General features: G+C 36.1%; 12 protein-coding genes and 1 pseudogene across 15 annotated transcripts; 6 read left to right on the top strand and 7 right to left on the bottom strand.

Annotated features, from left to right (window-relative positions):
• The first annotated feature begins 20,668 nt into the window (after positions 1–20,668).
• LOC142641102 (ferritin-3, chloroplastic) lies at positions 20,669–23,537 on the top strand. The gene is made up of 8 exons (XM_075815487.1): positions 20,669–21,128; positions 21,252–21,335; positions 21,436–21,496; positions 21,602–21,689; positions 22,564–22,625; positions 22,744–22,809; positions 23,079–23,142; positions 23,261–23,537. The coding sequence occupies exons 1-8, from the start codon at positions 20,791–20,793 to the stop codon at positions 23,299–23,301; spliced, it is 804 nt and encodes a 267-aa protein (XP_075671602.1). The 5' UTR covers positions 20,669–20,790; the 3' UTR covers positions 23,302–23,537.
• A 5,585-nt stretch (positions 23,538–29,122) lies between these two features.
• LOC142640964 (small ribosomal subunit protein eS4z) lies at positions 29,123–32,400 on the bottom strand. The gene is made up of 5 exons (XM_075815308.1): positions 32,235–32,400; positions 31,063–31,140; positions 30,761–30,941; positions 30,219–30,316; positions 29,123–29,715 (listed from the first exon to the last, which is right to left on the bottom strand). The coding sequence occupies exons 1-5, from the start codon at positions 32,235–32,237 to the stop codon at positions 29,281–29,283; spliced, it is 795 nt and encodes a 264-aa protein (XP_075671423.1). The 5' UTR covers positions 32,238–32,400; the 3' UTR covers positions 29,123–29,280.
• A 13,015-nt stretch (positions 32,401–45,415) lies between these two features.
• LOC142640668 (uncharacterized) lies at positions 45,416–52,065 on the top strand. 3 transcript variants are annotated; one of them, XM_075814859.1, is made up of 12 exons: positions 45,416–45,664; positions 46,466–46,553; positions 46,858–47,151; positions 47,480–47,638; positions 48,230–48,370; positions 48,507–48,563; positions 48,962–49,100; positions 49,624–49,728; positions 49,867–50,057; positions 51,375–51,413; positions 51,506–51,596; positions 51,746–52,065. In XM_075814859.1, the coding sequence occupies exons 1-12, from the start codon at positions 45,558–45,560 to the stop codon at positions 51,766–51,768; spliced, it is 1,434 nt and encodes a 477-aa protein (XP_075670974.1). In that variant the 5' UTR covers positions 45,416–45,557; the 3' UTR covers positions 51,769–52,065. The 3 variants fall into 3 exon arrangements, with proteins under 3 accessions (XP_075670974.1, XP_075670973.1, XP_075670972.1); XM_075814858.1 differs by having other exon boundaries at positions 51,506–51,638; XM_075814857.1 differs by having other exon boundaries at positions 51,506–52,065.
• A 1,007-nt stretch (positions 52,066–53,072) lies between these two features.
• On the bottom strand, positions 53,073–54,786 carry LOC142640013 (protein MID1-COMPLEMENTING ACTIVITY 1-like; annotated as a pseudogene).
• Positions 54,787–61,210: 6,424 nt separating this feature from the next.
• Positions 61,211–63,929, top strand: LOC142638961 (uncharacterized). The gene is made up of 2 exons (XM_075813036.1): positions 61,211–62,767; positions 63,148–63,929. The coding sequence occupies exons 1-2, from the start codon at positions 61,373–61,375 to the stop codon at positions 63,736–63,738; spliced, it is 1,986 nt and encodes a 661-aa protein (XP_075669151.1). The 5' UTR covers positions 61,211–61,372; the 3' UTR covers positions 63,739–63,929.
• A 2,305-nt stretch (positions 63,930–66,234) lies between these two features.
• LOC142641395 (protein MID1-COMPLEMENTING ACTIVITY 1-like) lies at positions 66,235–72,434 on the bottom strand. Its single transcript, XM_075815822.1, has 7 exons — positions 71,914–72,434; positions 67,875–68,227; positions 67,641–67,747; positions 67,335–67,406; positions 67,135–67,241; positions 66,961–67,054; positions 66,235–66,527 (listed from the first exon to the last, which is right to left on the bottom strand). Exons 1-7 carry the CDS (start codon positions 72,301–72,303, stop codon positions 66,475–66,477), a joined length of 1,176 nt encoding a protein of 391 aa, XP_075671937.1. The 5' UTR covers positions 72,304–72,434; the 3' UTR covers positions 66,235–66,474.
• Positions 72,435–73,560: 1,126 nt separating this feature from the next.
• LOC142638494 (putative methyltransferase PMT23) lies at positions 73,561–78,208 on the top strand. The gene is made up of 8 exons (XM_075812522.1): positions 73,561–74,241; positions 75,135–75,284; positions 75,784–76,054; positions 76,145–76,255; positions 76,457–76,631; positions 76,730–76,984; positions 77,263–77,457; positions 77,676–78,208. The coding sequence occupies exons 1-8, from the start codon at positions 73,777–73,779 to the stop codon at positions 77,878–77,880; spliced, it is 1,827 nt and encodes a 608-aa protein (XP_075668637.1). The 5' UTR covers positions 73,561–73,776; the 3' UTR covers positions 77,881–78,208.
• Positions 78,209–82,809: 4,601 nt separating this feature from the next.
• Positions 82,810–84,973, bottom strand: LOC142641178 (peptide-N4-(N-acetyl-beta-glucosaminyl)asparagine amidase A). The gene has a single exon (XM_075815580.1). The coding sequence runs from the start codon at positions 84,884–84,886 to the stop codon at positions 83,153–83,155; it is 1,734 nt and encodes a 577-aa protein (XP_075671695.1). The 5' UTR covers positions 84,887–84,973; the 3' UTR covers positions 82,810–83,152.
• Positions 84,974–85,916: 943 nt separating this feature from the next.
• On the bottom strand, positions 85,917–88,228 carry LOC142641179 (protein VAPYRIN-LIKE-like). The gene is made up of 2 exons (XM_075815581.1): positions 87,219–88,228; positions 85,917–86,482 (listed from the first exon to the last, which is right to left on the bottom strand). Exons 1-2 carry the CDS (start codon positions 88,200–88,202, stop codon positions 86,054–86,056), a joined length of 1,413 nt encoding a protein of 470 aa, XP_075671696.1. The 5' UTR covers positions 88,203–88,228; the 3' UTR covers positions 85,917–86,053.
• Positions 88,229–101,415: 13,187 nt separating this feature from the next.
• On the top strand, positions 101,416–108,367 carry LOC142637952 (sister chromatid cohesion 1 protein 1). The gene is made up of 19 exons (XM_075811939.1): positions 101,416–101,539; positions 102,038–102,106; positions 102,209–102,267; positions 102,365–102,409; positions 102,519–102,538; positions 102,654–102,730; positions 102,879–102,999; positions 104,400–104,554; positions 104,805–104,917; positions 105,975–106,048; positions 106,150–106,302; positions 106,590–106,755; positions 106,840–106,922; positions 107,012–107,198; positions 107,323–107,398; positions 107,551–107,684; positions 107,861–107,945; positions 108,037–108,149; positions 108,285–108,367. Exons 1-19 carry the CDS (start codon positions 101,487–101,489, stop codon positions 108,365–108,367), a joined length of 1,866 nt encoding a protein of 621 aa, XP_075668054.1. The 5' UTR covers positions 101,416–101,486.
• Positions 108,368–122,290: 13,923 nt separating this feature from the next.
• On the bottom strand, positions 122,291–123,112 carry LOC142640011 (uncharacterized). Its single transcript, XM_075814126.1, has one exon. It carries the CDS (start codon positions 123,110–123,112, stop codon positions 122,291–122,293), a length of 822 nt encoding a protein of 273 aa, XP_075670241.1.
• Positions 123,113–125,193: 2,081 nt separating this feature from the next.
• Positions 125,194–125,745, bottom strand: LOC142640010 (uncharacterized). The gene has a single exon (XM_075814125.1). The coding sequence runs from the start codon at positions 125,743–125,745 to the stop codon at positions 125,194–125,196; it is 552 nt and encodes a 183-aa protein (XP_075670240.1).
• Positions 125,746–127,121: 1,376 nt separating this feature from the next.
• LOC142641251 (uncharacterized) lies at positions 127,122–130,307 on the top strand. 2 transcript variants are annotated; one of them, XM_075815649.1, is made up of 5 exons: positions 127,122–127,928; positions 128,060–128,942; positions 129,019–129,198; positions 129,274–129,665; positions 129,742–130,307. In XM_075815649.1, exons 2-5 carry the CDS (start codon positions 128,096–128,098, stop codon positions 129,937–129,939), a joined length of 1,617 nt encoding a protein of 538 aa, XP_075671764.1. In that variant the 5' UTR covers positions 127,122–127,928; positions 128,060–128,095; the 3' UTR covers positions 129,940–130,307. The 2 variants fall into 2 exon arrangements, with proteins under 2 accessions (XP_075671764.1, XP_075671766.1); XM_075815651.1 differs by lacking the exon at positions 127,122–127,928 and having other exon boundaries at positions 128,019–128,942.
• The last annotated feature ends 12,324 nt before the right edge of the window (positions 130,308–142,631 follow it).

Genomic DNA, 142,631 nt, shown 5'->3' with positions numbered 1-142,631 from the left:
ATATATTAAAATGAAACATTTACAAAAATTGTAGTTTTTCAAAAGCTTAAGAAAAAATATTAGAAAAATTCAATAAAATGACAAATGCTTTTATTTTATATTATTATATAGATACCGCGTTGAAGGAAAAAGATTATATTGTCCCCTACAAAACCTTGGGTTTAGAGGGCAAAATAGGATCGGGGTCAATGGTCATTCTAACATTTTGTTTTAGATGGTGTATTTGGATACTGCTTATTGCTGAAAATTAAAAATATTGTAGTAAAATAATTTTTATATATGTGAATAATGCCGTAGAATCCAATTTTAAAATTGTTTTAAAGAAAAAATGTACTTGTGGGTTCGTGAACAGTGCATGAAACCCGCTAAAAAATGTGGGACGCAGCTGAAAAGTGGTATTCAGCACTATCCAAACATATATACCAAACATACACTAGATAAGAAAGATAGGAGGGAAATTTCAAGGGAAAATGAAAGTAAATTTCCTAATTGACTCAGTCCCTCGCACAAATTATAACAACCACTATTTTTTTTTTTTTTTGAAATATAACAAACACTCGAATGAAGTCAATGAACGTGAATATTAATCAGTGCAAGTTGCTTATATGCGATTTTTAAGTGAAGCACATCTACACAAAGTGTTTTTTTTTTTTTTTTTTTTGAGTTGGCAATCTTTTTGAAAAATTGTAAAGCAAAATTTGTCCTTCATTTATAATGAATAATTTGGTAGAAAAAATAGTGATATTAAGGATATTACAAATTTTAATATATATATATATATATATAAAATAAATTCACATAAACACTCAACTAAAAGAAATGTTAAAACTTTTACAAATTTTATTACAAAATATTTACTCACATTGGCAATCATTGTCAATAAACCGAAGTGTTAATTTTAAATACATACAAAAAAATAGTTAAAAATTTTACTATATTGTTAATGTGGCATTAATCATATTATTTGTTATGTCAATTTTTGAGCTTTTGTAATAGAATTGATAGCAATTTTATATATTTTTAAATTTTTTTATGTAACACTATCCTCATATTCATGGTTATGTTAGTTTAGTCAAAGGCCTTGTAGCTAAATTGACACATCTCCATGTACAAAGTGCTTAGGGATCTAGGGGAAAAATGGTTCAAGCTGCAAGGTTAACAGTATATTGTAATTATCTCTAAAAAAAATGGTTATATTAGTTTATAAGTCTTTTTTTTTTCGGGTAATAAATTTAATAGTAGTTTTTAGTATTTTCCTTTGGTAGAAATCAGAATTGTCCTTTCCCTTATCTGCTACAAACTTGGCAGGTAGAAGAGTCCCTAATTGGTCACTTAAATTCATTGACCCTGGTTGCCCATCCTAGCTATCTTCTACCTTATGGTTGGCAAGATAACTTAAACTAATACATATATATAGATCCTCCATATCAAAGAAATTTTAAGCTAACAAGGGTCAGCAACACTTGTAGATTTTCTTCAAATATTTTTCTTTTTCATTGTCATTAGGTGAAGGAGACTGATCCCGTGAGTTTCATTCTATTCTTATCAATTATCACAGGGTATATGAACTTAGATTTTTAATTTTATTGGATTATTGAAAATATCTTCTTTAGATCATAGAGCGAGACTGGTTGGGCTAATCTTCAAGAAAATAGTTCATGAACTTAATTTGTAAGAATAATTTTTAGGGATAAGAGATAAGAGACCCACAGAATTCTAAGGGATAGTGACAGCAAAATCGTTCTTATTATGCTATGAGAATTTTCTGCTGTCATTTTTTTGTCTCACTTGTAGCTCTCAACGAAGTACCCGTGAATCGTCGCAAAATGGGAATCTTAGAACTGATGGTAATTGATTTTAGACATCTTCACATCAATATTTAATTTTATGTAATCCTTATTTTTCCTTCGTTCAACCACAACATTATTTGTGATAAAATTGAAGACAAGTGTGAACTTATATACATCACAATTATCCCAATAAAGCTATTGGCACAATATTTTTACAACAAAATCTAGGTAGCAAGCTGTTAATAGTAGATAAAAAAACAATGTTAATAGTGAACTCAAATAAGAACCAACGACAACTTATCGCTTTAGCTTTGTTCTAAAGTTGTTGTACAAATGTTAAGCTTATTACACCACTCAAAATGTCGTATGTACAAAGCGTATTTTTTGGGTGGTCTATTTTTGTTTCTTTCGATCTTCGTTCTTTTTTTAATTATTTAAATTAATGGCCTAATGCATGTATAATGCTAATACTGCATTTCACATATACAACCCAAGATAATAGAATTCCTTAAACCATGACAGGACAGGGTTTACTTATTAACATAAGAATTTCTACTTATTATATAGTGGATTACACTTGATTTAATTGATGAAATCTTTTGTAATTGAGCAGGGGGTTTTGTTAATAGTCTTGATTCTAATAAAAACATTTACGATTCAAATCTTCTCAACCCTAACTATGGATGCATCAAAAACAGAATAAGGGATTTTGAATCAAATTCTAAACACTCACACACACACATGTTTTATATATATATATATATATATATATATATATATATATCTATATCTATGGATGCATCAAAAACAGAATAAGGGATTTTGAATCAAATTCTAAACACTCACACACACACATGTTTTATATATATATATATATATATATATATATATAGCTCAGAGAAAGTACAATTAGATATTAAATCAAAGTCCAATTTTGCATCATGTGTCTTATCTAATTCTTAAAATTGTGAGTCAAATGAATTTTTAGGTGCAAAAATCGAACAGTTTAAATCCAATTAGATTCTAAATTGGAGTTCAATTTTGCGCTACATGTCCTATCTAATTTTTAAATTTTTGTGACAAATGAATTATTGGATGCAAAAACAAAAAGAGTCTAAATCCAATTAGATTATAAATCATAACTTTAAAAAATTGTGTAAAGTGTAACTCTAACATTTGATATAATTTGAACTCATATGTGTATAATTGTAATTATTTTTAAATGTACTCATGCATATGTATATAATTATACAATAGTTTAAGAAATAATTTTCAATACAAAATTTATTATAGAAAACCAAAACACTGGACTCAATTCCACGCATCATATGATTTGTTGGTCATTTGATGAATCAACAATAAGAAATTGATAGATACTTTACATGCTAATCCAAAAGAAATTTAATAGTAGTGATGATCAGAAACAAAGCAAACACCCCCACCAAGAAATTAATGAGGTCCTGACATGAATTTTTTTTTTAGATATATAAGTAGGTCCTGACATGATATCAACTTGTAAAGATTGTTAAAAATGAAACCCATTTCGAGGGAGAAGAAGAACCCTAAGTCTCTTGCATTAATTGTCCATCACATGATTCCAAGCTTCTTTTCCTGTCTTCCAAAATAAAACAGCACTCTTTTCATTGCATGTTGGTCTCTTATATTATATAAAGGAATTAAACTACGCTATTTTTATGACAGAAATTTGTTTATGACTTTGGGCACTCCTTTCTTTCATGGATCCCCTCTGGTGACCTTTCTTTTTCCTTTTTTCACGTATGCATGGTTCAGTCCATGTAGTGATAATTTATGATCAAATTTTTTGTTCGGAAAAATATTATAAACTTTATATTACGTAACAAGAAAATAATAACCAAAAATTTTATTTATTATGTTATTGATATGAAACTAATCATATTTATTGTCATAGAAATTTTGTTTTATTAAAATTGGTAATATATATTTTTCTTTTGGTTCAACATGTTTGATTGTTATACCAGCTTGTTGACCTTACTGCTCAATATCAAGCTAACTAATATGCTAAACCATGTCAACCTAAAGCCAAGCCATTGTCATGGGACTGAGTGCCCCAAACAATGGTCTTAGTCATCATATTCTGTTTCGCAACCCTAAGCTCTAGGAAGTTGAGACCATGTAAATTGGGAAGGATAAGAACCTTGTTGTTTGGTTTCTGTGAATGTATCAAATTCAAGACAATAAATTATAGGGAAAAAACAGACATCTTCACCACATTAGAAGGAAAAACATGAGGCCTCCAACGCGGACATTAAATGAGCATCGTAGCGATAAAGATTTATTTTCGAGACGCATGGTTTTCTAGTAGATTCTTACGGTGAAGATCATCCGACTCTTGGCGTGATAACTTTTTTTTTTTTCCTATTTGCTTCGATTGATAAAGTAATGCTGCCCATAAAAAGGTGATAATAAAGTATTTATGTCGTATATAGGCGAAATTTTAATGGTGTTATAAGCAATCATGGTCCACACCTTGATGTTACACCTTTTTTATTATACACTCTAATTCCTTTTGTGCCTACCTGATGGCTTTGCCTAATTGCAATGTCTAATAACTTTCCTTTAGTTTTCCTCTTTTTGTTTTTTTGTTTTTTCTGTTGTTAAATGATTTCTTTATTTCATTTGCTAGCACTAGCAGCTCCATTTAGTGCAAATTCCATGGCAAACAAAAGGTTCGAATCTTTCAATTGTGTGATGGGCTTGGATTTCAAGGTAGAGAGATACACATTTCGAGGTCCAAGATGTAAATGGCCCAAGGTGGTGCGATTCCTTCTAAAGACAATTATATATACTTCTTAGAAATGCGTTCCATGTTCAGTAAGAAATGCTGGGCTTTGAGCCTTTGACAAACAAAAGCTATATGATCCTAAAGATGATTGGTGTTGGATACTTTTGCTTAACTAGTTGCATAGTTTTGGTTAAAGTTTCAGGGAGCTCTCTATTTGAGCACCAGAAGAAGATTACAGTAAGCAAGCCTCCATAATACGTATAAAATACAAATGTATTCACTTTTATGGGCTGATAAAACCGTGGAACCTGAAATCAGCCCAAGCCCATTTCTGGTTGTCATCACTAAAGGGATGCTCCAGAGATTTATTTATAGGTAAATAATCGGATTGGAGAAGTGGGATTTAAACCACAAAAGAGAAGCATAAAAGATGCCATTATTATTGAACTCTCACTTAAACTCCATCACAACCTCCAGATTTGGTTGAAAGTTTTAATGTTCAATTGTACATGAAAATTTTATATATATATATATAAAAATTAAATAGTTACAACAATAGAAAAGGAAAATTTTAAGTCCCAATTCTTATTGTAAAAAAGAATAGAGAATGTTATTCAGCTACAAAGATTCTTGAAATGGCACACACTTGGGCATCAACGAAACTTGAGATAGGGAAAAAAATTTAATTTCTTTTAAATATCATTTTAAATTTTTCAAGAAAGTATAAAAATGGCCCACTTAAGTTTTTTTATTTCACTTTTTTGTGCTAATTTTCAATATTTAAGTAGAAATTCTAATAGGTTATTTTATTAATGTAACATTTTTGTATCTACTTGTTGAAGGAAAATATGATTTCAAGAACAAAATAAAATATTGGTAAAAGACAACCATAAGAAATTTCTATCAAATTTTTTTAGTTTCGTAGCCAAAAGAAAGAAAAAAAGTAAAACAGCATTAAGGAATGGAACAGGACAAAACTATTGTGTAAACAAGTATTTAATTCTTTCAAGTTCTGATTACCAAAACATATTGAAAAAAAAACAAGAACAACTAAAATTAAGAATGAAACGTTGTTATTTGCTACAAAGGAAATTTGGAAGATAGTCAAAGATATTGTTCTATTCTTTGGCACTTTAACTATTTCAAACATTAATTTCCCAACAACATGGCAAAAGTTCTAAGGTAAATTATATTAAAAGAGTTCATTTAAAGTTATTGTGCAAGCCCAATATCTTGACAAATGGGCCAACCGAGCTGTTGGGCTCACAATTTATTTAGTAAGGTGGGTTTTTGGAATTCTTTTGGGTAAATCAACGCCTACTAAGAAATGTTTCCTTCCTTACCGAACACGTTTCCTGCTGGTTCTCCTCACTCGATTTCTCTCTTTACAAATCTTTACTCTCAATTGTTCAACCCCTTTTTCTCTTTCCTTTCTCTTATTTATATCCTTTCCATAGTGGGTGAATAATGATTACTTTCTGACGCCACTCGTGTGGGTGAGACCCGTTTTGATTATTCCTGACGGGGGGCCTCACCTTGGGAACAAGAGCTTGGATGTTGGAACTAGAATTAGATGCCAGATAGTGCTTGGTAGTGATGTTTCCTAATGCACTACTTGTGTACCAAGGTTCAACCGAGCAATGGCGGTACCAAAGTTCAACTGTACGGCTTACAATCCATTGAAGTCCTGAATGATGAGTTAGCATCCTTGGGCCATTCAACACTGGCCGCAATGGATATTGGGCCTAAGGCCAGATACTGTTCATGGGCTGCTTGGGCTTGGGCCCAAGGGAAGATGAGCCTATAGCCATCTATAGTACAGTTATCAATTGAGATTATACAAGTGATTAAAGAGACATATGAAGAAAAAATGCACTATTTCTCCAATATATATAATATATATGATGCCTCATGTTAACTCACGGGCTAAATTAAGCATGAACTCCATCCACCGTGGCTCATGAGTTAATTAGAGCATAAGAATAGTGCATTCATGCTAAGCCCATTTTATATGGGAAGTCCGGGGTTGGGCCTTGCGATTTTGATCCAGAAAGATTTTTTCGGCTGAATAGAATAGAAGTGAAAGTACAAAGGAAACAGAATACAAAGGCCAATTCACAGGGAACCCAGAGCAGCTCCCTCATCACTAATAAAGGCCCAAGAGGGGATGAGAGGAATAGGAATAGCCGAATAGGTCCCTAGATCTGGCAAGAAGGCAAAGAAGCAGGCTGTTTGTGGGCAATAAAATTCTCACTATGGAAAGCATGAGGAGAGTTATTGGTTATTTATTACTAACACAATTTATTGCAATACATATTCACTCTTTTAATGCTTTTTTATTTATTTATTTTTTCCCCTTTGCAAAAAAAAAAAAAAAAAGTAAAAACAACAACGACAAACAAATGAGGAAGGGGGGTGATTTCGAGTTCTCGTGTAATTGAGCCACAAAACTTTTGATTTTATATATTCTTATTAAATTTATTATTTTATAGATAAAATATGATTTGAGCAGGTTCTGTTTATAAAGATTATAATTTATTATCATTAGTGGTTTTTGTGTATGCATGCGTACTTGAATCTATAGTATTCACTTTAATATGATCTTTTTAAAATAAAAAGTATATTAAAAAAAGGTAAATAATAGAGAGAGGGAAGGTGGGTTTCTTTCTCATTAGGTTAAAATGTTTAGTTTTATTTTTATTATAGATGAGATTTGATCTTAAAACCTTCATTTAACCATTATTGCTATTTATATGAGATGAGAAACATTACTCACGAAGTATTGGATTATTTTTATTTAAACTTTTTGCTCTTTGTAGTAACTAGTGGATGTCCCGCGCGATGCGCATGTTCGTTATTAGTTATTCTATAATACTCATATATGTTATAATGTTTGAAAAATTAATTTCGATTATGTATTATACATCACTAAAATATAATGAATGAAAAAAATTGTAACACAATATATCCATAAGTAACCATAATTAATTAGACTTTAAAAATATCACTATATGCCTTTTTATGTTTGATCAGATGTACATGTATATTAAGTTCTTACATTTAACTATTTTCAATATAAATTTTTTTATTATTTCCTTTTCTTTTCTTTAGAAGTATTTTTTTTTAAAGAAAACACGTAAACTTTTGAAGGCTAAACATCTAAAATTTAAGGTTTATAATTTTTAATTCTTAAAACTAAATATACATGCGAAGAGATTAAAAATAAAACAATAATTGAATAGGAAAATATAAACTTATACTATTTCGTATCTTACGTTTAATTTTACTTACATCTGAGTACCTTAATCACTTACGAAGATTAAATACTTTCCAAAAATATAAATAAAAACAAAAAACACATACTTTTTAGAAATCTCATATGTAGTGAAAAGATTGTATCAAGCTTTGATAGTGTTGTTAATGAGTTTACTTACGTCTGAGTACCTTAATCACTTACAAAGATTAAACACTTTCTAAAAATATAAATAAAAACAAAAAGCACATACCTTTTAGAAACCCCTTATGTTATGAAAGCATTGTATCAAGTTTTGATAGTATTGTTAAGGAGTTTAGAGCATATACACCTGAAACTAAAGACAATTTCATACTCTTTTTTACACTAATTTCTAACTCTTTGTCTCTCTATCTCTCCAGTCCTATTTTTCTTTTGGCCTTTTGATATTTTGTGAAACTGGAATATATAAAAGAACATGAAAACTAACATTGAATGGAGAAAACCTTTCATTTCTTAAATTAATGATATTAAAAATGAAAGAGTTCAAAAAGTTGGAAAAGGGAGTAGAACCAAATCTTTAGTAATTTTCTACATTTATAGCTTAAACTAATCGTTAATAAGAAGATGGAAGGTGAAAGGCTAAACGAAAAAGTACTCATACAAACTGACACATGGCAGAACCTTATGCACTTCTGCATAAGGTCTCTGCTTTTATATATATATATTGATTGGAACTACCGCCATACAATTCATACTCCAAGTATGTGTCACTTTCTAATTGATTAAAACTTCCCCCCATAAAAGAGAAAAAATCATACACGCAAGTGCATATTTTCCACCAATGCTATTGCATAACTTATTTCACGACAAATTTAATAATACTAAGCTGGTCAACTATAAGTAGTAGATATAATTGACATTCATAGACCCATTATTTTTTTATGAAATTTATTATGAAAAAAAAAGGATTCGTAGCATTATTATTAGTTTATTATAATAACTAGATACACTTAAAGATATACATTAAGATGTATAGTATAATTCTTACATATATAATTTAAATATTATTATAGTCATTCTTTTTTTTTTTTAACTCTTTAAAAAATCTTGTAAGAATATTATTAGGGATAATTATAGTAAACTCACATGTCGTATGATCCGTTTTTACTTTGCGTACCCGTGATTCAATCATTTACACTTTACCCACTTATGGTAACTTCCGTTAGGACTCTGTTACCCATTTTTCCCTTTGTAGTTAGAAAAACAAATTTTTAAGAAAAAACAAACATAACAAAAAAAAAAAAAAATTAGGGTTTTTTGATTGCTGAAGAACTTCTATGAGAATAAATTGGAGGAATACAAATCAAATATAAATAAAAAAATTCAATAGCTTCCAGACTCATCTCCTTCATTTATTTATTATTTTTTTCTCCCTCTTCATCTCTATCTCTCTGACTTCTCCCTCTCTTCAAACCCAACCCACTCACAGCATCACTCACAATCCACCATCAACCAATAACGACGTCGTCGTAGTCGGTGGTTGCAACGAAAATTTCAATTTCAATTTCGTTCCTCTCTGTCGAGTTCGAATATTGCGTTATGGGCAAGATTGCTTGGCGAGAGGGTGACTGGGAGAGAGATGGGTCGACGAGAAGGAACAAAGATGGCTGACCGAATAGAGAGCTTGGGTGAGCGTGAGTGGCTAGTTGAGGAAGACGAATGAATCGGACCAATGTAGGACAATTTCCCTTTGTTGTTTGGTCCAACAAGATAAAAGGAAACTAATTCCCAACCTTTCAATCAAATCCCTTCTTCATACCAAAACTTAATTCACAATCCAACACAAGAAAACCCTTTGGAATATTCACCCAAATCCACCATTAACAAACCCCCAAAACCAAACCCAACATAAAACCCAATCTCATTCTCATATTGAAAGTAGCAGGAGGGAATTAAAGGGTTTCAAATGAGTTCCAGCAAAGGCGAGAGAAAGAACCATGGTCGTTAATGGTGGTGGTGAACAGAGCAGTGACAAACAAATATTGCAGCAATACAAGTTCTAGCTTTGGCCATGGGTTCCTTCGCGTTGAGTTTGGCTTCGACTGTGACTTCGATCCACCTCTCTCTCTCTGTTATCTTATTTTCTTTGTTGTGGGTGTAGTGGGTCTGTGTTTGTGTTGCTAAGTGTGGTGGGTCTGAGTTTTGAAGAGGGGTTTGCTTTGGTTTTGGTTTGAGATTTGAGAGAGAACTAAGGTGAAGCCGTGTATGATTTTTTGTGAATAACTGAAAGTGTCTGAAAGGATTTTTGTGAAATTAGAGTAGAACACTTTCAAGTGTAGGATTTTTGTAAATGTTTTTTAGGATTTGTGCGAATATGAAAATTTTATTTGGATTGATTGGCTCAAGACTGTTCATACCAAGAGAAAGTGTGTTCTTGAACCCAAGCTACAAAACCCCCTTCTTTGATCTTGTTTGTTTGAGTTTTTTTTTTATGTTATTTTTTGTTTTTAGAGGAGAGAGACATAAAAGTGAAGGTAAAATACATTTTTACCCTTGATTTTAACAGAGGTGGGTAACTGATGGGTAACAGATTGAAGTTCAAGTGGGCAAAGTGTAAAGTCTTAAACCACGGGTAGACAAAGTGAAAACGAGTCATACCACAGGTGGGTTTACTGTAATTATCTCATATTATTAAGTAGAAAATGAAAATTGTCCATTTCTTTAATTCTTTTTATATTGATTAATTCAAGATTCTTTGGTTTGTATAGGTAATAATTTACTTGGATAGATATTTATGATGTGGTCTCATATTTGACTCTTAAGAAATATAATTATCTTTAAAAATAAATAATTTAAGACATATGGCGTAAAATTAGATTTTAATTGTAAAATCTAATTAATTTTTTTTCTAAATTTTACTTATTGATATATAGTCTCCAATCACCTGTTAATGTAAAAGTTGTGTTTTAATTAATGAAAGGCAACTGTTAGTGCGCAGCGTGTGTGGCCTCATTTCAATCATATCATATTCTACTATATTAAATAATTGTTATTCTTTTCACCTATGTCACTGTGTTATCCTTATCATCCAACTCCAAGAGACAAAAATCTTACTATATCCCCATGACTAAATTATTAGATAATAATCCTACAGGTGCCTATAGAAGTTGCTTTTATTATTATTATTATTCTTGTCCCGTTAGAATTTTGATTTGTGACTTACAAAAAGGCATTGTGTTTATTTGTGACATTAATTAAAAACGTAGCTTATAAAGCTCGTTCTATTTTTCGATCTAATACCGTAAATAATAGGTTGTACACGTTGATAATATCGTGGAAATAGTAAATTCAAATAAATATTTATATATTTTTTATGTTTTAAATACATAAATTTTCATGTAAATATAAATGACACAAAATTAGAGTATAATGACAAATTTAAAATGACATGCGGCATGAAATAAAAATGTATTAAAAAAATACTTGGCACAAAATTAAGATTAGGTTAGAATCTTTTTTTTTTTTTTTTTTGAGAAGAAGTCGGAATCTAATTTTGATTCTTGATTATGAGTTGATTGAGTTCTAACTTTTATGATTTATATAGAAAGAAGAAAGATGTATTTATAATATTTTTGAAGTATTTAATATTTTTCCCTATTAGGATACTGTAATTGTTAATGAATTATATCAGTAAAGTTTTAATATTATTTTCATGAAAAATGTAAAAAATTGTCATAAAAATTAATTGTTTTATTATTATTTTTAAAATATTTTTAAAAATAGTCCATTTTGTTTTAGATAAAAGAATTTAAAAATAGTTTCTAACCTAATACTCTTAGGTTGCGTTTGAGAACTTAGATTTGGATTTGGATTTAGATTTGGATTTGAATTTGAAATTAATAGATTTGAAATTAAAGGATTTCAAATTCATTAATTTTAAGAATTATTTCAAATCTAAGTATTTTAAAGGTTTAAAATCCTTAGTGGATTTGAAAAATCTAAATCCTTGGTCTATTTTAAACTTCCTAAACAAATTATTTGAATTTTAATCACCCAAATCAAAATCAAAATCCAAACGCCCAAATCATGTTATCCAAACACGTCATTAAGGCATTTATTAATTGTATTTTTCATCCTTATAAATTTCACTATAAATTTAATTAATAAAACACATAATTATATGAGACGTATTTATGATATTCTGGGTTACCTCTTTATACTGCCTGTTAACATGACTACGACATGACATCTTATTGGGCAATATCAATTATCAGGGTGAGTTCAGTCGGCAAGTGAGGGTGAGAGTGAGCTAATCAGAGTTGGGAATATCTTCCTCATTGCTTTTTTGACTTTTTATCCCTGGGTATATTCTCTTTTAGTCGGTGAACTTCCTTATTTCCACTGCACCCTCCAGATTTGATTTTTTTTTTAATGTAAAATTGACTTTTTAATTTTTTTTTTTTATTTCATTCCAGTTCTTTAAATCTTAAATTTATTCAATTAAAAAAATATTTGTCTATTATTAATTGAATTTTTTTAACTTAAAAAATTTAAAGAAAAATGTATAAAATTAAAAAATTAACCACAACATACCACAAAAATTTATGGAAAAGTTTTAATTGAATAGACTTGAAAGTTAGAGGACTAAAATAAACAAAAGCAATATTAAAAGACTGAAATGAAATTTAAAGAAAGTTAAAGAGTCAGTTTTACATTTTACTTTACTCTTTTTTTTTTTTGTTCAAGCATATATTACTAACTTCTGCTTATTAAAATTTAAAGTAAATTTGAAAATTTAAAGATCACAGGAAATGACAATCGAGGTACAACATTGGCTCGATTATTAATGCAAAATTTCAACCTAGTTATGTACAAGGACAAAATCTTATAGATGCATAAATTTCTAACGTTATGCAGGGTTTTTTATTTTATTTTTTATTCTACTAGTATTTATACAAGCTCCTGAAACCACAGCCTAGTTCAAAATTTTATCCTAATATATTAAAGGGTAAATTGCAACTTATAGCCTTAAAGTTTGGGTGTAATTAGATTTTAAATACTGAAATTTCAAAATTTGGATTTTATCCACTAAAGTTTAAGGTGTTTGAATTTTACACACCGATATTTTAAAATTTAGATTTTACCCTCTAAAGTTTAGAGTTATTTGGATTTTACACCCTAAAATTTGAAACTTTAGGGTGTAAAATCAAAACACCCCAAAACTTTAGGGAGTAAAATTCAAACACTTCTAAATTATAGGGGATAAAATCCAAATTCTGAAACTTCAGGGGTAAAATCCAAATTCTGAAACTTCAGGGTGTAAAGTCCAATTATCCCAAAACTTTAGGGGTGTAATTTGCAACTTACCTAATATTAAAATAGGAAAATAGAGAAAAGAAACTGAAAGCTAAAAACTGATTGAGAGCTTGAGAGAAAAGATTGAAGTGTCCATTTGGCAAAGATTATGTTTGCCAACTTATTTTACTATTCAGCTTATTTTTACTACTATTTACAGGTCTCACTGCACTTTTTAATAGTATTCATAGGTCCCACTGTTCTATTTTAGCTTACTTTTTCATTTATCTATAACATTTTAAGCAAAAAAAATTTCAGATTCAGTAAATATAAATGAATCTCAAACATACGCTTACTGCTTGAGATAACAAGAAGTAGTGCAATTATGTTATATCTTAAGTCTTAACCACTTATACCTATTACACCACTAAACCCAAAAAGTCCATGGTTTTATGCTCAATTTTATTACATGGGCTTGTTTGGTTAAATAGTTTTTGCTTTTGATTTCAAAACACTAGAAATCAGTTTTTTTTTAATTGAATTTAAAACCAGTTTTCAATCCAAATTCAGGTATCATTTTGCATTTCTCATTTTTAAATAGGTTTCCTATAATTGAAAAATTAACTAATATGAGACTTTACAATTTTACTAGTCACACTATTCAAGGGGTGTCCAACAGAAACCGAGACCCGACCCACCCGCCCAACTCGTCCGATCCGGCCCAAGAACCGGCCGACCCATTACCGGTGACGGTCGGCGGCAAGTCTCCATCTCCAGAACCCGAAAACGGCAAGTCAGCTGGACCAAGATATGGAGCATTTTTCGGCGAAGTTTTTTAGATCCGGCGAGATCTCAGCTAGATCCATGGAATCTCCACCGGATCTGGCGAGATCTTGCCGAATTTGGTGAGATTTCGCCAAATCCAGTAATAATCTAGCAAAAATATCCAGCTATTTTAGCTTACTTTTACATTTATCTATAGTATTTTCAGCAAAAAAAATTTCAATTTCAGTAAATATATGCGAATCTTAAACGTACGCTTACTGCTTGAGATAACAAGAAGCAGTGCAATTATGTTATATCTTAAGTCTTAAACATTTATACCTATTACACCACTAAACCCAAAAAGTCCATGGTTTTGTGCTCAATTTTATTACATGGGCTTGTTTGGTTAAATAGTTTTTGCTTTTGATTTCAAAACACTAGAAATCAGTTTTTTTTTTTTTAATTGAATTTAAAACCAGTTTTCAATCCAAATTTAGGTATCATTTTGCATTTCCCATTTTTTAAATAGGTTTCCTATAATTGAAAAATTAACTAGTATGAGACTTTACGATTTTACTAGTCATACTATTCTAGGGGTGTCCAACAGAAACCGAGACCCGGCCCACCCGCCCAACTCATCCAATCCAGCCTAAGAATCGGTCGACCCATTGCTAGTGACGGTCAGCGGCAAGTCTGCATCTCCAGAACCCGAAAATTGCAGGTTGGTTGGACCCAGATATGGAGCATTTTTCAGCGAAGTTTTTTAGATTCGGCGAGATCTCAGCTAGATCCATGGAATCTCCACCGGATTTGGCGAGATCTTGCCGAATTTGGTGAGATTTCGCCAAACCCAGCAATAATCTGGCAAAAATATCACCAAAATTTTTTCGATTTCACCGTTAAATCGTCGGATTTTGGCCGATTTTCAAATCTCCAACTTCAATCAAACCAATCGCCAGCTTTTTAAGGTCAGATCTGCCCAGTCGGATTAACCACTCCGATCGACAGCGGGTTGAAATTTTGACCATCTAATCTGGTCAAGTCGGTTCCAAGTTGGGTACAAAATCGACCCATGGATAGGCCTACACTATTCTCACATGAATAGTTTAGTGTACTAAACTAATGGACTATAAAAATTATTTGAGATTTTAAACTTTGGATACGTTGTTAATAAAATAAAATAGATACATTCTAAAGAGAATTATGATATATATATATATATATATATAAAAGAAATATCAAATATGTGCAAGGCTGCAAGCATACTATCAATCAAATATTCCATATCCAGATGCAAAATTTTGAAGGAAAATCACAAGTCAAGGTCCATAAGCCACAATTTTCACTTTTTATTTCGATTTTTAAGAGAGAGTTTCAATCTATTTCTTTCGCTTCTGATGAAAACTCTTTATCATCAAATTAAGACACTAATCGATTTTTTGTGTAAACAGGAATTGAATCTCAAATCTCTTATTCAATCATCAAAGACTTTATCAGTTGAATTAACTAGTCTATGAACCACAATCTTCACCTGATTTGTCATACCATTACTCACTTGTATGCCAAATTGGCTCCATTGGAGTCTTTTCATATTAGAAGAAAAGGCAACATTTTTACCGTGGTGGCGTGGTGCTTCCTTTCACACATCAACAAAGGTTAATCTCAATGCCAACCGTTTTAGCTTTAAGTGTTCCGTGCTATTGAAGGACTCCTTTCTAGTACAACTAGCCTTTAAGCACGTGCTTATGCGCGTGTTTAAAGACTCTTTTATTTTTTTTGGTAAAAGTTAGTAATAATTTACATATATTATGATTTAGAATTTTTTTTTTCAAACAAATAAAAATGGTAAACTTTAGAGATAAGCAGTAACCGTAATTTTTTTTTTTTGAACTTGGGGGGAAAAATTCCTAAATTTTAGGAGATCTCTTTTCGAATTTAAAATGAAATTTGTTATTTGATATTTATGATTTTATTTCTAAATAAAGTTACATTTCATTAATGAGAGTATATTTTAACCATATAAAAATCTAGTTGAAATAAGAGAATCCTTTTATATATAGTATGAGTGATTGTGTCCAAGTTCTAAATTGGGAACACAAAATTATTTCCAGCTTTTAAGGATACAATTTCATTCAAACCAGAAAAATTATTAGGTACTCTCGGAGTATCATAAATGCGTACTTCCTCATCTCACATAAATGGTGGGTCCCACCATGAATTTAATTAGCGGGACTCACAATTCATGTGAGAAGAAGAAGTACGCATTTATAGTACTCTGGGAGTACACAATAATTTTTTTCCAAAGGCCATTTGACATTGTCACATTAAACATAGATGGTTGCCAACTTGCTATGATGTGAAGCTAAGTTTCGTACTATGTACCAAGGCAAAGGATAAAAAGCGTGAAGCTAACTACATGTAACATGCGTGGCTAGTTCCAGTTGCTTGGTAGCTCTCCTCTAATTTGTTTTGTTTTGTGATTTACCCTTTTTTTTTTAGTTTCCAAGCACTTTGTGTATGGGAGGTGCAAATTCAGCTACAAGGTCTTTGGCTCAACTGATAAAATCTCTGATAGTTGTATAAGAGATCTAGGGTTCAATTCCCACCTACACCAAAAACTGATTGATGTCTTGGTCTGATGATAAAGAGCTATCATCAGAAGCGGATGCCATAAGTTGAAACTCTCTCAAAAAAAAAATTAAGAGAGAGTTTCAACCTCTTTTTTTTTTAAAAAAATTATTGAAAATCCAATTAAATTTACGAACTGCATCATTAAAAGGTATTTAACTATGTGTTTCTTCTCTTACGTTCTGTTTGTTTCAGTATCAACGTTTTCTGAAAAATGATTCATTTTCCAAATAGTATTTTCTAGAAAACTATATCATTTTTCAGTGTTTGGTAACTGATGATGTGAAGAAAATCAGTAGGTTGGATGCTCTGGATTAGAAAGAACTACTGGCTGTTTTGATAGCCTGAAAAGAAAGAAAAAGCAATCAAAGGTGACCGGGGTCGCTGGCCAAGAACCCTCCGATGTCAAAACTAATTTTCTCTCTCAAATTTTGGAGTTCCAACTTTTTAGGAAATGTAAAAACGTACATTTGTTTGGTCTGAATGAGTGTTTATATAGTGTCCTAGAAACAGTTATTAAACTTGTAACCTCCCCTGGATTTGAGGAGGTGTAAGGGTTCAAGGATAACTTCCACAACTGTTTAGGAGTTACATTTTCTCACATAACGGACACTGGAAGTTATGCGTGTGATAAGAAATTCTAGTACATACTCAGGAATTTTTCTAAGTGTCAAGGGCTCGTCCAGGGGTCCTCCTGTCGAGCATACCTCGCTTTCAAGGAAGGTCGTTCTTCTATGGACGAACTTCTTCAAGATGAGGTTGATGGCTCCCTTGGACGAGACAGTGCGGTTTTGTCAAACTTGACCATGCGAAGCTCGTCCAAGCATCTTCTTGCATGGACGAGCTTTTTATGGACGAGGTTCTTACAACCTTTGCTTTCCTGGTCTTGTCCTGGACGACCTCCATGGATGATATTGGAGTTATATTTTATCATACCCCATCAATAACGGCCTTGAAAATGAGCTTGAGAATATTTCTGGTGTTTGGTATACAAATTTTTATTTTTATTTTTTATATTTCTTGTGTAATTTAAAACATGTGTATTATATAAACCAAGTAATGTAATCAATATAAATAATAATAAAAAACCAAGAATGAATTTGGTTTTCATACTAAAATTTTGACAATAGATACAATTAAAATTAGTTGTCAAATTTTCATGATCTCTACCACTCATCTTGTTCATATATATGGACAGGAACGTCCACACACACACACACACACACACATATATATCAACCATTTGTCTACATACATAAAATTGACAGGGGAATACATATTTAATAAGTACAAATAACAATAACTTTTAATTGTCTACTCTTTTTGTTGGTACACTAATTGTCTATTATGGTCAACCACAAGTCTTTAATATTACTCAAAATTATGTATTTATATAATGTATCTACATAATATATCATCACTACATAGTATCTGCATAATGTATCTGTCAACAAAAAAGATTGTCCTATGTAAAAGCAATTTAGAGCCATATAGAGACTATGTTTAAAATTTTCGTTTTTTACTTCATTCATTCATTCATTCTTTTTTTTTTTTTTTAGTACTTTTATGTTAAAAAAAAAACTTCTACCTGGAATCCATCAAACCAAAAATTTCTTAAAGAAAAAATAAAATTAAGTTTGAAATTCAAAGTAGAGAATTGAGATTTTGGTAGAGAGGAATGAAATAATTACCATTGCAAATATGTTCTTTTTTTCAAGTTGGTAGAGGGGAATGAAATAATTACTGAGCAATGAGGGAAAAAAAATATAATCAGAGAACTGTGTTATAAAGGGGAAAAAATATGGAGAGAGAGAGAGAGAGAGAGAGAGAGAGAGAGAGATCTATGGAAAAGGAGAGACAAGAGTTAGTGACAGTGAGGGTATGAGGAAAGAAAAAGAAAATGGAAGAGAAAAAGAGTGAGAGAGTGTACCGTGAGAGAGAGATTGTTTTCCAAATTTTTTTTTTGGAAAACAACCTATAAAAAACAAGCCTTATTTTTATTAGGATTTTCCATTGACTAAAGATAATTTTTCGTTGACTAGTTTTTTTTTATGCTACCAAACACTGGAAAATGTGAAAAACTATCTTTACAGAAAATTTTCCAATAAAACAAACAGAGCGTTAAAGTTTCTCCTAATTTGTTGTTTTTGAAGAAAAATTTCTCCTATTCTAATATGGAAAACTCCATTTGAAATTTATTATGTGGTCACAAAAAAATTTGTCATTAATATTTTATAGTAATTTGTTAGTATGTCACTTAACTTTCTAGGAAATAGAAACGTAATAATACCAAGGTAATTAATAAATGGAAAATTCTAACGAATGCTCTTAGGACATTGATTAATAATCTATTTAAAAAATGTTTTTATGAGGAAAAAAAAAGCAATTAATGTTTTGATAGCTTTTATTTTCCATAAAAGTGGTATCAAAATTTTCCTAAAATAGATTATTAACCAATGGCCTAAGGGTATTCGTTAGTATGACCCTTAATGAATTACCTTTCCCAAATCTCTCAAGTCTCAAGAGTTTAAGCATCCAACTCAAATATTCACACTCCATACCAATAAGCCTAGAAATATAATATTTTCTCAATTTATTTAATAACTTTTAACACACCCTATTCTGTTTTTTTTTTTTTTGGAAAGGTTAAGAACACCTTGTTTTGTTGGTGCATAGTAAAAATGATGCTACCTACGAGTAATTATAAATTTGGAAATATTAACAAATGCTCTATAAGGGTATTTATTAGTGAATCATTTTAGAAAAGTTTTTTGGGAAAAGAGAAAAAATAATTAATATTTTGACAACGTTTTCAATTTCCTATCAAAATGGTATGAAAACTTTTAAAATGGTTTATTATCAATTGCCCTAAGGGTACTCGTCAACATTTTCCTTATAAATTACTAGTGTATCATTAGTCACAAAAAAAATAACTTATTATGTTTTTGAATTTCATCAATCATACGAATGCTCTTAGTTACATTAATTTGTAAAAGTTGTGTAGTAAAATTTATAAGGAAATAGTTTACAAATATCTTTAGGGCATTGATTTAGCAATTATTTTTAAAAACTTTTTTATGGGGAAAGAAAAAAAACAACTAATTTTTATCACCTTTTTTTTATTTATATTTTCTCTTAAAGTGGTATTAAAAATTTCCTAAAATTATCTATGAACAAATTTCACAAATTTCTTAAGAGCACTCAGATGCAATTTGTAATATTTTTAACAATTTTCACATAATAAAATATTATGTCAATGACAAATCCATGTAAAAATAATGTTATTTCAGTTACATTATATCACGTTATTAGCAATTACTTAGTAAATTAGAATTGGATTCAAGTTTTACATACACCAAAAACCAATAAATCTTTTAAAAAAAACCAATAAAATTTTAGCTTGAAGATTTAAAAAAAAAATATACAAAACAAATACTATAGGTTTTGGGCTTCCAACCTCTCCTATGTTACAAACTAATTAAAAATTTGAATGAATAAGAGTTTCAGTCAGCTCAGCTGGTAAATTCTCTGATAGTTGTATAAGAGATCTGGGGTTCAATCTCCATCTACACCAAAACTGATTCGCATCTTGGTTTTATAATAAAAAGTTATTATCAAGAACGGGTATTATAGGTTGAAATACTTCTAAAAAAAATTTGAATGAATAATAATGGATAATTATCAAGAAACAAACCTCATATTTTTAAATGGTACGACATCTAGCAAGTATCTCCAGATTCTCCGCACCCTTTTATAATCTATTCGAAACCAAACAAAACCTAAAAAGTAGGAAAAAAAAAGATTCCCAACCTTTCTGTCCTATCTTTTGGTTGCTATCAAACTTTTTGAAAGTTACCAAAAGAAACAAACAGCTTGTAAGTTGTAACAGACAGTTCATGAATCCAAAATTTGAAACCCAAAAAAAAAAAAAAAAAAACTGTATTTGACAACAATTTCCCACCATTCTCTGATCTCTGCATCTGGACACCAGAATTCCCGATATTTCCTTCGGATTCTAGGCGACAACAATAATGGCATGACACAAAGTAATCAACCAGCCAGGTTGACCACGAGCTCAACACGCGCCCATATATAACTCTCAATCTCATCCGTCCACTTGTAACGCCATCCAATGGCCCACATCAATCTTTCCCTTCCCTTATAAACCTCACTCTTCCCCACTACATACCTATCTATCTTCACCTCTTCACCACAAACTCAACACTCACAAACACTTCCATTTCATTTCCTTTCCTCTGTTTCACTCTGTATCACTCTGTTTTTTTTTTTTTTCTGTGTCTCTCTTCGAAATCATGCTTCTCAAGACTGTTCCATCGTGTTCTCTCTTGAACCCACATGTGGAAACTCTGTCTCCTCTGTCACAATCATCTTCGTTTTCCTTTTCTCCTCTGAACTCTTCGGCTGCTCTGGCTTCTTCGAGCCTGCGTTTCTCTCCAGCCAAAAGAGACACCAACGCTGTGGTGTGTGCTACAAAGGGTGGTGCGAATAGCAAGCCTCTGATCGGTGTGGTGTTTGAGCCCTTTGAAGAGGTTAAGAAAGAGCTCGATCTTGTTCCCACTGTTCCACAACTCTCTCTCGCTCGCCAGAAATTTGTGGATGAATGTGAGGCCGCGATTAACGAACAGATCAAGTGGGTCTTTTTTATTTTTTTCGAAATTGTTTCTTACTGTTCAGTCTGAAAGATTGTGACTTTATGGTTATTTTCTGTGTTGGGTTTTGGATTTCAATTCGTTTCTTGTTGTCAAAATGACAGCGTGGAATACAATGTTTCGTATGTCTACCATGCCATGTATGCCTACTTTGATAGGGACAACGTTGCGCTGAAGGGTATTGCCAAGTAAGCTTGTAAAATTAAGTCAATTCAATTTTCATTTTTTATCACATTATCTGTTGCAAATTTGTGTATAATTTATGGCTCATGTGTTTTTTGTAAACAGGTTTTTCAAGGAATCCAGTGAAGAAGAAAGGGATCATGCTGAGAAATTCATGGAATATCAGGTTTTTGACTTATTGTTTTTAATACGTTGTGATTTTGTACTTATTTTTATTTATTTATTGGGTTAAATCTGACTTGTGGTTTTGTTTTGTTTGGGAAATCCTCAGAACAAACGGGGTGGAAGAGTGAGGCTGCAGTCTATAGTGATGCCTTTATCTGAATTTGATCATGCAGAGAAGGGAGATGCCTTATATGGTATAGTTTCATTGGCCTATCTTATATGTTTCATGTCAAACTGTGCTTTCAATTACACATTTTGATATATTGAGGTTAAAAAAAGAACTTTTGGCGTCCAATATGTGTACTGTAACGTTGGCCTTGAATAACTGGCCCTACATGTTTGATTTGTATGAGTTTGTCTATAATATCTGGTTTTTCATTGCTGCATCTCTTAAGAGTAAAGAACTTTTGGCGTCCAATATGTGTACTGTAACATTGGCCTTGAACAACTGGCCCTACTTGTTTGCTTTGTATGAGTTTGTCTATAATATCTGGTTTTTCATTGCTGCATCTCTTAAGAGTATATGCTTGTTAGAAAATTGAAATGGATGGAGTTTATATAAGTGACTACATTTACCATAAAGCTTCCATGAGTATGTAGCATAAATACATTTTGGTTGTGTTTGAATTTGATGATTTAAAAGCAAGGGATTTGAAGAAAAATAGCAAGTGTATATTGATTGATATAACTTTATTACAAGATGGTTTGAATTTTGAAAATTTTTGCACAAACAAAAGCGCTTGTGATGTATGAATTTCAAATTTTGAATCGACATGTTATCTTGATCATTTTAAATCTACCAATTATTTTATGAATTTCAAATTTTGAAATAATATCTTATCCTAGTCATTTCAAATCTATATATTAATAAAGCTCAAAAATTGTACTCATAAAGAATAATAAAAAATAAATAAAGATAAAATAATCTGTTTAATTTCATCAATGGAACATTCAGACTATATATTGAAATACAAGTCCTTCTCTTTAAATACCTCTATCCAAACAAACCATGGAATTTCTGAATCCAAACATTAGTCAGCACTAATGTTATCCTTTTTCTTGGTTCAGCTATGGAGCTTGCATTGTCTTTGGAGAAACTGACAAATGAGAAACTCTTCAACTTACACAGTGTAATGCATCTTTCCTTTGTTCTTGTTCTTTGCTTTGTTTGAGTAGTGCACTTCATTTGCTTTGTTTAACCCAAAGCAAGTGCAAAATTTTGATTAAAGCTCTTGACTTGATCAACAGGTGGCTGATCGGAACAAGGATGTGCATTTGGTAGATTTTGTTGAAAGCGAGTTTTTAACTGAGCAGGTAAATTTTTTTCTCTATTGAAATGTATTGCTTTAAAAATCACATGTCAAATAAGGAAGTAATGAAGAGTATCGTTTAGGATAGAATAAAATGATGAAACCTATGTGTGTCAACATTGATTAGTCTATTAAGGATCCATAGCTGATTCCAAAAAAGGTTTGGTTGTTTTCTATATTCGAAATTTATTCATACGAGTGTCAGCATGGAAGACACTATGGGAAATATATGGTACATAACTTTGATGTTGGCCTGATGGGGTTTCTTTCTAGGTGGAAGCCATCAAGAAGATCTCTGAATATGTTGCTCAGCTGAGAAGAGTGGGCAAAGGGCATGGTAGGAATCCTCAGTCTCTCACTTATTTCACTACATTTTCCTTTCACTATCTTATTATTCAGTTTAGTTCTGTCTTTTTTTGTCCTCTTAAGCTGTGGTTTGTTTTATCGGTTTTCAGGAACCTGGCACTTTGATCAGATGCTGCTTGACGAGGCTTGATGATAAATCATTTCATTACTTTATGTTTACTTTTTTCGTGAGGGTTTTATGCAGTCTTTCATGTTAGTAGTTCTTCATGTAAAGATGCTGTGAGGGCTCTGTGCAGTCTTTCATGTAGAAGTTTTTCATTTAGAGATGCTGTGGTTAAAATTTTGTGACAGGTTAAAAAAGGAAAAATGCATTTGGACTTATTTTAGTCTTCTTAATAAATAAAATGTTAAAGTTTATCAATGCCATCATATTATGCAAGTGTTCCTCTTTTTTCCAAGTTAGTTAGGGGGAGTTCATAATTCCATCTTAATGTGCTTATTTAGGGACTCATCTTTTCTTTTTCTTTTTTGGTGACAAATAAGTGCATTTAAATATATTTCCATTTGGATATATTCCATCTTAATGTGCTTATTTAGAGACTCATCTTTTCTTTTTCTTTTTTGGTGACAAATAAGTGCATTTAAATATATTTCCATTTGGATATAGCTTTTTGTCGAAAGTTGAAAGATGAAAGTTGAAAGTTTATTTGGTTAAATGAGAGATATATTTAAAAATTAAAAAATAAGGAAAAGAAAAGAAAAGAAGAAGAACAAGAAGAAAGCTTTACATAGACAAGATATTGCCAAATAGACACCCAAATGCAATAATAGACTTATGAACATTGCATTTGCTTGAATCGTTTTGAATGAAATTTGGATATGTCATTCAGACGTTGACTTGGTCCCTTTGTGATCTCACTAGATTACGATGAGAATAGGATGGCCAATCAATACTCTCCATTCAATACTCTTGGTTTATTCTGCAACCTGCACTTGTTATTGTGACCCATTGGAGAAAGTGATGTGTACGAGTTTGTAGGGCTGGAAACGTTTTAATTGTCATATTCGTTACTTGGCTCTAGCCTCTAGGTTCCCCTTCATGGGTGTCATTTTGGGTCACATTCCAAATATTTAGTATTGGTTATGGTCACAAATATTTAGATCTGTCCCCATTGTATCGCTCTCTCTGTGGGGTCAGGGATAACAAAGACATATCTCTTTTCAATGACCTAGTAAACTTTTGCAAATTGCTTGACTTGGTTTTAATGGCCCTAGATTCACCTGGACCAATAAAAGGGACGACGACCTTGTAATGAAAGTAACATCTGGACCAAACTCTCTCCAACCCTTAATGGAAGCTCCTTTTTGAAGAGACTGTCGTCCTGCACCTCCCTCGAACCTCCTCAGATCACCACCCTATCCTCGTGGACACTCACCCGACCCCCCACAATTACGGACAACGCCCCTTCTGCCTGGAAACTATGTGGTTCCATTACCCCTCCTTTCCAAACCTTGTCAGCTCTTCTTGGCAAGCCCACCCCTATGATATCTCCCTTGCTCTCCTAGATTTTACCCAGAGGGTTAAGACGTGGAGCCGTAATGTTTTTGGCAACATCTTCCAAAAAAAAAAAAAAAGAAAAAAAAAAGAGTGCTTGCCCGTCTAAATGGTATTCAAAAAGCTCTGTGTAATGGTTCTAACCACTCTCTTTCTATCTTGGAAGAAAAGCTCCTCAATGATTTCCACCAAACCCTCCGCTTAGAAGAGGAATTTTGGGCTTTAAAATCGAGAATCGACTGGACCTTACTTGGCGATAAAAATACCAACTTCTTCCACCTTTCCACCATTTGTCGCCGCCGCCGTAATAAAATCTGGTGTCTAAGGGATTTAGTGGGCAAATGGACTTATAACCCAATAGAGATCAAATCTGAGATCCTTGCCCACTTTACCACCCGACACTTCGAAAGCTTTATATATGCCCATCTCCATCCCCAACCCGGGAAACCTCACCCTATCACCTCTCACATCCTAGATTCAACCTAGGGAGATGTCACTGATGGTGAAGTCAAAGATGCCTTGTTCTCGTTCAAGCCCACCAAGGCGCCAGGTCCCGACGGTTTCCACCCGATCTATTTCCAAAGGCATTGGGACATTGTGGGGCCCTCCTTCACCAGTCGCATCCAGGAGGTTTTTATAACAAGGAAAATTCCCAAGGACTGGAATGCAACCCTTATCTGCCTCGTGCCTAAAGTCGACAAACCAAAAACTGTCCACTAGCTCCGATTGATCAGCCTTTGTAACACCCTTTACAAAACTATCACAAAAATCCTTGTTTTAAAGGTTAAAGCCTCACCTTGATGACCTCATCCACCCCCTGCCAGCGAGCTTCGTCCCCGGTAGGAAAGTGAGTCACAATATTATCCTCGCTCAGGAAGTCATTCATTCCATGGCAACCTCCAAGAGTAAAAGAGGTCTTATGGCTATCAAAATTAATCTGGAAAAGGCTTTTGATAGAATGGATTGGGGTTTCATTAAGCACATGCTCTACTTCTACAATTTTCCCTCCACTTGGATAGACTTGATAATGACCTGTATCACCACCTTAAACCTCTTGGTTTTGGTGAACGGCGAGAGACTCCACCCCTTCACCCCCTTTAGAGGAATAAGGCAGGGAGACCTGCTCTCGCCGTACATCTTCATTCTCTGCATGGAGTACTTGGTCCACCTTATCCAACAAAAGGTCGACCTCAAAAATTGGACTAGGATTAAAACTTCGCGAGGTGGCCCAACTTTCACACACCTTTTCTTCGCTGACGACCTCATCCTTTTTGCCAAAGCGAGCAAAAAAAACGGCACCACCATAAAAACCATCCTCAACACCTTTTGCTCCCTTTTCGGCCAAAAAATAAACTTCTTAAAGTTTAAGACATATTTCTCTCCGCACACATCGCCAAATATTATCAATGCCGTGGAGAGAGAGTTGAACATTAATTCTTGCAATGACTTCGGTAAATACCTGGGAGTCCCGATTCTCACAGATAAAAGAAATAATAGAGCCTTTGCCTTTCTCATCGACAAGCTCAACACAAAACTCTTAAACTAGAAGGCGAGCTCCCTCTCCCTAGCTGGCCGTATTACCCTCATTAATGCCATCTCCATTGCCATTCCTACCCACGTCATGCAATGCTCCATGCTTCCCCCTAAAGTCTGCAAGGAGATGGACAGAATCAACAGAAAAATCCTTTGGGGGCAACACCACCACAAAGAAAAAAAATTCACCTCCTGAACTGGCAATCTATGACAAGACTAAAAGCGCTCCTTGCGAAGCGCCTTTGGGATATCCGAATGAACCCTAATGGGCTTCATGCGTCAATGCTCTCTAAAAAGTACCCCTCAAATAACCAACTCTCCAAACGTACCTCTTCTATGTGATCAAGTCTCTGCATGGCGAAATCCATTTGCGACAGAGGCACGAGGTGGCTCATTCGCAACAAAACCTCCATTAATTTCTGGCACGACAACTGGACGGGCAGTGGACCTTTACATAACTACATTCAAGGTCCACTTAATGTATGCGAGAGTGCCTTCACAGTTAGTGAGGTCTGGGACCGCGACAGAAATTGGTCTCTCGACAAGCTCTCCTTCGTCTTTCCTAGAAGCATCTTTGACACCATTCACGCCACTCCCAAGTCCTTCCAATTTGACCTTGCTAACCTCCCGACCTGGAACCTATAGCGAATGGCCAATTCAACTCCAACACAGCTTACGCCCTATCCAAGAACTCCCCAATTGCCCTACTTGCCTAAACCTAGAAATGGATCTAGAAAATCCCCACCATCCCTAGAATCCAAACATTCATTTGGCTAGCTAGCCAAGGAAAAATTCCCACTAAAGTTCTACTCAACATGAGACAGATTGTTCAGGATGCTACCTGCCCACTTTGTTACTCTGAAGTCGAATCAACTCTCCACATCCTAAGAGACTGCCCTCTTGTTCAACCCATCTGGGCCCACCTCACCAATCACACCTTACCCAACGGCTTCGAATGCAACAACACATTCGGTTGGTTTAAAAAGATGGCCACCCATAAACACCCCACACCCCTCTCTAACATCCCCTGGTGTGTTGTCTTCCTTATGGCTGTGTGGTCCATTTGGTCGGCGAGAAATAAACTGGTCAGGGAAGGAATTTGCTTTGAAAGCAATAGCATCCTTAAGAGGATTGCCTCCACCTCCACTGACCTATTTTTCACCCTCCCTACCAATTGGCAGAACTCTCCTAGAACCTCTCATCTCCTTGGCTGGAAACCTCCACCGACAGGCTTCTTCAAACTGAACACAAATGGTTCGGCTCGAGGAAACCTGGGTGGTGCTAAAAACCTCTCATCTCCTTGGTTTTTTGATGTGGGGCCTCCGAGATAGCCTTATGCTTGCAAAAAACCAAAACATCGAAAAACTCATTGTCAAAGTAGATGCCTAGGCAATTGTGAATCTCTTTTCCTCTAAAAATATTGAGTGTAACTCTACCCACCCTTATAGTGCTATTATTATTGATTGCAGGTCCCTCCTTCGGCATTTTGAGGAAGCTTGAGTCAAGCATGTGCACCGCGAGGCGAACCATTGTGCGGATCTTTTGGCAAAAGAGGGTTTTAACGTCCCCATGGGCCTTTTTGTTCACCCCGATCTCCCCTCTTGTATTTTGTACCAGCTTTTAGCTAATTCTTGGGGAGTAGTTTATCCTAGACTTTGTAACTTGCCTCAGTTTTTTAATATAAATTTCTAGTTTACAAAAAAAAAGTTCATTAAAGCTAGCAACAAATAAGCTGCAAAACCCACACTGCACCCATTACTATTATTTTGGAACTTTGCAAAATGAACTATCCATTAATGAATTTATTTTTATAAGGTCTTCCAAATCAAATCGGGGTTACGTAGTTAGAGAAAGAATACATATATATGATTTATAAGATATATATGAATTCTTAGTTTATGAGAACAAATGTTTAGTAAAAAATCTGATAGAAATTACATTATTATGCAAATACAATGTCTAATCTAGCACTTGAAATTTTCAGCTAACTCAAACTATTTTCAGCCAATTCTATTTTACTCTTTTTAATCCAAAACAAGCCATTAGTGCATGAAGACTAGTGGCACTCAGAAATTTTCACTTTTCTCTAATGGGCATTCACATGATACATGACAGAACAAGTGTCCTTTATTACAATACATAGGTGAGAGGGGAGTGAAAAATTGGTGGATTATTTCGGTGAAGGTAGCAATTTCCTGTTTCAATACTGCCTGCTTCAATTAGTTTTGGTAGCTGAATATTGGATATACATATCAGTCACTTGTGACTCGTTTGTTTAGGATGCGATATGAATATTCGATACCGTTTGTGATATAACCTAATAGGCAGTAGAATTTTGACCGTTTCAAAGAAGGCAAAAGCTATTTATAATTTTTTATTTTGCTGAGTGGTCTGATATTATTTATTAGTCGTATTCTTTTTTTTAATCAGATATTAGTCTTATTCTTTTTGCCAAGTTCGTGGTTCTTATTCATGGGAAGATAAGGACCATGATAAATTGATTAAGATATTGTGGGTTTCACACCCTACTCACATATATAATTAAAAGTGATGTATAACCTGATTGAGTTTTAGGACACCTTTATTTCTTTTGGTTTTTTAGGTGTAACTTTCAAAAACTATTATGTGATTCATGAACCTATAAGAAAACAAACAGATAGAAAATTCTTATAAAACGTACTTTCAGGAGCTAAAATTATCATCCACAATCACTTTCTCGCTACTCTCAAGCATTTAAGAACTCATCAAAACTTTCAACTATGAACCTGCCCATAGCTACCGTGCATGTCAGCCATGTCAAAATTATGGTTTCAATATACTACAAAAAGCATTTGTTGCAAGAGAAATTTACCAAGATATTGCCAGAAACACCAAGAAATTCGTCCAGGTAAAGAAAAAAAAAAAAAGACAATCAACACTAGTAGGTCCAGCAAAATTTAACTCAAAATAACAAAAGTTTAAGATCGGCTGTTCAACTTTAAAGTATGGAAAACATGACAAAAATTGGAACAAAAATTCAGAATCAAACTACAAAATAACACTTAGTCATTTAAACTTCATGACAATTTTTACCACAATATCTTATGCTGTGGACGCTGTTTGGGCTCCAAGCCTCTTCCTGGCCTCTTCAATGATGGTTAGCTTAATACCCTTACCCTTGGGAAGGGATACCCATGGTTTTGTACCCTTGCCAATAGTGAACACATTGCCCAAACGAGTTGCGAATTCATGCCCAGTGGCATCCTGAATATGGACAGTTTCAAAAGTCCCCTTATGCTTCTCCCTGTTCTTGATGACTCCAACTCGTCCTCTGTTCCTTCCACCTGTCACCATGACTACATTCCCAACATCGAACTTGATGAACTCAGTGATCTTTTGACTCTCCAGGTCCAGCTTGATTGTGTCGTTGGCCTTGATTAAAGGGTCTGGGTAGCGGATGGTTCGTCCATCAAAGGTGTTCAGGTATGGGATACCTTTTTGCCCAAACTGCACAGAGCGAACTTTGCATAGCTTAAACTGCAAAAGCACCCTTGAAATGTCAGAATGGCAAGTTTAAAGGATTTATGACCAAAAAAATAGGAATCATTAATTCCACATTAATGTGTTATAACAATCTATTTGTTCTATGACTTTGGACTACAAACGATACATAGCCACAAGTCATTATAAAATTATTTACCATGTGTTTACAAACCTTACAAGTTACAAGCACAAAAACACTACAAAAGCAAAATAAAAGCAAGGGTTCAGAGGTTAAATTACAAAATAATTCCCTACAATTTGGCACCAAAACTGAGAACATGATTCGGTTTCTACTAATTTCACCTGGCATATACAATAATATATTATTTCTTAACATAAAAGCATACAATGCATGGCATTTCCATACACTGACAACTCCTTAAAATAAATCATTCTTAATTAGAATAGACTAAATTTACTCACTCTAATGACTTAAATCATATCATTCCTATAGAAAGATAGCAGAAAATATACTTGAGAGGATTAAACAGAATTACCTTTGCCTCTTCATCCCTGATTGAGTGGAGACGGAATCGACCCTTGGTGTCATAAAGGAGGCGGAAGTTTTCATTCGTTTTGGGGATTGATACAACGTCTGTCAGAAAAAAGTAAAAACCAAACCAATAAGAACAATGGAATATATATTAGGACTAATATTACTCAACTACTAAAATGGAAGGAAGTGAACCTTACTGCCTCAAACCATTGAATTTTGTAATTCTGGTAAAAGAGAATTGCTAATTGCCATGAACTATTTTTTCATATTGCAGTAGCAACATTTTATATGTGTGAGGTTATCCATTATATCCGTCCAAATCATATCATTCGGCTAAAAATTTCCTTTTACCATCTATTAATTGGTAACTTTGCCTAACTGTGCCTTGCAAAACTAGCAATGATATTTTTTTATCGATAAATTCAATATCCGACTTTTTGTGCGAACTTACATGAAAATAATACACATAATAAGAAAATAAGCACACAAACACAAATCAGAAAATTAGAACAATAATTCACGTAAGAAGAGTTGATGCCGTACCCATGAAACCTGCAGGATAGGTTTTATCTGTCCTGACCTTCCCATCAACCAGGACATGGCGTTGCATCAAAATGGAAATGACCTCACGGTATGTGAGAGCATACTTCAACCTGTTTCGCAAGATAAGGATCAATGGCAGGCACTCCCTCGATTTGTGAGGTCCAGAAGATGGCTTGGGAGCCTACACAGAAAATAATAATAACAACAATAATAATAAATACAAATTCATGATACATATAAACAGAAGAACGATGCAAAGTATCATTACAGAAGGAAAAAAAAGCACTCAAAATTTGACTTACAAATGCACCACCAAGTTTGTCGAGCATCCAATGCTTTGGGGCATTGAGCCTCTTCAAATGCTTCTTCAATCCTCTAGCCTGTTATAGCCATAAGCGTGAAGTTCAGCAAACCAAAAAATCCAACTTAAATACAATATAATTCCATTCTATAAAAAGATTATGAAGAAAAAAAAAAAAAAATGGCATGCAAATTCAGATGGGTAATCACCTAAATGCGTACAATTCCCTCTCTTCATGGTCATACTTTTTCTAAATGGCGAAAACAAAACCAGCCATTTTAAACATGCTTAGTTTGAAAATTTCTCAACCAAACAAAGAATTAACAAAATGTTTGTCAGTTATTTAAAAAATGAGTACGCAATGGAATCTAGGACTGCTGCATAAAAGTTAAACCAAACATGTAATTGGGTCTCTTCGAATCCTTAGGGACCTAAATTACCCAAATGATAAGTTCATCATCAAGAAAATTAAACCCACCATGGTCACAAATGCCTCAATCAAGGTTTCACTTTATAAATGAATCTAGCTAGTGAATCTGAAGGCCTCATGAGATCCATGAGGTCTCGGGTTCAAAACTCGTACCCAGCATCTTGGGGCCACCTCCAAGTGATTCCTCAAGACGCACTCAGGGGAATAGTCAAGTTCTCAAAGAGCTTTGGACACCCGCGTTATCAATTATATATCCAACAATACGACCTAATTTTGATCGTTTCCGTATAAGTTATTGAGACCCCTGCTATAATCTCTTCTCTCATTTTCCAACCAAAAATCATAACCAAACACTAATCAAGTTCCTAACAATTCCATTTTTTTTTTTATCAGATAAGTTTTTTGCATACCTATACTGAATCATGCATCATTCACATACATAATGTAATGGCTCCAACTTTCTTACTTTTATTTTAATTACTTTTTTCCTATTTCCCGCATTCAACATGATAGAAATATGCATTAGGCAGTTCAAAATATTGAAACGCGCAATTTAAATTCAATGGGGTAGCCTAACAAGCCCAAAGAGAAACAAAAAAACCGAATAAACATGTTTTTACTTTACAATCTAAATACGAACTTCAAAACCATATGTTTGAAACTAAATCTGTGTTTAAATAAAAATAAAAAACATTATGAATCTGAGAGAGAAGATGAAAAGAGTTAAGAAGTGGGGAACGAACCATTTTGGTATTGTGAGCTAGAGATCTCTGGGGAAGTGGCTCAGCCTCGCTCAAGCGCTCTTAGAAGTGAGATCCTCTTGTTCTGAGAGAGACACAGAGAGAGACTCCAAAACCCTAATATCGTATTGGAACTTGGGCTGGGCGGTAAAGATTTAAGAGATCTCTTATGGGCCGGTGCTTCAGGCAGGTACCCAAATTTGTTTTTTTTTTTGGATGTGAAGGGGCCCATTAGTTTGGGCCGGGAAAGTATAGGAGATCAATCAAGAAAAGACAAAAACTTAAATACAATTCAGTTTATTAGTTTTAACAAAATGAAATTTATTAGTTTTAAACTAAAAACTAAAAAATAAAATTTATTAGTTTTAATATCATTTTTATTTTACAATGTGAAACTTGTTGTTTTGTTGAGAAGGAATTTGAGTCTCACGTTTGGAAAACCAAATAAAAGTGGGGTGCTATACTTCTTGTACTTGTTAATATCTCTAATTCAATATTTTTTCTGTTTTTTAGGAATCTCTAATTCAGTAATTTAAAACATAGAGGTATGGACTAGCTTTTACTTGTGCCTATTAATATTTGGCTTAATGTTGGACTAACTTTTGTGTGGGTTTAATATTTTTTTGTTTTTTTTTTTTTTTTAAGACTTTATTACCAGTTGAGTTAACTAGAACCCATAATATTTGGCTTAATGTTAAACTAACTTTTGTGTGGGTCTAATATATAGTGCACATTTGGGTATTCCATAGTTTCCAAGAGTTTATTTGCATAGTATTTATCAAAGATATAGTTTTTTTTTTTCCTTCTTAAAAAAAAATATAGTTTTTGGTACATTCTATCAATTTTTGTTGTAGGTATTTTGTCCATTGGTCAATATTAAGGTCGAAGAAAAGATGCGATGATATTATTATTATTATTATTATTATTATTATTATTATTATTTTGAAGTTACAATAATGGATGAGGGAGATTTTGAACCCTTGTTCTGATTGTAAAGGAAAATAAGTAATGTTATTGGTTATAAAGCTTTTGCGATTTAAGAAATTATTTTTCTTATAAAAATGATCTTTAAAAAAAAAAAAAACTTTGTGTTGTTTATTTATTTATTTTTCTTTCCCTTATCCTCCTTTTTCATGACTCGTTTATCTCTCTCACTTCATGATGGCATTTTGACTCAATGATGTAATGCTCAATGGCATGGAGGGACATGGCGAGCTTAGAGTGAGTGATTTGCTTGAGTGAGGAAGACATATTGAAGGTGACGATGTCAATAGCTCAATCTTATCACCAATCTCAATTATAAAGTGCACACACCACTTGCTCAACTTATGTTATGTTACCTAATTTTGCGTAAACAAATGATTAGATTGACAATTTTCAGAATGGTAAAAACCTTACCGTTCAAATGTTTGTATATTATGATATTTATAACTAACACATTTAAGATTCAAATCCCCCACGGACACTCCTAACCCCAACTATCTTTTTTTTTTTTCTTTTTTTGAGAGAAACCCCAATTATCTATGTATAAAAAAATTGACAACCTTCAGGATATACTAGTAATTAACAAAATTCTTTATCAAAAAAAAAAATAGTAATTGATGATGCCGAAAATCGTCAGTAAGTTCCACGGTCCTCACGTGTTGAAACAACACCTGCACAACACCAAAAGAGAAGACCTTAGGAGAGTACCGGTGTGGTACCGACCAAATACTCTCAGAAGGTTAAGTCAAAAAATTATCACAACTCTAGAGTACCAAAACTGGAATGAATTATGTGTACCTTAGTTTTTGAGGGTTTTTTTATTTTTATAGTAATGGGGGAGCCAGCCTTGGTTCCTTGGCGAAGGGAAATGTATCATTGTAAAAAAAAATCCTCATAAATGCGCGTATTTGATGAGATCCTTTCCATATAGAGATTCTGTTGACTAAAGTTAATCGTAGAATGCAAGTCATTTCCATTTGAGGTTCATTGAGGTCTAAGTAAACCATGTTAGTGCCACGTGGCTTTGGCCACCGTCCACCTTAGTGTCCGTCTACCTTCCTGTTCGTCCAGCAAGGTTAACCCGTCCACTAGCTATGTCGTCGCGTTAACTACTCTTCTCGTCCGTCACCCTGGTACAGCTGTCCAAAGTTGTTTCCGTAAAATCTTACCGTCCATATTAGTTTTATCCTCTTCAGCTGCTCCCTCATTCTATGGGTCCGTCGTTATGTTTCCTAGATGGGCCAGTAGAGTGATGGTTCGACACAACTTTTTAGAAGACGTGTCTTGATTAAACAGGCTAGACTGGTGCATTTATGTAGTAGGGGCACGTGGCACGTGGCACGTGGCACGTTCCTATTAGTTAATTGCTCGTACCGATGCGTCCCTTCGTCTTCCGTGCCGTTCCCTTTATATATATCTATGGCCTGCCCTTCTTATTTTTACTTTTCAAAAAAATTTTAGAGCCAAAGCACCACCGTCTACCTTCCTTTTCAACATAGCCTTTTCCATCTTTTCTCGGAGACCGTCCACCAATTTCATTCGTCAACCACATGGTGTCCATCTCCCCTTCTAATTGTCAGCAGGTAAGCATTAGTTGCCCCTTATTTTTAATTTCATTTTTTAGCTTAAATGTTGTTGGCCCGTTATCTTCATACACTTGCAGAGAGTCTTAGGGTTTACCCGTCACGTGTAGGTGACAAATGTCTAGTGAGGCATCAAGTGATTAATTGTGGGTTCGTGAAGGAGCGGGTTACGATGAAGTGTACCCGTCTGGTCATGACAACCCTGGCACTTCTTATGATGAAAGGGATCTGAATACCAATTCTCCTACGGAGGAGGATAAAGACGTGGACGTGGTCGAATCAGGGGGAGGCTCAGGTGGTGACTCAAATAGTTCCAACGCCATCTACGTTGATTCTCTCGTCCAATCTGTGATAGGCCCAGACAACCTTAGGGAGTTCATCATCCTTCCTTTGTGGATGGTGAACGACTTTAATTCATCCGTTAAGGAAAGACATTTTGAAACCCTTAGGGATAGGTACCAGATCCCTGCCAACATTCCCATCCGTCTACCTCGGAAGTCCAAGAAGTGTTACTATGACGGGGTCAAAGACGTTGGTGTATACGACCAAATGTTAAAACTGGGCTTCGATTCCCACTAAGTGCTTTACACCGTCGCCTTCTCCAATACCTCGAAGTTGCCGTCACCCAAATCTCTCCAAACGCTTGAAGGGTCTTCTTAGGTGCTGAAGTCCTCTATGGAGTTTTGAGTGACGGGGCACGAAGGATGACGGTGGAGGAATTCTTTCACTGTTACTGACCGTTCGAGATTGTTCAGTCCAGAGGTATGTATAGCTTCCTGCCAAGGAAGCCTGTACTTAGGTTGGTATGCGACACTCCAGACTCCAATAGGAACTGGAAGAGTCGTTACTTCTTCATGCAGGGTGACAACTGGATGTGTCACCCTGGCGATCAAGAGTTTATGCCCATAGACAAAACCTAGGGCATAATGCTTCCGTCTGGTAAGAATCGCCCTCTTTGAATTTCACCATTTACCTTCTGTCTTTGTCTAACCGTCCCTTTCTTGCGGCTCGATATCACCCACAGGTGACCTTGGAGCAGTGGAGCTTTTTGGAAAAAAAATTTGCAATCAAGTTAAAGAAAAGGACGTGAGCCAAGTTTGTCACTTTGGACACAATCCACTGGTACTGTGATGGTCCCGAACCTACCGAAATTACCCGTCACTACAACGATCAAGCCCGCAAGCGTAAGACCGTCTCCCTTAATCTTATTTTTCTTCCAAACTGCAATGGTTTTAACTCGTTTTTACTGTCCATGTAGAAATGGAAGACGGCAGATGAAAGGCGTACATAAAGGCGCATGCTGCAACTAAGAAGAAGCAGGAGGGTGGCTTGCCCCCAAAGCCCGTCGCTCAAATTCCTCCGCCTAAGAAAAGGGTGTCGGAGAAATCTGATTGTCTCCTAAGAAGCCTAAGGTGGCAGAGACAACCGTTGGGGCGAAAATTGAAGCCAAGGAGATGGCCACGCTTCTTGGCCCGGGAAAAGGCAAGGGCTTGATGAAGGGTCAGGTTCTCGACGCCCCAAAGCCACCCGTCCTCCTCCGTGAAGACTTCCAGTACGCCCTTGAACAGTTGTCTTCCATCATCAAGGGAGAAGACTATGAGGATTTAAGTAATCATGCGACGGAGGCGATGGGAGAGATGGGGCTCTTCAGCGCCATGCAGGTGAGTTTTTATTTCCTTCTGTTTCTTTTTGGGTTGTTAGTTATCTCCATCCCCCTTGTAATCCCTTTGCTGGTTTTGCAAGGCTTGGTGATGATGAAGGGTTTGATGGATTGTTGCCTCTCCCATGAGACTGCCTTGGAACGGGTCAGGGCGCGGGCAAAGGCGACGGCGACGGAGCTCGAGGAGTTGCGGGCCTGGAAGGTCGTCCAGGAGAAGAAGTTGTCTTTGTCTGAGAAGGTAAGGGGTGAGTTGGAGAAACAGATGGAGGCGTTGGAAAGGTCCTCGAGGATAAGGAGAAGGAAATTGCCGCCACCAAAGACCAGATCCGTCAAGCTAAGGAGGATGTGATACAAGAGTATCGTGACTTCGATGCCCTTCTGGCAAAGCTCGGCAGTTCGTTTGCGGATGGGTTTGACGACTACTTCCGTCAGGTGAAGGCGTCTTACCCAGACCTGGATCTTTCCCACATTTCCATCGATCCTCAGGCCCAGACACCTGCCCAACCTGTCTACTCTAAAAGCACTAATCAGCTATTTAATGATGACACCGTCCCCGACCCCCAAGGTCGAGAGGAGACAACCCCGGTAGCCCAACCATCACCCGATAGAGTTGACGCGCGTCCTTTTGAGAGGGACAAGATGACCAAAAATGGCGAATACTAAATTAGCTGAAATTTAATTTTTCTTTGTGAAAAAATCTCCTTGTAGAACAATTTTTATTTTTCCGTCACCTATTTTTAGGCCCGTCATGTTGACATTTTGCCCTTTTTGGGCTTTTTATAATATATTAGTGTTTTGACTATGTCTCTGTTTATATATGTTTGTCATACTCTCGTCTTTTCTATGCTCAATGGCTGAACTCGTCCACTTTGTGGACTTCGTGAATATAACATATCTTTTGGGTGAATCCGTTCACCTGTGCGAATAAAAAATTTTCCTAGTAGGATGATCCGCCCACTTTATGGACTCGGCTTTTCCCCTTTTGGATGAACCCCGTCCACTTTCGTGGACTTGGTGAAAAAACTCGTCCTTTTAGGATGGTCCGTCCACTTTAGGGATGTAACATATTCTTTTTGGATGAACCCATCCACTCTTGTGGACTTTGTAAATAAAACTCATCCTTTTTGGATGAATCTGTCCACTCTTGTGGACTTCATAAAACTCATCCATTTATGATGACCCATCCACTTTATGGGCTTTGTAAATAAAACTTATCCGTTTAGGATGACCCGTCCACTTTATGAACTTAGTAAATAAAACTCATCTGTTTAGGATGACCCGGCCACTTTATGGACTTTGTAAATAAAACTCATCCGTTTAGGATGACCCATCCACTTTATGGGCTTAGTAAATACAATTCATTCGTTTAGGATGACCCGTCCACTTTATAGATTTTCTAAATAGAACTTATCCATTTAGGATGACCCGTCCACTTTATGGACTTAGTAAATAAACTCATCCGTTGAGGATGATCCGTCTACTTTATAGACTCAATAAAATATACACTTCATTTCTAAATAACTCCTCCTATTGTGATAGATATAAAGGTAAAAGTTCTTAAGAATTGTCCTTAGAAATGGGGAGATTACCCCGTGGGCTTTAAGAGTACTGTAGATAGTAAAAACTAAAAAATGAATAAACTGGAAAATAAACTGGAGAATGAGGAGTGTTGTTGCTTGCAATCTTTGTCTACTCGTAGTACTTCTTTAGGTGCTTCGTATTCCATGGGTGGCGTAGCTTTTTTCCGTCCAGTGTCTCAAGGTGGTAGATACGTTTCCTATGCCATGATGTGATTCTATACAGTCCTTCCCAATTAGGTCTCAATTTCCCTTGAGATGGATCTTTGGTTGCTCCTGTTACTTTTCTCAAGACTAGGTCTCCTATCTGGAAGTTCTTGCGTTTCACCCGAGAGTTGTAATGCCTGGCCATGAGGTTCTGGTACCATGCTAACCTTTGTTTAGCCGTTGCTCTCACTTCATCTACCATATCAAGTTGCAGGTGCATTGTCTCATCGTTTTTCCCTTCATCTACCTCAGCTGAAATGACCGCCTCGCTTCCATACGCGAGCCGAAACGATGTCTCTCTTGTAGGTGTCCTTGCAGTCGTCCTATATGCCCACAGTACGCTTGACAATTCTTCCGGCCACATGCCCTTTGCCCCTTCAAGCCGAGTCTTGATGATTTTCAGTAGGGATCGGTTTGTGATCTCAACTTGTCCATTGGCCTACAGGTGTGCGGGCAATGAATAGCGGTTCTTAATACCAAGCTGTGAGCAAAAATCTCTGAATGCATCGTTGTCGAATTGTTTCCCGTTGTCTGAGACCAGAACTCTAGGTATACCGTACTTGCAAATGATGTTTCTCCATATGAAGTTGCATACGTTTTTCTCTGTAATGATAGCTAAGGCTTTGGCCTCTACCCATTTGGTGAAGTAGTTTATACCGACTATTAGTAATTTCAGCTGTCGGACTGTTGTAGGAAACGGTCCCATGATATCCAGCCCTTATTGGGTGAAAAACCACGTGACCGTCATCGGGGTGAGCTCCTCCGTTGGTTGCCTTTTTAGGTTGCCAAACCTTTGACACTTGTCACAAGTTCTGACGTACGCCTAAGCATCCTTTTGCATGGTGGGCCAGTAGTATCCGCCCTAATCAGTTTGTGAACTAAGGATCGTGACCCCGAGTGGTTCCCGCATATTCTTTCGTGCACTTCTCTCATGACATAGTCCGCTTCCACAGGGATAAGGCACCTCAGGTATGGACGGGAGAAACCCCTTTTGTATAAGACACCTTTTATTAGTACGAATCGTGCAACGTAGACCCTTAACTTTCTTGCAGCTTCCTTATCTTCAGGCAACACACCGTCCTTCAAGTAGGAGGCAATTGACATCATCCAGTTTTTCTCAATACCTATCTCCTGCACACTGACTGTATTTATCATAGGTGAGTCTTGAACAAAGAAAAGTACCTGACTGGAAAAAGACATGTGCTCGGCTAACGCTACCTTGGTATGATAGTCGGCTCACCCATTTTGGGTTTTTCATAATATATTGGTATTTTGATTATGCCTCTGTTTATATATGTTTGTCATACTCTCGTCTTTTTTATGCTGAATGGCTGAACTCGTCCACTTCGTGAATATAACATATCTTTTAGGTGAATCTGTTCACCTGTGCGAATAAAAACTTTTCCTAGTAGGATGATCCGCCCACTTTATGGACTTGGCTTTTCCCCTTTTGGATGAACCCGTCCACTTTCGGGACTTGGTGAAAAAACTCGTCCTTTTAGGATGGTCTGTCCACTTTAGGGACGTAACATATTCTTTTTGGATGAACCCATCCACTCTTGTGGACTTTGTAAATAAAACTCATCCTTTTTGGATGAACTTGTCCACTTTTGTGGACTTCATAAAACTCATCCATTTAGGATGACCCGTCCACTTTATGGATTTCTTAAATAAAACTCATCCGTTTAGGATGACCCTGTCCACTTTATGGACTTAGTAAATAAAACTCATCCGTTTAGGATGACTCATCCGTTTAGGATGACCCATCCACTTTATGGACTTAGTAGATACAACTCATTCGTTTAGGATGACCCGTCCACTTTATGAACTTTGTAAATAGAACTCATCCATTTAGGATGACCCGTCCACTTTATGGACTTAGTAAATAAAACTCATCCGTTTAGGATCATCCATCCACTTTAGAGACTCAGTAAAATATACACTTCATTTCTGAATAACTCCTCTTATTGTGATAGATATAAAGGTAAAAGTTTTTAAGAATTGTCCTTAAAAATGGGGAGATTGCCTCGTGGGCTTTAAGAGTACTGCAGATAGTAAAAACTAAAAAATGAATAAACTGGAGAATGAGGAATGTTGTTACTTGCAATCTTTGTCTACTAGCAATACTTCTTCAGGTGCTCTGCGTTCCATGGGTGGCGTAGTTTTTTTCCATCCAGTGTTTCAAGGTGGTAGGTGTCCTTCCTATGCCATGATGTGATTCTATACAGTCCTTCCCAAGTAGGTCCCAACTTCCCTTGAGAGGGATCTTTGGTTGCGCCTGCTACTTTTCTCAAGACGAGGTCTCCTATCTGGAAGTCCCTGGGTTTCACCCAAGAGTTGTAATGCCTGGTCATGAGGTTCTGATACCATGCTAACCTTTGTTCAGCCATTGCTCTCACTTCATCTACCATATCAAGTTGCAGGCGCATTGCCTCATCGTTTTTCCCTTCATCTACCTCAGTTAGGATGACCGCCTGTATGTCAAACTCACTCAACTCAATCGCCTATAGCGCCATTTGTCCAACTGCCTCTAGATTGCTCATTACTCTCCACAGGTTTTTATCGATCAAGAAAACAATAGTGTGAGCCTGGAAATATGGTTTTAGCTTTCATGCTGCAGTTATCAACGCGAAAACGAGCTTTTCCATAATGGTACCTTTCTTCTGCGCCTCAGAGTGTTTGGCTCGTGAAATATACAGGCTTCTGTACCCCGTCCTCCTCCCTAACTAAGGCTGTGCTAACAGCGACCGAAGAGACGGCTAGGTAAAGAAACAATTCTTCTTCGAGCTTAGATGGACTAAGCATTGGTGGGAAGGAAAGGTAAGCCTTCAGGTCCTCAAATGCGCACTGACACTCGGTCGTCCATTCAAAGGCCTTTTTTAGTGTGTGGAAGAAGGGTAGGCATTTATTCGTGGTCATCGAGATGAACTTGTTCAATGCCGCGACCTTACCGTTTAAACTCTGTACCTCCTTGACAGTCTTTGGTGGAGCCAATTCCATGATGGCACGTATCTTGTTTGGGTTGACCTCAATACCTCTTTGGGATACCATGAATCCCAGGAACTTCCTGCCGTCACTCTAAAAGCACACTTGTTCGGATTTAGCTTCATGTTATAGTGCCGAAGGGTCTCGAAAGTCTCCTTAAGGTCGTCTAGGTGCCTGTCCTCTCGTAAGTTTTTAATAAGGATGTCGTTCACGTATACTTGGACGTTTCTCCCAATTTGGTGCGCAAACATCTTGTCCATCAACATCTGATACGTGACACCTGCGTTCTTAAGTCCAAATGGCATGACTTGAAAGCAGAACAGACCCTGGCTAGTGACGAAAAAGGTCTTCTCTTGGTCAGCTTTGTCCAATTTGATCTGGTTGTAACCAGAAAACGAATCCATGAAACTCAGCAATTGATGTCTTGCCGTTGAGTCCACCAAGATATCTATGCGGGGGAGTAGGTAGCTGTCTTTGAGGCATGCCCTGTTTAGATCTGTAATATTTATGCACATCATCCACTTCCCGTTGGCCTTTTTGACCATCACCATGTTGACGAGCTAGTCAGGATAATATACTTCTCTTATAAACCTTGCTTCCTTCAACTTACGAACTTCTTCGGCTATGGCCTTGTCTCGTTTTGGAGCAAACACCTGCTTTTTCTGATGGATGGGGGAGAAGGTGGATGATACGTTCAATTTATGGACCATGACCGATGGGCTGATTCCTGGCATGTCTTTGTGGCTTTAGGTGAAGACGTCTTGGTTTTTCCTTAGAAATGATATCAATGCCTGACGGACTAGTGGACTCGCAAGAGTGCCTATCCTTGTCGTTCGGTTGGGCATAGAATCATCAAGGGGTACTTCTTCCAACCTTTCGACCAGCCTTGCCCCCGCCCTACATTCTTCTATGCACATCATTGGCAAATGGTCGTCCATATCTAGCATGACTATGTAGCATTCGCATGCCGCTACTTGGTCTCCCAGTACCTTTCCTACGCCATATTCGGTGGGGAACTTGACCATCAGGTGGTAAGTGGAGGTTATGGCCTTCCACGAATTAAGTGTAGGGTGTCCAAGGATGGCATTGTAGGCAGATGAACAGTCTACTACCAGGAATGTGACATCCCTGGTTATCTGCTGAGAGTAATCGCTGACGGTGACAGGTAAGGCTACCGCACCAAGCGAGTACACTTTTGTCCCTTCGAACCCAACCAGTGGTGCGTCCGTTGATGTCAACTGTTCTTTCTCAATCCTCATCTGTTGGAAGGCTGGGTAGTAGAGTATATCGGCGGAATTGTCGTTGTCTACCATGACCTTATGGGTGTTGTAGTCGCCAATCTGTATACTCACAACTAGTGCGTCGTCGTGTGGATAATGGAGACGTCGAGCGTCTTCCTCCGATAACCCAATTATAGGGTTGTTAATGCGCACTATCTTAGGGACAAAACCTGTCAGTTGAATGTTCTGAACCATCCGGAGGTAGGTTTTGTGCGCCTTTTTAGTTGTATAGGAAGTTGTTGTGCCCCCTATAATCATCCTAATATTCCGATTGGCGGTTTTGGGCGCCCATTTTCCCTTCGGGGGCCTTGCTCTTATGGCTGGTCCGTCTTTTCTTTGCTTACTAACCTTTGCAATTTCCTTTGCCTGATTAGGGCTTCTATTTGCCGCTTCAAATCATAGCATTCGGACGTGTCGTGGCCATGGTCTCAATGGAAGCGGCAGTTCTTATCCCTAGACCTCTTGTTGGGGTCACCTTTCAGCTTGCCTGGAAACGTCAAGGATCCTTCATCTTTGATTTGCATGAGCACCTGATTGATGGGGACGTTTAGCGGGGTGAAGTTCGCGAACCTGCCTGTTGGGGGCTTGGAGTGTCTTTCCTCTCATCCGTCTCTTGTTCTCATGGCCTTCTGTCCTCTTTCCTACCTTGCCTCTTCTTGTCTTTCCCTCTTTCTGGGCTTCTCCTCTCGTGTGAGCAGTGCGTGCCCTGCGTTCATATTTTTGGTAGCCCTGTAAAGTACATCAAACATTGTCTTCAGGTCGTTCTTGTATAGGGAAAACAAAAACTTCCCTTTTCGTAACCCCTTGGTAAATGCGGCTACGAGTATCTTGTCATCCGCTTCATTAATCGAGAGGGCCTTTTTGTTGAAGCGAGTGATGTAAGACCTTAGCATCTTGTCTTCTCGTTGTTTGATGTTCATTAGGCATGCGGTTGACTTTTTGTACCTGTGCCCTTAGATAAAGCGCGAGGCAAACTGAGCGCGAGGCAAATTGAGCGCGAGGCAAACTGAGCGCTCAACTCCTTGAAGGTACTAATGGAGTTTGGCATCAACCTGCTAACCATACTCTTGCGGGACCCCTTAGTGTGGTGGGAAAAGCCCTGCACATTATCTCGTCTGCTACGCCTTGCAGGTGCATGAAGGTCTTGAATGTCTCCAAGTGGTCCAAAGGATTCCTTGACCTGTTGTAGGATTCTACTTGCAGCATGATGAACTTCGGCAGGAAAGGGAACGAAGTAACAGCTTTAGTGAAGGGTGAATCTATTCGGTGCACCATTGGTAAATGCGGCCATGAGTATCTTGTCGTCCGCTTCATCAATTGAGAGGGCCTCCTTATTGAAGCGGGTGATGTAAGACCTTAGCATCTTGTCTTCTTATTGTTTGATGTTCATGAGGCATGCAGTTGACTTCTTGTACCTGTGCCCCCCAATAAAGTGCAAGGCAAACTGAACGCTCAACTCCTTGAAGGTACTAATGGAGTTTGGCGTCAACCTACTAAACCATACTCTTGTAAGACCCCTCAGTGTGGTCGGAAAAACCTTGCACATTATCTTTTCTGCTATGCCTTGTAGGTGCATGAAGTTCTTGAACGTCTCCAAGTGGTCCAAAGGATTCCTTGACCCGTCGTAGGATTCTACTTGCAGCATGATGAACATCAGCGAGAAAGGGAATGAAGTAACAGCTTCAGTGAAGGGTGAATCTGTTCGGTGTACCAGTTCGTTGAGATCACTTTATACTCGTCCCTTGAGTGCATTCATCATCAAGTCTATCTGTTCTCTCATCATCTACATGTCTGCGACTAGATTTTGGGGGGGGGGGGCGATGTCTGTTGCTATCGGCCTACTCACGGCGTTGCTGCCTTCTGGCCTTTCCCTATTTTGCCTGCCACTAGTGTGCAGATGGCTGTCGTTCTCCTGCTCCTCTTCTTGATTCCGGGGCTCCGTGTCCCTTTGGCGCAGCTATTCTTCTAAGTCATGGTTTTGCTTGGTGAGGCGCTCAACTGCTATGGCAAGAGTCTGAACCTGCCTCTCAAGTGTTGCCATATGAGGCTCGTCTCCTTGGTTGTTAGTAGTGGTTGCCATCGAGCGAGTAAGCACCATGCAATTTTTTATCCAAACCATGGCATGGCTTTCTTAGCGTACCGTTTCTTTCCCACAGACGGCACAAACTGATGATGCCAAAAATCGTCAGTAAGTCCCATGGTCCTCACGTGTTGAAACAACATCTGCACAACACCAAAAGAGAAGACCTTAGGAGAGTACCGGTGTGGTACTGGCCAAATACTCTCCGAAAGTTAAGTCAGAAAATTATCACAACTCTAGAGTGCTAGAGCTGGGATGAATTATACGTACCTTGGTTTTTTAGGATTTTGAGTTTTTATAGTAGTGGGGGAATCGGCTTTGGTTCCTTGGCAAAGGAGAATATTTCCTTGTAATCATAAATGTGCGTATTTGGTGGGATCCTGTCCATGTAGAGATTCTGTTGACTAGAGTTAATCGTAGTGCGCAAGTCATTTCTATTTGAGGTTCCTTGAGGTCCAAGTAAACTATGTTGGTGCCACGTGGCTTTAGCCATCGTCCACTTTAATGTCCGTCTACCTTCCTATCTGTCTAGCAAGGTTAACCCGTCCACTCACTATGTCGTCGCATTAACTACTCTCCTCATCCATCACTCTAGTACAGCCGTCCAAAGTTGTTTCTATAAAATCTTACCGTCCATCTTACTTTTATCCTCTAACTGACAAAATTAAAACTTAGGATTAAGATAACAATTAACACAAACTTAAAAGTTGTAAAATGAATTTTAGAAAAGAAAAAAAGAGCCAGATGGCGTTCTTGGATATAATGCTGTCAACGTTTTGAATATTTAAAAAAGAAAAAAAAGCTCGTTATTAACAATTTCCCTGGCGACGCACACGGATTATTTTGCTTTCCCCTTCATAAATAAATCCAACACACAGAATCAGCGTCTCAATTCTCACACACACCTCTTCGTTCTTTGTTCTTCCTTCACGAGCTAGCTAACACTTAAACACACAGTAACGCAGAGAGTATGAAGAGGGCAATTCATTTTGTTCTGCTACTGTTTTTATCTCTGTTGCTTTATTCATATGCTGATGAAGCTTTCGATGTTCGCCAACACCTCTCTACCGTCACCAGGTCCCTCTCTCTCTCTCTAGATCACGCATTAATCGTTAAGATATGAAATTAGAAATTAATTTTAACGTTTTAGGTTTTGAACTCGTTGTTTCGCTTTGTTACTGAAATTTTAATCTTATTCTGCGCTTAATTGCTGATTCGGTTGTAGCATTTTGAGAGATTTAGTGGTAATTAATAAACAGATCCTTTGATCTTACTACCCTGTTTGGCTGCCCGAGAAAGTTAAGGAAAAAAAAATAGAATGTTAGAATTATTGGTTTTTTTTTGGGTGGCATATGAGAGAATTAAAAAAAGAAAAAAGAAAAAAAGAACTGAAAGCCCTCACATTTTGATGTAACATGAATCAATAAGTCTAACATTTTCTTCCTGGTATATAAGAAAGTGATAAATAGGAAGCGTGGACACTTCATTTAGGGTGCTGTACCAATGTCGTACAGGCCGTTTTATGTTATAATGTTTCAGAAATTGATCATGTTACTGTTTCGTATCCTTGTCTGTACCCATACCTGTGTCAGTGTCTGTGCTTCTTAGGTGATAAGTGGTGGGCTTAGAAAAATCTTGCCAACTCAAATGTTGTGAAAATTGTTCTTTGTAGTGTTAATATTGAATTACTTTTCCATTTCTGTAATCATAGTAATAGAAAAACAAAAATGCCTTGGATGTTTCAATGTAATACGATTTACTTTTCCATGTGTATTAATGTGGTAACTTGGTAGTGTTGTGCAAAAGAGTAGTAGAGCATATGATTGAGTTTCTGGTGTTGTTTAATTAATGGCTATGTTTCTTGATATTTCCGTGCAGATACGGTGCTGTGAAAGGAATTGCTGATAATTCCTTTATAGCTTCCAATATTCCTGATGGGTGTACTCCTATCCACATAAATCTTGTGGTAATTTTACTTAACAGTTTTAGATTGAGAATTTGAATATAGTAGTGTTCTTGGGGTAACTCCACTATAGAGTTCTTGAAATACTATCCATCTATTTTGAAATGAGGGGATTGGATTTGCATCATTAATATTTAATCAAACACTGACTATTGGCATTTTGATATCTATTCAAATTATTGATGACCTTGAAAAATTCAATTCACTCATTTCAAAATGGAGTGATAGGATTTTGGAAAGGGGCACTATTGAAGTTAATTTATGTTTTTGTAAACTAAAAAACACCTAATGCAGCTCTTATTGTCAGGCAAGGCATGGAACTCGCTCTCCCACTAAGAAACGGATAAAAGAGTTGGACAATATGGAAGCTCGTCTGGAAGTACTTCTAAGAGATGCAGAAGAACGGAAATTGTCTTTACAAAAAGTTCCTTCCTGGATACAAGGATGGAAATCTCCTTGGAAAGGAAAGCTGAAGGGTGGAGAACTAATTAGCAAGGGAGAGGAAGAATTGTATGATCTTGGAATCAGGATTAGAGAAAAATTCCCAGATCTCTTTAATGAGGAGTACCACCCTGATGTTTATGCAATAAGGGCAACTCAGGTGAGCTGTGTTTTAAGTTTTCTTTCATTCAATCATGTAAAAAATTCCTTCTATTGAAATGTTTTCTCAAGCTTTTGCTATGAGAGATTATGTGAGAAATTGATGGCAAGTAATAATCTGCTGGTTTATTATCATTTCTCATTTTGGGTTTTGCTTATGGTGCTTTTAGTTTTGGGTCTCTCACTGAATAACCATAAATTTCTTTTTTGGGTTGAGGTGCCAAATTGGTCAAGGTTGATTGCATCATTTTGGCTGTGATGGTCTAGGATTCTTCTCTTTTCTGGTTAGGCCCCATGAACTTATGTATCTTTGTCTTCTAATGGGATAGGTTCCTCGGGCATCAGCTAGTGCGGTGGCATTTGGAATGGGGCTTTTTATCAGGACAGGAAGTCTTGGACCAGGACGCCATCGAGCTTTTGCTGTTACTAGTGAAAGCCGTGCAAGTGATTTGTTGCTAAGGTTTTATGATACTTGTGAAAACTACAAGGTAATTATGATATGTAGAGAAATGCCTATGATTGATTATGTTGGTTAGATATTCATGCTGGATAAGGTCATCATATTTTTCTGAACTAAAAAACACATTAGCTCCTGTTATACTAGGAGTATTCATTTGTGCACCACCCATTTTAGGCTATAGAAGAATACAAAAGGTTGCACTTGTTTGCGTTACTTTTTGTAATTTACAATGGACTCTTCTTTTTGGTGATAAAATGTTTTCCTTCACTGCCTTTATCTGCATCTGTATTCTGCCTTTCTCTTGTCTTTTAGGCTCCTTTAAATGATGTTTCTTGAACCTATATTGATAGACTTGTTCCCATCATTAAAAAAAAAAAAAAAAAAAAACAAAGAAAGAAGAAGAAGAAAGGATTGGCACCTAAAGTTATCTTATTTGGCAGTTTCAAGGTTCTTCTTTCGAAAGGTTTCCCACGTTATGAAAAAAGAAAGTGTTCTATATGTGTGGGTGCATGAGTTGTATTTACCTATCACTAATCCATCTAAAAGAGAAGGCTAGTTCATAGATTTTTGGGTGGTGTAGCTACATTGCAGTCACGTTAATTTACATACACTGATGCAGGATTTCAGGAAAAAGCAGGAGCCTGCTGTTGGTAAGCTTAAGGAGCCTATCCTTGATGAAATTACCTCTTCATTAGTGAGACGTTACATGCTGAATTTTACGAGGCAAGATACTTCTTCTCTCTGGTTTTTATGCAAACAGGTAATCACTTTTTTCCTTTCCATTTTTTGACTGACCAAATTCTGGTTATTGCATGTGTCTAGAATAAATTATGGTTGATGTTCAATTGAGATTCACCTCCTTTTGCAATTATCGTGCTGGTTTCCCAATTTGGCAGGAAGCATCTTTGTTGGACATAACTGATCAAGCTTGTAGTCTTTTCACCCCTTCTGAGGTACATGAGATATATTTATATTTATATAATCTGATGTGATTAAATATTTCATTCTTGTTTTGGCTGATTGTTTTTCTTGGTAAGCCATGTGCAACTTCTAGTCTACACCCCTATGAGATTTTTTTTTTTAATCTGCAATGTCACCTGCTATTGTTAATAAATTGTTGCTAATTAAGGCCGTTGATGTCTTTGTTATTTGGCTGAAAAATTACAGAGTTTGTATACGTTTGATTTGACACTGGAAGAAAATGAATATATGTTCTTCCCCCTTTATAATTGAGATATTTTTTGTAAAATTTTGTATTTTTTTTAAAGTAATATAAGTTAGGAAATCATTCTTGTATCTTTTTTTTTTTTTTATAGGCTTTCTAATGTGCAAAATTTATAATTGTGGTTAGATTTCAATGTTGGAGTGGACAGACGACCTGGAGCTGTTTATATTGAAGGGTTATGGTAATTCATTGAACTATCAAATGGGAGTGCCATTACTTCAAGATGTTTTACAAGCCATGGAACAAGCTATCAAGGCTCAAGAAGGTAATATAGATTTTCTGGTTTTTTCTCTACAGTGTATTGCATCAGATTGTCTTTCTCTGTCTTCAAATTCAATGATAGGAGAATTTTTACTTTTATTATTTTTATTCAGCCAGTGATGGCTCAAGGTGGGGAAGTTTAGTTAAGCAGGGTAGGCCTGGCACGGCTACTTGATAACATCATCTCACAGCCATATGTCAATACCTGTTAGATTGGCCCTTGGTCTTGCACTCTTTTTTGATGATATTAATCCTTACCACTGAAAGTCTTTTATTACCTATCAAAAAAAGAAAAGTATAAACATTTGTAATATATGTCAAGACTCAAGACCCAAATCCACCTTGCATCTTTATTTGGACATTGTTCATTTATTAGGGAAGATTTTGTAAATATACTTCCAAGCTTTTTTGAGAAAAAAAAAAGGGCCTCATCTTCATTAGAAATGGTTGCTTGACCTTATTAAAGTTTTCAAAAGCTATCATAATTCCCTCTGGCAGTAATTCTTTTGCCACTTCTGTCTTTGTAGAAAAACATGCTCCTGGAAGTTATGAAAAGGCACGACTTCGGTTTGCACATGCGGAAACTGTTGTTCCCTTCTCATGTCTTCTTGGACTTTTTCATGAAGGATCTGGTGAGTGCTTAACATTTTAATTTTCTCTAATGATGTGTTTGTGTGTGATCTGGAAGCAGTTTTCAAGCATAATTGTTTCTGGTTCCTGGGTTCTGCTATGGGCTGTCTTATTAGTAGACTCTATCTTTATAATTACAGGATTTCAACAAATACAAGAAGAAAAATCCTTGGAACCACCTCCAAAGCCACCCCAACAGAGAAATTGGAGGGGTAGCGTTGTGGCTCCTTTTGCTGGGAATAACATGCTGGTTCTGTACAGCTGTCAAGCTAACTCTTCAAGCAAGTACTTTGTGCAAGTACTGCACAATGAAGATCCCATTCCATTGCCAGTGAGCATTTCCCACTCCCTCCTATTTTTATCTATGACTACTAATATATTTGGGATTTTAGATCCACCTTTTAAATTTAACACAGAGGACTTTGGTAAATTATGAATTGCAGAGTAAATATTAGTATGTATTGACTATTCTGTCATCATTCCGTTTGTCAAAGTTTTGGATATCCACAATTTCAAGCTGTAGTTCATCGTCTCTGATGCTGGATAGATGCATTATTGAGCTCTGATACCAATTTGGATGTAGGTTTTTTAGGAATTCAACACTAAATTAGGGTTCTTGATGAGATTTTGAAGGGTTCTTGATTAGGGTTTGGTGTTAAGGGTTTGGGTAGGGTGAGATAATAATAATAATAATAATAATAAAAATATTGGATCTTGAATGAGTTTGATGGCTGTTTGGTGTTAAAACATTGGATAGAACAAGAAGAGTTCTTCTATGGGCACAACAGAACCTCGTAGCATTTTTACAACAAGCTGAGGTGTCAGCTTGTCATAGGTCAAATAAAATAAAATAAAATATAGAAAGATTATACCCGAACCCACCACAACTCAAATCAAGGGTGTTGTGAAAATGTTGTGAGATTAGACTTTCTCGAACAAGAAACAAAGCAAGATAAACCCTACGAACAATAAAATGGAATTTTATTAAAATCATCTCATTAATTTTCCCTTGAATTCATAAAGACTCTTTTGTAGGCTACTACCAATATTTTACTCTTAAAAGGACTACTGGACTAGGACTGCTAATAACCTTTTCTCAGAAAAAATAGGATTCCTAATAACAAAGAAAACTAATTAATAACTTCTAAACCTAATAAGATTCATTTACCAATGGTACTCCTAGAAGGACTAGGACTGCTAATAACCTTTTCTTAGAAAAACTAGGATTCCTAATAACAAGGAAAAGTAATTAATAACTTATAGACCAAATAGGGAAAGGACTCAAAACATAAAGTAAGACTGATGGACCTCAGTACAGCTTATTCCAAAAGATCTAAAAATTTCCAAAATACCCCTATTTTAGCAAAACTTTATTAAAAATTTAAAACTAAACCCACAACTTTTAACTAATTAACTTAAAGAAACTTAATACTAAGCCTAATAAATAAAGATGCCCAGAACACCCTAAAGAAAGATGGCACAAAGACCCCACATTGAAATCAGACCATAATACTTGAATCTTTTGGTAACTTGTGTTTCCTTGTACTCTTTACTGTTGCATCAGGCTAAATGGTTACTAGTCCTTTTCCTTGTGTGCGATATGTCTTTCTGGTGTTTGCTCATTAACATTTTGTTGTTTGTTGAATAGGGTTGTGGCTGTGATTTCTGTCCTTTTGAACTTTTTAAGGTACTAATATAATCCGAATCTTAATACTCAAAGAAATGATCACTTGTCATATGCTGATTATAGAATTTACTTTATTATTTGCCTCTCTTCAGGAAAACATAGTTTATCCTCATCTAAAGTCCAATTATAATCAAGTCTGCATGGTAAAGCGGGAAACACCAGAGCAGAAACCTTCTATGGCCAGTAAGTTATCACAGCTTTTCCAGCTCTTCTTGGGGAATGATGGTAAACAGACTCACACAGATGAATTATAGTTAATTCTTCAAGAAAGGAAGGAAATATTCTTATTTTCTTTTTCCTTGTTGGCATTGCCTTCTTAACATGAATTTCAGCGACAGCCAGCTCTTCCATCTAGCTGAGTTCAATTTTGGATGGCTTCATTGCTAAAACAGAAAATGATGTGTCATGACTTGAGTTTGCTAGTTCAATTTTGGATGGCTTCCATTGCTAAAACAGAGTGATGTTGTATTATCTGTATCCAGATTGCCTTGTGGTTATTCTCCAAACACAACTTCACTGACTTGTGTCCAGTGTTTGCTTGAAATAGTACTTGGGGAAGTAGGTGTCATTTTGTAGTTATTGCTTCAAGTATTTGTTCTCCATGGAGAAAGAATACATATGCTCAATTAATTTTATTGGCCTCTTCAATTTATAATAGCGTCCTAAGGGATAACTTTAGATGGTTTTTAGTGGCCAAATATGCAGGAAAAAAGTGGGTCAGTGTAAATTATGATGGCAAATTGTATGTTGTAGTCTTGCAGAGAATCACTTCTTAAATAGAGGCAAGATGGATCTTAGCTTTTTACTTACAGCATAGATATCCCAACTCCAACAAGGGTTCATCTCATACAATTATCTCTGACCTCCATTTGATAGTACACCGGCATAGTCATGTAATGAGAATTGTCATGATATAAGCTCTAAATGATCATATTATTTTTGCCATGTAATGTTCATTTAGTGAGTGTTTGGATTGGTGTTTCACGCGTTTCACGTCTGTGTTTTTCTTCTTCTTTTTGACCAGTGTTTTGTGAGTGTGAACAGTAACTGAAAATTTTTATTTATTTATTTATTTATTTATTTTCAATTTTCAACAAAATAAGCGGTATCCAAACGCACCCTTAGCCTTGATGAGTTGATGCATAATTCTAAACTACCTTTTCCTAAATGCTATACAAATCTCACTCTCAATACATGTATATGCCATATACCTACAACCGGTACATAAGTCGAAAATTTACAGACAGCCATCATATAGGGGATTCAGGGTTTCATGAATTGGTATGGTGGAGGAATCATCTTTCTTCTTTGGCAACCTGCGTAGGGTTGAATTTGAAGTTAAAAGGTGTAGAAAGCCCTCTTAAACAATGCAGAGAGAAATCTTGAGCAACATCTATTTTTGCTCAAGTCAAGCGTGAATTAACTTGGTTTATTAGAAATGGAAAACGCCTTAAGTAAATTATGTTCAGAATTAGGATTTTAAATATTGGGTCATTTATCTTCTGAGTCAATGATAGATTGTTCAAGTAGTTCCTTACTTATCGCTAGCCTAACTAGTGTAAATGGATAAAGCCAATTTGATTATCTGGGTTGTGGGACATGGAAATATCTTTTGAGTTTATTAAAAACCTCATTTTCCACAAATTGTGTTCTGGTGCTTTAGTAGCTGAGAAAGAAACTCCCTATGGACAAGTAACAAGAGAGTTCAGAAGATGTGGTCAATTGTTGTACTGCACACCTACCATCGAAGCCCATCGAGCTCGCCACTCTTGAACTAGTGCGCAGCAGCAACACATGAGATGAGTGAGAGAAGTCATCACATGGACCTCCCTACCAAACAAAATAAAGATAATATGAAGCTAATGTTTTGTCCTGCATGCTAAGGCACATCTTTGATGGTCAAGGAAGTACCTCTATGTTAAAAATTTCCCTTAATTTCCTTCTCATGCAACGGGCGTAGCAGCATCAACCACAGAAGAGGGAGTATGACATTAGATAATTGATTGATCTTTCACGAGCTGTACTTCAAAATTGATGTACAATTTATGTTAACAACTATCACGTTAGTTATGATGATCCCATCACAATGTTTTACAAGCTTACATATTTTTCCCTTCGACGCCAGGTTAGCTATCCACGAAAATGTTCCACAAGGATAGACGCAGGTCTTGAAGTCAAAATAAGAAAACCTATTTGGTGATCATAAATATTTCTTTAGAATCTGATGACTAAAATCCTAACCCAAATGATAACATCAGGCGATAATAAGTTTGGTTCAATTTTCTAAGCAGTCAATGATATATACAGACATGACCTCGCATGTATATATATTGATTAGATCCTAACTTTTATCTTGGATCTCCATAATAACATGCCTACTATAAGTAGTGAAAAGGGGCCTTAGTGTACTAACTTAAACAAGGTTCGCTGCAACAATCGAAAGATCACTTTGCCATTGACTTTGATCTTCTGGCTTTAGTTCAATGTCCCCATGGCTGGAATTTACATTGGATATGTACCTGTGGCAGAATTTCATGAAGCTCGTTAATTTGGCTAACGGTGCATTTGTATAAGCTGTTAGGAAATTGTGTTTTGAGTTTAAAATGAGCGTTTATAATAAAGTTATGAGGAGCTATAATTGCAAAATAGAGCTTTAAGTTTTAAAAACGCTCTTTTAATCTCCCAAAATGTTTAACTAAATAGATCCTAAGACTTCAAAAAAACTGCCGTATCAAGTCTCACTACTACTCACTCATATCTTTTGCTTATCTGATATCACGTAAGTTGATTCATTGGCAAGAAATTTCAAGATCTTCTTACAAGTAGCACATTTACAACATTTTCCATTAATAAGGTGTTCAATGTTCACTAGGTATTTATGGGGGTCATTTTTTGTTCATGATTGCTGCAATTCAATGTTTAATTTGTCTCTCCTTATGGAGTGCTTCATGAAATTCCAAGTCAGGATACCTACGAGACAATGAATTCTTCAATACATCCGCATCTTTCTTTGTCCTATCAGGTTTGAGTATAACATTTTGGGCCTCCATATCATTTTCTTCGAGGGTGTATTTATTTCCTTTAAACCTCTTCAACTGCGTGCAATCCTTCCTTTAAATTCTGTGTTCATTGTTACAACACTAAATTAGCTACTGATTAATTCACGTAGAATGTATCAAATGCTTGATAAAAGACTTGGCCCACATTTCAATTCCAAATTTTCATGGACCCAGCATAGAGCCTTTTTTTTTTTTTTTTTTTTTCTTTTTAAATATAAATTTATTAAAAATCATATATTTTGATCAATACTATACAAATATGATACCGGAAATAAACAATTCTCAAACATATCAAATCTGTTTATAAAATACATCTACTAGAGCTTCGGTCCTAACTCCCAAGTACTAATGAAAATCTAAGCTTTGGCTCATTTGTTTACATCTTAGTGTAATCAGTAATGTTATATATACAAAAAAAATTAAAAATATTTTTTATACTAGTTAAGTAGATAAACTTTTACTAATTTTCATATAAATTAGTCACTGATATCTATTTCTTACTTACTCCTAATAATTTGGCACATCAATACACAAATAATTTGACAATTTTTTTTTGTATTATATTATTTTCTCTATCTTAAATCTTAATGCGCAAGGTTTCAAATACTGTTTGTTGGGTTTTGTAGAGTCTAGTTGTGTTTGATCCGGTTGATGACCTAACCTGAATAATGTTACGTGGTTTTTAATGAGAGATTTTCTGAGGTTTAGTCTATGGAGCGAAGGCTTGGGCTGATGGGAAATTTTTTTTGGCCTGTTTTGTAGCTTATTGTGAATCATGTGTGCAGGATATAAAAAAATATTGTTTTGGTAATTAGGGTTTTTGATTGTTGTTTTTGAGAGAGTGAAAAACTATAACCGTACTTTGTATTTTATCCTTGATAATAGTGAAATTTTTGTAACTCTGTAAATGTAAGCAAATTATAGAACCATATAAATATTATTTTAGGCGTGTGATTTTTTTTTTCGTATGTTTTCTCCATTTTCTATTTTTCACTTGTGGAGAATTTCGTGGTAGTTCCGCTCACCGTGCTCTCCAAGGTCTTCCAGGAATCTAGATTCTAGGCTCTCCTTTTTCAAAAGAAAAGGTGAAAAAGTTCCGAGAAACTTAATTATTATTTTTTACGTGTGTTTTCTCTATCTATTTTTCACTTGTTGACAATTTCGTTGCAGTTCCCCTTACCGTGCTCTCCAAGGTCTTCCAGGAATCTAGATTCTAGGCTTTCCTTTTCCAAAAGAAAAGGTAAAAGTTCCGAGAAAGTGCCCACTACTTGCCAAACAAAAATAAGAACCAAAAGAAATAATAAAAAGAAAAAGAGTCAAATCCCATTCACACCGATATTAATCTGACAAATGTTCCTCATTTCATATCATCTAGACTAGAATATTCGTGGAATTAAGTAGGAGTGTAGAAACATTTTTTTTTAAATTTTATTTAGGTACAATTAAGTGGGGTCCTGTTTTCTATAATACGGCTCACCTGATAATAGTAACAATTTTTTTTTGAGAAGAGATAATAGTAACAATTATAACTGAAAAGTTAACCGATGCCTCAAATGACATTGATTTATAAATTATTTTTAAGAAGTTATTATAAAAAAAGTAAATAATATTTTTGATAAATTTTTATATTTTTTATTAAAATAATATTAATTTATTTTTTTTTTAAAATAATTCATTAATAAGAGAATTTGCATTAGTTTATGTAAATTTTTTTTATTTATTTTAGTATAAAAAATTTACTTATTCTATTTTACATATTCACTTTTCAAAATACTCTGCATCAAATTTTTCTCATTATACTATATTTAATTAAAATTGTGGGGGGTAAAAAGATCCTGATGGGAACATGGGCCTTTTGGGCCGTGTTAAGGAGGGCCGACCTGACCCTGGGTTTAGAAGTTGTTAATACTATGGGTCGGCCCATGCGCCGAGGATCCGAGGACCCAGCCGAGGGTGAGCTTACCCTCGGGTGAGCACCGAAGAACTCGGGATTTCATAGTAAAGGTTAGGGGATGGCACAGTTAAGGCCAATGGTTAAAAGGGGGAAACCCTAGAATGCCCCAGAAGCACCGGTGTTGAAGAAATGTCAAAGATAAAGGCTGCTACCTCCACATTAAAGACCCTGCACCTACCACCCTGGCCGCATTAATGGGGAGGTGACACTTGAACAGTGAAAGTGAAACTTCTAGTTACTGTTCAAAGGCACTAAGAAAAGAAATATCTAGGCTAAGGGAGGAGTTGGGGCAGCACGTGTAAAAAGTATTAAAAAAAAAAAGAGTATTTAAGGGAGGACCTAGAACAGAAAGAAGGGGGACTTTTTGTAACCTAACAAGAAAAAAAGACAAAGAGAGAGAGATAATATAAGAACAGCTCTCGGCTTACGTCCGAGGAGACCTATTTACGTTACTCCTTGCTGTTTCCAAATACCGCCAATCTTTAGTTTGTCATTTAATCTTCACTCACTTCTAACCTGGGTTTCAAGCCCACTCTCTACAAATTTTTATTGTTTAAGGCTCATTGGGCCTGAGCCCATATCTGTTCTTGGGTCCAGGTGCAATTGTGCACTTACAAAAATATAAATGTTTTTCTTTTTTTAATTGTTTCTTTTTCTTCATACACAACAACTACTATCTACTCTTTTCTTTTAACCTCAAGATAGGTAAGGAAAAAAAAACTAAATGTAGAATGAAAAAGTATTAGTGTAAATTTAAATGGTTAATGTAGCAAATTTGTAAATTTGTAAATTTATACAATTATATACAAATTGATATTAATTATTTTTAAACAAAATTTCGTAAATTGCATTGCCCTGAATGCTTTAAATGTCCTAAGGCATGGACCCATAAAAAAGACAACATAAAGTACTTTTGTGGAAAATTTTACTTGTTTCTACTTCCTTCTTTCTATCAACAACACAAAATAAAGTAGAATACGAAATATGTATTTTTTAGAAAGTTTACTTCATGATTAACCCTTTTTAAATTCAAAAAATTTATATTTTATTTTTACAAAATATAAAATGTGTTATTCCATTTTTCTACCGTTACATTTGGTTCAGTTCACATGAACTTTTTATCCTATCATTAAAACTCCTATTTTTATGTAAAACTCATTTATATATAATTTTTTTAATGTCATGCAGAAAAAATGTCAAATTATTATTCTTAATTTTTTGAAAAAATTTAAAATCGAATTCTGACCAAAATTTATGGATGAAAAACATGTTTTAATGTAAGGACTTAATAATTTTCGGTGTCATTAGTTCATTACCTATGTGCGAAACTAGCGGACTCTTTCCTTTTCCTTTTTATTATTATTATTATTATTGGATAAGTTATTGATTACTTTCTCTTTTTTGGCTTTGCTCTGGAAGAACAAAGAAGGTTAAAATTTGATGTGAAATAATTCAGAGAAAGTGGAGCACAGTTTTTTTTTTTTTTTTTTTAATTCAATATATAGTTTCTACTCTAGCCTAATCTAAATGTATATGTATGTGAAACTCACTCCTGGAGACTTGAACCCAGGCCTTTGCCTCTATACCCCACAAGCATTTATACTTGTAGAGTGACCACTGCACCAAGGAGAAGCGGTGGTGTGGAGCACTGTTTTTTGATGTGTTAATAGTTGTGTATTGTTAAGTAATGATTAATGAATTTGACTACATTACTTATGTCTCTCTCAACTTCTATTTATAATATTAAAAAAAAAATTAAGAATCTTTTATTATAATTGATGTACCTATCAAATTACCTTTATCGTTATGTTTTGTAAATATTTTGTAATAAAAATTTTAATCGGCCTAGCTAAAGCCAGATATAACAATAATAAATAAATAAAACTAAATTCATTGAAAATTTCCTCACATCAGCCTCAATAGTTTGTTCCAAAAACTTAATAATGAACAGTATTCTCAATATATCTATCGAGCGCTGTTCACTCAGGAGTCAATACACCAAATAAAAGGATGGGTTAAAAAATATATTTGAGAAAAAGAAAATAATATTAAAATAGAATAAGAGTACTAAGGTAGATGTAATTGTTTCTAATAGTAGATTAGCTAAATTAACAAAAATTAGTTTTTTAGATTAAATTTGGCTAATGATTAGGACCAATGTTGCAACCATGATTTTAGTTAAGAGGGAAGCAAGATTGAAATTAAATTAATCCAACATTATTAATTCAATAGTGATTCTTTTCTTTTTTTTGAGAAGAATTCATTGGTGATTTTGACAAATGTTCCTTGTGGGGATAGAAGGGTCAGAATATGTTTTTGGGCCTTGAGCTTGGTTCGGGGATGTTAACTCGTTCGAGGGGGTCAAAGTAGTAATGACTGTATTGAATATGAAAGCCCACAAGCAAATTATTACGGAAGAGATTGGTGGAAATGGTTCGAAGAGGGAGATCTCCTCGGATATAGGAAGTAGAGGTTATACCATACACCTCGATGTATATAAGGGAGTTTTAGGAGTTCTAGTGAGGGAGGATGTGTTCCATAGGAGCACAGAGAGAATGAGAGAATAAGAAATATCTTAGAGAAAACTGCTACCACCGCATTAAAGACTTTGAACCTACCTATTTGGTCGTATTAATGGGGAAATGACCTCTGAACAATGGTGAACAATGTAACAGCTATTGTTTGAGGATTTCAAGAAGGCGGTGGATGAGACAAGTATCTAGATTGGTGATCTGGTCCATACGTGGAAGATGATGAGAAGAAGGAAGATGATATATAAGAAAAAGATAGGCATTCAACAGGGGGACCGGAAAAAAGAAAGAGAAAAACACTGTACACACCACCTTCAAATACAATTTATTGTGGAAAGAACAGGGAGAAATATAATCCATCCTCGGCTCTTGTCCGAGGAGAGTTTTTGTCGTAAAACCATTTCATTGTGTATATATTGGCGATCTAGCCCACCAGACTCGTTATCCAATATCTATAAAACCTAGGTTTCAAGTCCACGCTCTACAAATTTCATTGTATAAGGCTATTTGGGCATGCACCCTACACACGGTAGGCTCCGGGTGTAAATTGTGTCCTTACATTCCTCATTTCATGCCTTGACTATATTTTTCATGGACATAAGTAGCAGTGTAGAACCCTTCTCTTCTTTTTAGATTTTGGACGTTTACCAAAACTTTTTTAATATGTTACCAACTTTTCTAATATAGTCACTTCACAAGTATAAATGTTTGTGAGGTGTGAAGGGCAATGGTCAGAGTTCAAATATCTAGGAAGGAATTTCACACACATATACACGATTAGACTAAAATAGAATTTCTATATTGTATAAAAAAACGTATTATTAATCATAAAATAGGTTTTTTTAAAAGGGAAAATCATTGAATAGTTTATTAATTTGTTGGTAAAGTTCCACTTCAAAGACATTTTTCTTATAATTCTCTTATAATTAAATAAATCATTTAAAATAATTGTGTCAGATTGAATATTAATTTGTGTGTGCATAGATTAGTCAAGTTATTATTGAATCTTAATATATTTGTCATTCCTAAAAGGTGATTTTATTTATTTATTTATACTTTTGTCCCCCACAAAACTTGATCATGTTTCATCAATTGTATGAGTTAGAAAAAATCTAACGCTTCAAATTATTACACAACTTTGTTTTCATAATTGTGATGTAACAGAGATTTTTTTAGAAGATGATGTAGTAAAGTATGAGTGGTGAAGAAAAAATGATGAGTTTATAAGTTAATTATGTTTACTTTAGTTCAAATCACCCCTTTCATGTTGTAACTACCATTTTTTTTTTTAAAGTTATACTTAATCAATTCTATCATCTGCCCCTCTCTTTGTTCTTGCCCGGCCCAGAAGACTTTGCACAAAGTTAAAATTGTAATTTTTATTTTTACAAATAATATAAGTGTAATGAAGAATATAGCAAAATACCTACAAAATTGTATATGTGTCTCACAATCTTGAATATTTTTTAAAAATTATGTACAATTCAACTTTTCTTCCTCAATTCCTTTAAGTAGTTAACATTTGAGATTATAGCAAAACTTCAAAGCTTGAAACTATGTAAATGTGAAAAGATGGAAGAGAAAAAAAAAATTTAGTGGATACTTTAAGGTTTCTTCTAGCAAGTAGTCTAGAGTCTTAATTTTTTTTTTCCACAAAATTTGTCACAACCAATAGAAATGATGAATTGTAAACGGTAAACAAGAAAATGATGCTAATAATGGGCTAAATGAAAATAAATAATAACTTGAAAATTTAATAATTGAAAAATTTATTGTAAAAGATATTGTTGATGAAACGGGCATTTCAGGAAAAAAAATTGTGAAACCATATGCTCAATCTTGACTTGACAGTCTTTTTATTTTATGTTTTTTTCTGGGGAGAGAATCTTGACTTCAGTGACATGAGTCTTTATTTATTTATTTTTGAGCAAGTGACATGAGTCTTTACTTGCTTAGGAAGACAGAAGACTGTCTATGAATGTGAATATGGGGACCACTAGTTAGCTTAGGACGTAATTGTTGCTTTCTTTTGCTTTTTCTTCTTAAGTTTATGTTTGGATACAGAAAATTAAAAATATTTTAATAAAATAATTTTTAAATATATAAATAGTATTATAGTACTTATTTTTAATAAAAAAATGGCTGATATGTGAACCATATGTAAACAGTATGAATAATTACTTTGTCTCCTAAACTGAAACGTGGGCAGAACAAACAAAAAAAAAAAGAAACGCGTCACGTTGACGCAATAATTTTTAACCAAACATTACCTAAGAACCAATTTATGCTAAAAGAATTTGTGGAGAGCTCAGTTCAAGACTTGACATCTGATCTGGTTACCTTTGCAAATTACTCTGCACCTTTATAAAACACATCTTCAAAGTTCATATCAAGACACTCAGAACCGCCGTGGTGATGGCCTCGGAAAAGAGTGATAGTGCAGAGTCAGCAGCAGCAGCAGCAGCAGCAAAATCGAACCAGCTGTACGTATTTTTTGGTCATGAATCTTCTTCAGTCCTTTATTCAATGTATGAGATTCCTGTACCAAATCCTCTCCCTCCTCCCCCAACGAAATCAGCACAGATTGCCGAAATGCAGAACCCAAGTCCACTTCCCAACACTACCCCAAACCCAATCCTCAAACTCAAAAGGGGTGAATACCCTCGAGGCATGTGCTGCGTTCAACTGGGTTCCAAATTTTACTTCTTTGGTGGCGAGTTCGATGATTTGGATCACCCATATGTTGCTAAAGATGTTAAGACAAAGTACAAGAATGTAAAACGAGATAGATATCCTAGAGATGTCTATGTTTTTGATCCCACCAACACCAACACCAACACCAACACCAACACCACCATTGATGATAACAAGAAGAAGTTGATGATGATAAGTGGTACACCAATGCAGACCGGAAAGGCTAAGCCTTTGGGGTTTGTGGTGGATGAGAAGATTTACGTGGTTGGAAGCACTTTCACATCCAAATTCTTAAAAAATGTAGACGAAAAGAATTCAGATATAAAAAAGCATGTTTTGTTTGAGGTGTATGATCCTGTAGTTGATAAGTGGTCTACTTTGCCAACTCCTTCTCATCCTTTGATTAGGGACTCGGAGCCAGAGGAGACTGAATGGGTGGGGCATGCTGTTGTGGGAAGGAAGGTTCTTCTTCATAATCAATTCGGCTATGGTGTTCTTCAACACCGCTTATATTGTTATGATCTCGATAGAGGTGAATGGATAAATTACCAAAACCTGCCTTCCTACTCTGGTAGTTTCTTAGGGAGGAGTGAGTTTGTAGGGGATACCCTTTATGGAGTTTACAACAGGAAAGTATCTGCAATAACCCCATTAGCTGATGCTGATGAGGAGGAGGAGGATATGGGTGCAGATGTAGAGAACCCTCTTTATTTTCCATCTGAGGACTTGTGCTCGGTTGTGGATGATATTTACGATAAATTTCCTCCACAGCTGGACTCCTCAATTACCTCATCAAGCTTGCTTCATTTGGGGAATGGAGTCTTTTGTTTTGTGATGTCTGGCAGGTCTCTACGTTTCAAGCATCGTCATGGTTATTATCCTATTGAAGATAACAAAAAAGGTGTTATTAGCATCGTAATCTTTCAGGCCCTTGGGGATAAACACTTACGAGGTGAAGGTGAAGATGAAGATGAAGATGAATATGAATATAGTAGCGATGAAGATGAAGGTAACGCTGGATTCTTCAGGGCAAAATTCTTGTATTCCGCTCATTATCACATCAATACCCGCTCCCGAAATCTTGGGGATATCCATGGTTGCTTCTCTCTTGGCCTGGTATGTATTTCTATTTCTTTCATGCCCCTGTTATTTTTTTCTTCATTATTTTTCTTTATCTGCATACCATACCAATACTTCCCCTTGTGTCTTGGGATTTAACATTATTTTGTGCACATTAATAACTAATTCAGTGGACAGCTTGTTACATTATATCTCTGCAAAGTATGCTTTCTTTTTTATCATTCCATTAATCCTAGTGCATGATTTTCATACCATACCAACATTTCGCCTCGTGTCTTGGGATTCAACAATATTTTGGCGGTTCCTTAACACCCCTGCTCCTCCCACTTATCATTCGTGGTCTTGCAATTTTGAGATTGTCCAAATGCATAAATTTTGAAATATTTACTTGTAATTGACCTTTTACTTTTGTATAGTTGTTTAAATTTGGAGATGGGAGTGACCCTACCTGTGCTGAAGATGGGAAAGTGCCTATTTCAAACTCACCATCCGATCCACATCTTGTTCCCCAATCTGTCCCCGATGTGCAGCCTTGGATGAAGGAGGCGATGACTTGGTTCTTGCAATATGTGGAGGATGATATTAACGATAACTTCATTATGACCACAAGTCCTAGGTTGCTAGGTGAGAAAAGGCACATAGATCACCAGCTTCCTTGGCAGCTGCAGCATCACATGCTCACTCAAGAGTGCCCAGCTGCGCAGACTAAGATAGCTTGGTATGTTGCAAGGAAAGCTTTGATTGAGGAAAAACGTCGGCTGCAAGATCTTCAAAGAGAGCACGAGATATTGAGGAAGGAGAATACCATGCTCACCAATCAAAGGGATCTTTACCAGTCATGGATTTCGCGGTTTTTTGATGATCGGAGATTTCAGGCTGTTGCTGATCCGTTTGAGCCTCAACCACTTACATCTTCTGTTCCCTCATCTTCTCAGCCTACTGAGCCACTAGTCAGCAATCAATCTGGAGATACCTCCCACAGGATGGAGACCCTGTCCTTGTCCTAGATGCCACCCTACCAAACCAGACCTGATGATGCCAATGACATAGACTTGGGATTTCTTTCTGTTGTGTCACATTATGGTTATTGTTCTTATTGATGCATGTTCTCTTGTTTTGTATTCTAATCATCTAATTCTAGACCTATTGTTATCTGTAAACTTTGTTATTTGCTTTAATGGACTGAAACTTTTTAGTTTTGCTTGTGTGAGAAAGTGCTGCTTCAGCTGGCCCAAGAGGCCAGTATTAAACCTCCTAGCCTACAACTGAAACAGGTACTGAAGAAATGTTCTATGACGATACAAAACTTAGGTCTTATGTTGTATCGGATGTTTATTTGAATAACCTTGCCATAAACTAGTCATGAGTGTGAGGAATGTAATGGATATGAATGCTCTATCTGAGTGATTTAGTTCCTTTTTTGTTTGTTTTTTTAGGTAACCGTTAGTGTTCGGTTTTTCCATTGCTTTAGTTTTTTGCCTTAAATAGAATCCACTCGTTTTATCTTTGGAGTAACTGGCATACTGCAGAATCACCCTTCATCTATTCACTATACTGAATTTGAGATTTTACTTCGTTCAGCTTTGCCACAACACTTAGTCTTTTAAAGACCTATCCTTGGAACTTATAGATGTAGTTGTTGAGATAAATCACATATTGAGACCGGGTGAATATATTGTAGTTTAGGACACCATGTGCATGTATTGTAGTTTAGGACACCATGTGCACCTCTATAGAACATATAAAACTAGGAGTAAGATTTATGTCCATTTTGCACAAAGTGTTCAAGCCCAAAGCTCCACCAGAGAGAACACCCTTTTTTGTCAAGAACCTCTCTATTACCTCCACCCTATACCTTTCCCTTGAGCACGTATCTAGCCCAATATTTGAGACTATTCATGTTAGCCCATTAATCACCATAATTAAAAAGAATAAAATAGTCTCTCTCATTTTTAATGTGAGATCAAACATTTTCACTACCTCCTCATCTTCGTATTCACTCCCACATTTTTACATTTATGTTATAATATTTATTTATTAATATTAAAATGCTCCAATAGCTTCATTGGTCACTAGCGCTCTATAAGGATCAGTTCTTTGTTGGTTTGGCAGGCATCCAACGGTTGAAGCATGAACAAAGGTGGTAAATAAAGCTGATCATTTCCCACTGTAAATCTTACTCCTAGATTATATGTTCTATAGAAAACCAGAAATAAATAAACAAATTGAGAAAAAGCAAAAGAAGAAGAATTCTTGTCACTTATTTTTGTGAAAATGTGAATTCAATAGATATGGCATTTGTTTACTGCAGCATATATGATTTGGTTGGTTCAGATAAGCTTTTTTTTCATTGTATGCTGTTCATTTATTCATTACTCTGATATCATCTTTTTATAATCATTCAATATATATAAAAGCAAAAACCTCATATGTAAAAGCATGAGGTGCTTCTATATGGCACATTCTTAGAGAACTCTTTCATTTAGACTTCCAACTCATCATCTTCTAATTACCACCATATGTCACTCTTTGTTTGTTATGATTTAATACGAGCAAACATTGCACTTGAACTTGCCTGGATGAACAACATGATCTACTTTGCTTTCCCACATCAGCCTATATGGTTACAAGTCATTGTGTGCAATATGTCTTTCTGGTGTTCACTCATTAACATTTTTTTGTTCATTGAATAGAGTTGTGACTGATTTCTGTCCATTTGAAGTTTTTAAGGTACTAATATAATCCAAACCTAATACTCAAAGGGATGAGCATTTGTCATATGCTGATTGTAGAATTTATTTTATTGTTTGCCTCTCTTCAGTAAAAAAAATGTTTATCCTCTTCTAAATTTCAATTATAATCAAGTCTGCAAGTTAAAGCTGGAAACACCAGAGCTGAAACCTTCTATGACCAGTAAGTTATCACTGCTTTTCTGTCGGCTCCTCTTTGGGGAATGATGATTAAAATTCTCACAAAGATGAATTGTTGTTAAATTCTTCAAGAAAGGAAGGAGATATTCTTACTTTCTTTTTCATTGTTGGCATTGCCTTCTTAACAAGATTTTCATCGACAGCCAGCTGTTCCTTCTAGCCAAATTCAATTTTGGAAGGCTTCCATTGCTAAAACAGAAAATGCAGTGTCATGACTTGAGTTTGCTAGTTTAAACCCTGTTCCTGACCCATAGTTTTAAACCTCAAGTATAGGAGGTGGGGAGAGTGATGTTGTATAATCTGTATCCAGATTGCGTAGAGGTTATACTCCAAACACAACATCACTGACTTGTGTACAGTGTTCGCTTGAATAAGCACTTAGGGAAATAGGTGTCATTTTGTAGTTATTGACTTATTGCTTCAAGTTTATGTTCTGTGAAGAAAGATTACATCTATTTGCTTAGAAAAGTAGGTCAATATAAATTGAGATTGAAAATCTTATGTTGCAGAGCAATCACTTCTTAAATAAAAGAAGACGCACCTTGGCTTTTTACTCATAAATTATGTCTGATCTCCATTTGATAATACATCTTTGATAGTACATCAGCATGGTCATGTCATGATATAAGCTCTAAATGAAGACTTTTATATTTTACCATGTCACGTTCATTTAGTTTGGATGGGTTGATACATGACTTCTCAGCTACCTTTTCCTATATGCTATACATATCTCACTCTTTCTTTTTATGTATAATTCATATAACTACAACTCGTACACAAGTAGAATTGATAGACAGCCATTATATAGGGGATTCAGGGCTTCATGAATTGGTATGGTGGAGGAATCATCTTTCTTCCTTGGCAACCTGCATAGGGTTGAATTTGCAGTTAAAAGGTGTAGCAAAACCTCTCAAGCATAAATTGGCTAATGAGTTTAGTGAGGTTGCTTAAGTCAACCTCAAATAGCTTGGTTTAGAGGAATGAGAAGTGATTTAAGTCAGAAGTAGATGTTTTAGATTAGGTCATTTACCTTCTGAGTCTAATGATAGATACTGCCTTAAAAGGCCTTTCTTGACTAGCCTAACTTGTTTCACCATCCTAAATTTATGGGTTTAAATGGAAGAGCAAATGGATAAAGCCTGTTTGATTATCTGGGTCATGAGACATGGAAATATCTTTTGAGTTTATTAAAATCCTCTTTTTTCTCAAAATTGTTTTCCGGCGCTCTGTTAGCTGGGAAAGAAATTCCCTATATGCAAATAATTCTGAAGATGTAGCCAATTATCATATTGCACCTACCATCGAAGCCCCTAATTTCGAGCTCACGCCACTCTTCAACTAGTGCGCAGCAGCAACACATGAGATTAGTTGAGAAGTCATCACATGAACCTCCCTACGAAACAAAACAAGATAATATTAAGCTAATGTTTTGTCCTGCATACTAAAGCATATCTTCGATGTCCTAGGAAGTACCTCTATGTTAAAAAGCTCCCTCAATTTCCTTCTTATGCAACAGGTGTAGCAGCAGCAACCACAGAAGAGGGAGTATGACAAAAGATCATTGATTGCACGTTCACGAGCTGTACTCAAGAATGGTTGTACAATTCATGTTAACAACTAGCACACTAGTTATGAACTTATGATAATACCATTACAATGTTTTACAAGCTTACATATTTTTCCCTTTGACACCAAGTTAGCTATCCATGAAAATGTTCCACAAGGATAGAAGAAGGTCTTGAAGCCTGTAACAAAATAGGAAAGCCTAATCGTTGATCTTAAATATTTCTTAAGAATCTTATGTGCTAAAATCCTAGCCCACATGATAAGATATATACAGACATGACCTCGCATGTATATATATTGGCTAGATCCCAACTCTCATCTTGGATCTCCATAATAGTAACATGTAATATATTCATGGACCATCATGCAATGTCTACTCTAATCAGGGAAAAAAAGGGGTTTAGTGTACTAACTTAGACAAGGTTCGCCGCAACAATCGAAAAGATCAGTTTGCCATTGACTTTGATCTTCTGGCTTTAATCCAGGGTCTCCATAGCTGGAATTTACATTGGATACATACCTGTAGCATAATTTCATGAAGCTTCTTGATAATTTGGCTAAGACTTAAAGAGGTTACCATAACAAAAAAAAATAAAAAAAAATAAAATAACAAGTCTCACTACTACTCACTCATGCCTTTCACTTACCCTGATATCACATAAGTTGGTTCATTGGCAAGAAGTTTTGTGATCTTCTTACCAGGTAGCACATTTACAACATTTTCCGTTACATCAATAAGGTGTTCAATCACCCGGCATTGATCGGGGTCATTGTTTGACTGTGATCGTTGCAATTCAATGTTTAATTTGTCTTTCTCTTCATGGAGTGCTTCATGAAATTCCAAGTCAGGATACCTACGAGACAACGACTTCTCTAATACATCAGCATCTCTCTTTGTCCGATCAGGTTTGATTATAACATTTTGGGCTTCCATATCTTCTTCTTCGAGGGTGTATTCCCTTTGATCTTCTTCAATCGCCTGCAATCCTTCCTTTATATTCTGAGTTCATTGTTGTGACACTAATTGGTTAGCTACTGATTAATCCACATAGAATGAATCAAATGCTTGATAAAGAATTATCCCCTATTTGATTTCCAAATTTTCATGGACCCAATGGGAGTGACAAAAAGTTTATTATTATTTTTATAATTCAATAGATACAACAATCATTGTTCCTTAACAAGAGTTGTCTCAAAAAAAAAAAAAAAATCTTAACAAGAGTTGTCTCATTTCTGCTTTACATTTAACTAGTTGGGGAACCACACAATATGTAAAAAAATTTCACAATTTATATATTTTACTAAGTAAATAATGAAGATAGTAGATGAGACTTATAAACGTTAGTCTTAAACTCTCCTTAAAATAATATGACTATTTAAACAAAGTACAGTTGATACAATATATTAAAATTTTAAAAGTAAGCTATTTATATTTTCTATTTGAATTAAAAGTGTTTTAAATTTTGTATTTTTTCCCTGCAAATATAATGTATTTTGCATTCAATTATTATATAAGGAGAGATATTTTATAAATAACATAAACAAAAATTTAATGTTATCAAGATCTTACTAATATTGCGCTTAGAATGTAGCATAATTGTCAATGGAGTTTTTCTTTAAAAACAAATGTCAAGCAATTGTTCTTTCTACACAAACATCTACTCCCAAAGCATTACTGAAGTGGACCGAATGGACTAAAATAGACTGTAGTGGACCAAAATTGACCAAAGTCGACTAAATGGACCCAAGTGGATCGAAGTGGCTCAGATGGACCGAAATTGACCGAAGTGGACCGAATAAGCCAAAGGACTGAAGTGGACGGAATAGACCCAACTGGACTGAAAAAAACACAAATGGACCGAATGGGCTGAAGAACGAATGGACCGAAATGGACTATAATGGACCGAAGTTAGCCGAAATGGAGCGAGTAGACAGAAATGGACGGAAATACACCAAATGGACCGAAATAGACCAGTGAACCCAACCGGACTGAATGAACTGAAATAAACTCGAACTAGTTTTAGATATTATATAGATTAATGCAACATCTACTAGAGCCTAGTAAGTGAATTAGTTTCCTCAGGTCCCTTTTCCTTGTCATAAGAGTTCTCTTATATATGTCTTCTTTATATATATGAAATACATCTACTAGAGCTTAGTTTCCAAGTAGTAATGAAAATCTAAGCTTTGGTTCATTTCTTGATTTGTTCCCATATTATCTTAACGCGCAAAAAACCAAAAACTCTCTACTCTCCAGTGTATTCTAGGCTTGCCTTTCCGAAAGAAAAAGTGAAAGTTTGAGAAATGAATGCCCGCTACTTTCGAAACGAGAAGCATAACCCAAAGAAAGAAAAAGAAAAAGAACCAATCACCGACATTAAGTCGACAAATGTTCCTCGTTTCATACCTTCTTGATTAGAATATTCATAGAATTAACTAGAGTGTAGGACCCTTTTCTTCTTCTAATAAAGTATATGATAAAAAAAATATATTTTCTACAAAATTTAATTAGTTCATTTTTAATACTTACTTTAAAAATTAAAATTTTATTTTTACAAAAAAAAAGAAAAAAACTTTTTTCCATTTATCTAATCAATATATATATAAAAGCAGAGACCTCATTGTGTGAGGGTCTAAGCTTTTGCCAAGTGGCACCTCCTATGAAGTTTCTCTACAATCATCCAACTCTCCCATTAATTGACTGAGTTTACATTACAACTCTCTCTCTTCTTCATTTTATTTTAGTATACCAAATATTTCAGTTTTTTTTTTAAAAAAATAAAAAGGGACACTAATAATTAATGAGATCGAGATAGATAATATTCTAGCATTTCCGTTGCCTAAATTACACAAATCCATATCTTTTATTTACTATAATCATTATTATTTTATTTTATTCTATGGGAATCCTTATTATTTTATGGTTATGAATTTACATACAAACATCTCATAAACAAAGTCTCCCTCCCCTGTTAGTCTTTTTTTTTTTTTTTTGGTATGGCAAATTTTTACGTTAGTTATTTAAAAAGTTTCTGCCTTTATGATTGTGTAGATGCATTAATTACAGCTTGCCTGCAAAATAACGTTTTGGTTTTTGCCTTTTTGTTTTCACATTATGTACATTATCAATAATCTGCTATAATGATTAATGTAGGATTTTCTAAATCTTTGACTCCCCAACCACTCTCTCACGCTTTGCCTTCCCCTCTCAACTTTGACCATATGCCTCCATTCTCTTTCTTTCTCTCTTAAAAAAACTTTCTTTCTCTTCAAAAAAAAAACCTTTAATAGTTAAATTTCCTAAACTACTGCTACTCTCAAATTTTGCTTCCATACTCACAATTTTTTAAAACACTTAGCCAATGGAAGAAACCTATTACTCTTGTGATCTTTTGTTGTAGCCAGTGGCTATCCATCGCACATTAAATGACCTTGACATGTATGAGTTCAAGCTATCTTTTGTTACTTTCAAAATTTCATTTCTTCACTTACAATCGATAGGGTTAAGATCGTGAGATTCTTTGTTTTCCTATTTTCTTTTATAGGTTGTGTTATTGTGTATATCAATTTCCAAAAGATGCTTGAAGTCTAGAACTGAGAAATCAATAATTGTTTATTTAGTGGAAAAGTCTCATTGTCATTGTCCTTTCAAGATTATTTAATCTTCGTATATGACTTTAGTAGACTGGTCTTTTCAAAATAAACAAAAGCTAAACATGTTGTAAATCACAAATTGGATTATAGGGATCAAGCAGTTATCATCTAGGGTGGAGGGTTTTTTTTTTTTTTTTTGGATACAAAATAGAAATTTTACTCTAGCCAAATCTAAGTGTATATGTGTGTGAAACTCTCTCTTAGAGACTTGAACCCCGGCCCTTGCCCCCCATACCCCCACAAGCACTTATACTTGTGGAATGACCATCACATCAAGGGTGTACAGTGTTAGGGTGGAGGGAATTTAGTCAATGGCAATTGAATTTGCAGAGGAAAAACAACACGACTATTTAATCTGCATTCTTTAGACTCCAAAGCTTCTTTCTCGAGTAAGTCTCTTGATATTTCATTAAAGAAATACATATTGACTATTTTCCTACAATAAATTGAGTTTTGGGTCAATGTTTTTTTTTTTTTTTTTTTTTTTTTTTGGGTTTAATGATGATTGTATAATGATCTATATGTGGTGTGTGCTTTCTTTTCTATGAACTTCAATAATGTATGAATCGAGGATTTTAGCATTTTTGTGTATTAAGGTTTTTTTCATATTTATTTCATTATTTTGTTTAGTTTTTGTTACTTTTTATAATGAACTCATTACTAACAAAGTTCTATGACAATTATGGTATAATATACATACAACATTCTCTAAACTTATCTTATATAAAACATTACAATATTATCCGTGCATCGCACGGGCAACTTACTAGTGTCTTCAAGTCACATAAACTTTTTTAGCGTACCACATTAAAATTCGAATTCTTTCTCTCTTTTTTTCTATGCAAAATTCCAATTTCTTAATGTCATGGATAAAATGTCAAATTACTATTCTTAATTTTTGGAGAAATTATAATATTTTAAATTTGAATAATGAAAAATCAAATTTTGACTAGAGTTTATAGATGAAAATTTTATTTTTAACGTAAAAAACCCAAAAAAAAAGAGCACATAATAATTTTCGTTGATTATTACCTGCATGCGAAACTCTTGGACCAAAGAAATCAACGGCACGAGACGAAGATAGCGATCAATATCAGCTTGGACTTGGCGGAACTGATACACTACGTTCCACCCCATGGCAAGCATGTAAAGGTAGCTCTTCTCTCTGCAACTTTCCACCAACTCGAGTGCTTTCCTTAGTGCCTCTTCCAAACCTTCCAACGGTTCCTTCGTAGCCGGCAAGTTCATCAGGTCCGTTGATTTCAGCTTCTCCAACAGGTTCCCTATCAGCCTCACATGCTCCGCTAGTTGCTCGCAGTTCTTGCGGTGTGTGGCGGTGTTTTGAGCTGATGATACGATCATATTGCTTAGACCTAAGGCGTCCACTTCTAATAATGGTGGTGCTTGTGCATGGCTCAGCATGTTGCTCCGGTGTAATAAGAAGTGATCATATATAGCCACACAGAGAAGAAAGAGTTTATAGAAGTGACTTATTGATTGGGTTCTTGTTTGTTATTATAGCTATCTTGTTTTTGGGGTTTTGTTGCTTTTCCTTCTTTCTTTTTCTTTTGTAATGAATGAGTCTTTACTTTATCTTTTCCTCCCCCCTCTTGTTAAGTTATGCCTGCTTTCTCTCTCTTTTTGATGTGTTAATAGTTGTATATTGTTAAGTAATGATTAATGAACAATGATAGGGACTACAAATTTGACTAATTTACTTGTGTCTCAACTCTCAACTTTTATTTTATATATTATATATATATATATATATATATATATATATATAAAAGTAAATCTACTTTTAAAAATATAAAATAAAAAAAAGTTAAGATTTTTTTTTTCATTATGCTTGATGTAACCTATCAAGTAACCTTAATGGTTACTTGTTTGTACTAATGTTTGGTTGGACAAAGTTTGGCTGCAACCCAATTTGAAAGAATTTCTCCAAACTGGATAAGTGAAAGCTTATGAAGCTAATATGTGTCTTAGGCTTGCACATAACCACCTAACTATAGTCAACACACTACTTAACTAGCCTCTCTCTCTCTCTCTCTCAATTCTTTGCATATTCACTCCAAGAATAAGTTCATAAATTTTTGTATTTCAAAATCATATAGACTATATTTAAAATTAAATCTTTAGAGTTTTCAATTTTTTCTTATAACTCATTGAGGTTTTCATATTTGCCAAATTAACCTTTAAGGGCGCTAACTTCCATTAACTCTTATGAATGAGAAAATTACATGATTTTCATGTGATTAATGAAATAAATGATGAATCAATTGGCAATGAAAGAAAATATGTTGTGGTCATCATATGATCGTATTAAGAAAACTCACTAATTGATTCACGTCACTGATCACGTGATTTCTCATCCACAAGAATTGAAATTTTAGTAGATGTTTTTGCCTTTAAGCCTTAAAAAAATAAGTTTAAATTAACAAATTTTCATGTACAAATTCTCATTAAAATTGATGTATTTTAAAAAAAAAGAAAAGGTAAGAAAATTAAAATAGATTCTACCCCCAGTGTAAATAAACAAGATATAATTTTTCAATTTAAGACTGGACCGACAGCTTTTAAATTTAGAAACAACCAAATTCAAATTGTACATGTTCTTGTAAACAATCCCACAGACTTATAAAGGGACCATGTGTAGTTACGGGCGAAACCGCGAAAGTGCCTCTCTCAGAGAGGTCAAAGCTTTGCGGAATATTAGTATTTTAATCGCTAAATTAGAGAACAATCAACAAAGCCTCCCTTTTCTCTTAATATTCTGTTACTTCCACCATCCCCAGGTAACGACATTCCAAATCTCACTCAGATCTTGCTCCTTTCTTTAAACTTCAAAACTCTCTCTCTCTCACACACACACACTCTCTCTATTGCTCTACAATGGCCATCACAGTCCCAAACCTAATCAAAGAAAGAAAATTCCCGTTCATATTGACCCTCTCAGTATTACTCCTCTGCTTCGCATTCCTCATCTTCACCAACACCAAATCAAATCCTTACCTTCTCTTCTCTACTTCCACCACCTCCACCGCCACGTCAGCTCTTCAATCCTCGCTTCCATCGTCTCCGCCTCCGCCTCGGCAAAACGACGGCGTCCCTGCCGCTGCTGCTGTGGTGATCAATGCGGATCCGAATTCCGCTCGTATTGATTGGAAGCTGTGTAAAGGTACCGTGGCCGTTGATTTCATACCGTGTTTGGATAATTTCAAGGCGATCAAGGCGTTGAAGGCGCGGAGACATATGGAGCACCGTGAACGCCATTGCCCCGACCCGAACCCGCGTTGCTTGGTTCCTCTTCCCTCGGGTTATCGGATCCCTCTTCCGTGGCCTAAGAGCAGAGACATGGTAAGGTGAGACTTTTTGTTTCCGTCGTTTTGTTTTTTCCCCCTTTAAAACGACTGCGTTTTCGTACCTGAATTGCATTGCATGCCATATTCGATGCTTAGGGAAGAGTTTAATTTTGTAGCTATAGAGTATAAAGATCGATCTTGATGAATTGGAAAAGCTTAATTTTGTTTGAAGCTTTCAGTTTCTGCATTGACTAGGAGTTTGAACCATTACTTATAATTGGATAAATTACCAATTGTCTCAAAAGCTTAATCTATTAGGAAATGGTGAATTGCTTTTTTTTTTTTTTTTGCCAATTGTATTGAAAATTTTATTTGTAAAAGCTAATTTGCTAGAACAAAATATACTGGTCCTTCAAAGGAAATCTGGTTTACCAAGATGAGTGATGAGGCATTCTTTTGAAATGGAATTTAGGGAGAACAATTGAATAGACAATTAAGGGTATGCACTAAGAATTGGTACTCAGGGTTTGCTTGGAATGCGAAATTCATTACTAGTCTTTTCTCTCTACCTTGTTCTCGAGTTTGCGCTTGTGGGCTCTGTTAATCACTGAACTGTATTGAACATATGGAAAGAGCAGAAATGTTTTGGAGGAAAGATTCTCTGTCCTTGGACATTAGCAGACTTTACCTATTGGTGGCAAATGATTCAATTATAAGCAAAATTTTGCTATAACAGTTGATTCATTGGAAACTGAAATGACTTTTATTATGCAAGCTGATTTTATGGAGTAAAAAATACGGAATGAAAATACATCACTCGTGGTTATTTTATCTAAATTGAATTTGTAATGATAACTAGTCTAGTTGATCAATGGTAGACTGAATTACAGAATTTCTTGTTCGGATTTGATAAGAATGATGACGCATTTTTTTATTTTTTATTCCCAGGTATGGTATAATAACGTCCCTCACCCAAAGCTTGTTGAGTACAAGAAGGACCAAAACTGGGTGCGTAAGTCTGGCGATTACCTTGTTTTCCCTGGAGGTGGCACTCAATTCAAGGATGGAGTTATTAGCTACGTTGAATTTATAGAAAGGGTATACCATTTTACTGCTTTAAGTTTAAAAGCTTATGAACTTTGCCAGCTAAATTAGTATCTATTTGTTTCTTCTCCATCTTGAATATGTGAAGATAGAAGCAAACTATGCAAGTGGTAGTGATAAGATTTTTGCAAAAGTCCAGTGCAAAACAAGGATATTTGGCTCTCTTTTGGAGGATTGATCCTTCATTTATGTCTTACTCATCAATGTACGAATAAAAATCATTTGTCTTATTCTTATTGTTCCACTCTATGCTCCATTATCTGCGTATGCCATGTGTGTGATTCCTTTGTCCCATTTTAAACTTTGGTTACTTTATGAGGAGGAAAAAAGTAGGAATGTACAGCAGGCTGTGATTGGTGGAGCATAAAGTGAAACTCTCATAGTAGGATAGATTATTTTTATATATTAAAACTGAGTCTGTTATGATTGGAATTAATGGCATTTTTCTTGAATACTATTGAATGATTTTTATTTATTTATTGTGTTACTCTAGACTTTACCAACCATTGAATGGGGGAGGCACATCCGGGTTATATTAGATGTTGGTTGTGGTGTTGCTAGTTTTGGTGGCTATTTACTGGACAAAAATGTTATTACCATGTCATTTGCTCCAAAGGATGAGCATGAAGCTCAGATACAGTTTGCTCTTGAACGAGGAATTCCCGCTACTCTGTCAGTCATTGGAACACAAAAGCTGACATTTCCAGGCAATGCGTATGATTTGATTCATTGTGCACGATGCAGGGTTCATTGGGATGCAGATGGTACTTTGTGCAACTTTTTTTCACTCTTAATTCTGAAGTACTATTTTTTATCCATTGACTGTGTTGTGTTTCTTTGGTTGTAAATCTTAGGTGGGAAACCATTATTGGAACTCAACAGAATTCTTAGGCCTGGTGGCTTTTTTGTGTGGTCTGCTACACCAGTCTACCGTGACGATGAAAGAGATCAGAATATATGGAAGGGTTTGTGATCTGACCTCACACTCTTAATTATATTGCTCTAGTTATTCATGGTTTTTTTGATGGATTTGTAATTAATTCTTGTTTTTACATTCATAATTTTTTTTTTTTACCTTTTAAGATTTACCAATATGAGATATAGAAAAGCTTGAATAGGTGTCTAGTTGATCGAAGTTAGACATTCTTATTTAATGATTCTTGCAGCTATGGTGGTTTTGACCAAAGCAATGTGCTGGAAAGTTGTGGCTAGGACAGTTGATTCATCTGGAATAGGGCTTGTAATATACCAAAAGCCTGTCTCTCCTTCCTGCTATGAAACACGAAAAAACAATAAATACGCACCATTATGTGATCAGAAAGATGGGAAAAACAGTTCATGGTATTTTTCCAAAACACATAGTCTGAGAATCAATTTTTTAGAATACTATTCAAATTTTATCCGTATTTGTGCTAATATTTTCTATATTTTTGTGGTAGGTATGTGCCTCTCAGTCATTGTCTTTCTTTGCTTCCGGTTGATAGTAAGGGTAACTTGTTCAGCTGGCCCATGCCCTGGCCCAAGAGGCTTAGTAGTAAACCTCCAAGCCTATCAACTGAATCAGGTGCTGAAGAAATGTTCTATGAGGACACAAAACATTGGTCTGACCTTGTATCAGATGTTTATTTGAATGACCTTGCCATAAACTGGTCGAGTGTGAGGAATGTGATGGATATGAATGCTCACTATGGAGGGTAAAGTATACAAAGTTAGCAATATGTTAACTCCATTTTTCTTCATTTTTGTTTGTTTTGTTAGTTAATCTTTTGTCTCTAGCTTTTCCCTTACTCTCAGTTTTCTCTCCTTAAATGTGAAGATGCAAGGGGATGGCTCTATAATTTAATAGCTAGCCTTAAAAATAATCCTTTTTTTTTTTATTCACGGACTTCTATGTTGCAAGGAGTAAATGGCATATTGCAGTATCACCCCTCATCTATTCTCTAAGCTGAATTTGTGATTTTGCTTTTTCCAGATTTGCTGCAGCACTTATTGATCTACCTGTCTGGGTAATGAATGTCATCCCCATTGATGTACCAGATACTCTGTCTATTATATTTGACAGAGGGTTGATTGGAATCTATCACGACTGGTGCGAGTCTTTAAACACCTATCCTCGAACTTATGATCTACTGCATTCCAGCTTTCTCTTCAGAAATCTTACACAAAGGTAGAACAACTGTTTGGTTCACTGCCCTTTAACCTATGGTGATTGCTACCTCATAACTGATGGAAATTTTTTATGAATGGAAATAGAAATATGAAAATTGTGTCTCTATTTGGCTCAAATAAATTTTTACCCCAAAAAAGAAAAGAAATGCTAAACCTAAATCAATGTCTTTCAGTTCGACTTTATGTAGTGATCTGAGATATTTGCTATTTTTTCAGATGTGATGTCTTAGATGTAATCGTTGAGATGGATCGCATACTGAGACCAGGCGGATATATTGTGGTTCAGGACAACATGGAAATTATTAATAAGCTTAGTCCTATCTTGCATTCGCTTCATTGGTCACTAACGCTGTATAAGGATCAGTTTCTCATTGGTCAGAAGGGTTTCTGGCGTCCCACAATTGGAGAAACTAATTCATGAATAGAGCTGATCATTTACCACTGTACAATCTTACTTTTAGTTTTATATGTTCTATAGACAACTACAAAGAAAGATAAAAATTATAAAAAGAAAAGGAGAACACATTCCTTTTACTCTTTTTACAAAGGCTCTTATTAGTAACTAAATCTAAATTGATATTCATTATTTTTGTCGAAGTGTCAATTTAATAGACATGGCATTAATTTGTGGTAGCAATGAAGAGATGATATGATGGTTGAGATTTTGTGTTCATATCAGCCTTTTGTTATTGTACGCAATTCTTATATTCATTACTCTTGTATAATCTAATTATAATATTAAACAATAATACTTTTTTGTGGTAATTATTAAACAGTAATAGTTGACTACACAGTGGGAATAATTTTTATTATCAAATCTGTCCCCTTCCAAGAGTTGGATGCAAGACTGCCTCTTATATAACTGCGTAAGTAGCACAGAATTGGAACTAGTATTTCTAAGTGTAGATGTTATAGAAACATTAATTTCAATGAATATGATGAGCTTTGGAGTATCACAGGTGGACCTTTTTATTGGGGATGTTATCATATGTCAATTAGCCCATTGTGATGCTTCTCTGATGTTCCCCGTCTTTTAACCTTTCTTTCACAAACATAAACATGAACACGAGCAGGACATTTTTGTGGATATCTTTGTATGTGTGCTTTTTTTTTCTTTTTTTTTAAAATTTTTTTTTATGCAAAAAATAAAAGATCCACCAAAAAAAGGAAAAAAAAAATGAGAGAGAGAGAGTAATAACCTTTTTGTGTGGGAACATATGTATAGAATGAGAGAAAATATCAAATTTTATGGTAAAAGTATGGGAATAAGAAGAGCCAAAACAAAAGGAAGAGGAAGGGATAAGAGTGACATTATAGTTGAGAGTAGTGGAGAGATGAAAATGTAAAAGGGAGGAAGAAAGATTGAAGGAAATGTAATAGTAAAGTACAAAATTATTAATAAAAAGAAGAGGCAAAAATAAGAGAGAAATAGTTGGAAATAGATGGGTGATGTAGCCGCTGACGTGGCTTAACAAAAACGTAACAACAATAAATATTATGGTTCAGTTTTTAGATATAATATAGATATAAATTTGTGGTAATAAAATAGATAAAGTACCTTTTGAGGGTGTAAAATAGATATTTTTTAGATACTTTTATGCAAATGCTCGGGATTTATTATAACTGTGTGACCTGATGCTAGCTTTCCTATATGTTTTCTTAGAGGAAAAAAAAAAAAAAAAGCTTTCCTATATGGACTAAGGGTCCGTTTGTATTGGGTGTCTACGTTTGTCAAGCTGCATTTTTGGCCTTTTGTTTTTTTTTTTTTTTTTAAGTATAGCGCCTCTTGCACTGTTTATGGGACATGAACAGTGTAAACAGGCTTATGAACAGTGATTTCATTAATGAACAGTAACTGAAATTTTTTTTTTTTTATTGTTTTCAGTTTTCAGCAAAATAAGCAGTACCTAAACGCATACTAAAATGTTGAGTTTTCTTTTCTAAAAAAAAAAAAAAGTGTTGGGTTTTCATGTGACAAATTATATGGTATATATTATCACTACTTATTTGGCATCCTGATCTTAATGAGAACAGCAATGCAGTAGTTGCTCATATGACATGTTTAGCCCCAAAAGCCAAGGTCTTCTTTGCAAATAAAATGGTAATTTTATTTAAATTATTGATGGTTATGTGGTTTGGTTTTTAGTGTTGAAAGTTCTCTTTCTAATTCAATTCTAGAATTTTGGGCATGGTAATTTTTACTTTATGATTTTTAACACATGGGTTGAATGTCATACAGGGACGGTCCCAAATGGGAGCCCGTGGGGGCCCGGCCCTCCTGGCCCAAATTTTTTTTAATAGTTTAATTTTCAGTGAAAAATAAAAAATTTAGACTTGGGCCCTTTACTTTGCTTGGCCTCCAAAATCATGAATCATCAACTTAGCCCATGTAAATCTTAAAAAAAAAAAAAAAAAAAAGTAAAAAAACAATAGTGTTCTATGTATTAAGAAATAAATAGTGTTTTGTGTCTTTTGTTTTTATTGGTAGATGATTGTATCTTAATATATTAAGAAAAAATTATTTTTGTGTATTTGTCTTGGTTGAAAGTTTCTTAATACTATATGGATGTGTATTTGATTTTTTTTAATTTTTTTTTTCGCTTATCTCCGATCCCCCTAGCTTGAAATCTTGAGTTCGTCCCTGATATCATATAATATGTTGTTTTGCACATTATAGGCAACAAAGGATCTAATTAATGTTATTTTCTAAAAATTGTTTGAAGTGAAATATTTTCCTGTAGCTATAACAATATTTGTTTACGATAGTTACCTTCATTATCTATTTTTAATCTTGTTAAAAATTTGAAAATGCTTATTCAACTTTCTCGCTCAAAATATCACAGTGTCTTTGCTCATATTTGTAATTTTATTACTTATATCTTTTTGTCTTTCATATTCATTGGTCTCTCACAGATAATGCAAGGGAGGTTTAATTGATGGACACAATCAGAAATGGAATTTAGAAGTATATAATTTAGCTTGATATTAGTGAGATCTTAGAAGCATATCATTTAGTTTGAATATATATGTCTTAGATCCAAATTCGCATGCATACTTTGAAGATGGATTTTTGTGTCCTAGATCCAAATTTGACATCACTAAAGAGCATTCGCATTTGGTATTGCAAATGCTATATGTAAGAGAATTTTAGTATTAATGCCCCAAACAAGCTCAGCATCCGGTCTTCCAAAAATCTAAACTTCTAAAAATTTTTACAATACCGCTACAGTACCATCTTACTTTTATGACGGTACTGTAGCAACTTTTCTACTTATTATACTCTCTCTCTCTCTCTCTCTCTCTCTCTCTCTCTCTCGTTCAAAGCATGCCACCGGAGTTGGGTTGGATTTGGTGTGGTCACAGACTCACGGCGTGAGTGCAACGGTGGAGATCGACGAGGTCGTGCTGTGACAATGTGGTTAGAGATCGGTGTGGTGGATTTTTAGATTAGTGAGATTGGCGGTGGTGAGTTTTTGGGTTTGGTGTTGTGGTTGTTGTTGGTGGTGGTGGGTTTGGTGGTTTTTTTTAATGGGTTTTGGTGGTTGGCATGGCGGTGGCGTGGTGGTGGCTATTGTGGTTGTGGTGGTTGTTGCTAATAGGACTTGGTTGTGGGTGGCTAATTAGTATTGGTGATGGATTTTGGCCATGGTTTGGTTGAGTTTGAGTTTGAGCGTGGGTGTGGGTGTAGTTGCATTTGGATCGGGGACTTTGGTAGACCGGTGGTGGTGGTGGGTTTCATGAATGGGTTTGATGAGTGTGGGTGTGGGTGTAGGTGTGGGTGTAGTTGGGTTTGATGAATCGGAGACTCTTGCAGGTTCTTTTGAAAATCCCACATTGTATTTTTGTTCTTTTTAAAGAATTTAACTTTGATTTGATTTAATTTTAGGCTTTTGTTAATGGGTTTATCAGTGGGTTTCTAGGTTGGATGAGTTTGGTGGTGGTGGTGGGGATAGGTGACTGATTGTGGTGGTGGCGTAGTTGTGGTTGTTGGTTAAGAAGAGGGAGAAAGAGATGAAGAGGAAGAGAGATAGAGAGAAATAGTAAAAAAGAATAAAAAAGAATATTTAAATAAAATGCTAAAAAAATAGAGTTAAGGATGTTGGTAGTGTTGTAAAATGGTATGGTATAAATGATAAAGTAAGTTTTGAGATGGCATAATAGAATAGTTTGAAGATTCTGGATGCGAATGCTCTAAGATCTTAAAAGTTAAAAGCGTATCATTCTTGAGCCAAAGAAAGTGTGTGTAGAAATTTCCATCTTGGGTGGAGTATCAATTGTTTTCTTGATCTGGATGATGAGTAATCAAAGGAGAAAGTGAATAGTCCAAATGGAAGCACCAAAACCCTAGAGCTTTACATTAGCGGACCTATAGGTCGGACCAAGGAGAATCCAGAGATGGTCTAGTATGGGGGTAGTTGTTAACTTGTTTGTGATAGTGGAAGCCAATGTGTAGGAACTATGAGTGCAAAAATAGAAGCAAGAAATGATTAGCATGAAGTGCATGCATTAGGAATACGAAGTGCAGTGCAATTTGCTGTGGATTTAGGGCTTCAAGAAGTGGAGACCAAGTGTGCACTCAAAAGTTTGGTAGAAGAAGTAAAGTCGGTTGGACACACCAATTTGTGAATTGGCCACATTCTTAATGATGTTAAAGTGCTTGACTCTTCTATCAGGATTCAGGAGTATATGTTTCTCTTACTGCCTTTCTCAAGCAAATCGACCAGCAGAAGAGTTAGCATGTGAAGGAAAGAACCACACTGATGTAATATATTGGCTAGAAGAGTCTCCTCCATGTATTATGAATCTACTAGACAGTGATATACACTATCGTACTCCTCAAAAAAGAAAAGTTTTGTCTCTCTTTAAAACAAGTTGCCTCTCTTTAAAACATTGATGGGTGTTAGTTAAATTATAAAACTCAAATTGTTTTCTATTTTAACGAAATTTTATTTACTTAATAAAAAAATTAGAAGAAAAGCTAGATATCAGATCATAGTAAAGACACACGGATAGTTTGTAGTACAAGAATAATTTGTTGTGTTTATTCATATTTTGATGGCAAGTGTCTGTGCAATATTTGTTCACTGCCATTTTTCAGCAAGTTCATTTATAAATTCATAGCTATATCATTTAGATACATTCCTGCATATTGTCCATGTAATAAGAAACACCTAAGCTTTCTCTTATGTCTAAAGAGTCCTTTTGTTCCTATAAGGATAATCTTCCAAGAGTTCTTGAACTCGCCTGTAAGGAAGATTGTCCGATGCTTACTCTCTATTAATGACATCGAAGGTTATCAAAAAAAAAAAAATGTAATAAGAAACACATAGAATGCCACAAAATCCAAATGGACGAGGAAAAAAAAAAGAGTACAAATTCAGATGCACACAGAATACATAGTACTAGTAGTTTCAAATTCTCTACATCACAACAATAATCACACAACCAAGCCTTATTCCATAATTTATGGGGTCAATTTTGGTCCTTATGGAGATTCAACTGACTACCAGGTTGATCAAATGTAATCTTTTTTACCATTCTAATCTAAACGAAATCACACAAATTTACATTATTACACAAATTCACATACACAACTACACCTATAAAGATTTGACACCAAAAAAAAAAAAAAAAAAAAAAAAAAAGATAATAAAAAAGATTGCAACCATTCTTCCTTTTTCTGAAACAAGAGATTAGACTGAAGAAAGGCAAGCAGTGGTGGTATTGTCTTTAATGAGCTTACCATCGCTCGATTTTACAGTCCGCGTGTAGCATCTAAAGTCATCCCTGTAACTAAAGCTTTGTTTGGTAGTGGCTGCACCAGAGAGAACCGAATGATCCTTCACCATCATCCACCCTGCAGAATCCTGCACATTATAAACAATACTAACAAAACTTCCTTGCCTATACCTCTCATTCATCACATGCGAAACATTAGTGACAAGCATATACGTATCCTTCTTCTTGTTCGGTCCAGGTAAATTCGTAGTAACGACAACAAGAGGGTATCTCCTATGAACACTAAACCGAGAAATCACGCCGCCTAAATCGCTAAGCACCTTCACATATCTCACTGCTCTAATTTTCTGCTTCACCAATTTATAAGCTCCATTCCCCTCAAATCTTACTGTATTCTTCAACCTGTAGTGTTGTGAAGAAATCGTAGTCAAATTGCCTAAACTCGACTTAACCCACCCTACAAACATAGCTTTCCTCTCTGCCTCTACTTTGATTGACCCATCAAGAAGCTTAAAATCCTCTCTACGCTTAATCTTCAATCTTGGACTCTCGTAAATGACAGACTTTGCTTTAACTTTTCGCGAGCTATGATCAACCCAAAGGTGCAAATTGGCATTCACAAGCCAATACGAAATTCCTTCAGTCACTCCAAACCCAATCCTATGAGCTTTGCTATCCACCAACATGCCCAAAAATGGTGTCAAATCAAAATCGTAAGAAGGAAGATTAAACGCTCCAATTGCCACAACCGGTTCCCAAAACAACGGGTTAACCCCGCCCGTGAACATAACCGGAAACGGAGACTCCGACCCGACAAATTTCCCATCAATCGTGACATAAACCTCTCTATAAGCTCCGTTACCTCGTTCGGTAGTTAGGTTGTTGGTTTTGATATATGAAGTCGTCGGATTCGAGTACCAAAACTCGTCGTTTCCGTGAAACGACACGTATAATTCCAAAACGGCACGGTAAGTATTCCGTGGAATTCGGATGCTTTTGGACTGTACATCTTCGGATTCGATTCGAAACCAAAACCCCTTATCGCCCCGATCCGATATTGGCATTATAAAATCAGCTGGCGGGTCATATAGACCGCCTAGACCTTGCCACGTGTTAACGCTATCTGAAATCATAGATGGAGGAGATCTAACGGCGTTAACTTTGTAATAAAGGAAACTAACGGTGACGTGGTAAACGCCGGTGTAGACATGGTTAACGATGTTTTCGAGCATCATGGTGAGGTTAAGGTCGGAGCGAACGAGGAGAGAGGAGTACCTTGTGATGTCTTTCCGAACCTTCCAGAAGATTCCACATCTGGTCGGCTCCGCCGTGCTTGTGCGGAGAAGCTCGGCTCCGCCGAGCCACAAGCCGGCTATGCGGTCGTACTGTTCGCCTCTTGACTCGGCGCGGAACTCGAGTGCCACGTGGGACCAAGGGGAGAGGCAATCGGACGGTGGGGAGTAGCGGGTGGAGAATGGAGGGGCGTTGATTGTGTTGGCGAAGGAGTGACGAAGGATTTGTTTGGAGCATGATGGGACTAGGAAATCGGACGGTAGGGGACGAGCGAGTTCTAAGTATTCTCTGGGTTTGTAATTGGTGGGTAGGGATTTGGTGTAACGGTCTGGGGAAGAGGATGGTGAGACTGGGGCGGTGAAGAAGAGAAGCAGAAGAGAGAGGAAGATGGACATTTTTGGAAGACAGTTTTATTTTTGGACTCAAAAAAGCTTTTTAGGAAGTTTCGAGGATTTTAAGCGTGTATGCAGTTGCTTGAATAGGTTTGTTTCAATTACTTAAAAAAAGGGACTTGATGTTGATGTTAAGTAACTGAATAATTGAAGGGTGAATGAATAGGATAATATAAAGCATGTAGATAGATTTCTGTGTGAAAAGTGAATACTGATTTTCTTTTTTTCTTTTTTCTTTTGCTTAATGAGGCTTGTGCACAAAATTCATCTTACTTTTGTGGATTTGGATACTTGTATGCAAACGAAGAATGTTGATGAAAGAGGGAACATTACAATTTGGTCAAAGGGGTGGTTTTTTTCCTCGTAAAGAGCCTCTACAGATATATTTCTCATTGTAGTCTATTGGAAATAATAAATATTACAAAACTTACTTTTGTGAAATTTAGTGCACTGGACATAGAAGCAACACATGGACTTTCGTGAACCAGTGCACCAGAACACTAGATGCAAGTTAAGTCTTTTATTACTGTACATCGCAGTCAAGATCCCTTGATATAATTTATAGAGATAATGGTACATAAAATTTGTAATAATTCAGTTGAATTTATGATGTCATGATTGCAGTTTTGATGTCAATTAAATAACAAGCATCAAATTTATTAGTCAATAGTCATGTAGCTCAATGTCATTGCCCGATTCTGTCAAGGAGGTTTGCCTTAGTTTGAATTTCCCTTTCCCACTTACTGTATTTGTAGATCACATTCACAAGGGAACAAACAAATATTGTATTGGTAAATCATAACAGAACTGAGTTTGGGGGGCTTGGCTTTTAGTCAAATTTCCAATAAGTGAAACAAGTAGAATAATTATTCCAATTATCTAGTATAAGAACATTCATAAAATGAGAGGCCTTGCATTGCAAATCCAACAACCCCCCCCCCCCCCCCAACACACACACACAGGGAAAAAGAAGAAGCTCTAGTGTGGTTTTTATCTTTTTATTTTACAAAATTGTATTCCAGTATATGAATAATGAATTGGTCGAATAGATACTCAACCAGGAGAAAGGGTGCATATTAAGAATAACGGGAAGAAAGCTATGGTACTTACATGGAACCAAACCTTGTAGTATACAAGCTTAGGTGGGTTAATTCATTGAAAGATGGATCCTCAGGAGGATGAAAAGGCTGTAATACAAGAGGAAGCTCCCCTGCTTATGAGGAACTCAGAGATATCATCATAACACATGGCTCTAGCTAAGTAGAGAGGGGTAACACCCTTTATGGTCTTGGCATTAACATCAGCTCCCTTGTCCACCAATACCTCAACTGTCTCTAGGTTACCACCCTCCACAGCCAAATGCAATGGTACATGGCCTTCATTGTCCTTGCATTCCAAGTCTAACCCGAATTTAACAAGCATCAGCACTGCATCCCTGTGCCCTTTGATAGCTGCTGCATGGAGTGCTGTCAACCCATATTGGTCGCAGTAGTTCGTGCTTGCACCTTTCTGCAGCAGTGGCTCAAGGCGCTCTAGCTCTCCACGCCTTGCAGCCATTAGCACTTGTTCTCCTCGTTCCAGAATCTCCACAACCTCTTTCTGCATGAGTCATACAATCATTTGATGAAAAAAGAGACTAGAGAGAGTATACAGAATTAGATTAATTAAAAGATTATGCATAGTGATCATGAAAAAGTCATTATTTAATTCGCCTAACAACATTTCTCTTGTTAATACCTTATATCTACACCTTGTTTTCACCCATTAAACTTCTACTATTGGGTGCATTATGAAAGGCCTTTCCATTAGCTTTAGTTTTTGTTACATATTAGTTTTGAAATTTCATACAGCAAATAACAAGATGCTAGTTTGTGGTCCAAGTTAAGGGTGACCAAATCTATAAAACCAATGGTTTTATACATATGATTTATAGAAACACAGCCACAAATGACGGCAAAAGGGTAGTATATAATGTCATAGTGCTGCCATGCCTTCATTCACAGTGGTATAATATATAGATGTAAGTATGTTCTATTTCTCTTTATCCTTATATAGAGACATTAATTGGTTTTTTTTAGGCTGGATTCGAACCTAGCCCTCCTATATGAGGGCAAAAATTCCAGTTGAGTAAATAACAATCTACTTAATCACAAATTTAATTTGCTTAAATAATGTAAACAATTAGAAGTACATACAAATATAAATATATATAACGAATTAACGATCATTAGTATTTTCTATATGCTCACTAGCCCATCCAGTTTGTGCTATTTAGTAGTATATGGGTTGAGTTGTATATTCTTTCTTATTATACAGTTTCTTTTACATTACTTACATGTTCCTTGTCACGAGCAACATCAACTGCTGATTGTCCACGATCATTGGTGATGGTTGGATCCGCACCAAAATCCATCAGCATCTCCACCATTCGACGGTTCCCATTAGCTGCTGCCCTATGCAAAGCCGTGCGACCATCCTTACACTTTGCGTTCGTATCCGCACCCGATTCTAGCAAAAGCTTCGCACACCCAATACTTCCTTTACTCGCAGCCAAATCCAAAGCAGTACGACCCTCTTTATCTCTACAATCCAACGACCTGCATTCCCTTAACTTTATCAAACTCAGCATCTCGTCCGTCTGATCACACGCCACCGCCACGTGTAACTCGTCCCAACCCTTCGATGCCCACCTCGATTCCACCACATAACTCGTATTGTTATCCAATCTCACACTTGACTCAATCTTCAACCCAGCTTCAACAAGTAAGTTAACCATCTCATCGGGGCTGACCAACTGAGTAGCAACTCGGAGTAGCGAATCGGCTTCTCTGGGTGACAACTCGGTGAGAATAAATTTCTGCCGCTTGATTAAGTTCCTGACAGCTTCTACGTCACCACGCCCGACAGCGTAGCTGAGAAGTACGGGACCCACGAAGGCAACCTTGAGTTTAAGGTCCTGAGTTGACCCGTGAGGCCTAGTGGAAAACCACGAGTTGATCGAGTCGGGGTGAGTTGACTCGGACGGGTTTGTGGTGAACTCGGAAGCTTTGACGAGGAAACGGTCTGATGGTGAGCGAGGAAAGGTGGGTGGGAATTGGGTTTGGGGTTTGAGAATGATTTGGAATGTGGCGTAGGATAAGGGAGGAACGAGTCCACTCGGCGGGTTGACTAGGAATTTGTTGGGTGAAGAAGTTTGGACCTTGAAAGCAATGGGGGTGGTGGCGCACAGTGATCTGAGGCGCACGTTAGCACGGCATTTGCAGTTGAGTGCAAAGTCTATACGCACCTCTTGCTCTAACACTTCTACGAGTCTCTCCATTGAGACAGTGAAGAGTGAAGAGTGAGAGTGAGAGTGAGAGTGAGAGAGAGGAGGTGTGTATGAAACAATATAGGAATAATATGTTGGTGTGCTTGAGAATTCACGTGATTCTGTGGGACCGTGAAAAAGAAGGGTCTGGCCTGGCAATTTAGCAAAGGACAATCTTTGTCTTGTTCTCTGACTCTAATTACCAGTTTGGACTATGTGATTGACCGGTAGTTGCATTCTTGCAATTTTTTTTTTTTTTTTTTTTTGTCGTTAATAATCAATATATAATAAACCACAAAGTTTTCAAGAAATTCATATTTTTTTTAATAATTAAAAATGAATATTATAACCCAATACAAACGGGATGATTTGGACCAATCTCTAGAAGCCGAGAAAGTGACCCAATTGAGAAGAGAAAAAATGTTTAAACAATGAAGTGATTATATTTAACAATTATATAAGATCAAATATAGAACCTACTCTAGCTTGCACCATAATATACTTTAGAAATATTAAATTCAATAGTATTGTATTTCACAAGTAATATAATAGACATGAATGTCTTTATATAGAAGGCGGAGTGTGTAGTAAAAGTAAATGTGTTATACAAGTAAACAAGGTGGGCCTAAAGTTCACATACACGTTAACAGCTCTCCTCAAACTCAAGGTGGATGTGAGACTAACTTGAGATTGTCAACCAAAGTACGAAGGTGTCCCTTAGGATGTAACTTGGTGAAAATCTCTGCAAGTTGATCTTTAAAGGAGACTGAGATCAGCTTGAGAATATTGTTTATATTTCAAAATTTTATTTTTTGTGATAAAGCAAAAGGAACAATACACAAATCTAATAATAATTAATAACACAAATAGATGTGAAAAGCAAAAGTAATAAACAAATACTGAATATATATAAAGAGAAATCTGCAAATAATTAAAAACTCACAGACCAAATGTGTGAAGGATGAACAATTCAGATAAAGTCTTATGTTTGACACAATCTCCTTAAAGCAGATTTCACCCCTCACACAATCGTTGTGGTGCTTTAAGACTCATAGACGTTTACCTCTTAGGATAAAATGATCTACAACGCGAAAATGAAGCACACAAAGTCGTGCTCTGAAAACTATTCAATGTCGCTTTCTCTCTCTTTGACACAAAATGAAAATGCACAAAATATTCTCACTTTTTGGGTTTTTTTTTTTTTTTTTTTTTTTTCCTGAAAAGTAGTTTTTATGAACGAGGGACTATGTAAAAACTATACGTCACTGAACAGGCACTCTGTTTCAGTAATAACTGTTGTGCACAGACTAACTGACTCAAAAAATTAAAATAATAAAATATTATTATTTGGACAAGTAGGCCCTGTCCACATATGCCAAAACCCCAACCCAATGTCTAACTCATGAGTATATCAACTCATAAATTATCCATTTCTTTTCCTATGTGGGACTCAAGATTTTTACTACTTTAATAACATCTTCAAGTGAACATAGAAAACATTAATTTCTTATTCACTCCATGCTATTTTTTCAACATTCCCCCACATGAATAGAAATTGATAAACACAATACAAATGATGATGCAGACACAGAGAGAGTAGAAGAAAAGTTACTGTATCGAGAGAAGTAGCTTGTGGCTTTGAACTTTCCTTTGTGAAAGAGTATCGGATATACTGGCTAACTAGTGAACATGATGTCTTGATCTGTTCAGCCGTTTGTGTATACCAAGACAATAGAATTTACACAGCTCCCTTTCGAACATATTTTGTTCTTATAATTGTGTTCATTTCGACCCTGAACATATCCTGGTAAATTCATGAAATACTTTAGAAAATTCAGCCTTGAAACTCTCCTAGAAGCGGCCCACTTCACACTCATATAGGTGATTCTTATTAAGAGTATCCTGCTATACTCCACTCGAAATTCCAAGATATAAGAATCATTCAAAGCAAAACTTACCTTGAACATCGCTTACAAGCATCACTATTTCATTATAGGAAAGGGAGGGGGATATTATCTCCATAGTGATAAAACTAGTCTCCACGATTCAGTTGTCACTTTGAACCTAAATCTTGGGATCTCTAGTCAGCTAGGTTGGGTTGCCATCCTGGAGACTTTTAAGTAATAAGCTTTAACCCCATTCCCCTCGATGAGCAATTTACTTGCTCTCTACTCAAACCTTTGATTAACAGATCCACTATATTCTCTTTTGACTTTATGAAGTCAATGGAAATAATTCCATTAGAGAGAAACTGTCTCACGATATTATGTCTTCGACGTATATGTCAAGACTTATCGTTGTACATATAACTCTATGCTCTACCAATAGCAGATTTGTTATCACAATGTATACAAATAAAGGGCACAAGTTTCATCCACATTGGCATATCCTCCAAGAAATGATGAAGCCACTCTGCTTCTTCTCCTACTTTATCCAATGCGATAAATTTTGATTCCATTGTAGATCTAGCAATGCATGTTTGTTTAGAAGATTTCCAAGATACCGCTGCACCACTAAGTGTAAAGATACATCCACTCGTGGATTTGATATCATTTATGTCGGATATCCAATTAGCATCACTATACCATTTTAGTACAGTTGGATACCGAGTGTAGTGCAACCCATAGTTTAGGATGTATTCAAATACCTCAAAACCCTAACTAATGTCTTCTAGTGGTCTTCCCCTGGATTATTAGTTTATCTACTTAACTTGCTAACATCATATGCTATGTCCAATCTAGTGCAGTTCGTTATGTACATAAGACTGCCTATTATTCTCGAATACTCCAATTAAGATATGCCATGCCCTTTATTCTTAGTTAGATATAAATTTACATCTATAAGTGTTTTCACTGGACTGTCATCATATTTCTTGAATTTCTCAAGAACTTTCTTAACATAATGTGAATGAGATAAGAAGTCTATCAGATTTTCTAGAAAATTTCATTCCTAGTATCACATCTGCAACACCTAAATCTTTCATGTCGAACTCACTAGTCAACATTCTTTTAGTAGCTTTAATGATATCATTATTGCTATCTATAATGAGCATATCATCAACATAGAGACACACAACAACATAGCCATTTGCAGTATTTTTAATATACATACATTTGTCACACTCATTGATTCTAAACCCATTTGACATCATTGCATTGTCAAATTTCTCATGCCATTGTTTTGGAGCTTGCTTTAATCCATAAAGAGATTTAACAAGCCTGCACACTTTCTTTTCTTGACCAGGAACAATTAACCCCTCTGATTGTTCCATAAAAATCTCCTCATTTAATTCACTTTTCAAGAATGTTGTTTTTACATCCATTTGATGTATCTCTAAGTTATGCAACGCTGCAATAGCTATCAACATCCGAATGGATGTTATTCTTGTAACAGGTGAATATGTGTCAAAATAATCCACACCTTCCTTTGGTTTGTAATCCTTTACAACAAGTCTTGCCTTATACTTGTCAATAGATCCATCAACCTTTAATTTCCTCTTGAATATCCATTTATATCCTAGAGGTTTACAAACTGGTGGAAGATCTACTAGTTCCTATGTATGATTTTGAAGGATGGATTCAATCTCACTATTGACAACTTCTTTCCAGAAAGGAGCCTCAGGTGTAGAGATAGCTTCCTTGAAGCTTTGAAGTTCATTTTCTAACATAAAAGTTAGAAAATCTGGACCAAACAATTTTGACGTTTTAGCCCTCTTACTACGTCTAGGGTCAACCTCATTCCTCTCTTCCATCAACTCTTGATCATGAGAGGTATTAGACGTAGACTCAAAGTTTTTCTTAAGAGAACTTGATACTTGTGTGGATTTGTAAGGAAATATTTCTTCAAAAAATACTGCATTCCTTGATTCAATAATGGTATTTACATTCATGTCAAGAACGTCAGATTTATGAATTAGAAACCGATATGCACTGCTATTATGAGCATAAATAATGAAAACACAATCTACTGATTTTGATCCTATCTTTATCCTTTTAGGAATAGGGACAACCACCTTTGCTAAACACCCCCACACCTTTAAGAACTGATAGGAAGGCTTTTTACCTTTCCATAACTCATATGGCGTCTTTTTGGTTTTCTTTCTAGGCAATTTATTAAGAATATAATTGGCAGAAAAAATAGCTTCTCCCCACAAGTTCTGTGGTAAAACGGAACTTATCAACATTGCATTCATCATTTCTTTTAAGGTTCTATTTTTCCTTTCAACAACTCAATTTTGCTGAGGTGAATAAGGTGCAGTGGTTTGATGAACAATACCATGCTGTAAATAGAACTCGCTAAAAGGTGATTCATATTCCCCACATCTATCACTCTTTAGAACCTTACTCTTTTTGTTAAGTTGATTCTCAACCTCATTCTTATATTGCATGAATGCCTCAATTGCCTTATCCTTGCTCCTTAGCAAATACACATAACAGTATCTAGTGCAATCATTTATGAAAGTAATGAAATATTTCTTACCACCTTTAGTTTCTAACCATCTTAGCTTCCACACAAGTTTCACATTTATGATCAAAATCAATTTCAAATTTAGGCAATAAATTTAAATTGATTAGTCTATGTAAAGTATGATAATTAACATGACTCAATCTACCATGCCATACATTAGATGGCTTAAGCATGTAAACAGAAGATGCACCCATATTATTATCAATAACAGTCATTACATTCATCTTAAACAGGTCATTGCTCAAATATCTTTTACTCACATACAATCCACTCTTAAAGAGTGAAAATTTCTCAAACTCAAAAACCAACTTAAAACCATTTTTGCTCAACAATGAACAGGATACAAGATTCTTTTGAATTTCTAGCACGTGCAATACATCTTTCAAAGTAAGAAACCTATCCGTAGTCATTTTGAGCACAACCTTTCCAATTCCTTCAATCTTAGAGGTTGAGGAATCTCCCACGAAAATTTTTCTTCCATTACTCACAGGATTATGTGTAGAAAACATTTTCTTTTCTGAATATACATGGCGAGTAGCCCCAATGTCCTCCCACCATTCTTTGGTATTTCCTCCTACCAAGTTTACTTCAGAAATCACAGCAAAAAGGTTCATGTTGATTTGAGCCACAACTGGATTCACAACAATCTTGTTTGACATCTGTGTTCAACAAAATTCTAACAAATTGAATCCTCAAAATCAGCCAAGTTTAAGAAATAAATATAAATATTTACTTCCAAATGTTACTGTGCACAAAGGGGGAAAAAAAAAAAGCCAACTATTATTATTATTATTATTATTATTATTATTATTATTTCTACACCGAATTTCAAAAATAGAGCAGCATAGTAAACACAAGCTAAATAATAGAATCTCAAAACCCAGCCAAGCAATAAACCCAAAGAGACAAAATAAGCCTAATATTATTTATTATATTATAAGCCAACTAAATTTCAACCTAACCAATGTAGGAACAATTTGCATAGACCAGCAAATCCGAATATATAGACCAAAGCCAGTCAAACAAGGATTCATATAAGACAAAAAGACCCTAATAAAATAATATAAAAAGGAAGAAGGGAAGATCAACTAACTATACGACAATCATAGTCAAGCACGTAACCGACGTTATCAAAAGATCAAAGTTCACGATAAACACAAAATCAGTTTTCTAAGTTTCGCGCAGTGTATTTACTGTCACCGATTTAGCATTTTTTCAACAAACACAAATTCCTTTCACCGTTAAATCACAAAAATAAATTTTAAAATCTGCTTTAAGATTGTTAGTTATATTTCAACAATTTATTTTTTGTGATAAAGTAAAAGGAACAATATACAGATCTAAGAATAAGCAATAACACAAATAGATGTGAAAAACAACAGCAATAAACAAATACTGAATATATATAAAGAGAAATTTGCAAATAATTAAAAACTCATAGACCAAATGCATGAATGATGAACAATTCAGATCAAGTTTTGTATTTGACACAATCTCCTTAAACACAAAATCAGTTTTCTAAGTTTTGCGCAGTGTATCTACTGTTACCGATTTAGCATTTTTTCAACAAATACAAATTCCTTTCACCGTTAAATCACAAAAATAAATTTTAAAATCTGCTTTAAGATTGTTAGTTATATTTCAACAATTTATTTTTCGTGATAAAGTAAAATGAACAATACACAGATCTAAGAATAAGCAATAACACAAATAGATGTGAAAAGAAAAAGCAATAAACAAATACTGAATATATATAAAGAGGAATTTGCAAATAATTAAAAACTCACAGATTAAATGCGTGAATGATGAACAATTCAGATCAAGTTTTGTATTTGACACAATCTCCTTAAAGCAGATTTCGCCTCTCACACAATCACTGTGGTGCTTTGAGACTCACAGATTTCTACCTCCCAATATAAATGATCTACAACACGAAAACGAAGCACACAAAGTTGTGCTCTGTGAACTACTCAATGTCTTTTTCTCTCTCTTTGACACAAAATGAAAATGCACAAAATATTCTCACTTTTTGAATTTTTTCTGAAAAGTAGTTTTTATGAATGAGAGATTATGTAAAAATTATACGTTACTAAATAGACATTCTGTTTTAGTAATAACTGCTGTGCACAGATTAATTGACTCAAAAAATTTAAAAAATAAAATATTATTATTTGGACAAGTAGGCTTAGTCCACATATGTCAAAAACTCAACCCAATGTCCAACTCATGAGTATATAAACTCATATATTATCTCTTTTCTTTCCTATGTGGGACTTAAGATTTTTACCACTTTAATAACATTTACAAGTGAACATAGAAAATATCAATTTCTTATTCACTCCATGTTATTTTTCCAATAGAGAGAACTATGGATAAGATGATAACAATTAAAATGACAATCGATCTCGATATGTTAAGTCCGTTCATGTAAGACATCATTGTGAGTAATATGAATGGCATTTTGGTAGTCACAATAAAGAGGAGTAACAGAGGATGTGGACCCATCTAAGTCTTTGAGAAGCCATCGTAGCCAAAAGAGCTCAGATGTGGTATCAGCAAGGGCACGATATTCTGCTTCAGTACTGGAGCGGGCTACCTGAATTTGTTTCTTTCTTCGCCAAGAAATTAGAGAAGAACTAAGAAGAAAGCAATAACTAGTGGTAGACCCACGATTAGTGGGATCTCCTACCCAATCAACATCAGAAATTGCACGGAGAACAAGAGGAGATTGAGCAGAGTAGAAAAGACCATGGAAGAGAGTGCCCTTTAGGTATCGAAGAATGCATAGAATAGCAGCATAGTGAGTTGATCATGGAGCAGACAGATACTGGCTCACCTAGTGAACAGCTTAGGAAATGTCTAGATGGATGACAGTAAGATAAACTAGGCTGCCAACCAAGCATCTATAAAGAGAGAGATTAGACAATGGTTTCCCCCTTGAGGGAGTCAGATGCGCATTAACTCAATTGGAGTGTCAATAGTCTTACTATCAGTGAGTCCAGCTCGAGATAAAAATTCAGAGGCATACTTGGCTTGAGTAATATAAAGTCCATCTGTAGAATAAGTGATTTCAAGACCTAAGACGTAGCTGAGATGTCCAAGATCTTTCATTTCAAACTGCTGACTAAGAAAATCCTTGAGTTCTTAAATGCCACTGAGGTCATTACCAATTATGATCATATCATCCACATACAGGAGAAGGAAAATAGTGCTTTTATCAGTGTGACAAAGAAATAAGGTAGAATCATAATGACTGTCCATGTAACCCAAGCAAGAGATGGTAGAGCTAAATTTGGCAAACCAAGCTCGTGGAGCTTGTTTAAGGTCATAAAGTGTACATTGAATGTGACAAACCTTGTTTGATTCAACAGAGAGACTAGAAGGAGGTTGCATATAAACTTTTTCACTTAAATCCCCATTAAGGAATGCATTTTTGACATCCATCTGAAAAAAAGTCTCATTTATTGGCAGCAACAACCGCTAAAAGGGCATAAACAGATGAGATACAAGCAACTGGAGAAAATGTCTCTTCATAATCAATCTCATACTCTTGTGTAAAACATTTTGCAATAAGACGAGCTTTGTAGCGCTCAATGGCCCAATCAAAGCGAGTCTTAATCTTGTAGATTCACTTATAACCAACCACAGACTTACTAGGGGGGAGAGTCGCCAAATCTCAAATATGGTTTTTAGATAATGCATCAAGTTTCCATTTCATTTCAATCTACCATAAAGAGTCAGTGGAAGCCTCACGATAGGTGTGAGGCTCGTGTAGTGTAGCAAGGGCAGTGTAACAATAATAGTCAAGTAAATATGCAGGAATGGATCTTACCCGAGTTGAGTGACGAGGTAGAATGTCTTGTGCAAGATCTTCAGGCAGAGCAGGAGCAGGGGACCCAAGCTCAGAGTTGGGTAGCTCGCCTTCGACCTATTCATCTTCCATCTGTTCATTAAAGGATGAACTAGGAAAATGATCAATGATGTCTAGTGGTTGGACAGAGAAGTCTATAGAAAATCAGGAGCAACCACAGGAGGATCAAGAGCAGTTACAGAAAGAATATGTGCCTCATCTGGAAAAAGATCTAAGACAGATGAGGAAGATAGGGAGGCATGGAAGTGAGAGAACTCGTCAAAGGAGTGATGTTCTCAAAAGACAACATTGCGGGAAATACAAAGATGATGAGAGACGTGATCATAACACCGATACCCCTTTTGAGTTTCATCATAGCCTAGAAAACAATTGACTGAGACTTAAGTTTGTTATACTTATGTGGTTGAAGAAGAACAAAACAAGCAGAACTGAAGGAGTGAAGGTGATGATAGTCTGGAGGTGAACTAAAAAGGCGTTCATATGGAGTTTGATTTTGGATAACAGGACTTGGAATGCGATTAATAGCATAAACAACATAAAGAGCAGCTTCGCCCCAAAAAGGAGCAGGAACTTTGGCAGAGAGAAGGAGAGCACAAACAGTGTCAAGAATATGACAAAATTTTTGTTCAGCTCTATCATTTTGCTAAGAGGTATTTGGACTAGTTAGTTGATGAACAATACCATAGGAATGCAAAATAGCTTGGAAAGTATATTGAGCGTACTCAAGTGTATTATCAGATTGAAAATTTTTGATGCATTTGGAAAATTGAGTTTCAACCATTTTTGCAAAATTAGAATATACTTGCAATAATTCAGAACGATGTTTCACATAAAAAATCCAGCTATAGCGGGAATAATCATTAACAAAGATAACAAAATATCGAGATCCACTTGTACTAGAGACAAAGGAAGGCCCCCAGACATCAGAATAAACTAGGTCAAAGATATTAGCGGAATTGATTCACTAGTATTGAAAGGCAAAACTTGTTATTTTCCTAGCTGACATGAAACACAATCAAAATTTCTGTGGACATTGAACCTAACAAACCTCTAGAAGCTAAGTGTTGTGCTCGAGAGGAATAGAAGAAACTCCAGCATCTACAACAACAGAAATAAGAGCAACAAGTGGAAGACGAAAGTTGTCCACGGGGAACATATGCCGAACTCTAGGACTGGTCCCAAGCTCCTGTCCCGTCCTCGGATCCTGCACAATACACCTAGAGTAATCAAAGATAATGCGATAACCCAACTCAGCTAATTGTCCCACAGAAAATAAATTGTAAAAAAGGTTAGGAACATTAAAAACCCCAGGAACCGAAAGGTTGGAGGTCGAAATAGAACTGATATTATGACCAGACATTGTGGAACCATTTGCTGTGCGAATATTAAGAGGGTGTGGTGCAAGTTTAAGATTAGAAATTAAGGACGAGTGAGGTGTCATGTAATTGCAACAAGCAAAATCCATAAGCCAAGAAGAAGGAGACATACTAGATAAAGCTGAGAGAAAAGAGGAATAAGATGCATTACCAACCATATGAATGACATTATCGATGATGTTTTTAAGGTCATCTCTGAAAATGGTAAAAGTGGATTTAGAAGACTTTGACTATGCATAGACGGGAGCCATAGGTTAGACACTCTCAATATTAGCAAGCGTAGCAGCAGAAATGGAAATTGTAGATTTATTGTGTTGATAGCAAGTCTCAATATTATGGCCAAAATGATTGTAAAAATTGCAAAAACGTTTGTTGGATTGTCGCCGACGATTGTTGCAAAAGGAAGAAGACCTGGATTGCAAAACGTCAACGGTTAACCTTGCTAAAAGTCAACGATCAAACTTGCTAAAGGTCAACGGTCAACTGCCAGAAGTCAAACTCAACCTGGAGATAACGTCAGTGGCTGATGCAAGCAAGTGATGTCAGCGATGACGCAACTAAGGCTGACGTGGCAGAATGATGTCAGTAGGAGTGTTGAGGCGTATGAAAGCACGTGAAGGCGTGTGAGAGCACATGAAGGCACGTGACTTGAAGATGAGGAGCGTGGAAGCGCGTGGAGGTACAACCTAGATGTTCAGTGACGTGTGGGCGCGTGACCTTTGACGCAGATTGCTTGGTCAGTGCGTGTGCACTTCGCTAGCTGCAAGACTTCCACAAATGAGTAGATCGGCGCAAGGCAATCACAGTGGTACTTGCAAAAGGTTAATTGGAGCAAGATTCACGGCAGTGATGGAGGGAGCAGTGGTCTTTTAGGTGTGGGACTCCTCAACAGTGGTAGCTACAGGTCTAGAACCTAAGGACAACGACTAAGAGACATCGGAGGTTCAACAGCAAGTAGTTGCGGCAACTGCTGTGACAACGGGAGTGATGTTGAGAATAGAGTAACACCAATAGAGACAAAACTGCTAAGTAAAGGTTAGAGCAATAACTCTAATACCATGTTAGAAATACCGAATTCAATAGTATTGTATTTCACAAGTAATAGAATATACATGAATGCTTTTATATAAGAGGTATAGTGTGTTGTACAAGTAAGTGTGCAGTAAGTAAACAAGGTGGGCCTAAAGCCTACATACACGTTAACAATATAAATCCCAATTTAAATCAATCTCACTTCTACCATCAAATCCTAATTAAATAATAGATATTATATGTCATCAAACAATGACAATAATTTGAAAAGTACATGTCCAGATTATGTAAAGAGACCTGTAAAAATTTCTTGATTTCAAATTCTCTAAATAAAATCAATAAGAATGAGGCAAAAGATATAAATTTGTGGCATTCCTCATTTGGAATATTTAGTGAGCTGGAAGGATTGATCAAGCATTTCATAATGTCACTAGTTTCCATGGTCCTTAGCTTTGAGAAACCAAACTGAGAGAGACGTTGCGGTGATAGTGTGTGGACAATGGATAATGGGGTATTCAAGTGTTTGTATGTGGTGATTGCAAAGTGCACAACTTAGATCTCTATAAGGTCATTTCTTATTTAAGGCATCCTTTGAGGTAAGGGAATTCCAAGCAATTTTCCATAGAATCATTTTGAACCTTATGGATCTTTAGTTTCTTATGCGTTTTGATAATGCTAAAAATTGTCAGTAAGCCACACGATCCTTACACACTCTTAGGCAAGACCTGCACAACAAAGAAGGAAGAGACCTTACAGAGAGTACCGGTATAGTATCGGTCAAATACCCTCCGAAGGTTAAGTTAGAGTGCTAGAACTGGAGTAAATTATGCGTACCTTGATTTCTAAGGGTTTTGGGTTTTTATGGTAGTGTAGAACTGACTTTGGTTTCTTTGTGAAGAGGAATGTTTTCTTGTAAGGAAGATCCTTATAAATGTACGTATTTTACAAGATCCTTTTCATATAGAGATTCTGTTAATTAGGGTTAATCATGAGGCACAAGACATTTCATTTGAAGTTTCTTGAGGACTACTTAAACCATGTGGATGCCACGAGACCTTGCCATCGTCCACTTTGCATCCGTCTGCTTTCTTATCTGTCCGTCATGGAAAGTCCGTCCTCCTTGGGCGCATCTTGTTGTCTTCTTCCATCACTTTGATCATCCACTACCTAGTACCATCGCCCATGGCAAGTTCTGTTGAACGAGACCGTCTACTTCAATTTTATCCTCTTCATATTTCATTACTATACAATGAGAATGTTTGCCTATAGGGAGTCTGAATTAGGTGATCAAGTTGGTCTGGTGAGTGAGAAGATATTTGTAGAATGAGTAGTGTTTATTACACACATTTACACATGAAAAAACAAATTAAACTATGACTTGAAGTCACGATTTTCAATGTGTAAATGTACATATAACAAAATTTATACAAGATGATCATTAACAAAACATGTATAAAAATATGACCAACCCAATCTCAAAGCACCCTTCACTAACACCAAGCTTGTTAAAAGATCTAAAAAGTACAATACCATGCCTCATCTTGTCAAAAACAATAGCTAAACTTCTTATTCTTCTTCTACTTCGTTTTATTTTTCTCCAATATCTCTCTCTCTCTCTCTCTCTCTCTCTCTCTCTCTCTCTCATACAAGCCATATATGCGGGTCAATAGTCAAAAAATAAAATGCATTATGTACAATTTTAAATGAAAATAATAATAAAAAGAAGATTAAACATGATATAGAGAAAAAAAAAATAATATAAAAAAAACTTAGATTTTTTTACTAACTAAATCTTAATAGAGAATGATGCAATGCTCTAATTGAAAATGTTATCATTTTTTAAATTAGGACATGGGACTATTCAAAATAAAGGGGAAAAAAGTTCTTAATAGAATGAAGTAATGACTAAGGTTCAAATATTCAAAAAAAAAAAATTTATATACAAAAATTTAGATTATGTTAGAATAAAATTTACATCTTATATAAATAAATAAAAATGGAACATGTGCAATTATTACACACAAACTCCCTTTTTTTCGTTAAAAAAAATCTTGTATCATTAAAAAAAAAAAAAAAAGGGGAAAAAGAAAAGAAAGAAGAACACACTAAAGTAAAATTATAAGTTTGGTACAAAAATATTGGGGAGCTATAAGCTTACTCATGGGAGGAATGGCGGTGAAAAATTGTGATACTGTATGGCTCAGAATCCCATAACGGTTGCGCCCGCGAGTTCAATATCGTTACCCGCAACAACAAGCACCCTCTTCATCCCTCCACTCAGCACACTCCACCTGTCCTTCATTTCTCTTGTTCCCCTTTCGTAGTACAATTAATTCCACGCCTCTCACGTTCTTATATCCTCTACTCTTTGCTTGCTGTCCTAGCGGGCAATTAGTTAGTTTCAGACTCAAACACGCACCACTCTCATTTTCAGCTCTCTCTCTCTCTCTCTCTCTCTCTGCAATTCTTCAGTTGCCGCCATTGAAGAATCTTCTTCTTCTTCATTCTCTCTCTCTCTGGTTTAAGCTCCGTACACTAACATTCTAAAACATGTTCTACTCGCACCAGCTACTGGCTCGGAAAGCCCCGCTGGGGCAGATTTGGTAGTCAATAATCATTGTCTATTCTATTTTGATTCTAAATTGAACGTATATATCTCTGTATTATGTTTTTGAATGCTAAAGTGTTCGGACTGTAAACTGCAATTCCACGCATCTCCTCTATGTTTCTATAACTTTTTTCACTGAAATTCGTATGAATTTTCTTTGATTGTGAATCACTTTACATGCATTGTTAATCCTTCGAAATCGGATTGTGATTTCCTCGAATTTACTATGTCTTTGTAACGTGAATTTCTCTGGTACTACTTTTTGTGATTTGTTTAGATTAATTTTTGCGTAATTTCCATGAAATTGAAATACATGAGTTATAGTTTTTGAAAACTTAAGCTGTGAAACAGTAACTTAGTATGAACATATATTTCAATTTTTCTGAATTCGTTTCGTTTTAAATCTGAATCAAACTACGAGAATTGGATTTTATGAAATTATGGCATTAACGCTATCTCTTTGGATTTTGATCTCTCTGTATGTGTTATAAAGGATGGCTGCAACAATGCACGCAAAGATCAATCGGAGAAAGCTCGACAAGCTCAATATCATCAAGATCTGGTTATTATTTAATCTTCATTTTAATTTCACTGATTTTCTACTACTTCAATGTCCTCCTATTTTCTCTGCTTAATTTTCCAATTTTGCTTCAAACTTTTACAGCGAAGAGATTTTGAATCCATCAGTTCCTATGGCTCTCAGACTCTCCGGAATTCTCATGGGTAATCCTCTCTCTCGCTCTCTCTCTTTGTTTTTTTTTCTTCAATCTTCGTCTCTCTCTCTCTCTCTCAGAGAGACTCTCTTCCACTTTATTCTTAGGTGGCGTTGTGATTGTCTACGAGCGAAAAGTCAAGCTCCTCTATGGTACTCTTTCAATCCTCATTTTGCTTAATTTCAAATCACAATTTCACTATTTCGATTTCTGAAGAAACTGTATTATCTAATTCGGTTTGTGCTCTGCTTTGCTTCACAGACGATGTTACTCGTCTTCTGGTACTTGACTTTTACTTCGAACTTCTTAACCAAAAAAAGAAAAAAGAAATTCTCACTTTCTCTCTCTTTTTTTTTTTTTTTTTAATATTTAAATAAATTTTCCATATAAACTCAGGTTGAAATAAACGAAGCATGGAAAGTGAAAGCTGCTCCAGATCCCACTGTCCTTCCCAAAGGAAAATCTCATGCCAAGTCAGCCTCAGTTTCTCTCTCATTTGTTTTTTGCGAAATTGCGAGAGAGAAAAAAAAGAAAAAAGAAAAAGGAAAGGGTACGAAGGTAAATTTACAGAGTTAGTTATGCTCATGTGGTATGGCTCTATGTGTTAATCAATGTTTGTAGGAAAGAAGCTGTGACGTTGCCTGAGAACAAAGAGACAGATTTTGGGGATATTGAGCAGTCCCTTAATTTTTCCAACACCACAGCCACCATGGGCTTTCAACAAACCACTTATTTTGCCTTGGTATGTAACAGACCACCCTGGCATTGCCCAAATGACCAAATTGTATCTATTATTCGTATACGATCAACTTTTTTTATTAAGTCCCATTGAGGTTAATTATGTAATTTCACTAGGTTTGGAGGATTAAAGTATGAAAAAAAAAAATATTTTAAAAAAGGGTGTCGTAATCTGAAGAGAAGAGAATGACAGTGTTTGTATTCTTCAGCTTTAGATGTTACTTAAAAGATCCAACTGTGAGTAATTTTCACGCTGACTGGGAGCTGTTTGACAAATTTACCCTATCAAACATCAATTATAATACTTTACGTAATTGAGGTATGTATGTATGTGTGTGCCCCAAGAGGGGTGGCCTAGCGGTAAGGTTCCCGCGCGCATGTGCAGTGATCCCTGTGGCACCCCAGTCACAGTAGCTATAGTTCAATTCAACATTTCCTAGCGGGCATGCCCCTATTGTCACGTCCAAGGGGGTGAGTCACACATGGTCGCCCTTGCCCTCCTTTTGATTATCAAAAAAAAAAAAAAAAAAGGTTTGTGTGTGTATTTTTAAATATTCCTATGATCTTGTAACTTGATCATATGACTTACTGTGATTGTGGTAAAAAGTATCTGTTCAGCCTTGTGTTGTGTGGAGCTGTGGTAGCTTGCAAGTAAATTTCTAGTCTACAATCATAGGAAGAAAAAAAAAGCTGTCATGGTGACAATAAAGCAGAACACACAAAACTCAGTTTATCTGCATTTCAAGTTTTGCTAGTCATTACTATGTGATGCTCAGTTCTCTCCAAACTGAGTTGGCAACATATGTACCTCACTTTAGAATTTAGATCATCTCTTATGATTAATGGCCAACCATTAACCAGAGAGAGGGGCGGAACTAGGATTTCAAGAATGGGGGCCAAAGATAAATTTTTAACTAATGTAATAATAAGGTTGTACAAAGCATTTTGGGGGAGCAAACTTTGCAAAAATTCAACATGCTCTATGTAGTTCCTCTTAAACAATAGGAAAAACACTCAGTGGAAGGAAATGCCCCCCCCCTTTCTTGGCCAAGTGATTAACTAAATATTTCACATGCCCAATTAACCTATGGACCCTTTCCTCCGCTAAACCTGTGCCTGAGATGCATTTTCTTTGTTATGTTCATGAGATATATTCTAAAGAAAATTATTGAGAAAATAGTGAAAGTTCTTCTATTAGGAAGAGGCCAATATATGGCTTGCATAAGACGTTCTGGTTTGCATTAAGTTACTGCAGGTTATATGAACTGGGGATCAAATCATATGTATAGACTGTATGGTGGTAACAGTCCAGACATCTTCACTGATCAACAACCAGAAATTTCAAATTAGGCTTGATGAAATATCCTATAAAATTACTTATGCAGGTAACTTTCTGTGTTGCAGCGACTTGATAGTGTGGATGAACCTTATATTAACGATAATGCCAAGGAGGAAGATCCTAATCAGAACTTTCATCAAGCTAATGCTGACAATATCACCTTATTCGAACGCTTTGATTCATACCAAGCTAATGTAGATCTGTACAATCGCTTTGAAAGGTTAATCTATTATCATGATGCATTGTTAATTTTCAGTTGCTAGCATTCTTTGTTATTCAATTCAAAAGGATTTTCAGGGCATCATTTTGATAATTAAAATTGTATTACTTTGGAATACATATTTAAATTTTAAAATTTTGCATGAAACAACCTTGTAACTGTACATTCCTCCAATCACATCTACCCTGTATTTTGATAATCCACTGTTAGATTGTATTGTTATACAATATCATTTGTGGATGGTATGCAGATTTGATATTGAAGGGGATGAAGATACGCAGATGAACTTCACTTCAGGAGAGCATACACAAATTCCAACAACACTTAAACCGTCCCCACCTCCACAAGAAGAGCCTCAAAGAGGTCAGTGCGACGATGTCTTCAATGCTTTCAAGCTTAGATAATGCAATACTCTTTTTGTAAAATATTCTTTGAAAGCAGTTAGGAATGTAACAGACGCCTACATTTTCACTTCAACTGCTCACTTTTTTTTTTGTCCATTTTTCACACCTATATATTCCCAGCTGTGACAATTAAGATTATGCAAGGAAAAAGATTGGGTTCAGGTTCAGAGAGATGGCATAGTGAACTTAATATTAAGTATTCTCCTCTTAGCCATTATTTACAGAGATGGTCCACGTTACAGAGCTGAATTTGTGATGCTTTTGTGTTTATTCTCAATATATTCCTGGTTTTATTTATTGATTGATTGATATACAAAAAATTCTTGGCAAGGATAAAACTAAATATATTCAAACTGTTAATATATCAAACATTAAGGACATAAAACAAGAATGTAAGCATCACAAAGTATGCTTTCTGCTCAGCATACCAATCCCTCTACCCCCTCCACACCTGCATACAACCCCAAATTACTTCTCTTGAAAAGTATCAGATAATGTAGAATGTGGCCAAGAGCCTTGTAGCTCAATGGCATAGCAAAGAAAGAAAAAAAAAATCATGCATTTCAGGTTTTCTTGAGTGGTGCTTGACTTGGAAAACTTGGCTAGGTTTTTGGAATGTTAAGTTGGATGTTTACAATAAACTAGTTGCTAGACTTTTTTTAGTTCGATTGGTATTGACAGTGTATTAGTACCTGTCTCATATAAATTTGTTCTTTCTTCATAAATTTTTCAACTAAAATATTGAGCCTTGTCATGCTGGCAAAAGCGTTAGATTATTATTTTAAACACACGGAACTGTTTATCTTAATTTGTCTCTCTCAAAAAGGAACAAACGACCCTTCATCTTTTTTATCTCTCGTTCTCTCCCACATTTTTATTTGTATAAAACTTTTGTTTGTCTCAATAAGTTAAGTATTTCACAATTACGATGAAATTCATGGAAATTATCATTTTTTATTATGTAAAAAATAACAATGTAGTTGTGTATGCGTTCTAACCTCCAAGACCTTCTGGAGCTGATGAATTTCAATATGAACAACCAGATCACCAGGTCAATCAGCCATCTCATGAATGCAAGGGAGCTAGACAGGTAGCACGATTTAACTGTATGTTACCCCAGCAACCATCATGTGAAGAATATGACTGAAGAAACAATAGAAACTTAACCAACCAAGATGTTTGATGAAGCAGGATCAAGAGAGGCAGGTGCCAGTAAAAAGGAAAGCAAGAAGACCACCAGCATCTGCCATGGATTATGAACAGACCATGATTCCTGGTCATATATACCAGTCTTGGCTTCAAAATGCTTCAGACATTGTCTCAAGAAGAGGAAGAAAGAGAAAGGTTTGTCTGCGATATTTTTTATGCATCCTTCAATTTGTTCCATTATACATGTTGCAGATACAGATAATCTTTGACCATAAAGTTATGTAATGATCAAAACAAAATTATAGTATGTGTTTGTCTCACACTTGTTTTGATTTAGGATATCTATGACAGTATTTTGAACCATGGAGATGTTTTAAAGAATGATGTACAAAGAGAGCTTTTGTATAATATATAGAAACCAACTACCATAATATATAAGCAATGATGGAGTACAATACAAGTTTTTATGCTCTTCGTTGCAGCATGCGGATATCATGTCTACTATGAAGATAGTTAACCTCATGGAGCTGCCACCTGTTGTACTAATTGGTGATTTATTTATAAATGGAGCTAGAGAAGTCTATTATCCCCCACCCCTTTTGGAGCTATGGATGAAAAGCATCCAACCCCCCCATGACTCAGCTTCTGGTCAGTGTTACTCAATAGTTTATTTCAAGAATTTCCTCATTAAAAGAGTTATAGAAAAGCGATAAATAGTACTTTTTCATGCAGAAAGAACCTCTCCACCCATGCCTCCAGAACCATCGTCATCATCAGCTCCAGAAAGAGTGCATTTCCAAGACCCAAAGGGATTTGTAAGCCACTCTACGTATCTATTGGTTTACTCTAATAACTTCCAGGAAAACAACTTATTCTTTGTCTGATCATCTATTCAAATATGAAGCCTTTTGAAGATTTTCATAGTGGACTAGGCTCTGAGTCACTGGGAGCTCCCATAGAGAAGCTACGGAGAAATATTGTCAACAATGACATACCAACTGAAATCCTCATGGAAGAACTAAGAGCCAACCTCATGAACAATGGGGTGAGGGTAGGTGAAGCCAATCTGATGGTCACACCTGGAAATTCTGGTATGATGCATCTTTGTTTAATTTGTGTTTATATCTGTCACATTTCTGGGTAAAGTCTTGGTAGAATCAAATGTTTCTAAGGATACTCTACACCAATTTTTTTGCTACATGTAAATTACTGGAGATGAAGTAAGATCCATTCCTAGCTCAGCATCTGGACATGGTGGTCTCTCACATAATTCAGAAGTCAATTCCGGAAGGTGAGTGGAATATAAATTTCAGCGAATCTATTAAAGAAAAATAATGTTAAGTAAATTTTTCATTTGGTGTTGTTAGTAGAAACCATTAGGCACATGTAAGCTCATTCAAAAGCCTATATTATTGAAGTACTGACTCTTGATAGATCCAACAGGAAAAGGCCTTATTCGTCTTCGAGACACAGTAGTGGTGGTCTAGAACCTGTAGCTGAGGAGAATCCATGGAACCACCCTGACCCAAATTTCAAGTTATCAAGGCTGTCTGAATATGGCCTGACACCTGATCAAGGTATGCAACTTAGCAATCCTTCTCATTGTTGCATGAAACATAGCTTTGGTGGTATTTCCCAAGTCCGGAAAAAAGAGAAAGTTGCAGTAGGTTGACGGCCAACGTATAATTTAGTCACTATATTATGAATGGAACTTGAACATCTTAGTTCACATCATTGTACTTCTTTTTTGCAGAATTATTTGTGGAAACTGGAGTGACACAAACCCAACAAGAAAACATCAAACCCCCCGTTGACATTATAACTGATTCTATCCGAATGTATCACTCTCTTTTGATCTATTGAATTCCCCAATCCAAAAAACTTTGAGTTCATATTGAAGGATGTTCTTTGCACTAAAAAAAACTACAGGCAAATGAAAGCGCATTTTGACACACCAGGAGCCCCTCGAGTAGAATCCCTGAACAACCTAGCTACTGGAATGAATAGAAAAGGAGCAGCCCTGCTTTTCTATCAGACTTGTGGTACACATCCATACATGTTACTTCCCTTGCCTGCTAGATAATATGTGGTTACTTTACTGTTAAAAATTAGATCACTAATTGCAAAAAAAATTTCAACTAACTAGATACTACCATAACTGGGAATTTGATCTGTAGTTCTGGCTTCTCGTGATATCCTAAGAGTTGAACAAACAGTGCCATATGGGGACATTCTCATCTCTAGAGGAGCAAAGATGTGACGGATGTGAGCACCTCAATTTCATATTTTTCTTCTATAATTTTGTCTTTTCCACACTGGTTTAGGGCATGGAGTTTACAATTACAACATCTTTTTTTCCTTTTCCTTGCAGCTTATAAATGCTGGAATTGACACACTTATTTTTAGATCAAGGAAGTAGTAAAGGTAGATTAAAAGAGGTGGGGGGTCACCCCTGTTTATTGCAGTTAATTCCATATATTTAGTGATTTATGTAGGAGTCCTTTCTGGTTTAACAAGAATTTTAGTACTCTCAATGTTCTTCTATTCTAAACCTGGCATGTATTTCACTCACCAAAAAATGAGTAATCACAGATTTCTTATTCCTAGTTTCCTAATCTCAAGTGTGTTCTTAATAGTGCATTCCAGTTAGTTTAATAAGAGATTTAGGATTCGATCTCCGTCTACACAAAAAACCGATTGATATCTTGATCTAATGATAAAGAATTATCATTAAAAGCAGATGCCATTAGTTGAAATTCTCAAAAAAAAAAAAAAATCTAAATAACTAGTTAGCAACCCCCTCGCCTTCTTCTTCTCTCTCACTCTCTCTCTCTCTTCCCTGATTAAAATATATGATGGGTGGGTGGTAGTTGAAATGAAATCTGTCAAGAAAGATCTCACTGAGAATTCTTAATTTTGAATTGTTGTTTTTAGCCAAAAAGGGAGGTTTAAGTTATTAGAAAGAAAGAGACAATTATTACTTAAAAAAGTGCAAAGCTGGGGACAGCAGGTGGAAATGACAATGGATACATTTAAACTTCTGCTTGACACCACGTTTTGCATTCATGAACAACTCACTATCCCACATGTTAGGAATATCTTATTATGATACATTAGGTGCATCCACGCGCTTTGACCGTTTCTACATGAGAAGAAAAATCAGGACAAAGTTTATCACCACTTTTGGTAAGTAGATTTGAATGCATTTGGGAAGTGTGATTAGTAATTCTCTAGGAATTTTCTCTACTGTTGAATTTCTAAATTCCTGGTCATCAATTTTGAAATGAATAGATAAGATTTTGTTATCACATAATCATCATTTAAATGAATTGTTGACCATCATCATTCTGAGTGTCTATTTAAATTAGTATTAACATGGCAAAATCCAACTCACTTTGTCATATTGGTGTGACAAATCCAACTCACATATTTCAAAATATAGTAGAATTTTAAATTCTTTATGGTGAATCTATTCTAAAAACTTCAGAGAATCTTCATTCATAGTTGTCGTGTTTAGCATTACATTCATATGGTACAATTTCATCCCATCATTTTTTTTTTTTGGTTAAAAATTTCATACCATCATTTTATATGAAAATGATCATATATTCCACTTTATAGAATGAGCAACTCAAGCGGGGTTAGAGAGACTTTCTCCTTTTTATCAACCGAGGAGAGTGTCATATGCATTGGGGGAGTTGCATCTTCAACTAATAATTTCATATAAAACAGATTAAAGAAATGTAATGTTATTTACCACTTTGTTTTAGGAAAAATACACAAAACCCCTCGTATGCATTTAGTTTTCCCATTAAAATTAAGAAATCATTGAAGTTTTAGGTGTAACTTAACCCCGAGTTTTTTGAGTGAAGCACAAAGGTTTTCTAAAGGATCATTTTATTTTGAAATTTTAGTTTTTTTTTTTTTAAATAGTAATATCACCACTTGAACAACTTACTATTTATTTTAACCAATATTTATTGGTTTACATATAAAACAATTTAAAAAAAATTTACTAAGGGCAAAAATACTAAAAACTAAATAAATAAAAAACACACACACACATCGATAACGCTTCACCCATCTTGTTCCCACTTAGAATAATATCTGTACTATCTATAACTACATTCCCCTCTTTGGACTGTTTCAAAAAAAAAAATTCTTCTCTTTGGACTGAATTTTTATGTGGTTCAAAAATACCCATAAACCCTACATTTAACAGGAACAAAACTTGGGAACAACCTAGTAAAAATATATCTCTAATTCCACTTAAAATGCCTATAAAATAGGATCTCTCTTCTATTAATCCATGTTTTTAAAACAAACTTATCTAATATATATATATATATATATATATATATATATATATATATATATATATATATATATATAAAATTCACTTTGCATAATTCCTACAAAACCACATTCCAACTTTTTTTTCTTTTACTTTATCAAGACTCACTAATTTCTTTATTTAATTTTTAGATTGTGTCATAATCTAAAAATTGATACAAATGAAAAATTATAATATTAAACTAAATAAATAAAGCTCATACGAAGCGCATGTGAGGGGCTAAGATTATACATGGCAATATGACATCATTTGCCTAGATGGGGATTTCTCTCTTTTTAGTCTTTATCCTTTCCCAACGAATTACGATACCCCTTATTTATCAACCCTAATGGACCACTACAAGCCATACCTTCACCTTTCTTTACCACACCTTATTTACTCCTCTGCCTCTCCTTCATGTGGGCACCATGGTCGAGCACACCAAGAAGGATCCACACCAAATCAAACCCTCCACCCTTCTCTTGCTCATCCTTCAAAGACATCCAAAGCCTCTGCGAAGAAGAACCCAAGCCCCAACCCGAATCCCCTAAATCACCCTCCATTTTCCACCGGGCCCGGGTCCCCACCTCGCTGCTTCGCACCCGGTCCCACCGCAATGCATACCCACCGCCATCAAAACCGTCCATCACTCTCCCCGGCGCTGATCAACGCATCATACTCTACTTCACGAGCCTCCGCGTCGTGCGCAAGACTTTCGAGGAATGCAGAGCCGTCAGATCAATCCTCCGAGGTTTCCGAGTCCCAATGGACGAACGAGATCTATCCATGGACTGTCAGTTTATGGACGAGCTACAGGGGATCCTAGGTTGTAATAAGCTGACATTGCCTGTAGTTTTCATTGCCGGGAGATACATTGGTGGGGCCGAGGAGATTAGGCAGCTCCATGAGAGTGGAGAATTAATGAATTTAATCGAACGGCTGCCAGTGGTGGATCGGAGTGTCTGTGATCTGTGTGGAGGGCTTAGATTTCTTTTGTGCGATCTGTGTGATGGGAGCCACAAGGTCTATATAGAGAAGATGGGTTTCAAAACCTGCTCGGTCTGCAACGTAAACGGTCTGATCAGATGTCCCTATTGTTCTTCGGCGCCCTACCGCCGAACCAAATCCATGATCAAATAGGAAAAGACCAATTAAGTTTCTTTAGACCTTTTCAACATAGGAAAACCCGAAATAAGTTCATTGTTTTACATTAGAAGTTCTAGTTATGGTATCTCCTGCTATTTCCATCTTTATTTAGAGTTTAGAGTTTTAAATATCGTCTCGTCCGTTGTAATTATAGACTTATAAATAAATAAATAAATATTTAAAAGTTTATTTTGGGGAGTACTTATTCAGCTAAATCTCTTCACACTTGCTGTCCACTGTACCAAAACCTGCGTGATTGTCCTTTTGCCTTGAGGTTCTGGAATAAGATTGGAACCCCCCAGTCCTTTAGTAATTTTCTCCAACTGGACCTGCTGGAGTGGATCAAGCAGAATTGTCTCTGCAACATCAGGGTCCAAGCTAACGGCATCCCACGGAATTCACAATTCCCTTTTGCTATCTGGGGCTTGTGGAAACATAGGAACAGAGTGGTGTTTGAGAACTCTGTTAGCAACCCCAACCTCCATTTAGCGTGTGTTCATCTGGCCAGGGAGTACTTTTGTGTGGGGAAGGGACAGCAGCTAAAACACCATAGTGTCACTCCGATACGCTGCCACAAACCTGACCAAGGATGGTTCAAATTAAACGCTGATGGGCTTCTCAAGGAAATCCAGGAAAGGGGTGGGGGGGGGGGGGGGGTTGGAGAGGTCTCATTCGTGATCAACATGGGATGTGGGTTAAGGGTTACGTGAGGAATTTTGGGGTTGCTACTAGTTTTACAGCTGAATTTTGGGCCATAGCTTTAGAGAGGCGAACAGGTGTGCTGACAATCTTGCTCGAGCTGGCTGCTCTCTTGCTGGGGATTTTGTTGTATTAGATTTGCCACCTAATGATGTTTTATGTAATCTTTTAAGTTCTGATGCTGCTGGACTGTACTCCTTAAGGCTCACTGCCACGACTTCGCCTTTCATGGCTTCCTAGTTTAATGCATATCCCTTTTTAAAAAAAAAACAATTTTCACAACAATTTAAATCAACAAATTTATATTAATTTTTGTATAGTCAACATCACTTTTTTATGTATCAACGATTACGTCTCTTGTGACTATTTTTTTTTTTTAAATTTAGACTTATTCTTTTCCATTTTTGTGTGAATTAGCTTATTTGTAGTTGACAAATTTGCTTAAATTTGAATAGAAAGTAAATAAATGTTGTGAAATGAACACTAATATTGGGAAAAATTGGCATTTGCTTCTAATTTATAAAGGGTAAACTACGTATTTGGTCCCTATCCTATACACCATATTTCAATTTGATCCCTAACCTTTTAATTGTGTCAATTTGGTCCCTAACCTTTCTTTACCGTGTCAATTTAATCCTTACAGTTATCTTTTGAATGAAAATTAATGACATGTCTAATGGTCAAAATAAAAAATTAGCTTCTGTTGATGTGATAATAAACTAAAATTTTATTTTGGCTATTTGCTATGTAAACAATTTTCATCTAATATATAATGGCAAAGACTAAATTGATATGACATTAAAAGGTTAAGGACCAAATCAACACAATTGAAAGGTTAAGGATCAAATTGAAATATGGTGTAAAGGCTAGGGACTATTTGCCCGTTTGGATCCCCGTTTTGCCTTGCGTTTGCGTTTGCGTTTTTTTTTTTTTTTTTTTTTTTTTTAAAGACCAGCGCTTGGTGCACTGTTCATGGGACATGAACAGTGCACCAAGGCATATAAACAGTAAAAAAAAGAGTGAATAGTATTTTTTTACCCCATTAAAAAATTATTTTGCTACAGTGTTTTCAGTTTTCAGTTTTCAGCAATAAGTTCTATCCAAACGGACTCTAAATATGTAGTTTACCCATTTATAAATTATGCAGCAAAATGTCTATATTTTGAAACTATTTAGCAAAATGTTCTTATTTTTAAAACTCAATTTTAACTAAATTGAGTTACAGGTGAAACTTGATATTAGCGATGTCAAGTTCTATACATATTTTGAAAATTTTAAGTGGAACTTTTTTTTTTTTTTGAGAATAAATTTAAGTGCAACTTGACATTATGCATATTTTGTCACTTAAATTTTTTGAAAAATTTAAGTGGAACTCGATATTAGCAATGTCAAGTTCCACTTAAAAATATACACAGAACTCGATTTTGAAGATATTAAGTTTTACACTTAGTAAATAGTTTCAAAATAAGAGTATTTTGCTGCATAGTTGAAAAAATAGGGACAAATGCCCATTTTCCTCCACTAATATTTGTACAACATGCTCTGACATACTTATAAACTTAAGCATTTATTTTAACTATGGTTTTAAAAACCTGAACAATCAAAAAAACCAAAAAATGATTTGGTTCCTAGTTTTTGTCAGGTTTTCAGTTTTTAAAATCATGGTTTGAACATGAAATTAATATCTTTTTTTCAATACGAGATAGAAATTCTATTTTAGTCTAATCTAAGTGTATATTATGTAAAACTTTCTCCTGAAAACTTGAACCCGACCATTACCTCCATAATGAAATTAATATCAAAGACATGTAAATACGTGGTATATTATCAACAATGAATCCGTATTAAAACTTTGTCTTAATAACTTTGTCTTTATTAAGTAAAAGTTACTATGGATAAGTACTTGACATCTTTAATACTTTCTATGATAAATAAATTGATTTGCTCGATTTCATATATTTAACGTGCACATTGTTCATATCATCGCGCATACTTAGTGCAATAGTCACTCCATAACTATAAGTACTTGTAGAGTGTGGGGGGTAAGAGCCGAGGTTCAAGTCTCCAAGAGGAAGTTTCACACACATATACATTTATATTAGGCTAGAGTAGAATTTCTATCTTGTATAGATATAAAAAAAAAAAAACATGCACACTGTTCATGAAAGATCGAATCACAATGACATGAAATCATGGTTAACATAATGTCCTTTGCTAGGGAATCATAAATGACATAAATGGTATGGTTAACATAAGATACAAACTAAGATTTTTATTAAGAAAACAAACTAAGATACAAAGATAATCTTTCAAAAAAATATTATAAACTATAGGAGTAGAGTTAGAACCAAAAAAAAAAAAAAAATCCAAACACTATTAGAGCATCAACATTAAATGGGCCAAATCCCAAATGTAGGCCAAATCTCAAAGTAGTTTACAATTCAAGCCCAAAAGAGAACTCCATTAGAAGTTGTAAAATACAACTATTGCAAAAAAAAAAAAAAATACAACTAAACGACAATGCGATTCTAAATGGTAAAAACAAAAAAATATTTTTTAATTGGTTTGGTATTCTCTCTCCTCTCTCTGCAAATCATAATTTTCATTATCTTTCTCTCTCTTTCTTTCTACCCTCTCTTCTTCCTGCTCTCTCTTCTTCAACGGCATGGAGGCAACGACGTGGAGGCTCAATCAGCTTCTGTGGTGGAGGTGTGGAGGCATGAGTTTTTTTTATGGGTTTCTGACGTAGGTTTGTTCATGGGTTTCCGACGTTTGGGTCGGATTTGGGTGGTGTTGGGGTTGGCGTTTGGAGGATTTGTTCTGATGGGTTTGCTGGGTTTGATGATAGATTTTGATTTGGCTGGATTTTGCTCAGCGGAGGTGGGTGGTGTGATTGAGATTGGTGGAGATCGGCGTGGGTTTTGACGAGATTGGCGTAGGTGTTGACAACGGTGGAGATCGGTGGAGCTGTGGTGACTGTGGCATTGTGGTGCCTGTGGCGTTGTGATCAGCGTGGGTGTTAATGGCTTTTTTTTCTTTTTTCTTTTTTCTTTGGGTTTGTTGGTATATGTGATCGGCGTTGTGGTGGCTGTGGCATTGTGATTGGTGTGATGGTATTTTTTTTTTTTCCAGTTTTGCCGATTTGGGTTGATATAGATGATGGAAGAGTTGTGTGGAAGAGTTGGGTTGATTTGGATAATGGAAGAGGAGTCTGGAAGAAGGTAAAAAGTATATTTTCTTATGAAGATATATTATTTTAAAGAGTAGAATAGAAAAATAAAAGTTGGAATGTTAAGTGTATTGAAAAATGATATTGTATAATTGATAAAGTAATTTTTTGAATGGTAAAATAGAATAGAATTGAAATAAATCATGCTCTTACAAAACTAACTATTTGGTGGTTTCAAAAAGAACTTACTATATGATGGTTGACCCTAAACCAAAACTAAATGGACTGTTAACCTGGGCCTACTTATGACCTTGACCGAGTCTTAAGTGCACTGGCCCATGTACAATGCCCCATCACTCGTTGCCCAGGCAATGGCATCCAACTTGCTTCATAGTTCATACTCCCTTTGCCAATGCTCCATACAAATCAATTGGGCATGTCATTATTTGCACACGAGTCCTTGACAATGAATTTTTTGACACAAATCATAACATGTCATCTCAAGTCTCAACCATGGTAAACAACATTGGTGAATCTTGGTCTCTAGAGTCTAGACATGTATAATATTTATCATATTATTTGTAAAAATAATTAGAATAAATTACAAATTACACTCATAAAGTTTTAGGGTGTGGGAATTTTACACCTTGAAGTTTGGCGGTATTTGAATTTTACATCCCGACGTTTTAAATTTGAATTTTACACCTTAAATTTTAGGGATTTTTGGACTTTACTCCCTAAAGTTTGGAAGTATTTGGATTTTACACACTTAAATTCTAGAATTTAGAGATGTAACATTCAAATACTTCCAAACTTTAGGGAGTAAAATCCAAATTCTTAAACATCAGAGTGTAAAATCCAAAGACCCCAAAACTTTAGAGGGTAAAATCAAAATTCTAAAACTTTAGGGTGTAAATTCTAAACACTCTCAAACTCTAAAGGTGTTGTGCGTGCCCTGTTTTCCGCAGGAAGGCGGGTCTTGTGTCTGGGCTCATAATTTACTTGTTTTATGGGTATTGGGTATCCTACAATGGGCAGTTCCTGGATGGGCTCGTTGAAGCATCTGTTATGGAAACTAGCCATTCTCTCTCTCTCTCTCTCTCTCTCTCTCTCTCTCTCTCTAAAAACTCTCTTTCGTATGCTCGACTATTCTTTCACTCTTCCCTTCCAACTGTCTAACCACTATTTCATCGTCTTTTTTAATATTTATAGCTTGAGGATAGTGGCAGTGTCATGATTGCTCTCTAGTTCCTCTCGTGTGGTTGGGGCCCAATTTAATTATTCCTAACAAGGAACATGCTTCGTTGGAAATGGAAGCTGTGACATTGGAATTGGTGCTAGCCATCGAAAGTTGCTCTACAGCGGAGTCTAACAGGGAACTCCCGCTTTGCCGAGGTATAGCTGGTCTGTCTCTACCAATCATGGTGTATCCAAGGTGTAGCCATACACCAAACTCCCAAGCAATGGGCTGATGCTTTTAAGCCGCTTAATGGTTAATTATGACAAATGATGGGCCCATAGTTGGTACTATTCATAGCCCTATTCTAATTTGGGCATGAGGGAATTATGCCCCTTGTCCTATGCCGTACAAGTGTAATTTACAATTTACCCAAATTAAGTTTGAATTGATGAAGTCAAATAATTATTTTGTTACTTAAATTCAAATGATGTATATATGTGCACAACCGTAAAACAACCTTGCTTTTTTTTTTTTTTTGAAACTTCAACCATGTTTTTCTTTTTATAGAAAAAAGGCTTTGAATAAAAATTTTCCAACTTTAGTCGCTGAGGAAAGACGTAAGGAATCATACCATCTGCTTGGGTTTTCATTTAAGATTGTTCTTTAAAATTAAAAAGCCTTGCGTATGAGAGACTTTAGTATTTGCAAGAAAAAATGGTATGAAAATCTTTCACGTCTTACTACCACAGGTCCACACTCCACAGTACCTTTGAATAGAAGGGAACTATAAAAACATGGTGTTGATTGCAGCACATGCCGCGTGATATTTTGACGAGTTCATAAGGGATCTTTATAAATTTGATCCAGGCAATGAAATCTTCAAAGGGTTTAATTAAGTAACCTTGTTGTTGTTGTTGATATCTTTGAGTGACTCTAAAATTCGTCGGGAAGGTTCAGGGGTTATTATTTATGGTTTGTTTGGATTGAGGGGAGAAAATGGGGGTAGAGTATAATAAAATAGATTCAACTCAAAATTAATATATTTTCAGCAAACTCTACTCTACTCTCTTCCACTTTCCCTCCTTCCCCCCTTCATCCGAATGGGCCCTTAAGGTGGCGATAAATCTAGATTGCTATATCAATTACAAGAAACTGCTTACACAGTTATGCTATTTAGTTTCTTGTTGATTGTTTTTTCATTGTAACATAAAAATGATGTAATATCAAAATGATAATTCCAATTATTTGGTTCTTTTAATTTTAAAATATAGATGAGTTACAAGTATCAAGTTTTTTTTCCCTCTTCTATTTTCTTAATTTCCAAAAATTAATATATCTTTAGAGTTTTCTTTCTTCCCATTCAATTGGATGGAAACCTTCAAAGAGTTTTGAGGCCGGTTTGGGATTGTTCTTTGGAACAATTTCCTTTCCCTTTTCGATAAAATAATGCATAAATACCATACTAGAAGTCAAGACCAGCTGAATGGGAGACTAAGCGACGCCTAAGGTCCCAAGTAAAAAAAGGCCTCCAAATTTTAACCAATAAGATTATTTATAATCAATAAATAAAATAATATTTTTTCACTAGATGAAAAACAAATAAAAAGGAGAGAAAATGCAATGCCCACAATATTTTTCACAACTAATGCTAAATAGCAGGTTGTTATAGCCTGTTATTGCACTTCTAAAAAATAAGAATAGTAATAAGAGTTGAGTTAGCAAATTTTTACTAGTTCTCATCTAAGTCTACTACTAGCACCACTTTTTTACTTACTACTATCAATCTGCTACATCAACAAGTATGAAAAATTTTGTCAAATCTTTTCTATCTATAAAATTTTTAAAAAAAGAAAAAAAAATTCTACGTAGTTCATGTTAATTAGTAATAATTTTTTATCTAAATAAGATAATCAATTTTCACCTTAGGCCCCCAAATGCATCAAGCCGCCCCTGCTAAAACAGTAACAAAAACTACTTAAAAAAGAAGAAGAAGAAGATAAATCTATGCATTGCCCACACTACAAAAAACTACTTAACAAAAAAAAATAATAATAATAATAATTCACGTTTTTAAAATGAGGCTATAGCTCTTGAAAATGTGGCTATAGGTCAATTCGGCCTATAGCCGTGTTCTTTTTAGCCACGTTTTCAGCCATGGCCTAAAACCTGTAACTATAGGTCTGAGGGGTCTATAGCTGCATTTTTATGAATGCGGTTATAGGCCAGGACCAATGGCCGCGTTTTTAGAAATATGACTGTAAGACAAACTTTAGCTGCATCAATAAGGCGGCTATAGGGGACAGCTATAGCCACATTTTAAAAACGTGTCTAAAACCCTTTTGTTTCTTTTTTAGAATTTACATGTGACTTTCAAGCATCCCACATTCCCTCAAAACTCACAATTCGTGTAAAAGTACATAAGTAAGGAAAAAGTTCAACATATTTCATTGGAAAAACTAATTTTATATGGACTCAAGTTATGCATTTCTAACTAGTCAACATAAAGATTGAGATATTATTCAAACAAAAGGATCGGCCAACGTATAAAATTAACGCTCTGTTTGTTTCAGCATTAACATTTTCTGGAAAATTGTTCATTTTTCAAAGAGCATTTTCTAGAAAACTATATCATTTTCCAGTGTTTGGTAACGACCTTGAAAATGAGCTTGAGAATGTTTTCTGGTGTTTGGTATGCAAATTTTTATTTTTATTTTTTATATTTCTTGTATAATTTAAAACATGCGTATTATGTAAACTAAGTAATCAATATTAAAAAAAAAAAACCAAGGATGAATTTGGTTTTCGTACTAAAATTTTGACAATAGATACAATAAAAATTAGTTGTCAAATTTTCATGATCTCTATCACTCATTTTACTTATATATATGGACAGGAACGTCCACACACACACACACACACACATTATATATATATATATATATATATATATATATATATATATATTAACCATTTGTCTATATACATAAAATTGACAGGAGAATACATCTTTAATAAGTACAAAATAACAATAACTTTTCATTGTCTACTCTTTTTGCTAGTACACTAATTACTGAGCAATGAGGGAAAAAAAATTCACTCAAAGAACTGTGTTATAAAGGAAGAGAGAAATATGGAGAGAGAGTGAGGTAGAGAAATCTATGGAAGAGGAGAGACCAGAGTGAGTGATAGTGAGGGTGTGAGGAAAGAAAAAGAAAAGGGAAAAGAGAAAGAGTGAGAGTGAGAGTGAGAGAGCGAACTGTGAGATAGAGATTGTTTTCCAAAAAAATTTTTTGGAAAACAAGCTATAAAAAACAAGCCTTATTTTTATTTGGATTTTCCATTGACTAAAGATAGTTTTCCATTGACTAGTTTTTTTTTGTGTGCTACCAAACACTGGAAAATGTGGAAAACTATCTTTACAGAAAGTTTTCCAGCAAAACAAACAAAGCGTAAGCATGCAAACTAAACAAAATAAAAATCAGAAATAGGAAAGTTAAATATGAATTCATTAAGTACCTAGTAAGCAAATAGAGCAATCAAAGCATAGCCTTGAATGAAACAGAGCCAAGCAGATATACTGTTGTAGAACAGAAAACTGTATTAACTTTTTATTATTAACACTATGGAGCCAAAAAAAGCATATGAATCAGTAAGAAAAAATAGTATCATATTCCAATTGGGAAATGAAAAAAAAAAAGAAAAAAGAAAAAAAAATCAAGTGAAATTTTTTGAAATAAGTTCCTCTACAGAAGTGTCTACATTAATAACAAAAAAAAAAAAGAAGCACTTCCTCAAATTAGAAACCATTGCATATATTCAACACCCATAAATTAAACTTGAGAGCAAAAAGAAAGCAATGAAATTTATTAGCCAAAACAAAAAGAACCAAGAAACTAATATCAGATACAAACTCTTACCCAACCTAGGAAACCCCATTGTTTCAAAATTCAACCCCTAACAATACTAAAAATCCACTCAAATGTTGTTAAAGAGAAGATTCTAGAAACTGCTTGAGAGAAATTGAATTACTTGAATTGATTAAAATGAAAATGATTGATTAATTCACACTAAGGCTCTGCCTTTTATACATGCAACAAAGAAAAGGAGGGAAAGAAATCAAGTCTAACTAACTCTTAACTAACTAACTTCCTAAGCAATTAGTAATTGACAGCTGTACAACACTTAAACAATCTGACGTGTCAGCCACTTAAGTGAAACATCACCGTTTGATTTTAACTTCCCTTTCTTCTTCTTCTTCTTCTTCTTCTTCTTCTTCTTCTTCTAAATTCTGTCGTTTTGGTCTAGTTTTACATCACTGCAGCTGCATTCTTGGTGTTTCTTCTTTACTATATTGCCTTCCTTCATGTTTTCTTTCTTGACTAAATTCTCAACACTCCCCCTCAAGTCATGATCCACAAGATCATTGACTTGACTAGTTGAAGTCTTAAGACTTGGTGAGTAGATATCAATTAACCCCAAGCAAGTAACCAATCTGCTAAAAGCTGGAAGTCCTAAAGCTTTGGTAAAGATGTCTACTGTTTGAAAATGGCTTGAAACATAAAAGGTTTTTAATCACACCCTCTGTTATCTTGTCACTCACCAAATGACAATCAAGTTCTATATGCTTTGTTCTTTCATGCAAAATGGGATTAGCTGCAATATGAAATGCAGCCTGGTTGTCACAAAATAGCTAAGCACTACTTGGATGATCAACCCTTAAGTCTCTCAATAATTGAAGAACCCAAACAATTTCACAAGTTGTAGTAGTCATTGCCTTGTACTCTACCTCTGCTGAAGACCTGGAAAACTGTGCTTTGCCTTTTGGACCTCCAAGAGATTATAGAATCCCTTAAGAACACACTGTAGCCTGTGATGGATCTTCTAGTATCAGGGTAGCCTGCCCAATCCGCATTACAAGAGACCTTAACTTGCATATTTGAGTTGCTAGAGAAGAACAAGCCTCTGCCTAGTGTACCCTTCAAATACTACAGTACCCTATTGACTGCCAACATATGAGGCTCTCTTGGTTCAGTTAGAAATTGACTTAACCTATGCACTACATATGTGATGTCAGGTCTAGTCAAAGTAAGATAGAGCAATCTCCTAATCAGCTTTTTGGATTGACTTGCATTTGGAAGAAGCTTACCTACCTCCTTGGAAAGATACAAATTTTGTTCCATTGGAGTTCTAATTAGTTTAGATCCCAAAAAACCTGTATCTTGAAAAATCTCCAAGCAATACTTTCTTTGGTTTAGGCTTATACCTCTGTCACTTCTAGCAACTTCAAGGAGCCCAAGTCTTTTAAGCCAAACTTGGTATAAAGTAAATGCTTCAAGTCAATAATACAACCAGGGTCATTTCCAATAAGCAAAATATCATCTACATATACTAGTAAAACAGTGAAAGAAGAACCTTTAGTATAGGTAAAAAGGGAGTAGTCTACCTTGGTTTGGACAAAGCCAAAATTCAACAAAGTGTAAGAAAACTTGGCAAACCATTGCCTTGAAGCCTGTTTCAAACCATAGAGACTCTTGTTGAGTTTGTAAATCAAAGGACCATTTGAAAGACACTCCCCCTTGCTGTGAAAACCAGGTGGAAGACTCATATAAACTTCCTCATCTAAGTCACCATGGAGGAATGCATTATTCACATCCATTTAATGAAGAAACCACCCTTTCACAGCAGCCAAAGATAAGATCATTTTGACAGAAACTGACTTCGCAGCAGGAGAAAAGGTGTCAGTGTAATCAAGGTCTTCCCTCTGTGTATACCCTTTAGCAACTAAACAAGTTTTATGCCTCTCAATGGAGCCATCAGACTTATACTTAGTCCTATAGACCCATTTACAGCTAATAGGAACCTTACCAGGAGGAAGGGAGGTCAAAGTCCATGTATTAGTAAGTTCTAGAGCTGCAGTTTCCTTATCCATAGCAACTCTCCAATCAAGAGATTGGACAGCTTCATGAAAGGAAGTAGGGTCTGGTGAGGTGAAATCAATTGCCATGATAAATTGCTTATACTTCTTACAAAGATTAGAATAAGTAAGGCAAACAAATATGTCATAAGGCATGCCAAATGAAGGTTTAGAAGAGATAGGTGAGGAAGTGACAGCCTTGCAAGAATAGTCTTGTAGGTAGGAAGGAGGGTTATGTGGCCTAGTGGATTTTTTGAGGGGTAAAGGAGAATTAAGCCTAGGCATAGGCATAGGCATAGGAACAAGATCTTGCTCAGAATCAACAACAACAGGAGGAACAGTATCTGCAGAATCAGGGAAAGAAATACTACTATCATTTAAAAAATAGGAATCTGAAATAGAAAAATCAAGAACAGAATGAGGGAAAACAAAGGAATCAGAATTAGAATCAAGAGAGGTAGGATTAGAAAATTGTGAGGAGGGAGGACCAGAAGCAAAAGGAAAAATATGTTCGTAGAAGATCACATCCTTGGAAACAAAAATGGAGTTAGTGTCCAAATCCATAACCTTGTACCCTTTAATACCACTTGGATATCCTAGGAAAACACACTTTTTAGCTCTTGGTGCAAACTTATGTTTGTTTTGACAAAGAGGAGAAGTGAAGCATAGACAACCAAAAGTTCTAATATGGCCATATGAAGGAGGTGTTTGAAAAAACATTTCATAAGGAGTTTTATTGTGCAAATGCTTTGAGGGTAGCCTATTGATGAGATAGACTGCAGTGAGAATGCAATCACCCTACAATTTCAGAGGCAAAGAAGAGTGAATCCTCAAAGCTCTTGCAACATTTAAAATGTGTTGATGCTTCCTCTCAGCAATGGCATTTTGTTGAGGAGTTTCAACGCAAGATAATTGATGCAAGATGCCCCTTGATTTAAATAAATCCTTCATAAAGAATTTTGTGCCATTATCACTTCTAAGACACTTAATTTTTACACCAAATTGAGTTTCAATCATTATAGAAAATTGTTTAATAAGAGCTTGTGTTTCTGACTTAGATTTAAGTAAATAAACCCAAGTACACCTAGAGTAATCATCCACAATGGTAAGAAAGTACTTGTAACCCTCAGTGGTGGGAACTGAAAAGTGTCCCCAAAGATCACATTACACAAGATCAAAAACATAATGAGATACATGAGTGCTGATAGCTAAAGACAATCTCTTTTGGTTTGCAAAATGACAAATGTCACAACAGATTGCAAACCAGATACAAATTTAGGTAGCAATGACAATTTTGCATAAGAAGGCTGCCCTAAATGAAAATGTCACAATTCAGCATTAATAGAATTAGTATGAACAGAATTAAGATTGACAGAAGGAATTGAAACTGGTATCTATGAAGAAGCAGCAAGAACAGTTGATGATGGAAGACTGTGTTGTAGTAGGTAAAGACCTTTTGATGCTTTACCCAGTCCAATCATGTTCCAATTGGATAAGTCCCAGATAAAGCAAAAGGAACCAAGGAACACAACACAACAAAATAGTGTTTCAGTAATTTGACTAACTGATATGAGATTAAAAGTAAAAGAAGGAACACATAGAACTCCATAAAGGGTAAGATGTTCTGAGATATGGACTGTGTCTATGTGAGTTACTAAAGCCTTTTCTCCATTGGTCAAATAGACAAAGGTGTTAATGGTGGATGTGATTGTGGACAAGCAAGACACTAAATGGACCATATGCTCTATGGCACTAGTGTCAATGATCCAGTCATTGGATTTGTAAGCATGCCTATCAACTATACGAGTAGAAAAAATGGAATGAGAAAGATTTGGAGGTAACCAAAGAGGATTACTTGAAAAATTGGTAAAATAAGGCATGGAAGAGCTGGTGCCAACATTAGCAGCATCATTGGTCAGTGGAGACAAGACTGAGGCAGCTTGGTGAGAAGTTTGAGATGCATTAGCTTCCTTGATAAACTGAGAAGCAAGGAAGGAAAATAGTTGTTCACACTGACTCTAGGTGATAGGACACTGAGGTGCACTAAACGGGGACTGTGACATGGACAATTGAGGCTATGCCCCTGGATGCTGTGGGGATGAGTGCATTAGATCAGGTTGATTAGGAAAACCTTGCATAGGCTAAGAAGTAAAATTCCCAGAACCACCATTGTTGCAAAATAAACTTCTAAGATTTCCATTGCTAGAAACCTGATTAATAGATGCCTTCCCTTTGTACTTATAGCCTGGAGGATATCCATGCAATTTGTAGCACTTATCAGCTACATGACCAACAAGTCCACAATAAGTGCACACATGCCTCTCTTTCTTTGAATTACCATTCTTTCCAACCTGGTTTCCATGATTCATAGCCTAATTCCACCCTTGATGACCTTGAAACCCCTTAGGATTAGAATTAATGACCAAATCAGCTTGGCCAACTTGCCTACGTTTCTCTTCTTGTAGGATCAAAGAATAGGCTTTATTCAAAGCAAGTAATGGCTCAGTGATCAAGATTTAACTATTAACAATGGAATAGCTGTCATTGAGTCCCACAAGAAAACGAAAAACTTGATCCTTTTGCAGAGTAGTTAGTTGATTTCGTTGAGAACCACAGGTACAAACACAGGTACAAGCAAAGAAAGATTAATAATGCACAAGTTCATCCCACAAAATCTTAAATTTGGTGAAATAAGAACTCGCCAATAAGGAACCTTGTGAAAGCTTCAAAATTTCCTTCTGAATCTTAAAGAATCTGGGAACATTTGGCTGTGAAAACCTATCACGCATATCAATCCACAAATCCCTTGCAGTGTGAATGTACATGACATTGGTAGCAAGATCCTTGCTCAAAGAATTCACCATCCATGACAGAATTGTGGTCTTTGCTCTATGCCACGCATTGTACAAAGAATGAGCAAGATCAGGTGTAGGAATTGAACCATCAAGAAAACCAAATTTGTTTCTACCACTCAGAGATAGAAACACAACTCTTGACCAACTGAGGTAATTTTTAGGACCAATCAATGGTTGGGAAACCAGAACAACATCTAATGTTGGAATGAAACAAGGGCTTGAAAGATTGGTATTCACATCATTTATTGAAGTTGCTTGATTGGATGATCTATGAGTTGCAGTGTTAGAAGTATTGGTAGGAAGGGTTTCAGAATCTGAAGCAGTGTTGGTAGTGGAAGCCATTGATGAGCTATTGAAGCTCTGATACCATGTTAAAGAAAAGATTCAAGAAACTGCTTGAGAGAAACTGAATTACTTGAATTGATTAAAATGAAAAGGATTGATTAATTTACACTAAGGTTCTGCCTTATACACACGCAACAGAGAAACGAAGGAAAAGAAATCAAGTCTAACTCTTCACTAACTAACTTCCTAAGAAATTAGTAATTGACAATTGTACAACACTTAAACAATCTCAAGTGCCAACAATCTCACGTGCCAGTCACTTAAGTGAAATGTCACCGTTTGATTTTAACTTCCCCTTCTTCTTCTTCTTATAAACTCTTTCATTTTGGTCTGGTTTTACATCACTGCAGCTGCATTCTTGGTGTTTCTTCTTTATTGTGTTGCCTTCCTTCATGCCTTCTTTCTTGACTAAATCTCAACACATGTCCCACCATCTTAAGCTCCACATGCTAGCATACCAAAGATTCACAACTATAAACATGCCAACCAAATAATAAAAATAAAATAAAAACAAGAATAAAATAAAATAAAATAAACCAACCCTAGAAAAAGAGAAGCCAAGAAGAAGGTAAAGAGAGAGTTTGTGAAAAGGAGAGACCTTTCCTTCCTACGAAATTGAACTTAAAATGAATGAAACGTGGATTTCATTTCCATGCCTAAATATATAAAGAAAAGAATTATTTCCCTTCCTTAATTGCTAGCAAAGCATAGTTGAGGACCTTTTTTTTAAAAGAAAAAAAAATTATTAAAGCTCATTTATTATTCGTTAAAAACTTTTCCCCAATATGAGACTAATTAAATAGTAAGGTTGAAAAAAATTTTAAAAAAAAAAAGAGAAAAGAAAAAAAGCAAAAACTCAGTTGAGAAATACTGCTAACCAAGAGAATATCTTCAATGCCCTTTGATTTTAGCTCCTCCGCTCTCTTAATGAATCCAGGTACATGCTTCAATTTGTGCCCCACACACACACACAAAATAATCAATCAACTTAAATCCAACCCATGACCGTCCACAATTTACATAATAAATGACAACCCATGACTGTTCGACGAACACAAATTTTCATTATCCAACAAGAAATATACGAATACTTGTCTGAGTGGTGTGGATTGGAGCTCCTCCGAGTGGAAAGGAGCTTGGCAACAGAACTCCCGAGCCTCTCATAGCACAAGTTCGTGATTCAACCCGTGACGTGGTTTTTGCAAATGCGGCTATCGCCCGCGTGTTTTGTGGTACCAGTTAGCGACTAATTGTCTTAAAATTGACAGAAAGAAGATATTATATTAAAACGAGCAGACAACTTTGCAGACTATTTGGAAAACAAGAAATATGACTATCTTCGAGAACCAAAAAAAAAAAAAAATCAAATATACACTGATGAAGTTGTATTTCGTTGATTTGCTAGGATTCGTCCAGATGGCTCCTGGAGGCACTCTAACGGACCTGTGGGAGCAGGGATTGAATCAAATGGTCACCGGTGTGGTGCCTGCCACAACACCTCCGATGATAAAGTCAGTACGGAAAAAAGACAGTTGTTGAGATATTAGAAATAAAAATGGCTAAAATTGTGATGTAGTTCTTTTTTTGTATCTACCTTGTTTTGGTGTTGAAAGGGTTTTATATACCCTTGGGGATTGTATCCGTTGGGGCATTAATGCCTCTTCTGATAACGTCTTCAGGGGAGTAATGGGAATTAATGCCTTCCCGTTAGTTCGTCCAGCTGGTCTTGTAACGGTAGAGGCTTTATTGGCAGCATTCAATGGCCTTAACTCTTCCTCTGATGATGACGATAACGGTTTATGTTCGTCCTTGAGGCCACCTCGTCCATGTTTCACCTCGTCAGTCCCATCAGATGCCCCCCGGGTTTCACGGTCGTCAGTGACGATTGTGGAAACCGAACAGTTTTTATTTTATTTTGTATGGTTCCGTGCCGCATTGAATGCGTGGTGGCGGCGTTATGTGGGTTGTGGCCACGTGGCATGATGTGGTTGGCGGAGAATTATGTCCCTTGGGTTTCCCGCCGATTTTCAGTTTCACCTTCATTTGGTTTTTAAACTTCTTCTCCCTTGCTTTATCTTGCATTTTTCTCATTCTTATTTTGTCTTAGCTATTTCTTTCTCACCCATTTCTTCGTCTCCCTCTGAGCTGGTGCGCGTTGGGCTTCTTGTTTCTTTTTTGAGGTATGCTTCTTATTCTATTTCTCTTTTCCCTTTTTTTTTTTTTTTTTTTTTTTTTTTTTTTTTTTTTTTTTTTTTTTGGCAGGCGTTTGATTCCCTTTTCCTTTTGGTTTCTGCTTGTTGTTGTTTTTCAGTACTTTCCTATTTTCCTGCGCTTTGTTTGGGTGTCGATGGTCGGTAGCTTAGAAGTTAGAAAAACTTGCCCTTCGATTTCCTTTCTTTTTGCTCGTTTAGGAGGGTCCTTAGGTGTTTTTCCCAATTTGGAGGGTTTCGTTTTTGCGGGTAGTGGCTTAGGCATTGTTTTGGGCGATTTGTTTCCCCTGCTTCGCCGGTCAGTCGACTGGTTTGAGGGTTTGGTGAAGAAACAACGGCCGATGTCTGAAGTTAGGTCTAGCGATCTTGAGACGGGGTTATTGTCTAGTGGGGATCTTATGGAAGGGGATACTGCTGCGTCGTCCTTGAGAGAGATTAAGGCTTTCCACGCCCTCGTGGAGGCGTGTGGGCTAGATGCCGATGCCGTGGGTAGGTTTAGGGATAGGTTTCAGTTCCCGGAGCGAGTTCGGGTTCGTCGGCCTTCTGACGATGATAGGGCCTGTCAGTTTTTCCCCGGTGAAGTGTGCTTCTATGAGGCCGCTTTCACTTGTGGATTAAGGCTCCCCGTTCACCCGTTTGTGATGGAGCTTTTAGCTTACTTGGGTATTGCTCCTGGGCAGCTTATGCCCAATTCGTGGAGGATAGTAGTCAACTGTATGGAGATATGGTTGGCTGCTAATGGGGATATGATCAAGGTGAACGAGCTTGTGTACTTGTACCGTTTGAAAGAGTCGAAGGAGTATGGGTATTATGAGCTAGTACCTTGGGAGAGAAGAACCAGAATCGTCAAGGGCTTACCCTCGTCCTTCAGATACTGGAAGTCCAGATTTATATTTGTGTCAGGGGACGACTTTGAGACCCCCTCTAACCAGGATTGGGGAGATATCCCCCGATTGCTTCGTCGGTGGGGAACCCCAACTTTAGGTGCGTCAGTATCCTTTCCTTTCCCTTCTTTATTGAATCCGATGTTATCGTTGCTAATCTCTCCTCTTTTTTGCAGTCAAAAGGAGACCGAAACTAAAAAGCAGGTACAAGGAGCGTGTCGAGGCAGCCATTGTGTATGCTCAGTCCATCGAAAACTGGGACGACTTGGTAGATCCTCGGACGCTCGCTTTTTACAATTTAGGCCCCGACCCATCTTCCTTCGTCCTCCGGAGCCTCGATATTGAAGGGAAAAAGAGTAAGTGTTTGGGTTCGTCAGATCTACATTCGTATTTATTTGTTCTGTTTTTGACAATACTTTCTTCTATGGCAGAGATGACGACTAAATTTAATAAGGGTATGTATGAGAAAATGCGATCCAAGAAGGACGAACCTTTGTCCAACATCGGGAAGAAAGTGGTCCGGGTGAAAGGGAAAGTTACCTCCGTCACCCCGATTACTTCTTCTACCCCCGTGGTTTCGGGTGCCGACACTACGAGGACGGCCTCGCCGGCTACTTCAATAGAAGAGATCCCGACCCCTGCTTCGAAGAGGCCTCGTACAGCGGAGAGGGGGAAGGAGACTACATCTTCGTCGACCATTTGGGATGACGAGAAGCTGGCGATGGACCGGGCTCGCGGAGTCGTGACTGGAGAAGACCTGAAAGTGTTCTCGGGCATGCCCACAAGTGAATTGATGGGTCGTCATCTCCAGAAGCTCGTCCAGGTAACATACGTGTCTTTTACGTTGGTTTATTTTGAGCTAAATGTCGCTGTGTATAAACTAACATGTATATTTTTAGGTGCTGGGGGAGACTGTTCACCTCTCTTCTGAGTATCTTGCTCAGGAGGTTAAGGTTGAGTCTTCGCTGTCCCGGATCAAGGTCTTGGAGATGGAGAATTCAAAGATGAAGAGAGAACTAATTGCTTCGATGGAGAACGCCCAACAAGCCAGGGAGGAAGCTAGGAAGTTAAGTGACGAACTGAAGGTAGAGCAGTAGCTCGTGCTTGAAAAAGACGGGGAGTTGGCAGCTGCGAAGGAAAAAATCAAAGTCGTTGCTTCCAGAGCGATTGAAGGTTTTCAGCAGACGGAGGAGTACAACTCTGTACTCTTCAGCTGGTACTTCAAAGGGTTCGAGCTTCTACGGAGGTACTGCCTCAAGCATCCTTCTGGGATCGACTTGGAGACCTTGGATATGGAAGAGGTAGACAGGGAAATCTCAGCTGACGAGGCTGCTCAAGCCGCGGCCGCTGACGCTCCTGAAGGCCTTCCTGATGTCCCAGTCACTGAAGCACCTGCTCCCGACGTCCCCGCTGAAGACGATATTGATCCGGATGTTTGAACCTGTTTTTGACCAGCAAAAATTACCTCTCTTTTTTTTTTTTTTGTGCCCGATGTTGTAAGGCTTGCTTTCCAGAACATTTTAAAGGTTTCTATGTGTATTTTTAGCCCAGTGTTTATGGGTTTCTTTTTCGTTTTTCGCACAAACAATGGCCTCTGGTTTTTAGGCTTTTATAATATAATATCTACTTTCACATGTTCTGCTATATAGAATTTTTTTTTTTTTTTTTTTGCATCCGTCAGTAATGTTCGATCATTTGATGGGAACATTATTACTTAAGGCTTCTCATGTTTTTTTTTTTTTTTTGTGTGGTCTTCGTCAGTAGTGTACATCCGTCGGTGCAGAATTTTATTACTTAGACAAAAGTTCTGTGCTTTTGTCTTCGTCAGTAATGTACATCCGTCGGTGCAGAATTTTATTACTTAGACAAAAGTTCTGTGCTTTTGTCTTCGTCAGTAATGTACATCCGTCAATGCGGAATCTTATTACTTAGACAAAAGTTCTGTGCTTTTGCCTTCGTCAGTAATGTACATCCGTCAATGCGGAATCTTATTACTTAGACAAAAGTTCTGTGCTTTTGCCTTCGTCAGTAATGTACATCCGTCAATGCGGATTCTTATTACTTAGACAAAAGTTCTGTGCTTTTGCCTTCGTCAGTAATGTACATCCGTCAATGCGGAATCTTATTACCTAGACAAAAGTTCTGTGCTTTTGCCTTCGTCAGTAATGTACATCCGTCAATGCGGAATCTTATTACTTAGACAAAAGTTCTGTGCTTTTGCCTTCGTCAGTAATGTACATCCGTCAATGCGGAATCTTATTACTTAGGAAAATTTTGTATTTCCAATTCTCTGATACTTGGTACCTGTATGAGCACATCGTTTGAACCATCATTTCATTAATTTTGAGGAATTGGTACATTCTTGATCTATATCTATTGGTGGTACTTCTTCAAATGTTCTATGTTCCAGGGTCGTGGGAGTCTTTGTCCGTCTAGGGTCTCCAAATGATAGCTACCTTGTCGGGAGTAGTGCACGACCCTATAAGGTCCTTCCCACGTGGGACCGAGCTTCCCGTGGGCGGAGTTTTTAGTTGCAGTAGTCACCTTGCGTAGGACGAGATCGCCAATTTCTAGTCTTCTGAGCTTGACCCTTTTGTTATAATACTCATTCATCTTCTGTTGGTACTTCTTCGTTACGTCCGAGGCCTTATCCCTAACTTCGTCTAGGCAATCCAGATTGATTCGAAGTTGGTCGTCGTTGTCCTCCTCGTGGAACACTTCTCGCCTGATGCTGGCCATCCCTACCTCGACGGGAATTACAGCTTCGGTGCCATAGGTGAGCCTGAAAGGTGTCTCTCCCGTTGGGGTTCTTGCCGTCGTTCTGTAGGCCCACAAGACATTGGGCAATTCTTCCGGCCATGCACCCTTGGCTTCGTCTAGCCGGGCTTTGAGGATCCTGAGCAGGGTTCGATTAGTTACTTCTGTTTGTCCGTTTGACTGCGGGTGTCCAGGTGACGAGAATTTGTTCTTGATGCCGAGTCCCGAGCAGAAGTCCCTAAATCCCTGGCTGTCGAACTGTCGGCCATTATCCGAAATAACTGTTCTTGGAATCCCGAACCTGCAGACTATATTTCTCCACACGAAGTTACGGATTCTTGCTTCTGTGATCGTTGCTATTGCCTCGGCTTCGACCCATTTAGTGAAGTAATCAATAGCGACGAGCAAGAACCTTACCTGTCCTTTTCCCTGGGGTAATGGGCCGACGATATCAATCCCCCATTGTGCGAATGGCCACAGGGAGGTAATCGTCGTCATCTTTTCTGCTGGCAGCCTTTGGACATTCCCGAACCTCTGGCACTTATCGCACCTCTTGACGAGCTCCGTGGCATCTTCCTGCATGGTTGGCCAGAAATATCCTGTTCTAACAACTTTGCTTACCAGGGATCTAGGCCCGGCATGGTCTCCGCAAATCCCTTCGTGGATTTCGTGGAGGACGTACTTGGCTTCTTCCTCGTCAAGACACTTCAGGTAAGGCAAGGAAAATCCTCTTTTGTATAAGGTATCATTCAAAATTGTAAACCTGGCCGCTCTTGCTTTAACCTTCCTTGCTTCCGCTGGGTCACGAGGGAGATGCCCGTCTTGGAGATATGAGACGATCGGTTCCATCCATCCACCTATGTTCTGGATGGAGAATACATGAACTTCTTCGATGCTGGGGTGTTTCTGAATCTCCATGAGAATTTCCTTGTTCGTTGGTTCTTCTATAGACGAGGCCATCTTGGCGACCTCGTCTGCCTCTGCATTCTGGCTTCTCGGGATCCTGGCGAAATTCAATTTGTCGAACCCACGAGCCAGATGTCTGACCAACTTGAGGTACTTCTGCATCCTTTCTTCCTTCGCCTCATACTCTTCCATGATCTGCCCTATCACTAGTTTCGAGTCACTCTGAATGAGCAAGTTCTTAATCCCGAGAGCATTGCCAAGTCTTAGTCCCGTCAGTATGCCTTCGTATTCAGCCTCGTTGTTGGTTGCCGGGAATTTTAATTGGACACCATATTGGAGTTTTTCTCCATTGGGGGTGTTTATAATGATCCCTACTCCTCCCCTCTTCTGGGCTGACGATCCGTCAGTCTAAATCGTCCACTGTCCCACCTCGTCCATGCCGTCACCATCGTCTGGGAGGGTGAATTCTGCTATGAAGTCCGCTAGAGCTTGCGCCTTGATGGCCGTTCTGGGATGGTATTCGATGTCGAACCGGCCGAGTTCGATTGCCCACCGGACCATTCTCCCAGTGCTTCAGGCTTGTTCATGGATTTCCGATGGGTTGATCCGTCATTACAAGGATAGGATGTGCTTCGAAGTATGGTCGTAGCTTTCGCGAAGCCACTATTAGGGCGAAGACAAACTTCTCAATCTGGGGTATTTGGCCTCTCGCTCCTTGGAAGGCTTGACCGACATAATAAACCGGAAGCTGCTTCTTGTTTTCTTCCCGGATTAAGGCTGCACTGACGGCTGTGGATGAGGCTGCCAGGTATAAATAAAGGCTCTCTCCTGTTTTTGAGGGACTCAAGATGGGAGGGCTGCCTAGGTAGCGCTTGAGTTCTTGAAAGGCTGCCTCACACTCGTCAGTCCAGGCGAACGCTTGTTTCAACGTTTTGAAAAATGGGAGACATTTGTCCGTCGCTTTAGAGACGAACCTATTCGTGCGCCTATCCTTCCTGTGAGCTTCTGGACTTCTTTGGTGGTTTTGGGAGATGCCATGTCGAGTATCGCTTGCACTTTCTCCGGATTTGCTTCTATTCCCCTTTGGGATACCATGAACCCTAAGAATTTTCCCGAAGCTACCCCGAAAACACACTTACTGGGGTTGAGCTTCATCTGGTATTTTCGGAGGGTATTAAATGTCTCTCCCAGGTCGTCCAGGTGAGTCCACTCTTCTTTGCTCTTGACGAGCATATCGTCCATATACACTTCCATATTTCTTCCAATTTGCTCGCTGAACATCTTGTTCACCAATCTTTGGTACGTTGCCCCTGCGTTCTTCAGTCCGAAGGGCATTACCTTGTAGCAGTAGAGTCCTTGGCTTGTAATGAAAGCGGTTTTTTCCTGATCATCCTCAGCCATTTTTATCTAGTTGTAACCTGAAAATGCATCCATGAATGTTAGTAATTTATGTCCAGCCGTAGAGTCTACCAACTGATCTATCCTCGGCAGGGGAAAACTATCTTTCGGGCAGGCTTTGTTTAGGTCTGTGAAGTCTACGCACATTCTCCATTTTCCATTTGCTTTCTTCACTAACACGACGTTGGCCAGCCATTCGGGATAATAAACTTCTCGGATGAAGTCTGCCTGCAACAATCTGTTAACTTCTTCCATGATTGCTTGGTTTCGTTCGGGGGCAAAGACCCGTCGTTTCTGCTGGACGGGTTTCTTCTCGGGATCTGTCTTCAACTCGTGCTGGATTATCTGGCACGGTATGCCCGGCATATCTTCGTGACTCCATGCAAATACGTCCAAATTTTCTTTAAGGAAACGAACGAGTTCATTCCTCATCTCAGGAGTTATGGTTGTACCTATCCTCGTCACCTTTGAGTTTTCCCCCTCAACGAGTTCCACCGTTTCTAGGGCTTCTATTTTGTCTTCTTTTTCTCTCTCGATCGTCCATGTGTGGTTTTCTCCTGCAGCTAACACGGCCTGGTAACATTCTCTGGCCAAGACTTGGTCTCCTTTTACCTCACCGACTCCATCTTCGGTTGGGAATTTTATCTTTAGGCAGTAGGTGGACGTTGCTGCCTTCCACTGGTTGAGCGTGGGCCTACCAATGATCACATTGTACGAAGAAGGGCAGTCCACAACCAGGAAGTCCAGATGGCGGGTCTGCTGCTTCGGGTAGGCGCCTATCGTTACTTTTAGTGTCACAATGCCCTTGGGGTATACCCTGTCACCGCTAAAGCTGACGAGGGGGGACTCGAACGAACGCAGTCTGCCAGGACCTAGCTTCAATTGTTGGAAGGCCGACAGGTACATAATGTCCGCAGAGCTACCGTTGTCGACGAGGATCCTTTTAGTATTGAATCCTTCAATTGTGAGTGCTATTACTAGAGGGTCGTTATGGGGTTGCCTGACCCCCCTTGCGTCCTCTTCACTGAAGAATATATCTTGGTTCGTCCGTCTTTGTTTCAATGGGGGTCCCGTATGGACACTGTTTACTTGTCTCTGGTATGCTTTCTTGAGGGACTTGCACGATCCCCCCACAAAAGGTCCTCCTGCTATCGTGCTTATCTCTCCGATCACTTCTTGTGGTTGGGATTGGCGACCTTCATTTTTGGACGAGGGCTCTCTTTGGCTCGTGTTGCCCTCTCTGAACCTGTTGGAGTCCCCCTTCCTCACGTACTTCTGAAGTTTTCCTTTCTGTATCAATTCTTCTATCTGTCCTTTCAGATCTCGGCAATCTTCTGTGTAATGGCCGTGGTCCTTGTGGAATCTGCAGTATTTGCTTTTGTCTCGCACATTTGGTGACGAGTGCAGGGGCTTCGGCCACTTCAGGTGGTGTTGATCCTGGATCTGTGCCAAAATTTTGTCAACAGGCATAATTAAAGGAGTAAATTTTACCGGTCGTGGAGCTTTCTCGTCTTTTCGTCTGTCGATGTCGCCTCCCCGGCGACTTGGACGTTCCCTCTTTTGCCCCCTGCGTTCGTCTTCCTTCCTTCCTTCCGTCCTTAGCTTTCCCTCGTCTACGATGGCCGCCAGTGCGTCCTCAGCATTCATGTACTTTTGAGCTTTCAACAACATCTCTGCCATCGTCCGGGGTGGATTCTTTGCTAACGAGACGACGAATTCTCTGGACTTAAGTCCCGCCTTAAATGTCGTCAACTGGACTTTATCGTCTGCATCGTCCACCTCTAGAGTCTCCCGAGTGAAACGTTTCACATACGATCGCAAGGTCTCCCTCTCTCCTTGCTTAATAGTGAGTAAGTGATCCGCTGGTCTTTTGGGACGCTGCCCCCCGACGAAATGGCGCAGGAAAGCACTACTCAGCTGCTCAAAATTGTCGATGGACGAAGTGGGCAATCTCGTGAACCATTCTCGTCCAGCTCCCTTCAGCGTAGTGGGGAATGAACGACACATGATTTCGTCAGGGGGCTGTTGAAGGCCTAAGGTCGTCTTGAAGGTGTTAAGGTGATCTTGGGGGTCTTTGAGCCCGTCAAAAGGCTCAAGCTGAGGTAGCCGAAATTTCGCTGGTACTGGTCATTCTAGAACTGCCATGGTAAAGGGGGAGTCCGTCGCTCTGACCATTTTATCCAGGCTTCGATCCGTCTTTTCTTTGATCGCGTTTCTTAATTCATCCATCTCCTTCCTCATTTCCTGGAGGATGTCAGAATGCTGCTCTTCTGGGGTTACCGTTCTCCGTCGGTCACTTCTCCCATGGCTATCCCCTTCGTCCTCTTGAACAGCTCTTGACCGGTTCTCTTCTTGTTGTAACCTCTGTCTCATCTCTTGATTCTGTCTTGTAAGTTCTTCGACGGTGGCTGCAAGATTTCGGACCTGCTGCGCCAAGGTCGATGAGTCCTGGTTGGATTCCATCTGGAGTTGGTAGGAACTGTGTTCTTGTTGTATGAGAAAGTCGTTCCCACAGACGGCGCCAAACTGATGAAGTTGTATTTCGTTGATTTGCTAGGATTCGTCCAGATGGCTCCTGGAGGCACTCTAACGGACCTGTGGGAGCAGGGATTGAATCAAATGGTCACCGGTGTGGTGCCTGCCACAACACCTCCGATGATAAAGTCAGTACGGAAAAAAGACAGTTGTTGAGATATTAGAAATAAAAATGGCTAAAATTGTGATGTAGTTCTTTTTTTGTATCTACCTTGTTTTGGTGTTGAAAGGGTTTTATATACCCTTGGGGATTGTATCCGTTGGGGCATTAATGCCTCTTCTGATAACGTCTTCAGGGGAGTAATGGGAATTAATGTCTTCCCGTTAGTTCGTCCAGCTGGTCTTGTAACGGTAGAGGCTTTATTGGCAGCATTCAATGGCCTTAACTCTTCCTCTGATGATGACGATAACGGTTTATGTTCGTCCTTGAGGCCACCTCGTCCATGTTTCACCTCGTCAGTCCCATCATACACCAAGTTAGAAATTTATTCTAGGGGACCAAGTTAAATCTGTGTTCTACATTCTTTTATAGGTGGTATACTGGTAGATGATATTTTTCTTACATGTAGTATGTGACGCACATTATTTAGGTTTCACAGGTAGGTGTGACCCAGAAACTATGAGTGATATACTGCAAGCTAGCATAAACATAATAGGGAATACATACATATTCATATATATAGATACTGAAGTTGATTTCAGGTTGCTAGGAAAGAGAAAGCAAATTGAAATGGTCACCCTCACACTAGAGCTTGTGATGTGTTTGAAATCATCGAGCTCATTCAGACTCGATGAACTCTCTTCAAAACGCTTGGGATGTTGTCCAGATATCTTAGTTCTTAATTATATACAAGCAAATATAAGTGACACTTTCCCTGAACAACATTACAAGAAAAATTGAAGCCAACCAAATTATATATATGATGATATAGTTATTAGTTAATGCAATCCATTTTACCGAAAGAAATTGTGTACTCCGGTGTTTGTGGTAATTCTTGTGCAGAGCTACACTTGTGCTTCATAGAAGTATAGAACTGTAGTTTCCTAAATGATAAATATTTCGAAGCTGAGTAATCATGATAGGCATTTCGAAATATAAAATGTCTTCTTCTTTTTTTGGCTAAGCTAGCAAGTATTGCATGTGTTTTGAAGCCGGCCATGTGAATTTGGTAAGAGAACAATATTGGATTAATTATTTCATGAATCTTTCATTGATAAATTTCATGAATCTTTCAACCATGGTAAACGGTATTAGTGAAAATTTTAGTGTCTAGACTTGTAAAATATTGATGACATTACTCGTAAAAAAAAAATTAACGTCTCCCAAATTAAGTTTGAATTGGTGAAGTCCAGTTCTAATTTTGTTAGTTAAATTAGAATGATACGTGTACAAATGTGAAGCATCTATGTACTATGTTTTTCATTTTTAGAAAAAGGCTTTGTATCAATTTTTTTTCCCACTTTAGTCATTGAGGAAAGACTAGTCTTTGCAAGAAAAAGTGGTAGGAAACCCTTTTTCACCGGAAATGGTCTAATTATTACCGCCAACACCTTTGAATAGCAGGGGGCTATGAAACATAGTGTTGACTGCGGCACATGTGCCATGATGTTTGGACGAGTTCACATGGGATTTTTATAAATTTGATCCAGGCAAAGAAATCTTCAAAGACTGTGAATGTGTGATTAATTCCTTGCATGTAAGAGCCTGTAAGGTTTAGGGAGGTTATTATTTAAGGTGACAATAAATCTAGACATCTATATCAATTACAAGAAACTGTTATGCCAATAACCATATAACCTATATAGCCTAGTGAAAATATTTTACATTTGACCAAATATTTTATTGCAAAATAAACACGGTAAAATAAGAAAATATTTTATATCAAAATAAACAGAACATCCATCTTATTTACGAAATGCCACGAACATGACGTACATTTATAATGTGGAAAACATCCTTCTATCTGAGAAGATATTTTAAGTAAATTTAATGTCAACTTATTTAATTTTTTGCTAATTACTTTTTTTTTTTGATAGGATTGCTAATTACTTTTTACTGTAACATAGAAATGATGTAATACCAAAACTAACATTCTAATTATATAGTTCATTTTATTTTTAGAATATAGATGAGTCTAAAATTAATATATTCTTTAAATGGAGTTTTTTTTTTTTTTCGATTCAATTGAATGCAATTACTAATATTTTAGATTGGATTGAAATCTTCAAAGAGTTTTGAGGCCGGCTTAGAATTTTTCTTTGGAACAATATTCTTTTCCTTTTCGATAAAATAGTGTGTGAATACCTTAGTAGAAGTGCTTTTCAAAAACTCTTTTCTAGAAAACATCAACATGGTATGTCTTTTGTAGTGTGTTAGGGAGTTTATAAAAGAAATATGTAATTCTACTACTATAATATAATATTTGACTTCTTTTTTATTCCTTTTGAGAAGATATTCAACTTCTATTTATCCTTTTTAAAGTAGAAGTTGAACAATATTTCTTTAAAAAAAAAAATTCTTGAGAAGAATTTTTTTTTTTTTTTTTTTAAAATGAGAAGAATACTTATGAGGGAATGGGATCAAATAAGAATTTCTTTCTACTAAACTCCCGAACAAGGGTATAGATGAATAGTAACAAATATCCTCTTTGTTTTATTCATTTTCATTTCTTTCCCTTCTTCCAATGAAATGTTATTGAGTATTCTCTTTCATGAGGCAAGGTAGGAGGTTTTTCTTTTTGTGACAGGTGTGGTTTGGTTTTTTTGCATTAAGATAAATTAAAGATAAGATGTGTGATTTTACACCACAAGAAAAGTCTTTTGTGAAAAGGAAAGGAAAAATAATTGAGAAGAAGACTTGGATTGGAAAAACGGTGGTTTAGGACTTCTAGGTCCCAATCCAATATTGTGCAAGTAGCTAGATTTTTTTTTTTTTTTTGGAGGGTCACTGCCTTTGTTTTTCATTGCTAGCCAAATGATTGTTGAAGGAGTCCTATATAGTATACAGAGATTAGTTTGGCAAATCCTATAAATCATGCCCCAGGAATTTTTCTGAATCAGAACCTCGTCGCCTTATGTATGTTTTTACAGCACAAGGACAATCATGTACAAGTTAAAAGAGAACTTTGGTCATTGACTTGGTTACGGAGAGGTATGGTAGGCTTGCACACTTGAATTATTCATGCATTAGATAGGTATCAAGATGAATCTAAAATATAATTAAAATTCAGAAACAAGTTCTATAAGTAAAAATAAAATAAGCTGCACCCTCCACCGATATGTGGACTATATATATATATTGATTTGTTTGGTGGTTTTGCAGGTTAACATACTTTCCTAAGTTTCAACTATGCTAACATAAGCACCAAAAGTCTTTAAATCACACCTCACCCACTTTTCTTGTTTTTCTAGAGTCTAGGAAACTACAAACAAATATAATTTTATACAAAATTTCACAAAATATGATGTGTCTCGCCACCTAGTACATATTATGGGCCCATCAAAATCTGAACTCAAACTCAAATCATGGGTTCAATGGCATGACGACACATAAGATTTTTTGAAATTTTTTGCTGCTTCTTGTTATCAAGTAGGTTGATTAAGCCCAATGGGTGGGAAAAAAATTGGAATATTATGATTCACGGGCACAAAAGTATTAGAAGAGTGTAGAAAATTAAATTTAAAAAATGAAATCATGTAAACACAAGTGAATAGAAGGTCCTCACGTGAAGTTGGTGATGATAATGACCTTGTAAAAGAGACTCAGAAATCAAAATCAATGGGGCTCACAAGGTAATTAGGTGGGCACAACAATGGTTAGTGGTTACAGGTCTCCCTCGTGAATACTGAAGATGATGATCAAAATGACCATTTTAATAATAACATTAGGCTGACAAGATGATTAATCAAGTTTAGGTGGACACCCTCATCAAGTTAACATCGTTGAAATTATTCTGCAAAACATTAGATTATTCCAATCTCCAAGCCCGCTCGCATGTCCGGGCTCAATCGCGCGAGGCTGTAAACCGGGCAGTGGTACTACTCTTTTTCTTTTCTTTTCTTTTTTTCTCAAGTAAAATCGATGTAATTTATTGAAACAGAAAATGACAAAAATTAGCTCAAAATTAGTTTAGAGAAATATCTCATAACTTATTACGTGACAATTTATAAGACGATGCATGATATATATGTTAAAAAATCATGCAACTAATTTACACATGTATATGATCTTTTTAATTGTCATATAATAGCTTGGAGGAAGATAATTTTAAACCGGTTTGGAACTAAAAATTTTCCTATTGGAAAGTCTAATGTTATGGACAAAGTTGGATTACAAACTTAGTTGTAGCTTAAAACTACAACTATCACTACAAAAATTAATATGGTTACATATTTTGAAAATCTAACCATTTGATTGCATGTTCTTTCTATTCTTAACACATATGTCAAATTTTGTTCTGGTAAAATGTTGTTTACTATTCGATCTATAAACTTATTTTTTATACTTAATTTTAGATTACAAAAACTTGAAATTTAAACATTAGATTGATGACATAATTATTGATTTTTTATATTTTAGGAATTTGCAAGCATTAATGATATAAGAAGAAAACGTAATCTAATAATGGATTTGTCAAAATTCACTTTCAAAAAAAAATATTGATTGAAGTTATAGTCTCAAGTAGTTAGGCTAAAATCAAGTTTGTTGTCAAATTTTATCTTATTATTTATGTACAACATGAGCAGCAGCAGCAGCAACAACAACAACATAATAATAATAATAATAGTAATAATAATAATAATAATAAAACCCTAAGGAAAAAAAAGGGGGTTTACTCCATATGAATTATACAAAAAACAGTCCTCCTAGTCAACAAATGTAGCTCGGAGAATTAAGAAAAAATTACTATCATTTAGTTTCAGAAAATGAATTGCAAAATTTGCTGCTTTCCAAATTCAGAAAATTAAGGCAACTGATAGTACATAAGATTTCCAAGTCATGCAGGTTTTACCCAAGTGATTAAACATATATAATCAATACCATCTAAGAAGGGAAGGTTGGTGAGGTTCAAGCAGGCTTCACACAAGCAGTTTCTACGCCAGGTTTGACCAGCTATTGGGCAAGACCATACAGCATGGGTGACATTTTCTTGCTCCTCCCCCACAATGATAACATGTCAGGCTTGAAATTATTTTCGTTCCATGCCTTCAATGAAAACAACTTAATTTTGTTCGGTACTCGAAGTTTTCAAAGTTACTTCTGAAAATGTTAAATCCTTTTTTAAAATTGCCCAAAAATACTTATAGAATATTCAACACGAACAGGGGCACTATTACTATATGCTCTATAAAGAATTGCATAAACATATAAAGTATTGAATCATAGCTGGTACCATTAAAAATTTCCTACCTTATTAAATTACATTGTAGGTCAAATATTTGAATATTAGTAAGTTTTAAATTACATGACAAAATTCACAATATTTTTTAGGTTATGATTGATGTATGATCGAAGTGATTCTAATGAAAATGGTATTGTATTAATCATAGTTTACTAATATCTAAAAATTTCCAAATTTTATTGTGTATTTCACATTGTAATTTGATAAATTGAGCCCTTATTAAGCAAGTGGCATGAAGATACAGTCCACATAAAAAGGAAGGTTCATCTGTACATACAAAGCTGTCGACATGTGCCATGAACTTGCAGCAATTATAACTTATAAGGTAAGACTTAAGAGGGTTTGCTACTATGAAAACATATGGCGTTTTTTTTTTTTTTTTTTTGACTGAAAAACACATGGCGTTCAATATGCTTGATGTGAGAATAGAAAAATATTTGAAATAAATAACTAAATAAGTAGATAGAAAAATAAGGAAAAAAAAACACAGTGAATACACCATTAGATTACATTACATTTTTATAATTTTATACATACAAAATATCAAGATGATTAAATATCAATTTAATTTAAAATTACACAAAAATTGAATAGTAAATTGTAAGTGCACAATTGCACCTAGACCCAAGAACAGTTATGGACTCAGGCCCAATGAGCCTTAAACAATATGAATTTGTAGAGTGTGGGCTTGAAACCCAGGTTAAAAGTATGTAAGGATTAAATGACAAGCCAAAAACTAGTAATACTTGGAAACAACAATGAACGTTATGAATCAACCTCCTCGGACGTAA

This window comes from Castanea sativa, chromosome 6 (genome assembly GCF_040712315.1).
Source record: "Castanea sativa cultivar Marrone di Chiusa Pesio chromosome 6, ASM4071231v1".
NCBI classification, from domain to species: Eukaryota; Viridiplantae; Streptophyta; class Magnoliopsida; order Fagales; family Fagaceae; genus Castanea; species Castanea sativa.
This window is presented reverse-complemented; position numbering and strand designations above follow the sequence as displayed.

Bases quoted from the DNA above. Each gene is read 5' to 3' on its own strand.
- LOC142640010 (XM_075814125.1), bottom strand. From the start codon at position 125,745: ATGGCTTCCACTACCAACACTGCTTCAGATTCTGAAACCCTTCCTACC.
- LOC142641178 (XM_075815580.1), bottom strand. From the start codon at position 84,886: ATGTCCATCTTCCTCTCTCTTCTGCTTCTCTTCTTCACCGCCCCAGTC.
- LOC142640011 (XM_075814126.1), bottom strand. From the start codon at position 123,112: ATGGATTTGGACACTAACTCCATTTTTGTTTCCAAGGATGTGATCTTC.
- LOC142640964 (XM_075815308.1), bottom strand. The intron at 30,942-31,062 runs GTAAGTCAAATT...TTTTCTGTGTAG, and splicing joins ACAAACTTGGTGGTGCATTT to GCTCCCAAGCCATCTTCTGG. The intron at 30,317-30,760 runs GTACGGCATCAA...TTTTTCTGACAG, and splicing joins CTATCCTGCAGGTTTCATGG to ACGTTGTATCAATCCCCAAA.
- LOC142640668 (XM_075814857.1), top strand. From the start codon at position 45,558: ATGAAGAGGGCAATTCATTTTGTTCTGCTACTGTTTTTATCTCTGTTG. The intron at 46,554-46,857 runs GTAATTTTACTT...TCTTATTGTCAG, and splicing joins CTATCCACATAAATCTTGTG to GCAAGGCATGGAACTCGCTC. The intron at 47,639-48,229 runs GTAATTATGATA...ACACTGATGCAG, and splicing joins ATACTTGTGAAAACTACAAG to GATTTCAGGAAAAAGCAGGA.
- LOC142641179 (XM_075815581.1), bottom strand. From the start codon at position 88,202: ATGGAGAGACTCGTAGAAGTGTTAGAGCAAGAGGTGCGTATAGACTTT. The intron at 86,483-87,218 runs GTAAGTAATGTA...TGACTCATGCAG, and splicing joins TTGCTCGTGACAAGGAACAT to AAAGAGGTTGTGGAGATTCT.
- LOC142641251 (XM_075815649.1), top strand. From the start codon at position 128,096: ATGGTCGGTAGCTTAGAAGTTAGAAAAACTTGCCCTTCGATTTCCTTT. The intron at 128,943-129,018 runs GTGCGTCAGTAT...TCTTTTTTGCAG, and splicing joins GTGGGGAACCCCAACTTTAG to TCAAAAGGAGACCGAAACTA. The intron at 129,199-129,273 runs GTAAGTGTTTGG...CTTCTATGGCAG, and splicing joins CGATATTGAAGGGAAAAAGA to AGATGACGACTAAATTTAAT.
- LOC142641102 (XM_075815487.1), top strand. From the start codon at position 20,791: ATGCTTCTCAAGACTGTTCCATCGTGTTCTCTCTTGAACCCACATGTG. The intron at 21,497-21,601 runs GTTTTTGACTTA...GGAAATCCTCAG, and splicing joins AGAAATTCATGGAATATCAG to AACAAACGGGGTGGAAGAGT. The intron at 23,143-23,260 runs GTAGGAATCCTC...ATCGGTTTTCAG, and splicing joins AAGAGTGGGCAAAGGGCATG to GAACCTGGCACTTTGATCAG.
- LOC142637952 (XM_075811939.1), top strand. From the start codon at position 101,487: ATGTTCTACTCGCACCAGCTACTGGCTCGGAAAGCCCCGCTGGGGCAG. The intron at 101,540-102,037 runs GTAGTCAATAAT...TGTGTTATAAAG, and splicing joins GCCCCGCTGGGGCAGATTTG to GATGGCTGCAACAATGCACG. The intron at 104,918-105,974 runs GTCAGTGCGACG...GACCTTCTGGAG, and splicing joins ACAAGAAGAGCCTCAAAGAG to CTGATGAATTTCAATATGAA.
- LOC142638494 (XM_075812522.1), top strand. From the start codon at position 73,777: ATGGCCATCACAGTCCCAAACCTAATCAAAGAAAGAAAATTCCCGTTC. The intron at 76,055-76,144 runs GTACTTTGTGCA...TGTAAATCTTAG, and splicing joins GGTTCATTGGGATGCAGATG to GTGGGAAACCATTATTGGAA. The intron at 76,256-76,456 runs GTTTGTGATCTG...TGATTCTTGCAG, and splicing joins AGATCAGAATATATGGAAGG to CTATGGTGGTTTTGACCAAA.
- LOC142638961 (XM_075813036.1), top strand. From the start codon at position 61,373: ATGGCCTCGGAAAAGAGTGATAGTGCAGAGTCAGCAGCAGCAGCAGCA. The intron at 62,768-63,147 runs GTATGTATTTCT...ACTTTTGTATAG, and splicing joins GTTGCTTCTCTCTTGGCCTG to TTGTTTAAATTTGGAGATGG.
- LOC142641395 (XM_075815822.1), bottom strand. From the start codon at position 72,303: ATGCTGAGCCATGCACAAGCACCACCATTATTAGAAGTGGACGCCTTA. The intron at 67,748-67,874 runs GTAAGTGAAAGG...ATTATGCTACAG, and splicing joins CCAACTTATGTGATATCAGG to GTATGTATCCAATGTAAATT. The intron at 66,528-66,960 runs GTAGGTGCAATA...AACCCTATGCAG, and splicing joins CGAAATTAGGGGCTTCGATG to GTTGCCAAGGAAGAAAGATG.